This window comes from Eleutherodactylus coqui, chromosome 13 (genome assembly GCF_035609145.1).
Source record: "Eleutherodactylus coqui strain aEleCoq1 chromosome 13, aEleCoq1.hap1, whole genome shotgun sequence".
NCBI classification, from domain to species: Eukaryota; Metazoa; Chordata; class Amphibia; order Anura; family Eleutherodactylidae; genus Eleutherodactylus; species Eleutherodactylus coqui.
In genome coordinates, this window is record NC_089849.1 from 44,639,243 (window position 1) to 44,764,364 (window position 125,122).

General features: G+C 46.0%; 3 protein-coding genes across 5 annotated transcripts; 1 reads left to right on the forward strand and 2 right to left on the reverse strand.

The window, feature by feature from the left end:
- Positions 1–16,545: 16,545 nt before the first annotated feature.
- On the reverse strand, positions 16,546–47,629 carry SOCS7 (suppressor of cytokine signaling 7). 3 transcript variants are annotated; one of them, XM_066587857.1, is made up of 10 exons: positions 46,952–47,629; positions 36,649–36,713; positions 36,462–36,566; positions 35,645–35,746; positions 33,737–33,867; positions 33,484–33,652; positions 33,038–33,166; positions 32,695–32,830; positions 19,876–20,033; positions 16,546–18,105 (listed from the first exon to the last, which is right to left on the reverse strand). In XM_066587857.1, exons 1-9 carry the CDS (start codon positions 47,521–47,523, stop codon positions 19,913–19,915), a joined length of 1,530 nt encoding a protein of 509 aa, XP_066443954.1. In that variant the 5' UTR covers positions 47,524–47,629; the 3' UTR covers positions 16,546–18,105; positions 19,876–19,912. The 3 variants fall into 3 exon arrangements, with proteins under 3 accessions (XP_066443954.1, XP_066443953.1, XP_066443955.1); XM_066587856.1 differs by having other exon boundaries at positions 16,546–18,124; XM_066587858.1 differs by lacking the exon at positions 35,645–35,746 and having other exon boundaries at positions 16,546–18,124.
- A 23,777-nt stretch (positions 47,630–71,406) lies between these two features.
- On the forward strand, positions 71,407–103,137 carry GPR179 (G protein-coupled receptor 179). Its single transcript, XM_066586758.1, has 11 exons — positions 71,407–72,463; positions 82,571–82,679; positions 86,579–86,663; positions 86,848–87,041; positions 94,638–94,706; positions 94,802–94,911; positions 94,996–95,234; positions 99,154–99,292; positions 99,514–99,619; positions 99,699–99,842; positions 100,358–103,137. Exons 1-11 carry the CDS (start codon positions 71,493–71,495, stop codon positions 102,740–102,742), a joined length of 4,551 nt encoding a protein of 1,516 aa, XP_066442855.1. The 5' UTR covers positions 71,407–71,492; the 3' UTR covers positions 102,743–103,137.
- An 8,430-nt stretch (positions 103,138–111,567) lies between these two features.
- Positions 111,568–120,121, reverse strand: MRPL45 (mitochondrial ribosomal protein L45). The gene is made up of 8 exons (XM_066586579.1): positions 120,029–120,121; positions 115,980–116,178; positions 115,036–115,153; positions 114,634–114,732; positions 112,673–112,721; positions 112,444–112,593; positions 111,915–112,085; positions 111,568–111,832 (listed from the first exon to the last, which is right to left on the reverse strand). Exons 1-8 carry the CDS (start codon positions 120,068–120,070, stop codon positions 111,734–111,736), a joined length of 927 nt encoding a protein of 308 aa, XP_066442676.1. The 5' UTR covers positions 120,071–120,121; the 3' UTR covers positions 111,568–111,733.
- Positions 120,122–125,122: the final 5,001 nt, after the last annotated feature.

Genomic DNA, 125,122 nt, shown 5'->3' on the forward strand with positions numbered 1-125,122 from the left:
AGAACGTGCTGCGATCCTCCCTCTGCGAGCGGAAAATCGCAGTTGGTTTCTGCTCGTGGGCAGGGAAGAGCGATTTTCAATAGCATGTCCATGGGCAGTATTTGCTGCAGAATCCGGAGGCGGATGTCCGCTCCAGAAACCTCAATGCAAATCCGCCCGTGTGCAGGCGGCCCTAAAAGGTACCTTAAAGGGGATGTGTCATCAGAAAATGACCTATTATATAAATCCCATTTTGTGTTACACATATTTGTTAATAACGGCCCACAACAGGCGATAAGCTGCGACTATCTACTGCTCCTCCCGCACAGTGACCCCTGCCTAGACCAGTCCCCCATACAAGTCAAGGGGCCCCTCCTGTCCATTAGGGGCCCATGAGGCTGCTGGAAACGGAAGAAAAAGATTCTACAATCAGACAATGAAAAAGAAAGATTAGAGAAGGAAACCGATTTCACTCCTGCTTTTACACAGTGCAAACACATTTTGGTGATCTCGCCCCTTCACGGTGAGGCTAACCCCTCGGGGTGCGTTCAGATGGTGCAGATTGTGGTGCACAGATTTCACCAATTCAAATTGAAGGGGTGAAACCTGGCAAGGATGTGCAGCCAATCAGTAACGTGTGAACGCACCCCTTAAGCAGAGTTTTGAAACAGTACTCTAAGGCCTCATGTCCACGGGGAAAATCAGATCCGCTGCAGATTCTCCATGGAGAATCTGCAGCGGGTCCCTCCTGCCCCGCGGACATGAGCGCCGAAAATAGCAATTTAAAAGAATTTACCTATCCGGCGCGGGCGACGAAGGTCAGCTGTTCCTCACGGCCGGATCTTCATTTTCGGCCGGCGGATGAATTCCTGACGCCGGCGGCACGTCGCCGGCACGTCGTCGACGTGCCGCGCGCATGCGCCGGGCACATCCGCCGAGCCGAAGCAAGGGAGATGCGGCGGTGAGGAAGAGAAGAGCTTCGCGGTCCGCTGCGGGTGAGTAAATGCTTTAAATTCCTATTTTAGGTCTCCCGCGGATCCGGACGGCTTCCATAGGCTTCAATAGAAGCCCGCGGGAGCCGTCCCCGCGGGAGACCCGCATGAAAATGGAGCATGGTCCAGATTTTTTCATGCTCCATTTTTTTTTAAATCACTTTTATTGACGATCCGCGGGTATTTATGTACCCGCGGGTGGTCAATGCATCCCTATGGGGTGCGGATCCGCGCGCGGGAGATCCGCTGCGGATCCTAAATCCTATTTTCCCCGTGGACATGAGCCCTAAGGCCTCCTGTCCACAGGCGGGTCGGATTCTGCATGCGGGAGCCCGCAGCGGAATGTGACCCAGCTTACCTGTACCTGTCTTCTTTTTTCTGAAGCACGGGATGGCACACATGCGCAGTTGACTTTTTTTTTTTCAAACTCCTGCTTTTCCGGCAGAATCCATGGCCCACCTGCAATATGAATTACGGATGGGACGGCTTCATTGACTTCAATGGAAGCCGTCCGTGTGGAACCGCAGCAAAGTGAAGCATGCTGCGACTTGTTTTCCACACCGAAAGGTCCACAAAGCAAATCTGCATGCTTTAATTCAGCTGCGGACGCCCATGCTTCTCTATGGGCAGCTTGAATTGCAGATCGTCCCCTGTGCGGATTCCACAAATCACATCCGCCTGTGGACATTGGGCCGTAAGCCAGTTTTACACGGGCATATACGGATTTGGCATACATGAAAGTAGCATTTTTGCGGAACGAACAATGCTTTTATGCGCACACATCGGCATATTTTACTGTACTTCTTCAGCGCACAAGGCATGTGCATTTGCGCGTGGCAATAAAATATGCACCAGATGGAACTGAAAGGGAGGAGACACAGATTAGATATTAGACAGTGAGGGGGATCAATGAGTGGAACAGGTTGCCACGGGAGGCGGCGAGTTCTCCCTCAATGGAAGTGTTCAAACAAAGGCTGGACAAATATATGTCTGGGATGATTTAGTGATCCTGCACTGAGCAGGGGGTTGGATCCGATGACCCTGGAGGGCCCTTCCAACTCTACCATTCTATGAGATGAAATGGCTAATTAGTGTAATGAGTTCCAGAGGTGGACTTTTTCCTGCGCAATCACAGTGTTTCAAGCATATCTAAGCGTATTGACTCCTACAGGGACTTTTGGAAAATAAAGCATACTGTTTTTTGGGGGTTTTTTGCGCGACTGAAATGCGCAAGAAAATCTGTGCATGTGAAAGAACCCATTGCAATCAGTGAGTTCCAATCTCTGTGTGTGTCGTGTGCGAATACACCCATGTGACACCAGGCTAAGGCTAGGGCTACACAGCAGCCTTGACCATGCAACAAAGATTGCAACAGCGCACTGCTAAATCACAATGATGGTAAATGTGGTCACATGGTGGCCGGCGAGTGAAAGTGACCGCAACAGTCATCAAAACTCCAAACCTGTTGGATTTCGCGCGACCCCGTTCGCTATTTTTAGTGGCAATTTAGCAGCGAGATCTGTTGTGTGGCCAAAAGTTGCCATGTAACCAAGGCCTTAGGGTGCACATAAGTAAAATCCTCAGCTACCGGCCATACCTTCATAGCAGTCAGGACACCCCCTTTACCAGTGCAGGAGCGCCCCCATAAATAGCACCAGCTCTTGTCTCCATTTCAAAAGAAAGCTCCTTCTTCCCTACACGGAAGTGACCTGTGAACATCCTGATCGCTCTCCCCAAACCTCCAAGCTTATCTTATCTTACACTTCATGGAATCTGGGAGCTCTCACATTTTTGGAGAATGGGAATACATTCTCTGGGAGTGCATTGTCAAATCAGTAGCATTTCCCTGCTGAAATTAAAGGGGTTGTCCAGCTGTGAATTATTAATGACCTATCCTTAGGATAGGCCATCAATAGTAGATGAGTAGCAGTTTGTAACCCATGATCTCTGCTGATCAGTAATTCACCGAGTCGGTACACTTGTGCACTGTTAGTTGATTTCTGCAGTAAAGGGATAGCTCTGTTCCCACTTCAGTGGCCAGACTTGGTATTGCAGGCAAAAGTTCCCATTAAAGTGAATAAAAACTTTGTGTGTAATAGCAAATCTGGACACTGCAGTGGGACACACCAGCCTAGCAAACAGCTGATCAGTGGGGGTCCCGACTGGCAGACCTCCACTGATCTAGTATTCTAGGCACTGGCGTAACTATAGAGGATGCAGGGGATGCGGTTGCACCCGGGCCCAGGAGCCTTAGGGGGCCCATAAGGCCTCTCTTCTCCATATAGGGAGCCCAGTACTATGAATAAAGCATTATAGTTGGGGGCCCTGTTACAGGTTTACGCCTCTGGGGTTAAAGGGGTTGTCTCGAGGAAGCAGTGAATTTTTTTTGCCCAGTCCCCCTAATTAAGCATACATTACTAAGCCCCCCTGTAAATGACTTTTCTAGCTGGTTTGTACTTACAGTTCCAGCGTTTCAGCAACTTATAAAAATTTTCCCAAGATGGCCGCCGGCTCTTTTCCCATCGCTTGCTGTAGCCCGACGTGCGCGCTCCCAAGACGCTACCAGCTGTGTCTCCCTGACAACCAGACGCCCCGCAGCCGCCGACCGGACCCCTGGATTGAACGCGGCCGACCACGGCACACAGTCACCCACCGCCAGGCAGCAGGTAACCGGCGCAGTGCCCCCCCGACACAGCCACAGCCCCCCCATCACAGCCACAGCCCCCCCCCCCCCGGCACAGCGACAGCCCCCCTATCACAGCGGCAGCCCCCCCATCACAGCGACAGTCCCCCCATCACAGCGGCAGCCCCCCCCCGGCACAGCGGCAGCCCCCCCGGCACAGCGACAGCCCCCCCATCACAGCGGCAGCCCCCCCCCCCGGCACAGCGGCAGCCCCCCCGGCCCATCACTTACCTGGGCGGCAGGACGGCGGGACAGCTGGGCGGCTTCTCGGGACAGCTGAGCGGCTCTGCACCTTCCTCTAACAGAGGATGGTACAGAATGGCCGCTCCAGCGCGCTCCCGAGCAGTGACAGCTCGTCTGTGCATGCGCAGAAGAGCTGTAGCGGGGAGCACACTGAAGCGGCTCGTGCTGAAAGGAGAAGACCGGACTGCGCAAGCGCGTCTAAAAAAGCAAGCCGCCAGCGAATTTAGACGGAACCATGGAGACGAGGACGCTAGCAACGGAGCAGGTAAGTGGAATAACTTCTGTATGGCTCATATTTAATGCACGATGTATATTACAAAGTGCATTAATATGGCCATACAGAAGTGTATAACCCCACTTGCTTTCGCGAGACAACCCCTTTAAGAGACATTGGGGGGCTTTTAGCTACGCCTCTGCCCAGAGGCACATTGCTTCTAGGGAGGAATCTCTTGGTAATAAGGCATCAGATGGAATTATGTTTTCCTGTTGGCTTTGTATGAAGTTGGAGGCAGACAAGGCCCTATAGACTTGTAAGTGTGCTGTATCACTACAGGTTGTATGTAACTGTAATACAATGCACCCTGCACCAGCCCTTATAATAACTGACACTGCCTGTGTGTTCCCTGGATATACCATAGAATTGTTATTACAGAAAACCCCCTTTTGGGTATATTTTTGCAGAAAATCCATTCCATACTTTTAAATGAGGTTGTTTGTGCAACTTCTGCAAACCCCATTCAGACAAATGGAAGAGTCCCAGGACTTTCTGCTACATATTTGCCACATGTGACAAACGCTCGGGTATGTTGTTTACCACATTTTTTTCCCTTTTAAACAAATGAAACGATTGTTGTGAACATTTTCTAAATTGTTTGCTTCAAAAACAAAATAAAGCCAACATTCACAATTGCAACAAAAATGCATTTACTTACAACATTAGGTAAATATGGCAATTTGCAGGAACATGGCAGGGGTGTGTGCACGGAGCATGTACAGCAACACATGAGTCCCTACACTCATCCATGTGCCCCTGTATGGGGTCTACTCTAGAGAAGTCCTCTGTAATATTGCATCCATAGGAGCATTCATTGCCTTTTTATGGAATCTGGCAGAAAAAACAACTTCCATATAAAATAAGTGTAATATGGAGGCAACGTATGACCGCAGGGAGCACCACGAATACTGTATCACAGCTCTGCGCAACTGAAAGGTTGTACGGACCTATGTACATTGGCTTTTGATAAAGGTTGGACTTGCTACATACAAGAAAATCCTGTTTATTTGGAACAGAGTTCTCATTAAAATAACCAATCAGATCATTAAAAGTTGGACCGGCGGGGTTCCTGCTGCTGGGACCCAGGGATGTCCCAAGAGCAAGTAGGTTCCACTACCGGTTCTCAAAGGAGAGTGTTCATAAGGTGACTTCATCATGGAGAGTGGGGATTGCATTGGTCAAACCCAAAGCACTAACTACATAGATTCATGGACACATATATAAACATGATCAGTTCCACTCCTTAATGTTGACTTTTTCCATTATTTGATGGAGAAGTGATTCGAGCAGGGGCGTAACTATAGAGGGTGCAGGGGGTGCGGTTGCACCCGGGCCCAGGAGCCCCATAAGGCCTCTCTGCTCCATATAGGGAACCCAGTACTATGAGTAAAGCATTATAGTTGGGGGCCTGTTACAGGTTTTGCATCGGGGCCCGGGAGCATCAAGTCAGGCCTCTGGATTCGAGTCTCACAACTGGCATAGACTATATCTAGTTTAATGTGAGATTAACATCACTAGACGTTATTTACTAGAACGTCTATTAAACAAACCACTGAAGACACAGAGCAGAAGTGTCAATGAAGAAAAGTAGTCAATCACAACATATATGGTCATTCCTATAACACTGGCGAGAGATGTTGCTTTGTTGTCCATAGCACAAGGTAATATGTTGCTTTTCACATGTGACTTCCTATATGTCCCATACATTATGGCTTTGTGGTTTGCATTGCCGTTTCGCACCTCGGGGTTTGGATGACACATGGGCAGTATTTGCATGGAGTTCTATGGCTCTTTGAATGTTCATGTAGGTTTCTTATGGACATTGCCCTTCAACAAAGAGACCATTTAAGCAGCAATCACCTCTAGCCAAAGTGGCTGCAGGTAAGATTTGCTCAACGTTGAGGAAGAATTCCACCCTGCAAATGTATCTCAGCTCATCAATAGTTGTTGGGATGCCCTGCATGCTGACTGCTCTGCAGCTCATACCATAGCATCTCTGTAGGGTTAAGGTCAGGACTGACTTGGACATTCCAAATCTTTCCAGCATTCTTTTATTGGTTTACTTGTTCACTTAGGGGCCATTGTCTTGTGGCATCACCCAAATCTCTTCAGCTTGAGGTCATGGATGCTATTATTACATTTATCTTTAAAATGTTCTGATCCGATGACTGCAAGGTGTCCGGGTCCTGAGACATCAAAGCAGCTCCACACCATGATGCTCCCTCCACGCTCAAAGTTTAGCGTGAAGTTTTGTTGTTAATGTGCAGCGGTTTTCTTTGCCATTACCCCTGGGTTATTTCTCACCTCTTTCAGAATTGTCATTTATGTCCTTAAAGTGATCCTAACAGGATATCCACTCCTATGGACTGTAGCAACAGTCTTATGTTTTCATCATTTGTAGATCACGTGTCTAACCTTGGATTGATGTAAATCCAGGTCTTTAGCAATATTTTTGTAGCTATTCCCAGCATCATACATCTCTATAACATGTCTTCTGAAAGCGGTTTACAACAAGGCATGGTTCTCACTAACCAATCTTTCTTGAGATGGACAGATTTGTCAGTAACCAGGCTTTGTGTGTCTTCATTTAAAGGGCAAAACACCAGTGAAATGGACACATTCAATTTCATCTCTGTAACTGAAACATCGTTTGTCAATTAGCTGGTGAAAATGTCATTAACACAGGTTCACTTATTTTTTTTTCTCCTTGCATTGTGGAGGATTACTTAATGTGCTCAATAAGGGCGCTTTCACGCAAGGGAGCAGGAAAGGGGAATACCCTGGCCAAATGAGTCCGTCTTATGACGGTACCGAACAGTGCCGAATGGACCCCATTGTCTATAATGAGGTACATTCGGTCTCCGCTCAGCGGATCTGAGGTTGAGGCGTAGATGTGAAACCACCCTTAAAGACACAAATGGTCCATCGGTTTGTGCGCTCTTATTTTAGTTAGATTGTGTTTGTATACTGTATGTATAAATAATTTCCCCTTATCCTTGGAGAAGACTTCTCAGTGCCACACACACGCACACGTCACAGGCTGAGGAATTTCTGGTTTCCTTGAGCCAAAAAAATCATTTGTAAAACAGGAAAAGGGCGTCACTCTCCATATTAACTCTTCCTGAGCCTCCATCTCCCTTCTCCGGACAGAAGGCTTCCTGTGTCAAACAAAATATGTGTGAATAGCAAGGGTCAAGGTTAAACAGTTAGTAAAACATCATGGCAAAGAGGCAAAAATACTTGCCATGGGTGGGGCGGACAGAGCATGAGGGGGATTCTGTGTGGAACGATGGCTGCTTCTTCCTCAAGTAGAGGGGTGGAGGAAAAAGACGTCTTCATAGGGTTGGATGTTTCAGCTTTGCCGGGCTGTTCCGATGATAACTGGGTCAACTCGGAACAGCTTGAGAAAACAATCATTATAGAAATAAACACCACACCCCAACAAGAAACAAAACACACTTTTAAACATCTACAGTTGGCCATACGTGTAAGATAGCTTGGCCGACAGCTATCCCTCCTGACTCACCATGGGTATGTACACTCGGCCATGAGGGTATGCGTCCACAAGGAGAGAGGAGCAAGTGGTGGCGGCATATCGCCCCAGAGGAGATATATATTATTAAGTATGTTGAAATCCAACAGAATTCCCCCCACTTGTATTCCACAGGGCTCTGAAATGGTTGTTCTGACTCGCTATTCGCATCATTTAGGGCCAGTGTGATCACTGGGCCTATTCTACCTTCTCTTCTGTAATGTTATTATGGGTCTTCAGTAAGGAGAAACTAATGATATTCATGCATTTGTGAGAAAAAGCAAGTCTAAATTATCGCATCTCCCCAAATGTGTCTACACTGTCCTACCAAAAGTAAATACACATCTGGGCAAGAGTCAAAAGTATTTATTTCCATATGTTCATACTTAGGATACTCTGCATGGCATGCTTTCTACTGACGTCTGATACACGTCAGCTGGTATTTCCATCCAATTAGCCTACAAATGTCGGGCGAGTTCTTTCAAAGAAGATGGACCTTGTTCATAGTTTCTGACCCGATGTTCCAGTTCACCCCAAAGATGTCCAACAGGTTCAGATTGGGATTCTGTACAGCCGGTCCAATTGTGGAACATCCATATCCTCAAACGAACGTAAAACATTTTTAAATATGTGACAAGTCGCACCGTCTTGGAAGTATTGTTGACTATTCCCACATTGTCAGCAGCACATTATTGTCTAGAATGTCCGGGTACACCTCCGTACTCACGGTTACGTGGCATGGTCTCATGCCACCAAGGGCATAACTATAGAGGATGCAGGGGATGCGGTTGCACCCGGGCCCAGGAGCCTTAGGGGGCCCATAAGGCCTCTCTTCTCCATATAGGGAGCCCGGTACTATGAATAAAGCATTATAGTTGGGGGCCGTTACAGGTTTTGCATGGGGGTCCAGAAGCTTCAAGTTACGCCTCTGCATGCCACGTAAACCATCCCCAGATCATAACGGAACATCCATCATACTTAACTCTTGGCCCAACACACTCGATCCCCAGACATCCTTCACACCCAGGTACATCCATCTGATAGGAAGATGAAGCAGTGCAATTCATCGCTCCATAGAACATTCTTCCATTGGTCAAGTGTCAAATGACGACGCTTCTTGTACTGTTGTAGACAGGCAGATGCATGGCACCTTGTGATGGATGGCTTGTACGTACCGGCATATCCCGTCTACCTAAGAGCGTACAGTTCCCATCGCAAACTATAACTGACACCTCCAAGGGGCTGCCTCTTACGTAGCGTGGTTTAGCGCACGTGGCATGCTAATAAGACATGATCCATTCTACTGCTAGGGCTGTCCAAATACTTGTGGTAGGATATTGTATGATTAAGGATTGTGTAGTGTGATCAGCTCAATTAAATCATCATTATGACAGTCACCGCCAACATGGATACCGCTCGAATGCTGCTCCATTTGACGGAGAAGTTACACTTTGTTGCATCAAAAACAAGACGCCTTGTCTAATATATACCGCAAATAAGCTGGTAGAAGGCGTTTTTTCCCCAAAAATACCACTTTAGGTGTTTTTACGGCTTTTGGTGGCAAAAAACCTGCTGCATCCAGGGGTTAGTGGTAGGTCAATAGGGAATTATGAAACACACTACAAAGAGCGCATTCTATGTAGTGGTGTGTCTCACGTTTAGGGTTTTGTTCTTAATCTTTCTGAGTCGCAGCCTGCTTTACGTACGGCTTTTTTTTTTAAACATTTTCCCAAGGGCTTTGCTCTAGGAAAAAAAGTTGTCAAAAAAAAAAAAAATTGTGTGTGACCCAAGAGGCCACAAAACAGAGCCTAAAAAAATTAAAAGAAAACTGCCAGCACCCCATGGTAGCAGCAAGGCAGTAGGAAAGTATTAAAGCAACCCTCCAGTTTTGGGACAAAGTTCTATCCCGGGACCAGAGGGTGTGGTATATTAATTGGCCGCTGTTTTTCTCCTCCGACGTCCCTTTGACCTGCTGTTATGGATCCTGTTTTCTGCCATGCAAGATGATGGCTGCAATGTTTTAGCTCCCTAATGCACACTGTGCACTGCTCTGTGATTGGCCAACACTGATCACGTGATCAGTGCTGGCCAACCAGAGAGCTGGTATACAGCACTGGTAGTCTACCGCTGCAACAGAGATATCAAGGCATATAGAAGTGGGTTGGGGGTCTATCCACCAACCTGAAAATAATCCATGCGGGCACCGTAAACTGGAAGAAAAAAAATTGGGGTGACCCCTCCTGCTATATGTTTTATGCCGATTAAAGGGGTTTTCCCAGTATAACATTTTTCCTTCAACGGATGGGCATAGCATAAAACAAAAAACGGACCATACTCACCTGTCTTCAGACCCCGCCCCCCCAGGACACAAGTGAGCGGCTCTAGCCCCCAGTATCTACGTCTAGTGGAAGTCATCAGCGCTCACCTCCTGGGCGTCTGCTGACAGCAGTTTGGGACAATGGCGCTGCGGCCTTTGGCATCAGTGGACACCTGACTTCTGCTGGAAATACCAGAAGCTGGCATCACTCAGCTATGTCCCCAGGGGCTGAATACAAGCTAGTGTAGTCTCGTTTTATGCCACACCCAGCCAATAAAAAACTTTTTTTGGTACCGCCGGACTCCCTCCTACTCTTAAAGCAACAACACCCGGAGGCGGAAGTAGCAGCGGCGCTATACTGAGTGGCATAGAAAGAGGGAGCAATGGTGTAAACCAGCTGCGTTGACTGCGCCCAAGAGGCCGGAGTCTTTCCCCTCTCAGAGTGGGCCATGTATAACCAGTGCGTTACAGGGTGGTGGGGTTGGTTTTGATGGTCTGCCAGCTGTTCGCCAAAAACATTAGAAATGTTAAAAAATAAGAAGCGTCGGCCCCAAAAAAAAACAAAAAACCACACAGGTATAAATGCATGTAGCAGAAATAGAAGCCCCAAGGGCTCCAATGTGAGAAGGGCAGGCTATGCCTAATAATGCTTTATCAGACAACCTCTTATCCCCATCCTATCTGTACATTTTATGCCAAACCACGGAGCAGAGAACCAGATTTGCTAGCTGCAGCCATGAAGTATGTATGTATCTCAGGATGTGATGTCTTCAGGAATGAATGAGCCGAGCTCAGAGCAGGGTGGTAACCGATGGGCAATATGAGGGAAGGTGAATACAGACTCATATCCTCTACCCGTCAGACCACCATCAGGGAGGAAGTGTTACCGTGGCAACCAGATCCCACTAAATGGAATTTCCAGGCTGCAGCCATCAGGTCATCTAGGGGCGAGGTCAGAGCAGCAGGGTAGCTGCATTTCGAGAGCAGCATAGCAGTTATGGTACATGTACAAATGAAGTGCAAGATTTAGTTCCCAATTATGTGTAAAAGTACAACAAAAAAATAACAGATCGCTCCTGCCGTTCTGCATCAGTACTTAGTATTATAGATCGTAAGACTATTATTACGCACAATAGATAACACATAAGAGCACTTAGCAGACCGTATATTAGTAGGTAATAACATAGCACAGTATCACCCTGCAGATACTCAATACGGAGATGGAAAATACTGCCCTCTAGTGGTAGAATATAATACCGGATTTAAAGTGACCCTCCAAATTTTCATTTTTTTGCTCCCCCTTTCAAAAACTAATAGCTCTTTTATTTATCCATTACTATCGCTCTCTGGGGACTTCTTTTTGAGGGGATGAGTTGTATTGTTCAATGGTATTTAATGTACTGAAAAACGTTAAAAAAAATTCTAAGTTGAATGAAATGGGGGGAAAAAAATCTGCTATTTTTGGATGTGTCTTGTTCCTACGGCGTACACGCTTGAACAAAAATGAAGTGATAAACTTTACTCTATGGGTCTGTACGATTATTATAACTAAAGTTATGACCATAACTTTTTCCATCAACTTAGGCGTATGAGGGCTCATTATTTGCACAACATCCTGTAGTTTCTCTTCGGACCATTTTGGAATACATGCAACTTTTTGATTGCTTTTAACTACATTTTTTTTTTGGCGACGGGGTGACCAAAAAAAGCACAATATTGAACTTTTTTCTTACGACGTTCAGGGTGCAGGGTAAATAATGCATTACTTTGATAGATCATACTTTTACAGATGCAGCGATACCAAGTATGTTCTTTTGTTTGTTTTATTATATAGATTTTATTCTAAATACAGCAAAAGGTTTTTTGTTTTTTTTTTACTTTTATTTTTTTAAATAATAATTAGTAAAACTTTAAAACTAATTTTTCCTTTTTTTCCCCCTTTAGTCCCCAGAGGGGACAAGAACTTGTGATACTTTGATCGGTCCGGCAGTATGATGTAATGCTATGGCATTACAGGATACTGCGATTGGACAGGAAAATCTATCAAGCCACGCCACAGGCATTACTTGATAGAAGGCCCTGGTAGCCATTACAATGCAGGGAGCCGTACAGGATGCCTGCACATTGGGCAGGGCATTTAAATGCCACTGTCAGAATTAACTATGGCATTTAAAGGGTTAACCGCTGCTCCGATGAGCGGCTTACCAGAGTTGTTGTGGGTGGGTGCTGGCTGTAAGAAACAGCCAGCACCTGCATTGTATAAAGCAGGATAGACCAGCAATCTCCCTCCATACCCTGAACCTGCAGTACTTAACTGTATGTCCTGTGGTGTTAAGGGGTTAATACCACTAATGTCATCACTAGAAGATACAGCATACAGGGAACATTCTCAGCAGGGCATATAATACGAGTGCGATTTGGGTCTGTGAGAAACTGAACGTTTTCTGTGCGATTTTCATGCCCGATTCATATCGGTTTGCCGCCCCCCGCCCCTTGTAGTTCCCCTAATAGCAGGTATTAAAAACACACAGCACTCGCCTGCTAACCGTAGGACTGCGGGTTTTTTTTTTTACGCTGCCAGAAAAAAAAAAAAAACGATGCTTCTTGAAGGAGGGGAGGAGAAGGGGGAAAAAAAAGCGCAAAAATAGAACATGCATCAATTTTTTGCAAACCCAGACTATCAGTCCAAGAGAAAAGTGGTTTTAGGAATTAACCCATTTGAATGAGGAACTAGTATAGGAAAATCGCAGCTGTGAATACAGGCTCAGGGCTCCTGCGGATGGGCGTGCTCGCTAAAATGTAGAGATTAGAACCTTGTGATTTCAATGGGTTCCCGTTCGCTCACATTATGCGTCTTTGCACACAATTTCATGTACATGAAAATATACACAGCATGCTCTTTCCTTGTGCGCATGTGCACACCAAAAAGCCACATAGAAGTCTATAGGGATCCACACGAAATCGTGCACTAAACTGTGGGGAGATACAAACCACCGGGGACTCAAAGAATGGTAGAGTTGGAACGGACCTACCACGTCATCAGGTCCAACCCCCTGCTTAGTGCGGGATCACTACATCATCCCAGACAGATATTTGTCCAGCCTTTGTTTGACCACTTCCATTGAGGGATAACTCCCCTCCTCCCGTGGTAACCTGTTCCACTCATTGATCACCCTCACTGTCTAATATCGAATTTGTGTCTCCTCCCTTTCAGTTTCATCCCATTGCTTCTAGTCTTTCCTTGTACAAATGAGAATAGGGCTGATCCCTCTGCACTGTGACAGCCCTTCAGATATTTGTAGACCGCTATTAAGTCTCCTCTCAGCCTTCTTTTTTGCAAGAGACCAAGCAGGCTGCGCAGACTGTTAAATCATGGTGCAGGTATGTCCCATGTGAACAGCCCCAGCTGTGCAGAAAACAGAGTGAGCAGATACACGTGATAAGGCCTCATGGCCCCTTGAAAAATACAATCCGCGCAGAATCTGCCATGGATTTTCACGGCGGATTCTGCGCGGATTTGCTTTAAATGGTATTTTTTTTGCATGCAGATATCCGCACACATTGCTATCAATGTGATAGCAATGTTGACGATCCGCGCGGAATGGAGCATGCCACGTTTGTTCTCCCGCGCGTGAAAAACGCTATTCTTTTTAAAATGCCATCCGCGGGCGCAAAAATCAATTTAATGGACTGCAGATGGCCAATGATTCCCCATGGGCAAAATCCGCAATTCCATTTAGCTAGTGGACATGAGGTCTTACGCTCCCTTTAGGCTGGGCTCACACGGGACAGATGTGCCACGGAATTTCTTTGCGGCGAATCCACATGCGGCTCTTAATCCTGGGATTAGCCAGCCATGTGGACAAGATTTTCCAAAAATCTCATCCACACGGGGCGGCCAATCCATCGCAGCAAAGCCGGGCGGAACCGTTGTGGCCTCACTCTTTATGGGGAGAGAAAGCCACAACGGAATGTTGGCGGCCGAACTGCTCCAAAACCTGCGGCGAAATGCTGTGGGTTTTGAAGCTGCGGCTCTCCTGCAGAAAACTTGTGGCTTTTCGTTGTGGCCAAGCTGCAAAATTTCCAGGTGGTGCACAGTGAAGCAAAATGCTAGGTTCCTGCTCCAACTCTGATGTCCAATGATACAACTTGGCGTTCCTTTGCATGGATGAGCTACAGCAGCAAAACAACCAGTTCAAATAACATTGCTGTAGAAAGAAAGCCAAGGTGAAACTCCAGCGGACAAAAGAGCAAAAAACTTGGATCACTGAGCAGTGGGAAAATGATTGCCTGGTCAGATGGATCCAGATGTGTGCTGTAACATGCTGATGGGGGAGACAAGGGAGGGGAAACTACAAGAAGTTTCCTGTCCGCAGGGGCTAATATTCCTGCAGATTGATTTCAGCACCTAGTGGAATCTATGCCACAATGACCTGCTGCGGTCCTGAAGCTCAATGGAGGTCCAACGAGTTACTAAAGGCGGGGGGGGGTGGGGGTGTCTCCAATAAGGTGGCATTTAATCAGTTCCTGGACTTGGCTTTGGAGAGTGCACCTTTTTATCCTACCCCATTAGAAGAAAACACCCATTATGAAGCCCGCTATGCACACAGTAAACAAACAGGACGTTGCGGCCAAACACAAGGTCCTGAAGTCTAGTCACTGTGATCCCGGCATAAATCTATATTACTCCCCAAATGCACAAGATTCCCGGCGATTGGCTATTCGAGACGGCCAAATTCCCGCCGATTGGCTATTCGAGACGGCCAAATTCCCGGCGATTGGCTATTCGAGACGGCCAAATTCCCGGCGATTGGCTATTCGAGACGGCCAAATTCCCGGCGATTGGCTATTCGAGACGGCCAAATTCCCGGCGATTGGCTATTCGAGACGGCCAAATTCCCGGCGATTGGCTATTCGAGACGGCCAAATTCCCGGCGATTGGCTATTCGAGACGGCCAAAGTCCCGGCGATTGGCTATTCGAGACGGCCAAAGTCCCGGCGATTGGCTATTCGAGACGGCCAAAGTCCCGGCGATTGGCTATTCGAGACGGCCAAAGTCCCGGCGATTGGCTATTCGAGACGGCCAAATTCCCGGCGATTGGCTATTCGAGACGGCCAAATTCCCGGCGATTGGCTATTCGAGACGGCCAAATTCCCGGCGATTGGCTATTCGAGACGGCCAAATTCCCGGCGATTGGCTATTCGAGACGGCCAAATTCCCGGCGATTGGTTATTCGAGACGGCCAAATTCCCGGCGATTGGTTATTCGAGACGGCCAAATTCCCGGCGATTGGTTATTCGAGACGGCCAAATTCCCGGCGATTGGTTATTCGAGACGGCCAAATTCCCGGCGATTGGTTATTCGAGACGGCCAAATTCCCGGCGATTGGTTATTCGAGACGGCCAAATTCCCGGCGATTGGTTATTCGAGACGGCCAAATTCCCGGCGATTGGTTATTCGAGACGGCCAAATTCCCGGCGATTGGTTATTCGAGACGGCCAAATTCCCGGCGATTGGTTATTCGAGACGGCCAAATTCCCGGCGATTGGTTATTCGAGACGGCCAAATTCCCGGCGATTGGTTATTCGAGACGGCCAAATTCCCGGCGATTGGTTATTCGAGACGGCCAAATTCCCGGCGATTGGTTATTCGAGACGGCCAAATTCCCGGCGATTGGTTATTTGAGTCGGCCGATTCCCGGCAATTGGTTATTTGAGTCGGCCGATTCCCGGCAATTGGTTGTGTAGGTTGACTCGTGTAGAAGTGGGGAGTAAGAGGCCAATATGCACCCCGGACTGTTCTAGTTATCTTTAGGGGAGAGGACAGAGTATTCCCGGAGAGCCTTTCACACAGAACCATTACAGTTTTAAGAAAAAAAATAATTGAAGTAAAGAATTAATTACCATTCCGTGTTAACGCAGCCAACAAACGACAAATGATAGTTTGCTTTTCGTTTATTCGTTTTATGCAGGCATAAAAGCCATCGTTGGCTCATTCACCTCCCTTCAGTTTAAATACCGCTCAGTGAACTAAACGACTGAATGATGTCTCGCGTGAACGAGCCAACCATGTATCTGCCGGTATAAACCGGCACCCTGAGCGAACTTGGGCATCGCTCACTCCTTTGTTTACACCTGCCGGCCAAGGAATCAGCACATCGCTAGGGATCCTGACCCCCCCACTAATCGATGACCTACCCTGAGCATAGATCATCATCAACAATCAAAGTCTCAAGCAACCCCTTTAAGAAGGGGCTTTGTTGGACTAACGTTGATAACCCATCCTCAGGATAGATCATCAATATCGGAACAGTAGGGGTCCAGCACTAGGGCGAGTGCTTTCCCAAGAACAGATCATCAATATTTTAATCTCTAACCACCCCCCTTAAAGATTAGTCTTCAAGTCTCCATTGGATCTTACTTGCGCGAGTCAAGAACCTCCGAGGGTAGAGCCACGAGGAAGTAGTCTTCAACGCACACAATTCATAGCATAACAGAGACACAGACGACCAACGCACTCGGGGATGTAGTTATATCTAAATTGTTTATTTTAAACCCGCTCTCCACCAGTCTTGAATTATTTAACATGGCAAAGAAAAAAAAAAAAAAAAAGTCAATTCATCAGAATCAGAGACAGGAGCTGAAATCAAGACATAGGTGAATGCTTTAATGTCTCGGGGTGGGTGGGGAGGGGAGAGACAAAATAGAAAGACCGATCACTAACACAAAACAAATTTTTGCAGTTATCTCCTATTCAACGTCTACAAAGAAATAATTCTTGGGGAGGAATGGGGGGGGGGGGGGGGGTTAACCAAAATATAGGCTTAAAAAATATTAACTTAAATTGGGAAGATGGTGTCCCTCTCATGCCTATAACACAATATATACAAACAGGGCTTGAAGGACACTGTAAATCGCATTTTCTTCTGACATCCCAGATACGCACGCAGGGCCAGATCTGCAGCAGTTTTCATATATTAAAATCCAAAAAAGAGACAATAAAATAAATTACACACAGACTATTGTCAATAAATTAAGCGCAGAAACAAAAATATACACAAAAAATCCGTGACTTTAAAGGAGGGAGAGGGGTTAAGGTTGTGCTGGAGATCATTTTTCGTAAGTTTCCTCCATGAGTTTTAAATTACATTTTCCCTTTTAAGGGCAACAAAAGAAAAAAAATAATCCTTACCCCGCAGGATAAATAAAAAAAACAACAAAAAAACATTAAGTAAAAAAAAAAAAATGATAAGAGTTACGATTCCATCCACAATCAATTCTGTGTGGGCGTACGGGGTGGCTACGGCAGTCAGGTGGCACAGATTGTGGGTGCGACAAGGACCAGGCAGCCGTACCCATCCTGGTAGAGACGACTGTATTATCTCCAGTGATAACTTGTTTCCAGTGTTATGAAGACCTGTGTCAAGAGACCAAAATGTGAGAAGTCACATGACAGGACGGAAGGACATTCAGCACTCAAAAAGTAGCATTTCTCTTCTCCATCAGTAGTAAACCTCAGATGAGTCCTCTCTCCAGGGCAAAAAAAAGGTCGTAGAGTAGTCTAGTCCGTCCCCACGCTTGGGCCGAGAGGACTTCCAGTTCTGTTCATGAGATGTACGGTCCCGGCGGACCTTCACTAATAAAATAAATAGCGGTCCTTTCTGTAGAGGACCAGAGTCCCCGAATATTGTGAATGACTACCGAGCGGTGCTCACACAGGAAGCCTTGAAGACAATTCAGTAGATGACGGCCGGTTGTTCAGTAGCTATGACGGGGCGGAGACCCCGGTTGTTCGGTTTCGTTACAAGGAAATGTCATCAAAATACAATACTGTAACATAGTAGGATGCCGGCGGAACGGTGCGGCCAGCAACTTACATTCCAGTGGGAATCAGGGGGGAACGTCAGGGTGCTGGCAGTGTGACACCCAGATCCAAGTTAAATGATCGATCACCCCCTTAGTCTTTTTAGGGAGGGGCAACTGGAAGGGAGACTTAGAAGTGGTCCACTGAAGGTCCGTCCCCCCTTCATGTTCCTCCGTCCTCCTTGGGGTGGGTCCAGTGTACTCCTACCAGCACAAAGTTTCCTGACAAGAAACGAGAGACCTGCGGCAAATTAGTCACAGCCTGAAAGAGGTGTCCTGTTAACATACATACAGCCAAGACTTTACAATATACAGGCGATGCTTGGGATACCTGGATGGCGCTATGCTTATCTTATGTCTCAGTCCACTGAACTCATTTTATACATTCCACTCAATGTCTACATATACACTAAACTCAACACCTAAATAGATTTATTCAAGGTCAACGGGCGAGGTCTCCTAAATACACTCAGAATCACAAATTACCTTGCTGATCGGTATGGCGAGACCCCGACCAATCCTGAGGATGGGGGCCCCATGTCCTCCGTCATCCAGACTGCACCTTCCACAGCGACTGAATGGAGCGTTGGCGGCACAAGCACACTGCTGCTCCATTCATTTTGGATGGGACTGCCGAAGGCAAGAACTCAAGTTTTTCTCTCAACCCCACTGAAATGAATGGGAGCGCCGATTACGCATGCTTGGCAGGTGCTCCATTCAGTGTCCCTGTGGGTGAGAGCATCCCCACAGTTACGAGAACAAGGGTACACGGGACTCCCATTCTCAGGATCTGTGGGTGTCTCAGCAGTGAGATCCCCTATCTTGCTAATAGGGAGAACTTAGAATTTATAGGGATAACTTAGGTTTTGGTAAATATAAAGCAAGGTCCTCTACTTCTACCTATTCCTGCTGGATCCACTTCTAGCTTTTGCTAAAAAGTAGTAAAAACAAACCAAAAAAACCCAAAAACAACTGCATCAAAAATTGTATGTACATTTGCAGCTTTAAAGGGGATTTCTCATAAAAACCAGCACCTTTTAAAGAGAATTCAGAGCAGTCAACACAAGTCCCCCCGCTCCCCCCCCCCAAAAAAAGGAAATCGCAATTGATTTCCGCTCGTGGAGATGGAAAAGAGATTTTCCATAGCATGCCTATGGGCAGTATTTTTTGCGGAATCCAGATGCGGACGCCAGCTCCGGATTCCGCAATGCAAATGCGCCCATGTGCATTGGGCTTTAAAGTAGGGGTTTTTTGCTTTGGCAATGTATGGCTCATGGGAGGAAATTGCCGATTGCTTGGTAGCTGGGACGCATTGTCTGCCTTTGGGCCGAGTACATGCGCTGTGCATGATGCTCAGCGGGGTTGAGGAAGGCATGGTCTAGGATGCCACATCTGGCACTGTGGCACTTCAATGTGGGGCATGACGTGGGCGAGAGGCTGCTCCTTAAACAAATCCGCTGGTTCCTATTAGGGGTAAGGTGTCATACCCCCTTGTGGTGTGGGACAAGTTTAAGAACGTATCCCGGCATCAACCAGCCTTCTGCCTACCATCATGGCGGTTTGGTGCCTCCTATATTAAACACTGCTGTTTCCCTTAGGGCTTCTGATGACAAGTCTGACTATTGATTGTGATCCTGATTTTCACTGGGAAGGATCTATGTGCAGAAGAGCTGGTGTGTTTGGCTACTGGTTCTGGTACTTCTTGTACTGGGATCAACAGAACACGTTGTGGATTAGTTTCTAAGTAATACCTTCTCCGTCTTCACAACTAGAACTATAGCCCTTGGCGTAATCATGAGGACTGGATATAGGGGTTTGTACCTTTCCCTATACCTTCGGGCTTTTGATAATCTTGGTGGTTATTTGCTCTTTTTATCTCTACTAGTAATGGAGGTTATATTAAAGGTTTCTCTTCTATTCTGTGATTTGCACTACAATAACCCATGTAAGATCATCACCCCGAGCCAAGAAGCCAATTGTGTTAGGAGTTACCTGGGTCCAACACAATAGGCGACATGTGGGAGCGTTGCTACGTGGAGCTCTCGGTCCCAGACTCCATTTTGGGAACAAGACGGGACTCCTTTAAACACAGGTATATTTCCTCTTGTGGGTCATAGTAGTAGAACTTGCGCAAGTATGAGATGAGAGGCCTGAAAGAGAAATGGGAAATGAGATCGTTAGCGGTTTTAAAGTAGGCAGGCCATAGGATCAGATGAAAAGTTATTGCACAAACCAGATTAATCTGGGGGCGTCATTAGTCTCAAATACTTTATAGGGAGTTTAAACAATACAGATTACGCTAAATAGCCAAAATAATCCCCACACACGGGAGCATTTAATACAAAGAACACGGAGAACAGATAATGAGCACATATTAAATAGAAGCATCGGGTTATTGAATGAGGTTAATGAATAAGGAGAGTAAAAGAAAAGTCCACAAAAGGAGTGTGTATATTCGGGACTGGTCCGCCATCGGGGCTACTGGCTATATTACCCTCCTCTCTACTTGTTTGTTTATTATTTTGTCCTTCACGCTTTTGTTTTTGTGTTTTATACTTGGGGGATTGTTTTTGTAAGAGTGGAGGGGGGGGGGGGGGGGGATATTGATTTCAACTACCGTATTATCTTTTTAACCACCAGAAACAAAAAGTCTTTCTGCGGGTTCATTCTTTGCTCTGGTTTAGGCGTTAAATGGGGTTTTCCAGTTAAATACTATTGATGATCTATCCTCAGGATAGGTCACAGCAATTGTTATTCAGCTGGGGTCCACCACTCAGGACCCCGACCAATCAGTTGAGCGGGTGCATGCCATCAGCTCCGCAAATACAGAGGTCGGAGCGGAAGCCTCCACGCCGATCTCCGTGTAGTGTCCGGCGCTTGTAACTGCAGGCACGGCTCTTATCGAAATCAATGTGTTATTGCGTCACTGACAGCATGCGCCGCACTCAGCTGATCGGTCGGGGTCCTGAGCGGCGGACCTCAGCCAATCAACTATTGATGACCTATCCTGAGGATAGGTCATCAATAGTATTAAACTGGAAAACCCCTTTAAAATTCATAGAGAAAGAAGTGGTTTCCCAGGCTACATGCTCTTTGCTTTGCAAATTTATATACTTGACTGGCGGTCTACATGAATGAGGAATTGGTTCAAGAAGATCCAGCTTTTTCAATTTTATACTAAGAATACAACTTATTAACAAGGTTCCTGATTTGAGAGATCAAAGAAATGCGTTTAACCATTATAAAAGGGAACGTAGGAATCATTATATTAGGGAAGGCATAACCCTTGAATATTTAAACCACAACCAGAATCATTGATTGGGAATCCTGAACCCAGCTGTTGGCACTGAACTACTGGACATTGGGTTCAGCCATGTAAGATTCCGGAACCTCGGAGAGGAAATTAGGTATTTATGAACTATTATAGGGAATATCCAATCCTTGAATAAACCAGGATCTATTGAAGTAATGATTGGCAATCCTGAGCCCAGATACTGGCATTCTCTATGGGGCACTGGGTTCAGTTACATAAGATTCCTAAAACTCTGAAGGGTAACTGGGAAGCGTCTCATTAAAGAAACCATTCTTCTGTACTTCTTAGCCTGACCGAACATTTGGGGTCAATAGAATAGATCTATACAAACAACTTAGGAAGACAGACTGATATCAAACAGATTTGAGTCATCTCCAGTGGGGAACCCTTCTATCCATACAAGTGGATGAACTAATATACTATGAAAGGCGCACTGTCATAGCCTGTCTAAGTGTTAACCATCCATTGAAGTGGGAAATAGTCCCATTTCAAGGACCATTTCATATAGGGATACCTGAATCTATAAGTGTTTGTCCTTAGTCCTGTAGTTATAATGATTAAAGTTATATTTTAAGGGGTTTCTAATTACGTGAAGGACTTCTAAGTGATCGTAGAGCCCTCAGCCTTGGTGAAGTTTAGTGGTTTGTCAGATAGAAGGATGACCGAAGGGAAGGATTTAGAAAGAACTCTGGAGATCAACTTGGCAATCTGACCCCAAAACAAAACATACGTCGGGGCAAGTCCACCAAACATGTATTGTCCAACCCGGGTCCAAACATCCTCTAAAGCAATTAGAGGGAAGACCTGGGAAGACTATGTATTCTTGTGGGAACCAAATAGGATTTGTGTAAAATTATCTAAGGAAGATTCTGCCAATGTAACTTGGTGACTTTCCTTCGATACGAAAGTGCGACAATGATGCCATCCGGGAAGTGATAGGGAGATGTCCAGATCTGGTTCCCAAAGCTGCATGTAAGGCAGCTTCATACCAGAATATGGTAGAGTTGAAGAGGTGACCATAGACAGTCTCTTAAAACTGGTAAGGGTCACAGAGGGAGAGGAACCGGTTAGAGACCAGATAAGACTGCATATTTGAGAGCGTTCAAGCGACTTATGGTTCGGTAGTACATACTTTTCGGATCATGAAAGGACATAGTTTCTCCTGCAATCCTCTGAAATTTAGCCTCTCAAGGCCTCATGAGCAACCTAAACCCACATGGGCTGTGCATCAGAAGTTATATTAGAATCAAGTTGTTCCTAAATAGTTGACAGGATTATAAGATCCTACAAGTGGGTTTTGGTAAGTCTCCAGCTTCTGAAAGAGGATTGGGGGGAGAGCTGATTGAATGGCCCACTGGGATATTACTATACCAAACCAGACACGGTATGTGCCCAACATTGGCCAAGATGGTAAGGCATGTGTAGAGACCAGCATCCAGTCAATATGGGAACAGGATTTGTGAGGAGGAGAATAGAATCTGTAAGCCCCTACAAAATCCAGGCATCTGTCAGGGCTACGTCCCTAAGTTTAGAGGTCAGCATGGGTCCGAGTACCACGGAGCTCATCAGGGCCCACCAACGTATGTATGGTCTAGGGTAGGAAAAAAAAAAAAAACATGTTGCAGTCACGCATACAGAATATGGTGGGGCCTTGAAGTTTCTGGAAGAGTGAACAGCATAAATGGGTTGATGAGCCTTGTAAAATAGTCTGATCCTCAGGGCAGACCTATCTTGTCCATCAGTATTGCAAGAGAATCAGAACCCCTTGATGTTCTTTGGGAGCAGTAGATAAGTATACTCTGAAAACTGGGAAGGCTACTACCGGGTGCTGAAGAGCGAGAGGAATGGGTCTCCTGGGGACAAAATGTCTGGTCTGAATTTGAGGTACTGTATAAAAGCCTTTTCCTCAACATTACGGGATATAACCACAATGGTGTTTTTTTTTTAAAAAAAAGAAACAGATAGTCGACGTCCCAAAGAGGAAAACACGATGTGGTCAGAAAAGTAAAATACAAGAACTTGGGTATAAGAACATAACCGAGTATTAAAGTCCAATGACCTACATTAGCTCAGACTCAATAAACTCCCAGACAATGAGTACATTCTACATCTAGATAGGGCAGGACAACAACATGTGTATCAGCCTCATCCTAGCAATTAATAGTGTAACTAAGAACTCCAAAAGAATCAACAGAAAACAGGAAGATAGTTGGAGATGAACCCCCTATTTTTTAGAAAGGCCAAGACCCCTCTTACCTCAGAGAGTAGATGATCATACAATGAATTAAAAAAAAGTCAAACTAATGCAGTATTTAACTGAAAATTCGTGTTAAATATAATGGTAAACAATGAGCAATAAAAAAAAAATTGAAATAGTAATTTTTGGTCCACAAGTAGGTTCCTTTAATGCTGAAATAGACAAATCAAAAGGATAACTGGATTCGACGACCATTACAATTCACCTAGAAAGGACCGTCGGGTCTCTACGAGGGTTCTGGACTGTGGCCCTGGAGCAAAATGGTCATTGGAAGTCTAGGTGATGTTTGACCTGTTGAGTCAGAGAATTTTTTCTCCCTCTAGAATCTGCCTCCCATCCAAGGATTCCGATAGAATAGGGCCTTTGAAGTATAGCAACTGCTAGACCAATAGGGAAGTTCCATTATTGGATATTAGCGCTCTGAAGTGCCAGTGTGACAGGCCGCAAACTTCTCCGCTTAGCAAAAGTGCATGATACGATATCAGTGTACACAGTTATAATGAAGGAGGTACACCTGAAGGGTAGATAGTCCCAGAACAGGATCCCTCATTTTGAAATAATGGAGTTTTAAAATAACATCCCGGGACATATCTGGGTTGGCAGGTTTTGAGAGCGCCCTGTGGATCCTGTCAAGGCCAAAAAGTCTTGGGCAACCTGAGGAAGAAGGGCTGAAAAAATATTGATAGCTTTCTTTAAAATTAGTAATATTCTCAGGGAAGCCGCGAATCCTCCTACTTTAGCTCAAAAACCATCAACTCTGGCTGCATAAGTATACCATTTCGCCAGCTCCTGATCCATAGCACCATTTCATCATAGATGGGCCCCAGAAAGGTCTCGGAGTAGAGTCCAGGCAGAAAGGTACCTGGGTTGTGTGTATTATGCTATATTTTAGGAGTTTCAGGAGAATGCTTGATGGATGTACGACTGCATAGATTTTTACTTTCTAACCAAAAGAGACCTCACAGAATCTTAGCACAATGCAACATTAAAGGGGTTGTCCCGCGCCGAACGGGAGGGCTATTGAAAAAAAACCAAACCCGATGCATGTGTTGAAAAAAAAAAAAACCGGATAGTACTTAACCGAATCCCCGCTCTCCGGTGACTTCTTACTTACCTTGCGAAGATGGCCGCCGGGATCTTCACCCTCGGTGGACCGCAGGTCTTCTGTGCGGTCCATTGCCGATTCCAGCCTCCTGATTGGCTGGAATCGGCACATGTGACGGGGTGGAGCTACGAGGAGCAGCTCTCCAGCACGAGCGGCCCCATTCAGAAGGGAGAAGACCGGACTGCGCAAGCGCGTCTAATCGGGCGATTAGACGCTGAAAATTAGACGGCACCATGGAAACGACGACGCCAGCAACGGAACAGGTAAGTGAATAACTTCTGTATGGCTCATAATTAATGCACGATGTATATTACAAAGTGCATTAATATGGCCATACAGAAGTGTATACCCCCACTTTGTTTTTCGCGGGACAACCCCTTTAAAGGAATGTTGAGATACAGGACTTACTATTATGGGGGAATTCTCCTAGAGACCCCTCTTCTGGTTTCAAGCCAAGAGGAAGAGTTCTTTCAATCCACAGTCTTGGATGAGGAGTTTATTCGTTCAGGTAAAACAGGTACAGGATACAGGGAACCTAACAGAAAAGGTCCCGGTCCTCCTGCTACTCTCCAGCACACGTGCCGGCAGTCCTCTATAGCCAACGTCCAGGACTGTAGATTGAAGGAACTCTTCCTCTTGACTTGAAACCACTAGGGAGGCCTCTAGAAGAGTCCACCCATAATAGCAAGTCCTCTATCTCAACATTCCTTTAATGCTGCACTATACTAAGATTCTGTGCGCATAAGTCCTCATTATTCCCTGGATTGCTTTATGCTCTCTGGTCTTTTTTTTCTCCATTTGTATGGATTACGGAAGTACAGACCCATTCACTACTTAAGGACGCCATCATCGGCTTGTGGTCACCTCTCCCCAGAGTGTGGTCACAGGCTCACAAGGAGACTTGACAAAGACCTTTTTAGGTTGAAACGCTGCCAGATCTTTTTAAAGTAGGGAACAATAAAAGGTTTGAAATTTTATTGAATATCCCCCTTGAATGCTGCTGGTTCTTCTACTTTAAGGCTCACAAGGAGAGTCCTCCGCCTCACCTTTTGACCCAAGCTCTTTTTGGAGTGCCATCCACTTACCAATTCGTTCTCTGAATAGATTTGTTGCCAGCACAGATGGTGACATTTTAAAGACCTTTAAAGATGGCTTGCTTGATTTGGGGCGCGTCAAAAGCACAAACGCAAATATACAATTTGCCAATGTTCTTGATAATTAGACTAAACCTAGACAGTCCAAAACCAAGTAATGGAGTCTTAAAGGGCCAGCCAAGGAACCCAATGACTATATGTCTCATGGAGTATTAAGTCAAGGTTGTAGAATCCTGTACGATTACGTGGTAAAGTGATTTCAATGAGCCAGATCCAATAAAGGTGCACAAAATCAATTTACATATAAGTTCATGTCGTAAAGTGCAGCTCCGATTACACAGAAAAACAATTATAGAGCAGGCCTGCGCACGATTATCGCTTTTCTAAATACATGCCATAGCAGACTGCTTCTATATAGCTGCACAGGCTCGCTGCGCTTCATGCCGTCTTCTAGGCTTTCTCATCTACTATCGGAATGAACACTTTAAAATCACATTCCATTCTACCATGCTGGCTCTGCTACTAATGTCTTAGTGCATACACAGGAGTAGCCCACAGCACAGACCGCAGCCCAGAATGGTGGTCTTAGGTTAAAGTGTAACAGCACTTTTTTTTCTCCTTTACTAAATTGTACAGAATAAGTGATTCTAAGCATTTTTGCAATGTATTTAAGCCATCCTATTCTGTATAATTTTTTTAAATTAAAAACCCCCTTTTCAATTAGGAGAAATCATTGCTGAGAAATCAGTCTTCAGCCAGCTGCATAGCTGAACACGGAGCTCCCGTCTGCGCAGTATTCGCACGGTTATCTCTTGTGCAAGGACAGCAGTTGACCAGATCAATGGTTATTAATAAAAGCCGATTTATATTTAGTTGGCTTTCATGCATACTTTCCCCAGTCGTTGTATAAAACTTTTGTTCCCGCTGACCTGTCCCTCAGATTTGTATTACCCTCTTGCAGCCACTCATCTCTCCCCGCACACTGAATATGGAGAAGCTGTTCTGTGCTGACAGCTTCTCTTCACAGCACGCCTGTTGACCAAGGAACCCCATGCTCCATCAGTGTCTCTGTGCATCGAGTTGTAACATACAATACATAAAGACTGACAGCACATCGGGTCCGACAGGGAACGGGTGCACTGTGAAGAGAAGAAGCTGTCAGCACAAAACAGCTTCTTCATACACAGCGTCAGGAAACAGACGAGTGGAGGTAGTAGAGTAATATAAAAGAGCCAGGGGACAGCTCAGTAGGAAAGTATATAACCGTTCTCACGAAAGCATGCATGAAAACCAAATTTAAATTAAAGCGGCCTTTATTAAACATTAATATGGATAACTGGAGTGTCTGTGTTAGAGAAGCAGGCATGGCGCAGACGGGAGCTCCATGTTCAGCTATGCAGCTGGCTGAAGACTGATTTCTTATAACTTCTCCCAGCTGGATTGTGGTTTCTATTAAAAACATACAGAATAGGTAGATTATAATTTTCTTTTTTCAACGTACAGAATAGGTGATTCTAAGGATTTTTGCATTGTATTTAAAGCGTGGTTATGGTTTAAGTCCAGATTCAGCACCACTCTAAAAAGGTGCCCATATACATTTCACAAAATGGTCGTAATAACCAAATTTTGGTTATTTCAAACGACCATCATTTGAAAAATCAACAAGCACGATCACTCATGATGGCCCATGGAAGACAAAAATGTATTTGGCCTGGCTGGAAAATGGCAGCCAAAAATACAAGTGTATGGCATAAGTGCCCAAATCCAGCCAATCATTTGCCATTTGTGCAAGCCTCAGGGAATCATGGTTTCACTAAAACGGACCCAATGATTGTTCATTTTTGTCATCACAGTCGATGGTGGGCCGCATTGTGGTCGATCAAGGCCTCGTGTGGCCGGCTTTACCCACAGACTGTGCCTGCCATTGCGGCCCATCACCTTTTTCTAATTGCAGACGACCTTTTACATTTGAGCTGTGACCAAATTTTATCCACTTCTGGAATAGCTGGACGAATCCCTAAAGGACAGTAGTATTCAACCTACGTATGCAAAACTACAACTCCCAACATCCCCAGGATGTCATTGCATTCATGTAGCTTGGATACCGCTGCACTATACGCTGCATTATGGGAGGAGGGGAATCAATGTATATCCAAGCACATTAGTCATTCGGGAGTCAATGATGCTGGGTGACACCCAAAGTAGTCAATGCTTTAGTGACCATACTAGGTTACCTTTCCTAAAAGTTGGTATGGGTTTAATGCTTTATAAATGGTTTCCTGTTATGGATTTTTTTTCTTTTTTTATTTGCTGAAAATGAAAATTGGTACCAAAAGCCAATAATTTGCCTTAATCAGGGCATACATAGAGCAGTAAATAAAATGGTGTGTGCATTCAGAGGTCCGTAGCCTCCCATTGTATAATGCGAGTCACCCAAGACCGTAGTACAATCAGCAATGTCCTTTATGTTCTGACAAGGGGCGAGCGGCAGACAACAGCGCAGCCCCCAGACCGCCCAGCGCAGCATAAACAGCACTTAGCACGGGCTCTGCCTGCCTGCGACTAATAATTAGTGTTGACGCGGGAAATGATAATTATATGGGATGGGGAATTGTATTTACATACACAGTAGTAGGGAAGAGGCGGCACACCAGGCAGGGCGTCTGTATGTGTACACTGAGGATATGGAGAAAGACACTGCTATTCTGCATAAAGGCCGGCTTTATAAACTGCGTTTATCTGAAAACCACCACCAATATAAAATCCACTACATCCAATTTGTTTGGGTTCTTGGCATTTTGATGACGTCCGTGACTCTCTCCTCCCCTCCCCCCCCCCAATGCAGATGAGATCACACACAATCTCATCCCTAAACCATGGAAGAAATGTGTAAATTGACCTGCGGAACGTTAATTTATTCTGCAGATTTTCAGTCTGATTTTAACCAGAGTGAAGGGGGGGGGGGGGGAAGTAAAGGTTGTTGCAAATATACATTTCTCTAACAAAATCTGTAGCGAAGCAGCGACATTTCCTGCAGATTTTTTCCACTGTTGATTTTTGCAGATTTGCTGTGAAAAATCTACAGTGAATTCGTGACATGTGGCCTTACCTAAAAATTTCCTATATACAGGATAGGGAGCAACTTCCCGATTTGTGGGGGTCCAACTGCTGGGACCCCAACAACGCAGGTCTCGACAGTCTCTGCATGAACAGAGCGGAGGACACGCCACTCCATTCATTTCACAGACAGTGCTGGAGATTTCCTAGTATGAAGCCTCAGCAATCTATGACAGAGTAACCGAAATGCATGGGGTGACGATGTGCATGTGCGCCCTCTGCTCCATTCATGCGGGGACTGTCAGGACTCCTGTTCTTGAGATCAGTGACTGTCCCAGTAGGTGGACCCCCACCGATCATAAAGTTATCCCCCTATCTTGTGGATAGGACATAACGTTAGATTTTGGTACAACCCTATCAAAAAGGTTTAACCCCTTAAGGATGCAGGGGTCAATAGTGTTTACCTGGATTAAATAAACCACTACCCCCTTCTCCAGAAGAAATCTTGCCCAGAGTATGATGTTTTTACAGTTTCGGTCAAAGTTTGGCAAACTTGCCTTTAGTCACACAGTGAGGCAACGATCACTTGATCATAACCCAGACTGATGTGCAGTACATTAGGTCACAAGCAGATCACGATGTTGGCTTGAATAGTCATTTCATGTAATCTCATCCTCATGATCCCATGAAGAATATTTCTCTACAGTTCTGAAAAGTTTGAAATTACTCACATTTTTGAGCACAAGAAAAAATGAGAGAAGCTAAAAAGGTTCAAACATCATTGCAAAAAAATGAGAGAACTCAAAGGGGTTTCCAGGACTTTATACGGAGGGCTAACTCATTCGCTCCCTGCACCAGTGACATGGACTAATGATCATTGTTCACATGCAACGACGCGCGAACGTTATTGTTAGGCCCCTCTCAGACATGCGCTTTTTAAACGGATGGTATAACGTTTCCATTGATTTCAATGGGGCCTCGCAGACACTCGATCGCAACGTTTTCTAACGCCACCAATTTTCGAGCGCTGTCTGCTCTATTTTTCTGTGTTTAGCGCATCTCATCACCCATCATAAGGATGAGGTGCGCCGAAACCTGCATCTGAAAACGAAAGTAAAATGGAAAGTAGCAGCGTTTTGCCGACCGCCATGTGCAAGAGTGGCCTTAGTTCTGCATTAAAAAGGATGAACGAGAACCGAACGAATTCTTGTTTGTCTCTCATTTGCAGGCCATGTTTACACGCAACGATAGGCGCACTAATTCATAAGATCCAACAATTCCTTGGTACGATAATCGCTCAGTGTAAAAAGGACCTCAGGTCATCAATATTAGATGGTGGGGGATCCAACTGCTTGCACCCCTACAGATTAGATGTTGGAAGGGGCCACTGCGCTCAGGTAAGAGCCACGGTCTCTTCTTTGGATTTTATGCCAAAAGATTGGCACCACTTTGCAATCCTACAAAAAAAAAACTAGGGTGCCGCATGATGGTAAAGGCTACTAGTGTAAACCAACACCGGCACACCCGAATATGACAAATATAGAGATCTTTGTTAAATGTACAAAAATCAGGAACACAGACACAGAATAGGGTGTCCGACATCGGAAAACAAAAAAAAGTAAAGAGCAGTCCCCAGATACTAGCAATCATAGTGCTGGTTATGCGTGAGCATTAATATTCTTGTAGGCGCACCTTAGCAAACTCCGATGAGGATTCCTTTACTCTCACATTTCCCTGTTTTTGGTACATTAACAAGCCTCTCCATATTTTTCGGTGTGCACCTGTGTTGATGGCTTTCCCTCATCTTTGGCTTGTTAGGTCACATTCATCGGTCACAGTCTTTGTGCAGCTCAGTCCCATTCAAGTGAATTGGGCTTAGCTAAAATAGCAGGCACTGCCGTTACCAAATATACTGCGCCTGGTATAGAATGAAGACACGGCAGCCCCTCCTAATCGATGGAGGTGCTGGGGGCAGATCACCCGCTTAAGGATAGGATCGGTCATACCAAAATTCCACACGTTCTTCCCCCATCTACATTATAGAGGATACGCTGCTCCTCTGCGGGATAATTACCACTGAGAACCCTACCGATCCCAAGAACGGGGTCCTATTTTACGAGGCCTCCTTGCTGCACTTCCAGTAGTGAGGAGGAGTATGAATGGAGCGACAACTCGTGCAAGAACAATGCTGCGCCATTCATTTTCACACGGGACTGCAGAGATGGCCGAGTGACGAGCACTCTGGTATTTCCATCAACTCCACTGAAATGAATGCAGTAAAAAAATGGAGTGCGGACAGTGTGTGCTCGGTCAGCGCTCCATTCACTGTGGGTGAGAAGCATCTCCACAGTAAAGAGAAGACTACATGAGACCCCTGTTATCTGGATCAGTGGGGGTCTCAGCAGCGAGACCCCCACTGATCAGCAAGTTATCCTCTATCCTGCGATTAGGGGATATCTTGCAATTCTGGTACAACACCTTTAATATCAAAATCCCAGAAAATCCCTTTAAAAAACAAAAGGATCAGGGCAGACATGTCGGATACTTTTGTGTTACATGCAGATGTTACAGCAGGTTTAACCCTTTCCAGTCCAATGTCGGGCCTGCCCCGACATCATCATTTTCCTCCACAGCTCCGATGTCGGGGCAGGCCCGACACTGCAGTGCAGGAGTGGATCTGCACCCGATCGTCAGGCACATCGGGTGCAGATGCACTCCTTTACTGGTCGTCATCGAGGACCCCCGAGGAGAAGGCAGAAAGGGTTTTTAACCCTTTCTGCCCACTGCTTTAAACATTACATAGCGCTCAATTAGCGCTATGCAATGCATAGATTCCGGCCGGCGATCATGTGACCGCCGGTGTTACCTGACCCCCGGCGGTCACATGAACGCCGAGCCGGGAGCCTGCACCGTGCAAGGACCTGCTTACCTGACCGGCGTCTTGTGCATTCTCCTTCTGTCTCCCGACCCGGCGATCATGTGACCGCCAGGTGTCACCTGACCCCAGCGGTCACATGATCGCCGAGCCGGGAGGCAGAAGGAGAATGCACAAGACGCCGGTCAGGTAAGCAGGTCCCTCCCTGCACCCTCCTGAACTCTGTCAGATCAGGAGGGTGCAGGGAAAATGTATTTTTTCTCACCCATTCTCCCAGCTCCAATTTATTTGGAGCTGGGGAGAATGGGTGAGAAAAAATAAATGGATTGGAAAGGGTTAAAGGGGTTCTGCCATTAAAAAAAAAAAAAAAAAATTCTATATACTTACCCATTTCTCCCCAGGCAGTCTCCTTTCCAGATCTCCTCGCTAATCTTCTCCTGCAGTCCCAGAGGTCACCTCCAGCTTGCTTATGCTTCCTGTGACGTTATGTACATTCACAGGCAGTCTCCTTCCTGGCTGGCAATGTACGCGACATCACAGTTCACAGCTCAGCACGGAGAGTGCCGAACTATTGCAGAGACTGCATATGTCCGCTGTCTCTGCAATAGATCAGCATTCCTTCCTCCTAGCCAGTGAACGCTACGTCCCAAGGAAGTGACCGTCATTGACCTGCAGGAAGAAGAATATGAGGAATGCAAGCTGCATAACAAGCTGGCCGGCTGGAGGCGACGCGGCGACTGGAGAAGATCAGCAAGGAGAAAATGCCGTAAGAAGTCTGCCTGGGGAAGACTAGGAAAGTATAGAAATTTTTCTGACAAAAAACCTTTATCCCTTGTCCTTTACTAGGGTGAAATCCTCAACAGAATGGACATGGCGCAGATTTAAAGATCCACAGCGTGCCCCGAATTCTGCAAGGATTTTTTCGCTAAGTAGATGGGGGTTTTGGAAACCTGAAAGTTTTTACAAGTCATTTCTTCTACTGACTCTTTAGCCAAGTTGAATCTGTGAATTAGCAAATTAGGCAACTTGTGACAATTTACACCAAATTGTTATGGGTCCATTATCCAAGAACAGGACAGCAATCAGGTCTATTGAGACCTCAATACTCACTTAGGTAGGGGGAGCTCAGGAATGTGGTCTATCCGGACCAGTTGTCTAATACGGAAGCGGCATAAATGTTGCAGAGATTTCACATTGCTGAAGCGGGAAACGGGGTATAATAGTTGGACTGGGGTGGGAGGAAGACCTGAAAGAGAAAAGGGTCAGAGGATTACGCTTTATGCCTAAAATGACTAGAGCTTGAAGTAATCATGCAAGTAGCTTGAGCATCCAGTATACAGAAATAGTGGGGAAACTTAAATGGCAACAGGAGAGGATTTAAAAGTGTGGCGACAGATCAGGCGGTAATCCGCACCTGGTATACTGACTGCAATGGCAACATTTCAGAACTGACCTGGCACCCGAGAACGCAGGAAATACAGGAACTTCCCATTTTTTGAGTGCATGATAGCTCGCTTTATGAACTCCACTACAGACTGGCACCGATCTTCAAACTTGGGATGGCACCATAGGCTGAATGTGCCTAAGAAGCAAGAGTACAACAAGGGTTAATGTAGCAGCAGTCTAGTAAACACATTGGGGGAATGTGAACCAGGACTTCAAGTCACATGACCATATTCAGATGATTTGGGGTGGCGTTTCTGCATTCGAAAAACCGTGTACTATATCAGGTGCCAGCAGCGCCCAACATAATGTATTGTAATTAGCGTATACAGAGGCGAAAAAACAAACGTCCGCACAACTTGTTTGCCCTGATCAGAGGAGCAGCGGAACAAACTGATGCGACTGTCTATAGTTGGCCTTTGTGCTGCTTCGAACATGGCCGCCATGTGCTCTCACCTCGATAGTGCTCCATACGCGTGTGGTGGGTGATGCCCTGTGAGCGGAAGCTGAGGCTCAGGATATAGCGAGGATCGGAGCTGTCCCGCACAAGGAATGAACCGTCTGGCTTCCCCTTCAGTTTCATTTCTGCGTCCTCCCAGTTCATAGGTCCCCAGTACCAACCGCACTGCAGGGAGAAAGATACGCCAAGTGTGATGGAGAGTCCGAGGGACAGGGGTACAAACAGGAACCAAATTAAATCAAAGTTAACCTTTTCCAGTTCTCTCAGGCTTGCGGCAAAACTACTGGGATCCTGTCGGAGAATGGGGCATTGTAAAGGCTGTACCAGGGGGACTGGCACACACTCAGGCGGCCGGAGGGGCACCAGTCGAGGCAGGGGATCTGCAATAATAAAAGGGATACTTTGCATTTAGTGTCTTTCACAGCATGGAGAGTGGACTTCATTGATGCATGAGTAGAATGAAGAGAGTAAAAGTAATTAATCAGTAACTGGAAAAGAGGAAAGACAAGAGTATTTGGTAAGAGACATATATGTACTGAGCCCACTCACCACGTATATAGGGGCCAACCTGACCGTTTCAGTGGGACCGTCTGACTATCAGACAGGGGCCTATCAACTTTCCGCAAAGAAGATAGAGAGGAGGGAGGAGGATCAGCCAGACTGCCCCTAATTCATGAAGCCAGTTGCACCAGATTTACGATGCAAAGTGCACCAGCATTATGGCGCATGTCTCGTACAAGAGGCTTACAACTATATGAGGCACAAAAAAAAATAATTTAAAAACAGAACTGACTTGCACTTTTTTCCTTGAAAGGGGGTGTGGCCTAAGTGTGTTGAAGTTTGCAGTACTTTTAGAAAGCTCAAAGTCAGAAAACTGTTGCAAGATTCTGGTGCAAATGAGGCCAAGTAAAACTTGGTCTAAAAATCATGAACGGTGTTTTGGCGCACGGCATCAGACCATCCTGGTGCATTTTATTGTACCAGCCATGAGGATTAAAAACGTGGCTGTTTGACACATTTTGTGCTGCACTGCTTTAGCTTCTAATATTCCAAGTTAGGTCCAATTAAGGGCGCAGAGAACCATCAAAAAGATTTTGCAGTGTATTATGTAAAGTTTGGCGCATCTACGAGATTTTTGTCCGTTTAATTTTAACACTTTCAAGCACTGTGCACCATTTACACACACACACACACACACACACACACACAAAAGGTACCCAAAAGAAGCAGAGCTTTTCCTCTGGTGGGCATTACTAGTACAGGCTGCTAGGTGAATGCCCCCAGAACCCTTCTGACGCGGTATGCCAGTGGATGTTGTGGGGAAGGCTGCATTCGGCTACAGTTTATTTTTTCCTCTTAACAAGTTGTTTAGTCTTCTGCCCGCTTCCTGACCGACGAGTCATACGAACAACGTGCAGATGTGAAATGGCGTTTTCTTTTTATCTGCTGAAAGGACTTGTAAAAAACAAAAAAGAAAAAAAAATGCTGTACAGAGTGATATCGGATAAATACGGAGAAAGAGGAGAGGGCGTCATACCATTTTTCGTCAACAATTGCACTTGGCGCTGTGTGAGCAGGTGAGTTGGCATAATGGCAGAACCAGCCACCTGTTTGTCCACATAGCTTTGAGCGTTAAGCAACTTGACAAAAAGACGGCATGACCCCCTCGCCTCACCCCATCTCGCTGTGCGCAGCATTTTATTTTTTTTTTGAGTGCTGAACAGTGGGGAAAAAAAAACCCCGTCATAGTTGCACGTTGTTCGTATGAATCAGACATCACAAATAGGTGAAAAACTGAACAACTTGCTGGGGGGGGGGGGGGGGGAGAAACGACACAACACACTGCCCAATTCTTTCGTTCTCCCAGGGAAAAAAAAAGCCGCTGCGAGAGCCGTCCGGCCGCTACTTTTTCTGCTCTCCCCATGGAAAACACATGAACTGAACATGAACACTTTGCTGGACTGAATGTTGCTACGTTTGAAGGAGCTGGGAGAAATGGCCGGTGACTAAACAAGTGATTGCCGACGGCTACTGAAGACGTACAGGCGGCTTTAATCTCTGCAAAAGGACATTTGGTGCATTAAAGTCATCAAAAAGAAAAAAAATGAGAAAAATTAAATGCAAATGTCAAGTCTGATAACAGTGGTAAAATCTGACCCGGAGCATGTGGTGGTGGTGGTGGGGGCAGCGGGAACGACTGTAGTGAGGACCCCATAGGACCTACTAGAACAGACGCTGGTTGTATACCTCCAATATCATCTGGAAGAAGGAAGAAAGAATATACAGCAAGCCATGGACAGAACGGAGAGGAACATAATCATCATCTTAACCGGAGATTCAAAAAAAAGGGATATTCTTGGCATTTACTATTGATGACCATTATTTACGGTAGGTTATTAACCCTTTCGAATCCACTGTCTGACGTCTAAAGATATTATGATTTAAGGCTGTACAGCTCCGATGTTGGAACACGTCCGTCAGGGTTCTCTTACTGTATATTGCCAACCTCTCTGCTATCAGAGACTATCCAATGTGTCACCTCATGCAGTACTGGCTTTAACCAGCATACAGCGCTGTTGTATAACAGCAGAAAAAGAGTAAGTCTCCTAGGAAAACCAGAATACAAATTGGATTGGAAAGCGTTAATAGTTGATTTGGGATCCCTGCTGATCTGCAGATCCTCTGGTCTGTTATGAGTGTAGCAGATCTCACCCCCATTGGGGGTGAAGCCGTCCATTAGACTTCTGACTGACCACCAATACGGGCGTCCAGCTCAGCTGCACTGAGAGCAGGGTGGTGGATCAGCTGATTGACGGGGATCTTGAATGGCGGACCACTGCTGATCAACTATTAACGAGCTGTCCTGACAGATCATTAATACTAAATGCCCAGAATACCCCTTTGATTTATCACAAGTGAATTTGGATTGGACCAAGAAGCGTGTGATACAGGAGTCCCTATACAATAGCATTACCTAGAAGACTCAGGCTCCTGCGAGGAGGTGGGGGTGGAGTGGGGGGGTGCGTGGAGCATGAACCTCGATGTGATATGTCCACGTCCACGAGAGATACCGTTTCACCTGTCACAAAAGGAAGACTTATTAGACAACCTAGTGGGGACATCACTGTGAGGGCAAGAATCAAGTCTCTTCAACCACTTACCAGTAAAGAGAGGACTGAAGGAGACCGGAGAGAAGGCACTTTGAGTTCTAGTCAAACGGGGCTTCCTGTGGAAGAAGCACATCGATTAGTGTGATTACAGGGACAGGATGCAGATATTACGACCATTATATATCTTACACACCAATACATTTTATCAGGATGCCCGTTTACCAGCGTGTAAGTTATAGTTCTACAGCGATCTAGACATATTAAAGTAGCGCGTTTATGGCTTATAATCAAAACGGTAGATCAATCAATAGTAGATTGACGAGTGTCTGTCACCTAGGGATGCTACTGAGCAGAGGTTCTCAGGGCTGGTGTGCTTATGTGCCGAGCTGATTTCTGCAGGAAGGATATAGCTCCATTCCAACTGCAGTGGCCAGGTTTGATATTACAGGCATTGAAATGAATTGAAACTCTGACTGCAATACCAAGTCTGGCCACTGCAGTGAGAGCAGAGCTGTCTGCTTCCTGAAAAATCAGCAAGGTGCATGAGTGCACCCGCCAGGTGAACAGCTGATTGGAGGGGGTCATAGGCAGCAAACCATCACTGATAGGCCATCCACCAACCACTGGACAACCTCCCTAAAAGGAACATAAGGAGAAAAAGAAGTTCCAGGGACTTGCAACCATAGAGGTTTACTGCATTCACAGTGCAGTAAAAATGACATGTTGACTATGTCCATGAGCTCACGGTGATAAACGGTGTCAACTTTGTTACATTTTATTGTACTTCATTTAAAAGTTAATTCTTTTTAAATGTCTTTCATCCCCATAACGTTACTTTCCTGTTGATCGGGTAGGTTTTATGCAGGGCAAGCGATAGTCTGATTTCGTACTCACAGGAGACAGGGTGAACTCAGTAGATGGACATGGTCTCCCTTCAGCCTGTTACTATGTAGGGTGCCCAGAAAATGCATCTCTGCCATTCTCTTACGGAGTTCACCATGTGGAATACATACTGCAATATTTTAATGGTACGGACTTTTACAGATGCGATGAAGCCAACTGCGTTTGTAATTTATATGAAAAACGGAAAAAGGAAGGTTTTCCAAATGTTTAATATTTTGTATGTTCTTGAATGAAAAAAAAAATTTTAATTCTACATTTTAGTCTCTCTAATGATTGAACTTACAAACACTTGATTACTTCTACAACCCCAATTCTAAAAAAGTTGTGATGCTGTGTAAGATGTAAATAAATGTACAGAAAAAGAAAAATGCAATAATGTGGAAATGTCCTCTAACCATATTTGATTCACAATAGAACACAGAACACGTGAGGAGGGGAAAGGGAGAGGTTTCTGCATCTCATTTAACTAAAAAAAATTAATTCATTTAGAAATTGGGGAGATGAATGTTGCCCCATTCTTGCCTGATGTAGGCTTCTAGCGGCTCAGCAGTCCCGGGTCGGCTTTGCCGGATTTTTCGTTTCATAATGCGCCAAATGTTTTCTACAGGTGAGGGTCCGGACTGCCGGTGGCCGGTTTAGCACCCGGACTCTTCTTCTGTGAAGCCATGCCGCTGTGATGGATGCAGTATGCGGTTTGGCATTGTCTTGCTGCAGTATACAAGGCCTTCCTTGTCAGAGCCGTTGTCTGGATGGAGCATGTGTTGTTCTACAACCTCTATATACGGCTCAGCACTGATAGCGCCCTTCTAGATGTGTAAGCTGCCCATGCCATAGGCACTAATGTAACCCCATACCATCAGAGCTGCCGGCCTATGAACTGTGTGCTGGTAACAAGCTGATGGTCCCTCTCCTCTTCAGTCCGCAGGACACGGCAGCCGTGGCTTCCAAAAAGAATTTCACATTCTGATTCCTCTGACCACAGAACAGTTTTTCATTTTGCCTCGGTCCATTTTAAATGAGTTTTGGCCCAGAGAAGACGCCAGCGGTTCTGGATTGTGTTGATATATGTATGGCTGCTTCTTTGCATAATACAGCTTTAAAAGTTGCATTTCTGGAGGCATTCCTGAGCCCATGAAACAATATATTCTCATACATTACAGACTTATGCCCATTTTTAATGCAGTGACGCCTGAGGGCACATAGATCTCAAGCATCCGATACTGACCGCCTGCCCTGTCCATTGTGTGACTGCCCCCCTCCAGATGCTCGGAATCTTTTGATATTCTGTACTGTAAATGCTGTAATATATTCAAAGTCTTCACGGTTTTTCGTTGAGGAACATCTTTCTGAATTTGTTCCACAATTCCTAGATGCAGTTTTTCACAGATCGGTGATCCTCTGACCATCTTTACTTCTGAGAGACTCTGCCTCTCTAACATGCTCTTCTGTTTTTCATTAGTCCCGTTTACTTTCCCAGCCTTTTGTTACCTCTGTCCTAACTTTTTTTGAGTTGTGTTGCTGCCATCAATTTCTAAATGAGTTAGTTTTTTTTCTCTTTAATGAAATGCAAAAATGTCTCACTTCCACATGTTGTTATATGTGCTACTGTGAATAAAATATTGTTTTATGGCAAGGCAGACGCAGGGGGTGTTTTAACAGAGTTTAAGAGTGGGCCTCCTCCAATTAGTAAGCCCCTTAGACACCACAGCCACGATTAGAGCTAGTACGGTCACACCCATGGGGCGACTGCCCACTGTTGAAAACAGTGAACACCTACAGGGTAAGGAGTGGGCTCAGCTTCAGAGCCCGCCCCATACAACTCCAACAACCACAGGATGTATATATAGATATGCAGGTTCTGAAGACGTTAACACACATCTTTTATCCTGTAGTTAGGGGATGTATAAAGGGCGATGGTCCAACCATCGGGTCATAAACGGGCACCCTGTGTCCACCCAGATGAATTGCACTAGTTGGTTGAGCTGTCACTCCATTCATTACAATGCCAATGTGGGAGAAAGCAGATTACAGGTACTTAGCAATCTCCAGCAGTCCCACTGAAATGAACGAAGTGCAGAAATGCTCAACTTATTTAGGTATGTACAGGACTCCTGCTCTTGCGATCTGTATGAGTCCCAACGAATGGACCTCCCCTGATTCTCTAGACCTTTATGCATCCGAAGAACCACTGACAAGGAATGATGACAGTCAAAAGGGATACAGAGCTTGGGCAAGTGCCTCCGCACCTTCATTACAGTGCTTAGTGGGGGTCTCAGAACCCGGACTCCCAATGATCAAAACTATGATATGTCAAAAGTGTCTTACAAGTGCAATTACTCTTTAAATTTGGCACGACCCCGTTTCTTTTTCATTTGCATCATTTTTAATACAATCACCACCAATTACCTTCATCACTACCTGCCTACAGAAACGAACGAGCTCACTTACAGCCCGTGACTAGAACAAAGGTGTGACATAAGCAAATCAAAGATTTATAATGGCCACTGAAAATCAACGTTATTGCCAAAAATATAAGACCATCGGGTTAGGAAGTAGAACAAAAATGTCTTCATCTACAGCAGGGCTTGTAGGACTGTAGCGCTGTACATAGTCACGGTCGCTTATTTAAAAGTACCGAGTGACCCAAAATGTTGCTGACAACTACCAGCTAGTTGTCACAGCACGATAGCAACAAGAGACAGGATGTAATATACCGCGTGGCCACAGGACCCAAGACTCGGCTGCTGCAACGCACATAACTAGCAACCACATAACCAGAACACCATGTGGCTAAAGTGACATTTAGCTTGGGGCGGATGGCCACAATCACCCCACCCAGTGTGAAATTACTTCTCAACCACCTCTGTGTCATAGACCCAAAGAAAATCCAGAAAGCCTGCAGAGCGATGTGATGCCACCTCCACTGTGTGCAGACAGAGGATCCGAAGGAGGGCCTGGCACCCTCTCACAAATCATGCAAGAAAATACAGAGTTCCCATGGCAAAGAAACTCAAAAATATCAAATGCATAAGCAGTCATAACACGGCCCCCACATACTGCAAGCGAAGCCCCAGGATCAAAACGCACCGCGTCTACATATATACAGGTCTACCTGCTCAGAAGACCGCCGGTCACAACGTCATACAAGTCAGCAATTCATCATTCCTTTTATTCTTGCAGAAGACAGTTAAAAATTATATATATCACTCTGCTCCCTCAAGATCAAAGACCCAACATATATATGCTATCCTACCAAAAGCAATTGGACTCCTGAGCAAGAACCAGAAGTAGTTTTTATTTACATGTGTTAATACGTGGTGGGGCCCCTTTGGTCTTAATGACATCAGATACTCTCCGTGGCATACTTTCTACCAACTGATACACTTCACCTGGGATTTCCCTCAATTCATCCCGCAAATGTCTGGCAAGTTCTCTCAAAGAGAATTGACACTGACAGGATACTCCCCGACTTGATATTCCCATTTGTGCCAAAGTAGGGTTTGGGGAGAAGGGGGTGGGATAGGACTGTGCGGCCAGTCCCATCATGGAATATCCATATCCTCGAACCAACATAACACCATTGGATTTGTGACAAGGCGCGTTGATTGGTGCAAGTCCTGCTGACCATTCCCAAACTATTGCCCCGTTGGCAACATATTATTGTCTAGAGAGTCCAGATGCACCTCCCTGTTCATGGTTCTTGTCACTATAACAAACAAAAAAAAAAAAAAACCCTAGACCATGTACAACATCCCCAGAACATGATAGGGCAGAAGGCATTCTCCAGGCTCCTCCATCTGATTTGAAGATGGAGAAGTGCGATTTGTCACAACAAAGAACATTCTTGCTCAACGGTCCAATGGCTGCGCTACTTACACCACTGTAAGCGGGCCGATACATATTCTATAAGAACTCGCTAGACATTTGCAGGATGAATGGAAAGAAATACCAGCTGAAGTCTATCAGATGTTAGTGGAAAGTATGCCACGGAGAGTATTCAATGTCATTCGGGCCAAAGGAGCCCCACTAAGTATTACCATATGGAAATAAATACTACTCTTGATTCTCACTCATACTTTACGATTGCCTTTAGTAGGTTAGTGTACATAGATACACTTTTTACATATCGCTTGAGACATTGGATGTTGCTGTTTTTAGAAGGAAGCAAAGGGCCGAAAAATAATAATCAAACAAATAGTGAAGAGTGTCTGAGGGGAAACTGATCAAATTTGACAAGGACACAAAGCTAGGAGGGATCGCTAAGAGAAGAGAGGATTCAAAAAGATCTGGAAAAGCTTGCACAGTGGGCGGCGACTAACAGAATGGTATTTAACAAGGAGAAATGCAAAGTCCTACATCTGGGCAAGAAAAAAAATAAAACAAAGGAATTGAGCTAAGCAGCAGCACATGTCAAAAAGACTTGGGTATACTAATAGATCATAGACTGAACATGAGTCAACAATGTGATGCAGCAGCCAAAAAGGCAAACAATTCTGAGATGTATTAAGGCTGGCTGGTCACGGGCATTGCGATATACTGCAGCGGGAGCCACTGTGGGGTAACACTAATGTCACCGTGATGAACCTATCATTATGATAGGTTCATCGCAGAAAATTGTGGCATGCCGCAATTTTTATATGTGAGCAGGCTGCACTTTCAATAGTTATCCTATGGAAAGCGTTCCATTGCGTTACCCGCGGACGGATTATCGCCACAGGTAACGCAAGGAAATATCGCCCGTGGACAGGAGGCCTAAGAGAAGCATAGAGTATAGATCACGTGAGGTAATTATCCTCCTCTACTCTTCCTTAGTCAGACCTCATCTGGAATACTGTGTCCTGTTCTGGGCACCCCACTTTATAAAAGACATAGACAAACTGGAGCAAGTTCAGAGAAGAGTTACCAAGATGGTGACGGTCTGCAAAACATGTGCTATGAGGAACGGTTAAAGGATCTGGGAATGTTTAGCTTGCCAAAAAAAATAAGATGGTTGAGAGGAGACTTAAAGGGGTTTTGTCATTCCAAAAAAAAAAAAAAATCCTATACTTGCCCATTCCTCTCCAGGCAGTCTACTTACCACATCTCCTCCTCCCCGACGTTCTCCTGGCTCCTGCAGTCCCCAGGGTCACGCCACCTCAAACCGGCCAGATCCTCCTTTTCCTCTTATATAGTGTCCATTCGCGGCTTTCTCCTTCCTGCAGATCAGTGTACCCGGTCACTAGTGAAGTAGCGTTCACTGCCTAGCAGGGAATGCCAAATCCTCAGCAGACTGCTTTAGCGCGCAGGCACTGGGTCTCGCCACTAGTGTTCAGGCTGCCGAGGATTCGGCATTCCCCGATAGGCAGTGAATGCTACGTCACTAGTGACTGGGTACACCGACCTGCAGGCAGGAGAATGCTGTGAATGTAAGCTACATCACAGAAAATAGAAGACCCGTCCGGCTGGAGGAGACATGCTGTGGGGGACTGGAGGAGCCAGGAGAAGGTCGGGGAGGAGAAGATGCGATAGGAATAGGGGCCGAGGGGAGTAGAGAATTTTTTTCTAACAACAGAACCCCTTTAGTAGCGGTCTACAAATATCTGAAGGGCTGTCACAGTGCAGAGGGATCAGCCCTATTCTCATCTGCACAAGGAAAGGCTAGAAGCAATGGGATGAAACTGAAAGGGAGGAGACACAGATTAGATATTAGAAAAAACCTTCTGACAGTGAGGGTGATCAAAGAGTGGAACAGGTTACCACGGGAGGTGGTGAGTTCTCCTTCAATGGAAGTGTTCAAACAAAGGCTGGACAAATATCTGTCTGGGATGATGTAGTGATCCTGCACTGAGCAGGGGGTTGGACCCGATGACCCTGGAGGTCCCTTCCAACTCTACTCTTCCACGAGATGTCCAGAGCACCCCCATGACCACCAAAGTGCAGGATGGGCCAATAAAATGGCAGGACTATGCCCAACACATGATTAGCTGCATTGATAATATGCAGACTGACATCAGTAGGGTCATTTTTATTACTACCTCTTGTTATCAGTGAAAACAGATCAATGCATTAGGCAGGGAGGGCACCGCACTAATGCATAAAGCCAGAGAATCCATTTGCCAGGATGAGTTCATTAGTGGCCGCAGGGATCAGGTTCTGTCCAGCCGTGATGTGAAGAGCGATAAAGCTCTTCTAAATGTTGAATGGCTAAAGGAGATGTCTGAGTGTGATAGAAATGTAATGGATCCAAATCTGTTAAACAGAAGCAGCGCTCCTTACCTGCCGGCTCCCGTGGATTCAGCGCTGCGGCCCCACAGTCCTTATTCTGTAATGTTACTCCCTGACCGCTGCAGCCAATCAGAAGCCACAGTGGTCCGGTGCCACTTGTCTAGCAGCAGGGCTCCCAACATATGATCAGTGATGCCAGAACACGTGACCGCCGTGGCCTCATTGACTGCAGCAGTCACGCGGTGGCCGTTCCCAAACACACACCAAGGGGACTGTAGCGCTAAATCGCCGGGGAAGTATGGCTGCTTTTAGAGTTTTAAACAAATTTGGATCCATTTTAACAAGATCACATCCCACAGAGCGGTCCTGTGACCCCCTCAACGCTACAAGCGCTGCCAATTCTGACCGCGGCATTTAAATGCCCAGATCGATGTTCGGGGTTCCCGCACTGCCGCCCGTAATGAGATCACAAGGAGCCGTGAAAGGTGCCATGGCAGCAGGGGGCATCTGATCACGACATAGTATTACATCATACTGCAGCAGCGATCAAACCATCGCAAGTTCTTACACTGTATACGGACAAGAGAAGGAAGAGGTTAAAAAAAGTTTAAGAAAAAAAAAAAAAAGTTATAACCACACACACCGCCATAATAAAAAAACTAAAAAAAACATACTTCGTATTGCTGTGTGCATAAAAGAGTGATCAGTCCAAGTAACCCCCGCTGAACGTGATCAGGTAAAAAAAAAAAAAAAGGGCCACAATTGCGCTTTTAGGTCCCCCGCCTCGAAGCAAAAATGTAATAAAAAGCGATCAAAAAGTCATATGTATTCCAAAATGCTACCAATAGACGCTACAGGACGAGCGAGGCCTGCACACTGCGCCCACGCAGAAGTAACAAAGGAGTTAGGCCGCCTGCAGATGAGTGGCGAGGATTCTCGCCGCGGGACCCGACCCCAGCGCCTGCAGGGAGGAGCGCATACTTACCCACGCCCGGCGGCCCCTTCATGTGCCGGCTGCCGGCGCATGCGCAGACCGGAGCCGGCGGCCGGGTGAGTGACGTTTCTGTGCGAGGCTCTGCGAGCCCCGCACAGAAATAGGACATGCCGCGGTTTGTTTGCCGCGCGAGATTTCACGCGTCCGTCTGCATAGGAGTGCGTATTGTAATGCACTCCTATGCAGGCTTTCAGTGGCGGAAATCCCGCCCGTGTGCAGGCGGCCTTAGGGATGTCAGAAAATAAAAGCAGAACTTTTTACGTTTATTTCCCGGCGGCCATTTGTAGATTATCTTCTGGAAAAAAAAAACTAGAAGCAGAACGGCAAAAATCTATAGAAATCGGGTATCGCAGCCATCGTACCGACCCAGAAGATAGAGCCATGTCATCTTGGCTGCGGTGTGTGCGCCGTAGAGCCATGTCATCTTGGCTGCAGTGTGTGCGCCGTAGAGCCATGTCATCTTGGCTGCAGTGTGTGCGCCGTAGTAACAAGACTCCTCCAAAGACGGCGCAATGTCATTTTTTTTTAACCATTTTTCTCCACTGAAGTTTTTCAGAACATTAAATAGTATCGCTGAAAAATACAAGTCGTCCCGCGAAAAACAACGAGCCCTCGTACAGCGGCGGCGATGGGTAAAGTAAGAAAAAAAAATCATAAGTGTGGGGGGGGGGGGGGAGAGGGGGGCGGAGGGACCCATCCTTAGGGAGTTCAAGTGTACTAACCCCCCCCCCAACAACTTCTGACCCTAACCCAAAAAATAGTATCAGAAGAAAACTGCCCATAAGCATTCGCCGCTGGTGCGGGGGTTGGGGGTCTGACACCGCAGTCACTCCTAACATCACATAGCATGCAAGGCCGAAGACAGACAACCATCCATCCGGTTCGGCCCGTTACCCCCCAATGTGGATCCAACATGACAGCCAACTCCCGCCCAGATGGGTAGTGTGTACCTGTGATCAGTGGTGGTCCCAGCAGCCAGACCCCACAGGCTCCACGACAAGTTATTTTCATGCAACAACCCCTTTTGTTTACATATGTGCACCATGTGACCGCTGCAGCCAATCACAGGCCTCGGCAGCAGCGCGCAGTACTACGGCGGTCACCTGCTACCTGCACATAAACAAAGACCAGAAGAAGGCGTATTAAGACCCCCGGGGGCGCGCTCACACCTGGCGGATCGGGGGCAGGTCTCATCCTCTTATAGTGGAATTCAAACTGCAGGGATACAATCTGCTCACCGAACTCCGCAGCAAACCCGCGCCGTGTGAACGCGCCGCGGAACGTCTTACCACTTCTCGCTTACGCCATTTCTCCTGTAAAGTCGGCGTCTACAACATAACTGAAGGAGCCGCACAACGGAAAGCAACCCTCCAGCTGCAGAACGCACTCCTGTCCCGAGGGCGGCGGCAGGACACGGACGGCACTCCTACTTCTCCACCGATGCGCCACTTTCTGTCCCGTTTTCTACCAGCCAAGATGGCAGCGGACATTTCCCAACTAGACTACGTTTGGCGAGCTCCGGTCACGTGAGCAGTGCCGGCCAATAACAGAGCGGCTCCAGTGCGTCGGAAGTCCAGGGCCGGGCGCACACTGGCGTATTTTGGCTCCGCGTCTATGACACATACGTGCGCCCCAGCCTGACCGCGGGTCTCCTGACCCGAACGCCAAGAACCATAGGAACGTACAGCGATTGGCGTTCAAGTCAGGAGACCCCCACACACTCAGGCCGGGGCGCACAAGACCCCCCCACACACTCAGGCCGGGGCGCACAAGACCCCCCCACACACTCAGGCCGGGGCGCACGTCCAAATGTACGCAGCCAGTGGTCATGCTCAAGATACTTTGGTACGAGTCACATCGCTCAGAAGACGGACGCCGCGTCTGCGCTCTGTACGATCAGTGGGACTCGCACAAGAATAGGGCATGCTGGGATTCATCCATCTCGCCACAAGAGATAAGTCGCCATGTAAACAGACATCCCCACTAGCGGGCGCCATTTATATACATGGTATGCACGGACATCGGCCGCGTAAATACGGCGTAAGACGGGGATGGCCTTCATGGAAACAAGGGACATAGGAGAAGCCGAGGCGCCGGAGATGTTCTGCCTCCACCCTCGGGCCAGGAGGTTGAGCGGACCCCACAGAACGGCATGGGATGTTTTCCCCCACAACCCCCGGGTCTCCCGCTGCCCCCCACAAAGTCCCAGGTCTCCCACAGCCCGGATGACCCGCCGCCCCCACAGCCTCTCACCTGCCCAGCTCCAGCTCCTTGTCCCGGCACATGTCGGTCAGGCTGCCCCCGGAGCCCCCCAGCTCCCCGGCTCCTCTCCTGTCGGCCGCCCCCGCGGCGCAGCTCTTGGTGCGGAAGATCCTGGAGAGCCGGATCCGCAGGGAGCCCTTCCTGCCCGCCGCGCTCCTCCGCGCCGCCGCCTCCCCGTCCTCCTCCTCCTCCAGCCGGCGGGCCTCGGGCGCCTCCAGCACCAGCAGCGCGTCGCTGGTCTCCTCGCACGGACAGCCGGCGGCGCCCCGCAGCCCCAGCGCCCCCAGCTGCAGCTCCAGACCCTCCCCGGCCTGCGCGGCTTTGCGGTGACGGTTGCACAGCTCGACCGGCTGCGGCGCCCCCTCTGCGGGCAGCGCTTCTCCTCCAGCGCCCGGCTCCGGCGAGGCCTCCGCGTCGTCCTCCGCCTCTTCCCCCCGTAGCATATTCCGGAACACCATGAGCCGGGGTCGGGCTGCCTCCTCCCCGGCCTCCGCTCCGCAGCCCAGCAGCCGGCTCAGCACCCGGTAGGACGCGGCCTCCTCCTCTGCCGCTGCGCCTCGCATGTCCCCGGTGGCTCCGCAGGCCCCGGCACGAGCCTCGGCCTCTCCCAGCTCCGCTGCCCGAGCTCCGACAGCTCCCTCATCGGAGCCCTCCTCCCCCCGTATCCGATACAGGACGACGTCACTTCCGGTTGACTGAATGACAGCTGCGGGACTTGTCTCCATGCAGGGGAAGGACGCTCCGCCCACACATCTGTCAAATGCGCCGAGGCTCGGAGAAGCGTCGCACGCGACGGGCGCCGCCATCTTCTTGGTGGGAAAGCCTGGAGCCGCTATTGTTTTGTTTATCAGTGTGTTCTGGTAAACACGTCGGGGGAGGAGCCTGGCACAAGGTGCAGAGGAGCTGGCCGGCCTAGCAACCAATCAGATTGTAGCTTCTATTTTCTAAATTTCCCTGAAGAAATTAAAACCTGGGATTTCATTGGTTGCTGCAGGCAGTGCTGGAGTTGGGATTTGCATCCCAGATAGACCTTCTTTTTAGTTTCAGTAAGGCAAAAAGCAGGTTTGTTCCTTGTGTGGTGAGAAGCAATGCAGTTTATACAATAAACCGTGTATAGCAATGTCACCATTTTTAAAAACCTCAGCTTGCAGTAAGTGAATAGGAAACTTTGGTGTTTATGTCTCACTGACATATTTTGTCTGGGTCAGGTGATGGCCGCAGGTTACATGGCACCCTGTGCATACCCCCCCCCCCCCCCCCCCCCATGTCATAAGAAGAAAACTATACAGCATTGATAGACAGTCTGCCTGTATTCTGCTTGCGCAGAAAGCTGCAAGATAGCATTATAATCACAGCAGTGAATAAATACAGTACCAGAGCCTAGCTCATAACATAAATAAAGCACCTGAACCAAGGTTATAACATAAATACAGCAGCAGAACAAATCTCAGTATTGGAATACAGCCCCAAAACAAAGTGCAGTGAATCAGTACCGTACTAGAACCAAGCTTATAACATAAATACAGCACCAGAACCAAGCTTATAACATATCCACAGCACAAGAACCAAGCTCAGTACACAAATACAGTCCCCAAACCAAATTTGTAACATAAATACAGTACCAGAACCAAGGTCCTAACAAATATAGTACCAGATCCAAGCTCATAACATGCATAGAGCAGCAGAACCAATCTCATAACACATATAGTACAAGAACCAAGCTCATAACATAAATACAGCATCAGAAACAACCTCAGTACATGAATACAGCACCAGAACAAAGCTCAGTGAATCAATACTGTACTAGAACGAAGCTCATAACATAAATACAGCCCCAGAACCAAGCATAGTACATAAATACAGCACCTGAACCAAGCTCATAACATATATACAGCACTAGAATCAACCTCAGTATATAAATACAATACCAGAACCAAGCATAGTACATCAATACAGCACCTGAACCAAGCTCATAACATATATACAGCACTAGAATCAACCTCAGTATATAAATACAGTACCAGAACCAAGCATAGTACATAAATATAGCATGTGAACCAAGCTCATAACATATACACAGCACTAGAATCAACCTCAGTACATAAATACAGTACCAGAACCAAACTCAGTACATACATATGACAAAACAGAACCAAGCTCAAAATATAAATACAGCACCAGAAACAAACACAATACATAAATACATCACCAGAACCTAGCTCACTACATTTATACAGCACCAGAAACAAGGTCATAATGTTAATACAGAACCAAGCTTGGTAAATAAATGCAGCCCCAGAATCAAATTTCTTACCTAAATACAGTAGCGGAACTAAGTGATTGTGTTGTAGGGGCACCACTTAGACCCCTATGGATGGCAGAACCGGGATCTGAGAAGTTCGGGATAGGCGAAGATGGAACCACCATCGAAGCAGCTTGATGGAAGCCGTCCGGATCCGCGGGAGACCTAAAATCAGAATATACTCACCTGCTCCGGATCTTCCCTTCTTCGCGGCTTGATCTTCTCTCCGTCGCGGCCGTATCATTTTTCTTCAGGCCGGCGCATGCGTGCGGCACACAACCGACGTGCCATGCACATTCGCCGGGCCGAAGAAAGAAGATCCGGCCACGACGGAGAGAAGATGAAGCCGCGAAGAAGGGAAGATCCGGAGCGTGCGAGAGGTGAGTAATTGTTATTTTCAGCGATCATGTCCGCGGGGCAGGAGGGACCTGATACGAGAATCCGTAGCGGGCCTGATTTTCCCCGTGGACATGAGGCCTAAGGGGTTCTCCAGAACTTTACTATTGATGACCTATCAAGCTCCGAGTGATCAGCTGTCAGTTGGGATGGAGTTGGAAGCTGACAGCAGCCTGGATTGGTTATTGCCATCACATCAGCCTCCTGCTCACTGATAGCTGGCTCAATATCAGCTGATCGCCGGAGATCCCAAGTGGCGGACCCCTGCCAATCAACTTTTGATAACATATCTTGAGGATAGGTCATCAGTAGTATAGCTATAAATTTCATGTATGTGAAGTCCGTGCTTTCCAATGGGTTCTTTCACATTAGCGATGTTATGTAGCCTGCTACATTGCGAGAAATAAAAATCGTGGATTGCTAAATATTGCCGCGATTTGCGAGGTTTTGTTGCCCATGTTTCCCTATGGAGCCTTCCTTTCTGTTGCATCGCATTGCATGACAATGCGTTTTTCATGCGGTGCGATGCAACTTTTACAGTGGGTAGAACTACTGTAAAAGCCCTAAAATAAGACCTAGCTGCATAAAAAATAATACATCACCTAACAGCCGCTGTCCAGTCCGCCACAGCTCTCCTCATAGGTGTCCGCACTTGTTTGAAGTCTTCTGTCAGCGCTTCCTGGATTGGAGGTTCAAAATCTCCACCTCCAGGAAGCGCTGGCTGTGATTGGTTCTCAAGCATTGTGAGAATGGTTGTGATTGGTCTATCAAGCGCTGGCTCTGATTGGCTGAGCAGCGGCGCTCGAGAAGCAATCACAGCCAGTGCTTCTTGGAGGCGGGGATTTTGAACCTCCAGTCAAGGAAGCGCTGACAGAAGACTTCAAGCAAGTGCCGGGGATTTGCACGGAGAAGTGCGGTGGAGCGGAGAGCGGCTCTTAGGTGATGTATTGTGTTTGGTTCTTTTTAATGCACATAGGGCTTAAATTCAGGTTTGGGATTATATTTTATGCCCACCCACCAAAAATCACGGCCAAAGAGTACCACAAAGTTCTGCCACATGCAACTTTGTTGCAACACAAAATCGCAATATTGCTGCGAAAAAACACAGCAAAATCGCACAGTTCACGGAAGCGATATGGCTACAATTTTCTCACAGCAATATCACTGTCGCCCATGTGAAAGAAGCTTTGCTCTGAATTTCACGTAACCTCTTGCGTATTGTGTGTTTATTTGCGCACCCCTACAGACTTCTACGGGGTCCTTTGGTGCGCACAAAGTAGAGCATGATCTGGTTGTTTTTTTGTGTTTTTTTGCACAAATGAGAAATTCCCACGCAAAAAAAAGAAAATTCTCAGCGTACCGTGTGAGCAAAATTTGTGCAGGAGCCCTGATACTCAGACAGCACACAGCTTGAACACACGACCGCGTGAATGGACCCTCAGGTGGACGCACTTTTTACTGCGATTACTGCTGCGTTTCGAATGCTGCTGTAAACGCGGTATAACGTCCTTGCTGATTTCAATGGGGTCTTGCAGACCTGCGCTCAAATGCATCCCACGTTTAGCCCACTTCATCATCCATCACAATGTCCGAAAAGAAAATCATAGTAAAACGGCGCAATAGAAACCTCAGCATTTTGCCTAGCGCCTGCGGCAGAGCGGCCTTAGGGTAAGGCTATACAAAATGTCAAATCTGCAGCAGCAAAAACTTGAAATCTTGAAAATTCCTCCACATTGCTTGTACTATACAATGCTGCACGTCTTCCACACATAATTCTGCTGTGTAAAATCCGCATGCTGCATATTGACAGCAAATTTCACAAACCCGCATTTGAAGGGATGAAATTTGTGGTGAAGATCGGAAACCCAAGTTTACATGCTACTGTTGTAGTAATCACTTTACTTAGCTGATACTCTAGGGGTAGTGGAGCCTTATCATTTATTAAGTACTGTAGTAGTGCAGTACGCAGAAGGGCCTGTAGAGGGCTGCAGACAGGACTTTTGGTGCTAGGGTTAACACCAAGGGTTGGAGCAGGAACTAGATAAAGGCCAGTTCCTGCCAAAAACAAGGGGAAAGTTACAGCTCAGGTGAGCTGGAAGAGCTGAAAGCCTAAGGTCCAGTGTGGACCAGTGGAAGAGGTGGAGATGCCGCATCAGGAACTGGGAGCCTGATCCGTGTGGACCAGTTTTGGGTCAATCACACGTCTGATGGAGGAAGACGCCCTCTAGACACCCTGGGCGGGGTAGTGACGGTGACCCAGTGGGTGGTGAACCCAGGATTACACATGGACTGTGTTTGTATGCTGTTTTGCTGTGAAATAAACGCTGGCAGGAGCCAGAACTAAAGCGAATCGACGTCTCTGGAGCATTTCTACACGTGTGGTGTGCCATTTTCATGTAGAAGAGGTCAGCGATCCGCAGGCGAGTGACCCCAACTCGCCACAGTACATAAAGGCAAAGGAGAGCAAAAAAATAATTTTTTTTTGCAAAAAACAGAGCTCACCTCTCCTGCAAGCCTCAATGTTCTGGTTGGAGATGTAATGGGAGCTGAATCCTCATAGAGCTGTAGGCAAGCAGCTAAAGCCCAATAAAAAGTAAAGAAAAAAGTGGAGGATAGCTGCAACCATAAAACTTCTCCTTTATTAGCAAAAGAGCATTGCACACATGGATGTGAAATATTGAGAAAGATCTGACGGTGGATACATGTTCAGCATCCTCACATTTCACATCCATGTGTGCAATGCTCTTTTGCTAATAAAGGAGAAGTTTTATGGCTGCAGCTATCCTCCACTTTTTTCTTCACCATTCATTAAGTACATCTTATATAGTAAACTTAGCACTGACATAAGCTGATCACGAGCTCCATCAGCATCCAATTAAAATATAATAAGCATTTCTCAGGGAATCATAGTAATGTTGTGGCGTGTGCACATTAATTAGCATTTCTTTTCAGTGATGTAACATAAAATAATTAAAATGAGAAGATGAAGCCTTGTGAGGGAACACCTAGTACATCAACTAGGAATAGTGCCAGTACAGTGGGAGCACAGGACTACAGCTGTCTAGTTCAAAAGAACAGTTCATTAGAAGGTGTTTATTAGAACTGTGATGAAGTAATGATGTAATACAATATGATTCCCACGTTACTTTCACACTGTGGATTTAAGATCCACGCCGAAGGCCAATTTACGCTTAAATTTTTAATACAGCGTGTCAATGAGATTTGGCTAAGTGTCATCCACTTTACTGGGCGTATTTCTCGCATACAAATCCACAGATTATATGCTACATGTGAGCGCCCCCTAAAGAAGCGTTATTTTTATATTTAGGCATTATTTGGCAGTATTATGTTGGCACTACATTATGTGTAAATGTAATATGTGTTTGACCTTAGCCTTAGGCTAGTTTCACACAAGCGAGCAGGATATCCGAATGTGAAACCCAACCGATATCACGCTTTCCAGTGTGCTTTTTACACGGGGGGGATGAAAGGAGTTTTCCTGTCAAAAACGTCTCCCATGTCTACAGTAAAGTTACGATCCTCTAGATCGGCAAGTGTTTTCTGGTCCCATTAAAAACAATAGGCGAGGCGTTTCGAGAGAACACCCAAAGATAGGACATGTGCAGTGTACGAGGAGACAGTGGGGTAGAAAAAGGCCTTGTCACAGGGCTCTACCATCTCCTTCCCTGGAGGTAGCTCGAGACCCGACCACGTTACTGCTTGGGAAGATCACAGGGATAGTAACTGGAGGTTACCTGTAGTCCAATTGTCACTCGTGACGCCACTGTTCCGTCCTCTACAGCGGATCTCTCAGATGTAATAAAGTAGTCCACACACAGGGTATTTTCTGAACGAGAACCGGGAACGGTCGATTCTGTTTACTTAAACATTTGAAAGTATATTCACAAAAAACAGTCTTTGTACAGAAGCAAATTGTAGTGGTGCATCAAGGAGGATTCCTGGGCATTTGTATAATTCACAGTCTAAGTTATCTGTGAGATTTCTCTCCCAGCAAACTCTCTCTCTCTCTCCTGTCATACACTCACGTTCCTCTCGCTTAGCAGCGGTTTTGTATTCTTCCGAATGCATGCGGTACCGGTGCTGCACCCAGTTTCCATCATGTCCGGGCTTTCACTCTCTCTACACATGTAGAACATAGGTAGTCACTTTGAAGGGCCAGTCTCTGGCGGAAACAGCAGACCACCTCTCTGACTCTTCCATGTCTCTTGCACTCTTTTTTACTGACTCTCTTGCATTCAGAAAACACATATATCCAACAACGTCACATGACACATACAAAACAATACATTTTCCAGACAGGACAGAACATACCAGACATTAACCCTTTCAGTCCTGCAACTACTGAATACACATAAATCAAATGCACTCCACAAACAAGACAATGACATGAGACAGACATAGAATATTCTGGAGGGGACCCCAATAACTCTGGGCCACTACACATGTCGCAATTTTTTCCCGCGCTGCGGGATTGTTTGAATTTGAACGGTAATTGTTTAGAGTAAAGATGGCCAACGATGAACAATAATTTGTTTAGCGTTCATTTCATGAAAGCATGAAAGTCATCGCTGGCTCGTTCGCTGTTTAGTTTAAAAAACGATCGTTCAGTCATTCTCATTCACTTATACAGTGAATGTGAATGACTTGTTTGCAAACTATTTATTTGCATGGGCGAACTCTGATATCATTGGCTCATGCGAACAATAAATCCCTCCGCCTGAAAGCCCTCTTAGAACATCCGATGGACCCTCCACCTGCATCGTACTAATTCTACAGGTAGTAGAATACCCGCAGCAGTTCAGCTGATAATGACTGGCCCTTCTGGTTCTCCGGGGACTCGGCTTGATAATGATGCTTCAGTGCAGTTGGCGATGAGTATTACAGGAAGACTTCTCATGTTCTGCGCTCCAGACGTTGGCTCATTCTTGCATCATGTGTTTTCCATGTGTCGCTGGGTTTGTTGCTCCTCTGTGCTGTACACACATTCTCCACCAATGTGCACACTAATAACACCGCATACATCATGCCATCTCATGTAATATCTGTCATTAAAAAGACATTCAAATAATAAGTTCACTAAAAATGGACTATGTTCCGTAATAAATGATTCACCCTCCCCGGTGGGCCGCCGTAGCACCCCGGTATTGATTGCCCATTAACCTGAATGGTTGGCTTGTAATATAATACCACTGCAGCCTCAACTTTCCCTTAGCAATTCCAGTTTATCATCGGGGATTTTAGCAGCCGTCTTTCACAGACGAGGAGAAGAGGTTTAGTTGGGGTCGTTCCAATTTTGAATTATGTCAAGGCACACTATAAAAGGTACTGCCAAAATATGACGTACGCTGTGTTCACACCAACTATAGGGCTGCCTACAGTGCAGATGCCCGGGAAATTTCTCATCATAATCACGGCCCGATCTCACCCTCGCCACCCATGTGAAAACCCGTGTATGCAAGGCGTGTTCATGTGAAAGAAGCCTCGCATCACTTTGGGGATGCCGGGAATCCCCGCCGCAGCTCTGAGGATCGCAGTGTTCTACCATTGCTTTCAATGGGGCTGCGATGCAAGGTCACGCAGCTAGATAGAACATACTGTTATTTGTTTCTTGTTCATATAGCATCGCATCGCAGGGCCATGCAGAAAAAAATAAAAAATCACTCATGTGTATGACCCCATTCAAAAGAATGGGGTTCATATTTGTGCGTCTCGCAACGCATAAATCTTGTGTGATTTTGTCGGCCGTGTGAAGGCAGCCTCAGGAGTAGTTTCTCCCGCCAATGCAAAAGAGTTGGAGCAGTAGTGGTAGTCAGAGTCAGGCTGCCTGCACATGGGTGGATTCTTGCTGCAGAATTCGCGGCTGGTGTCTGCCACTGGGTTCCGCTGCAAATACCGTTCGTAGCATGCTATGGAAAAACGCTTTTTCTTGCACCCTTGCGGAAACTAATTGTGGAGGAAAAACCACAGCATGCTCCATTTTTGCGTGGGCTCTGCACAGATGGCTAGCATTAAAGTCAATGGGAGCCTTCCGGACTTTCGGCCCATCTGCAATTATGATTGCGGACAGGTCAGAAATTCCGCCTCAACGGTGTGGGAAAAGTAAAAATCTGTACTGCACATGTCTGACGGCGAGCTATGCGGACCATCCACAGTACAAATGAAGAGGACGGATGACAAGTACGCGTGGACGCCACTGCTGCCAGAGCTGGGTTCGCTGCGGGCTCCACATGCGAAATCTGACTCTGCCATGTGCAGGAGGCCTCAGAAAGTTAGAATCGGAGTTTCCGATAAATGTGCAGCACAGCGACCTGGGAGAGATACGGTGCTTTTAGATGGAACGATTATTGTTCAAAAAGCTGTTCAAACAAGCAAAAGTGAGTGATAATTGTTCGGTCTAAGAGCGAGCCAACGACTTAACGACAAACGATAATCATTCACTTTTCACTCGCTGTTCATTGTATGCAGGCATAAAAACCATTGTTGGCTCGCTCACTTACCATTCGGTTAAACAGCGCTTGTTCAGTGTTTCACCCACTAATACAGCAAATATGACAGACTGAATGATACTAAATGATTCTCGTTTGAACGAGCCAACGATGGATCTGCCTGTCTAAACAGGCTGAACAAGAGCCAACGAGCTAGCGATGACGTCACTCGCTCGTTCAAAAAAGAATCGTCTAAAAGGACCCTTTGCCGTTGCCGGAGCCATCGTCAGGCATACACGAACGTTCCCCTATAGGAGAGGTGCAGCAGAGTGGGTCAGGTACAAAACTGTGATCAAGAGTAAGTTTGCAACAATTAAGGAGCCCAACTTTGTGGGTAAAAGTACAAAAGGAGGGAAACACTGAACAAAAATAGTCTTTGCTGTCATCTATAGACCTGCTACCATCACCGGGAGGATAAAAGGTCAGCTATATAAACACATGAGTATGATATAGTGGAAATTGTGGCAAACTTTAACTAGCAAGATGGCATGGTTCTGCTTCAACTACATGGGGGCAAAAATTATTCAGCTTGCTGCGGGATCTTTTTTATGGGCCAGTTTGTGGATCTGGTAATTTCTAACAATACAGAGCTTGTTGGAAATGTTGTCGTTTCGTGAAAACCCTAACACTGACTAAAACATTTGTCTAAAGTGTAAAAAACTAACAGAGCCTGTGAGTGCAAAAAAGGCCAATTTTCACAGATGGAAGGCTGTGCAGCAACCGAGAGCCAAGCCCACAGCCGGGGAGATAGTGGGGTACAAGATGGCGGTGGTTCACAGTGGCACTACCGTCTCCTCTCCTGAAAGCCAAAGTACAGCCCAGCTTAGCCGCTGCAGGGGAATAAGATTTAACAGTCCTTACTACCGAGGAATAGTTCTAGATTGTCTTCGTGACGCCAGTGCCCCTAGATTAGTGACAAGTCTCTCGCAGTAAATAAATAAGCCTACAAACACAATGTTTTTGAAAACCGGAGGCACACGGTTTGCTTTTACTCACGTTTTCAACTCTGGATTTTCCAATACAAAATAGGTGCTTTTTAGAGATGAGCGAATATACAGGTTTCGAGTAATTACTCGATTGAGCACCGCGATTTTCGAGTACTTCCGTACTCGGATGAAAAGATTCGGGGGGCGCCGGGGGGCGGGGGAGGCGTGGCGGAGCGGGGGGTAGCAGCGGGGAACAGGGGGGAGCTCTCCCCCTCTCCCCCACACTCCCTGCTGCAACCCCCCACTCACCCACGGCGCCCCCGAATCTTTTCACCCGAGTACGGAAGTACTCGAAAATTGCGGCGCTCGGGCGAAAAAGGGGCATGTCTGAGTAGGTTCGCTCATCTCTAGTGCTTTTGCTTTTCAATGAGAAACAAGTGCTCTAACAAATTAAGTACCACGTTTCTTGACACGTTTTCTTCCCTTGCACACCTTTCCAACACACGTGAAAACAGAGGGTCCTTTTTCCCCCCCAAGGCACACACATCCTCAGTCGTAGTTATCTGATGGACACTCTCTTAGGGCAGTCACTCCTGTCTTAGAAAGAATTCTCAAACGCTCTTTCTCCTCACCTCCTACTTCCCAGCAACCTGTGCTAGCTGTAGTGGATTTTGTTCTTCCCTTGGTGATGCAGTTCAGCGGGGGAGTGTGCGACACCCATACTCCAATTTCTTCCCGAGGTTGCATCCCCTGAGTTCCAGTCTCCGGAGAGAAGCATCATCGCCGCTGACCTCAGCACACCCCACCTCCTCCACCAACTACCATCCTACGTTCTCTCTCTTCTGTCTTTTAACTCCTCCGTAACCCCTCAAAAACCAATCACATCAACTACAGCAGATTAGGAGGACAAACAAACAGACTTCATCAAGGTTGAGGACACTAACACATACACCAAACACAGACTAAGGCCTCCTCCACGATTTTATCGCGTTGCGACAATGCTGCAAATCGCATGTATATGAACCCCATGTTTTCCTATGGGTTACTTCATACATGCAATGTTTTCTAGCATGCAACAACACGACACAAAAGCCTTGCGGGTCCGGTGATATGCTCGCGACTCGTGAGGTTTTGTAGCCCTTGTTTCCCTAGGGAGCCTTCCTCTGTTGTATCGCATCGCACAAAAACCCCTAATCTAAGCCCAAACTGCAGGAAAAATATTTTTAAAAACTCATACATCACCTTGGAAGCTCTCTCCAACGCTGCAGCATCTTCTCCCCAGGTCCCGACACTGTTTTTCTTCATCTCTTCATCTGGGGATTGAAATATCCAAGCCTCCTGGAAGCGCTGACTGTGATTGGTTAATCACAGCCAGCACTCGATGAACCAATCACAGGCATGGCACCAAGCATCAGCCAATCACAGCTACCGCGTCCAGGAGGCAGGGATTTTTCAATCCCCGGCCAGAAGAGATGAAGAAGAAGACTGCCGGGGACAGAGAAGAGGCTGCGGCGGAACCCAGGACAGCACTTCTAGGTGATGCATATTTTTTTTTTCCTGCACCTATGGCATATTTTCGGAGTAGGGCTTATATTTCAAGGCCCCCCCCCCAAATCTTCGCATGTGGTGCTACAAAGTTTGTAGCACCACATGCGACTTTGTAGCTCTACAAAATCACGGTGCAATATCGCTGCAATGCTGTGTCACCAGTGCGAAGGAGGCCTTGCTCTCACATAAAGACGAACAGACCACAAGCGCTGGAGGAACCCTAACTCTGGGTCACTACAAGTACACCTCGGGACATGGACTGGAAGCAAATAATCATGCAAGTGCTAAATGGTAGAGCTTTATATCTACTTTGCATAATTACTCTGCAACATGTATCCCTATAGGTAACAAGTATAAAGTAAGCCTCACAGGACTTAGGGTGTCTGACGCAGTTCATATCCCACCACAACTGCAGGCGGATCTCCGCTGATTGGTGGGCACCTTCTAGACTGGTCATTGTTTCATCCAGCTGGTACCCGGTAATCAGCCGAGAGCTACCTGTTTTTATGGGGGAGCTCTGCCCCGTGTACAGCCACCCATACAACTACTCTTAGAGAGGTAATAAAGAGCCTATGAAAAAATATGTAAATTTAGGGGGTCTATGAAAACAGTCAACGTATGTGCTGGGAGTATCTAAATAAATCACATTGCGATATCGCAGTTACGTGAAATCACATGACTACAAGTGACCCCAGAGACGTAAATTATTCTTGATGTTGCACTGTGGTCTAACACTTTCATTTGTGTGATAATTGGCTGTAATTTATTGCTGTGAAGCCCTGGCCTGTATTCAAACTGATTATTACTTCATTCAATCTCTGCTGTTAAAGTAATTATTAGCACTCGCCGGACCCCTACGGCTGCGTTCACACGTGCCATTTGTTTTGTTTCCTTAATTTTCTTTTTTGTGCAGTGATAAGAAAATGTAAAAAAATGTGTTGAAAAACCACAAAAATAGCACATATGTGAAAACAGTCTAAAAACTTTATAGTACACGAGGGGCCACAGAAAAGTAGCCTGCACCACTGAATCCACCGGGAAAAATCCCACTGGGCCGGTCATGTCCTGGGGCCGGTGGAGAGGCGGAAATTTGATTTTAAACTTATCTGATGAAGTGCAGTGAACTAAAATAAAAAGAGATATACTCACCTGCCGGCATCGCTCCTCTGCATTCCGCACCGGAGGCTTCTGCTAGAGCGATCATGTGACATGCATTTGTGATTGCTGCTGCCCGTGTGAATGCATGCAGTGACTGAGCGAGAGTTGTTCAGTCGTTCAGTTTCCGCATGCAGAAAACTAAACTAGCCATCCAGTGTAAACAGCAGTCGTTCACTTCTGAACAACTGTCTGCTTACATTGAATGCAGGTGAGCGGGGCAAGAACGCTCCCTGACCCGCTTCGTCTCCATTCCGGCAGCACTGTGAGCGATGCCAACGAGAACTTGCTCCTATGTAACACCACAGGAGTAAGGATCACTGGGACGAGCTGCCAGGCATCATTTGCCCGACAGCTCATCCCGTGTAGGGCTTTACTGTATGTTTATTTGACACTATATGGCCTCTAGCTAAGGCCTAGTAGCAATAATTGGTGTAACGTCTAAGAAAATAGTAATACTCGCAAATACTATAGGTGAAACTTTATGAAAGTTTGTCACACTAACATGCAGTTCACATAATTCAATATCCTTTTTGAGGCAAGTGTTCAGTTCACACTGTCAGCGCATTATAACTGAACACAGCATATAGTTAAACACAGCATCCCTTTTCCAGGAGCCCATGCTATGGTGCCACTTTTATCTTAGTCCATCTCCTTTGCACAAGATTCCATTGCTGAATAACTTTTGCAGCGTCTCCCTATACAACAGTCCTTTGTGCGATCTAGTCCCTGTCAGTGTGCACACTCTTTTCATTGAGGTCGACCTCACTTACAGTTTGTTGCTTGAAACAGGAGTCACTACTAACCCGACATCCTCTGTGGTTGCTCTCTGGTAGTTTTTATCCAGTAACATAAGGGCTCCCTTGAAACAGCACTCACAGCTGATGCCCTTCCTGCAACTTGTGGCCTCCAAGGGTGTCATCCCACAGCAGATTCTCTGCAGCTGATGGTGTCTCTGGAGCTGTCATTTTAGCTGTACCTCACATACATAGTACCACTCCCTGCTTTGCTCCTTTCTCTGTGGCTCAGTTACAACGTCTTTTATAGCCCTGATGTCATCATCTCCTGAAAAGTCTCGTATGGCATGCTCAAAAGTATTTTGCCACATTGTGGTGCACACTGGAAATTTGGTGCAAATTTCGAGGCATCCCTCTCCATTGCCACGGCAAGCATTTAACCCTTTCAGGTTAGCCCCTTGCATTTATACTGTGCGTTACCATTATGTATCTGTCATATTGTGTTATATGATGATTGTACACTTTTAGGCTGTGGTCGGCTGAACTGGTGGCCACGGTAGTCAGCAGTACCACCATGCCCTGTCATCGCAGCTGAGAAATCACAGAGTAGATGATCCTCAACTACAGCAATATAAATAAAAAAGAATCTGGAGATAAATATGACTGGAATACAATCAATTCAGGGTAACAAATAGCCCTTGTACTCCCTGCTACGTCTTATATGGAGCACCCGCCCTGAAGATGGCGGCCCTGATTGCCCATATACAAAACTCATGCAAGAATAGTGGCTGTGTAAATACGACATTCTTAGTAGATACGCACTTTTTAATAAATTTGACGCAAATCACTCAAACTATCCTCTTAGTAAATGTGGACTATTGTTTGTTACAACAGTCATTGCTAAGTGGCGCTCCCTTCCAGGTTGTGTTATCAAGCTGCTATGACTACTTGCTGCACCATATGACATACACCTTTTTAGCCTGTTTCCTATTTTTATACGAGACCCCCTGTGTCTTCTGAACTCAGTTGCCCTTGTCACAGTCTTCAGTGTTTTTCAGGTAGTCTGTTGTGTAGACGTGAGAACGCAGACAACTTTACGCCCCTATCAGAGACTGAACCCCGTAACACTTGTAATTGGGGATAGGTGCTTATGTTGTGACATCCCTATAAGTGGAGTTATATGTTCTTGACTCTCTGTATATGGAGCCCCTATAGTTCCTCCAGCACCCAGCAGTCTCTTAGGGAGATGATACACCTTATTATATATGCAGGACAAAACTACTTCTGGAATATTCGGCGGCAGCGATCACTCTCATCATGGTCACCATGTAAGGAGAAATGGTCACAGTAACTGTCAGGAGACCACAGAACTTACTGCGGTCATTCTAACCTGTCCACCATAATTCTAAGACGAGAGCCACTGGACCCAAAGAGCCAGATGAAGGTGAAAACTCCCTGGAGAGTTTTACCTCAGGGAGCAAAAACATTCCTTTCTAACCCCACATGTGGTGATCAGCTATCACCCTGGACCTAATCTAACCTGCTGTGTATTGCTATCATAGAATCGTAGAGTTGGAAGGGACCTCCAGGGTAATCGGGTCCAACCCCCTGCTCAGTGCAGGATTCACTAAATCCTCCCAGACAGATATTTGTCCAGCCTCTGTTTGAAGACTTCCATTAAAGAAGAACTCACCACTTCCCATGGCAAACTTTTCCACTCATTGATCACTCTTGCTGTCAGAACGTTTTCTCTAATATCTAATCTGTGTCTCCTCTATTTCAGTTTCATCCCATTGCTTCTAGTCTTTCCTTGTACAGATGAGAATAGGGCTAATCCCTCCGCAGTTTGACAGCCCTTCAGATATTTGTAGACCGATATTAAGTCTCCTCTCAGCCTTCTTTTTTGCAAGCTAAATATTCACAGATCCTTTAACCGTTCCTCATAGGACATGATTTGCAGACCGCTCACCATCCTGGTGACTCTTCTCTGAACTTGCTGCAGTTTGTCTATGTCTTTTTAAAATCAGGGTGCCCAGAACTGGACAGAGTATTCCAGATGAGGTCTGACTAAGGAAGAGTAGAGGGGGATAATTACCTCACGTGACCTAGACTCTATGCTTCTCTTAATACATCCCAGAATTGTGTTCACCTTTCTTCCTGCTGCATCACATTGTTGACTCATGTTCAGTCTTTGATCTATTAGTTTACCGAAGTCTTTTTCACATATGCTGCTTAGCCCAATTCCTCCCATTCTGTGTGTGCTTTATTCTTGCTCAAAAGCAGGACTTTGCATTTCTCCTTGTTAAATACCATTCTGTTAGTCGCCATCCACTGTTAAAGCATTTCTAGATCTTTTTAAATACTCTCCCTCTCTTCCCTAGTGTTAGCTATCCCTCCTAGCTTTGTGTCATCAGAAAATTTGATAAGTTTCCCCTCAATTCCCTCATCTATATCATTTATAAAAATGTTGAACAATAGAGATGAGCAAGTAGTGCCCTAGCCAAGTATCTCCCTGCTCATCTCTAAAGATTCGGGGGCCAGCGCGGGTAACAGGTGAGTTGCGGCGGGGAGCGGGGGGAGTGGGGGGGAGAGAGGGAGAGAGAGATCTCCCCTCCGTTCCTCCCCCTCTCCCCCGCCGCTCCCCGACGGCCCCCGAATCTTTAGAGACGAGTGGGGAGATACTTGGCTAAGGCACTACTCGCTCGAATAATGTGCCTTAGCGAGTATACTCGCTCATCTCTATTGAACAACACTGGGCCTAGGGCAGAACCTTGTGGTACCCTACATGAGACATTTTTCCAATTGGATGTGCAGCCATTTATGACCACTCTTTGAGTACGATCACTCAGCCAGTTGTGAATCTACCTAACAGTTGCCTTGTCAATCCCATATTTGGTCATTTTTTTAATAAAGATAGTATGAGATACTTTGTCAAATGCTTTACTAAAGTCAAGAAATATACTATATCTACTACATTTTCCTGATCAAACCAGATGATTCTGTCATAGAAGGAAATTCGATTCGTCTGGAATGACTTGTTTGTTATAAACCCATGCTGGCTCTGGTTAATTACTCCATTTGCATCCAAGTACTTGCATACAAGCTGTTTAATAATTTGTTCAAAGATCTTTACTAGTATAGAAGTTAGGCTCACAGGCCTGTAGTTTCCTGGATCCACCGTCTTCTTTTTTTCAAAGATAGGGACAACATTTGACCTTTTCCAATTTTTTGGGACTTTTCTTCTCCAGGAATTTTCAAAGATTATGGCAGGTGGTTCAGCAATTACCTCTGCTGCATCCTTCAATATCCTAGAATGTGATTCATCCGGACCTTGACACTTGAATTCATTTAAGTTAGCTAGGTATTCCCTCACCATTTCTCTGCTTATAGATAGCCTGCATTCTTTTATTCCTCCAACAGCAGAGGGAAGATCAGCTGATGTTACATTTACTTTCTGAGAGAAAAAAGATACAAATTAGGAATTTAATAGTTTGGCCTTCTCAACATCATTCTTAACCAATTCACCATTTTCATCTTGTAAACATCCAATAGCATCTTTGACTTTTCTTTTGCTTTTGACATACCCCCCAAATCCTTTTTTTATTGTTTTTGCCTTTGTTGCAAGCCTCAATTCATTATTAGCTTTAGCTTTTCTGACACTTGCCCTGCAGTTTCTGCAGACTGCATTATATTTAGAGATGAGCGAGCATACTTGCTAAGGCAAACTACTTGAGTGAGTAGTGCCTTATTCGAGTACCTGTCGGCTTGTCTTTAAAGATTCGGCTGCCGGCGGGGAGCGGCGGGGGAGAGCGGGGAAAGCTCAGGAGAGCTGCTGCTATAAGGGAAGAGTCATATACAATCTGCTCCTAAGAGCTTACAACCTAATATACAATAGAAGCTCTTCTGTTAAGAGCTTATAATCTGACAGAATATAAGGTATATAGGCACCCTTAGATATCTAAGAGCCGAGCACTCATTCAGCTGACAGCCATTCCTCCCAACTCTCCCATACATATATAGACTGGGATGTATACTTCATGGGGAAAGGGGAATTAGCCTATAGCTACGCCCCTGCCTGGAATGACCCTTAACCGTCAGTTTGGAGTTTTCACTTGGTACTTGAACGTTACTTGATACAAATTAGGTACATAGGGGAAAATGTACTAAGCCCAGTGTTTCTGATGCTAGGCTTAGTATAATTTTCCCAACACACAGGGCACTTTCTGATGTAAATTATACATAAATTTGTCAGTCTGGGGCAGCCTCGCTCCTTCCTGAAAACCCCACACATTTTCTCCAAAAGTGGTAAGGCCAGCGAAGAAGGCTCAAAAATTGCAAAATGTTTGTACGCCAAATTTTGAAACTTTTCTATGCCAGAAAACTGGCTTAATGCCTTTTTAAATGTCCCCCATTGTCTTTACACTTACTGTTGAACCAGGCTGCAATAAGTCACCTATGTTACTTTATCTGCCCATAGGACGTTGTTATAAACTCTGCTAACCCACGCCCGAACCTTCTCCATCCCGTTCGGGCTGCGTCTTTACCCAAAAGATGCACAACGTCACTGATATCACTTTACCAATGTACCCCAGGTCTCTCTTTTTAGGCTTCAATACACCTACTTACAACATCAGGTGGTTTGTTGCGCCGGTACATTATTGCGCACAATTCCAGCTTCCTGAAATATCGGTGAAGTAACTTTAACATAGCTCATCAATAAGGAATTTGTCTTTTGCCAACCGCAGACTCCAGAACCCTGTTCACCCCAATAATAGCACCACTGTGTCCATTAATAAGTCGCTCCCCCTTTACATGTGCGCCGACTTCCATAGGTGACTGTGCGGGAAGAGGGAACCAGGTAAGTATGTAAAGCATCCCAGACTACTCAGGACCTGTTCTATGAGCACCATAGCTTAGTATATGGTGTTCACAGGTGATGGCAGATTCCCTTTAGGGGTCCTGTCCACGGGCGGGTTGGACCTTGCATGCCACGGAGTTCGACCCAGTGCCTGACCGGTGACCGCTGCGTACCTGCCCAGCGACTCTTCTCTGTGCTGCGGATGTGCTGGCCTGCGCTCCGTCACGCATGCGCAGTACAGAGGACGCTGCACCGTCGCTACGACGATGGCACAGCTCATGAGGCCATTCTGCAATGATGATTGCAGAATGGCCGTGGGACGGACGGCTTCCATTGACTTCATTGGAAGCCGTCAGTGCGTAGCCTGCACAAAATTGCAGCATACTGTGATTTCCTCTCCGCGAGCAGAAGATCGCAATCGCTTTCTGCTCGTGGGCAGGAATTCGCGTTTTTACATTGCAAGCTATGCGGCTGGATTTGCTGTAGAATCCGGAGGCGGAATCCTACTCCAGACTTCGCAATACCAATCCGTTCGTGGACAGGAGCCGTTAAAGAGATTCTGTTGGCCCTCCTGATGAGGCAACTTTTTGCATGCACAACACTCTGCGTAAATGCGTTCAGGTGAATAAGCCCTAAAGAGACTCCAGGAAAACTTTTTAATCAGCCCAGCCGCTCCTTTTCTGCTACTGAAAACAGAAGCAAACTAAACCATCTAAATCCCGCAGTTCGTCAGAACAGGAAACGCTTCCAAAGTTGGGATGTCATCAACCAACTTTTGCAATCGGCTCTCCGTCCATGATATGATAAGATGCGCTCTAGTATAGGGAAGGGTTAGTGTGCTTGACACTTTCTCTACACATCTGTGACACATCCGTGACTCCCCAGGCTCGCTCCAGCCATCTGTCCTTCTGCTCTCTCCATTCATACAACACTAATTAGAAGCGACACAGGCGGAGAATCCATTATATATAGAGCCTGCGGGAGGGGGAGATAGACAGATGATTATCGCTAGGTGTCACCCTGTCCACTATGTAGGCTGCATGCGGAGGACAACAGGGGCCGGCTGTCACTAGCACCTCATTTTTGTTGCCCTTAGTGCCGTGAGTCATACCGTCTACTACGTAATATAATTATTTATGGCAGTTCTTGTAAAACAATGTGCTGCTTGTGTTTTATCCCTCTACGTGATGAGACAACGGATGGAGAACTGCGTCTGACGGTGGACATCTACAGTACAGGCCTTACGAATGATCGTCAACTAAACCGTTGTAAATGATGTTGGACACACTTGGATAAAAGTTCATCAGATCACCAAACGCATCTTAGTTGCACTATTACTATAAAGACTTCTGCAAGCTGCAGTTTTATAGCTGCGTACAACCTGCAAGCTGAAGCCATAGAAGTTTGTGGGACCCTACTGTACTCATGACCGGCCTTTGGGGTACTATATGGTACACTATAAGGGGTGGGGTACTAATAGAAAGCATCACACATGGCATAATCCAACCTAGGGCTGGCTCTGACTACGCCTTTACGGTACGGGTACATGCAGGCTTGGGAACAGGTGAATTGCCATGGTGGGCCATGAGTCAGGAGTGGGCTCCCAACCCCCCAACATGAACGGTGCACGGCGCTGCACACCTACTGCAATACATACGTATAAGTAGAGTACAGCGTCCAAGACCGGTAATATTTGGATATAACTGTCCCTAGAATAAATTTTATTGCGGACCATAGGCACCTCAATCTGACATTGGCCACACGGGGTGTAATTTCCGCAGCGGAGTACACTGCAGATTTTTCCACGTTGCAAGTTTGCGGCATAATGCACCCTGTTCATTGACCTGACTTTTCCCACAGCATGTGCTGTCTATGTGTAGTGGCCCAGAGTTAATGGGGCCCCTCCATAATGTTCCATGTCTGTCTCGTGTCAATGTCTTGTCAGTGTCTTGTTTGTGGAGTGCATTACATTTATGTGTATTGAATGTTTGCAGGACTGAAAAAGTTAATGTCTGGTATGTTCTGTCCTGTCTAGAAAATGTATCATTTTAGTGTATCGTTTTTGTGGTCACATGATTGGGATATATGTGTTTGCAAGAATGCCGGCAGAGTAGAAAAAAGAGAGAAAGAAAGGAAGAAAGAGAGGAGTGAAGTGAGTGGGTGAACCACACAGACACCGGACAGATCGGTCTGTGTGGGGAAGCATGGAGGAGGCCTAACGACTTCTTTACGCTCAGCCTGGGCCCATTCCACCCAGGAGACCTCAGTGCTTCTGCTGAGAGAAGGACAGACCGCTTATCCGAGAAGAGGAGAGAGTGAATGAGTGTTTGCCAGTAGAAAGAGACAGAGTTTGCCGGGGAAGGAATTTCACCGATAACTTGGACTGTGGATTATCCAGATGCCCAGAGAATCCTCCCTGCTGCACCACTCTGGCTTATTGTTTCTGTACCAAGACTGTTTGTTTGGATCTGAGTTAGGGCGAGCACCCACTGGCGTTTTTTTACCTGCGTTTTGCGTTTTGCGTTTTGCGTTTTTCCTGCACAGGCATAGAGATAACATGTGTTCCTGTCCACTGGCGTTTTTTTTGCGTTGCGTTTGCGTTTTTAACATAGGAACTGTCAGTTGCATATGTGTCCCTATTTTTCTCCTAATGCACCCATGAATGTCAATGGAAATTAACACAAAACGCCGCGAAAAACGCGCGGAAAAACCGCGAGAAACGCGGCAAAAACGCTGCGTTTTTTCCCCGCGGAGAACGCAAACGCCAGTGGGTGCTCGCCCTTAAACAGTTTACAGTAAACGAGCAGACCCGACCGTTCCCGCTTCTTGTTCAGAAAGTTGCCCTGTTGTGGACTACTTTATTACATCTGAGAGATCCACCGCAGGGGACAGAACAACAGTGTCAGCAGTGACAACTGGTCTTAAGGTAACCCTTGGTTACTACCCCTGTGATCTCCCCCAGCAGTAACGTGGTCGAGTCCCGAGCTACCCCCCGAGGACGAGATGGTAGAGCCCCATAACATGGCCTTTCTCTACTCCGCTGTCTCCTTGGCTGTGGGCCCACTACTCAGACGCTACATTTGCTAATGCTGCGAATTATGCTGCATGCAATTCTGCTGCAAAAAATACGCAGCGTTTATGGCCATACTATTAGGGCAGCTTTAGATAACCGTATTAACACGTGTTAACACGCATACCTAATATTTGCTCATGCAATATGCAGAAAACAGAACCCATTGTTGTCATTGGGTCTGCACCCTGAAACATGCTCTATTTTCCTGCGTATTTGTGCACCAAGGACCGCATTGAAGTCGCAATACACTGCGCGATTCTGTAAAAAATTGCACATCTGGGCCTCATTAAAAGCCTTTTTAATTACGGAAGGGGTGTGCCGTGTGTGCGTGTGAACTAGCCCTGTATGCGCAAGGAGTACAGAGCTATGCGCCGATGTGTGCGCAAATCTACATCCTCGTTCACTACGCAAATACGGTGCACGGTCCATTTGCGCCACATATTTGCAAAATGCGTGTTGCATATTGGCGCACACATGCGAGTTTTACTGTACTTGCTGCGCTTGTAAATCATGCGTATTTGCGTGCACAAAAAAACACGCAACCATGCTTCCATTCATTGAAATGGGCAGTTAAGTTAATTAGTTCAATATGTGCTATTTTCATGTGCAAATGTGCAGAAAATAGACCATTCTGTGTATTTCTTTGCACGAAAGAAATGTGCGCGCAAAATATGCTCATGTGTACAATTCCAAAAAATCTTATCCACTCTGCAGCTACTGTAAATGCTATTATCCATGTGGACAGTCTGCCTGGAAAATCCGTGACAAATCCGGCTTGTGGGGAAAAAAATAGGATCTGCCCTATTTTGTGGGTATTTGTGCACCAAAGAGCCCCATAGAGACCTATGGGAGGTTCACAAGCACGCACGGGTATGCACTAAATGCTGTGCATACCTGCGATCACCGGCATAGGCTAACTACCCCTCTAAATCAGGATGGGATTATTCCTCTGCCGTGAACGAGTGGTGCTTGCGCAAGTACGCACAGTATTTGTACAGGCTTGCAGACAGACTTTATACAAAAAAGTGCGCAGCATCAAGCATATTGCCAAATACACTCATCTAAAAGGAACCCTCCGTGCTCAAAGAAGTAGCGCTGAGGCACACAAATGTGAATACAGTTGTATGAAGGAGCCCTTGTGACGGGAAAAACATGCAGCAAATACACATAAAAACCGCAGTAACCAAATCCGCACCTAAATAGTGCAGATTTGGAATCACACGGCGTGTTACGAAACGCGGTGGATTCATTGTGCAAAATTTGCACATCACAGGAAGGAGATTTTTTTTTAAATGCCCCTGTAAATGCTGAATTTCTACTCCAAAATCTGCTGCAGAACTTCTTCAACATTTACGTTATGCGTGAAGCCGCCCTGATTCCGTACGGAAACTCATGGAGTCTTTTTCTATAGCATTGTCCAACGTCACATTATTCTCTGACTTCTGCATATTTTGCCCTTTGCAGAAATACCCTTGAGCGATGTCATCTTTGAAGCCCGGTGCCAGCTGTCGCTGCCACCCTGCATCAGTTTTTATTGCCCTCAACATCACCCTTGCGGCGGTAGAGATTGCGGATATTACGGCTTGACGGAATGCTGCGTGCAGCAAAGGAAATCGCAGCGATGACGGACACTTGAAACGCAACACCCGTGTAACAGCTGTTTACCATCAAAGAATTACATAGAGCTGCCTGCAGATTAATCTTCCTCCCCGCCAATCTGTTCTGCATGTATCATATCGCTGCTCCATGTTCTCCGCACGTCTCTCCTCTTCATCCGTCTCTATTGTGTTTCTTACTCAATCTCCCGTTTATCAAAGGGAAGCCCCATGTTCCTCTACTAGCTCCTTTTTTTTTTTCACGGCAGACTGTCTGATGCCGCTGATGGAGGGGGCAGAACTCGGACCCAGTTGCCATGGAGTTTTAGCTGGGGTGTGACGACACATCTAGCGTCTCTTCGCATAGGGAAAAGACAGAACAAGCCCCCCCTTTTCCCATAAGACTATCACCACAAAACCGTCTGCATCCTACACAATCCCTATCATCAGCATCATACTGCCGTGCCATCTTTTATGCCGTGACCTTTAAGTTCGTGCTAACTCTTCACCTCTACTAAACTCCAACTGCAGCTGGCATTTCTTGCAAAATAGGGCAATGCACTATAACTGCCTATGCCAACGTGTTTACCTATACCCCCCCCCCCCCCAGACTGCAGAAATGATGACTACCATCCTAATGCATGCAAAAAACAAAAAAATTCCTTCTTGTCCCTACGGCCGTGCCTCTGAACATCCGTTCCTACTGCATTCAATGCATTGCCGTGTGCTAATTAACCATGCCGATCATCGTTCGACACATATTCAGCATCTCGCCTAGTGCCCATCATAATCTGCCCGCTCTCCTCTAACATCTGCATCTCTCAGACTCTCCTCCCTCGCATTTGAGCCTTTTGATCATTCCCCCAGCATTCCTCGCTCTCACACCTCGATCTATTAGCAAGCACAGGGATTAGGCAGCCCTGTCATGGGAAGCGGGCACAGGGCAGTGCCTGGCACAGATTGGGGAACGAAGTGACGTACGTATAACCGGAGCAAGATAGAGAGGGAGGGGGCTATAGGAGAGAAATAGAGGAATCGCAGGAAGAAGAGAGAGAATCGCAGAGAATAGATACTATAACGGAGAGACGGATAAGTGAGAGAAGGACTCCGAGAGAAAGTGGCGAGGGATGTAACGGGATGGAGATGAAGAAATACAGAGGGAGGGGTGAGACAAGAGGGAGTGGGGAGGAAGCATGGGAATCTTAGTGCAATAGAGAAGACTAGATACGTCCACAGTGCACGTGAGACCGTAGCAGATATCTGTTGCTTAGGGTTTCCTCTGTAGATGGCATCAGACAACTGGCGATTCATGCCCTGACAGGCATACTTGGTCCTTCTGTGTGATGGGGTGTCCGTGTTCGGAAGAGAACCGGCCAAGACTCCTCCAAAGATTGGCAGGGATGGGATCCCTGGCATGAATTCTTCCTCACGGAGAGATGGCGGTGCTATGGTGGGCGCTGTTATGGTGCCATCATGCCCAGCATTTTCTCCATGCCAACGAGGATTTTCAGAGCCCTTCTTGGAATTATGCCATTGACGAGTGGACACCGACTCCAACCCCCCCTCCAACACCAACATCTTCATCTCCTTTGCCAACTCCCTCGGTTCCTGTGTCTGTTCCCTTTTTTCCAGACTCTTCTTCACCTCCTCCGGTTTCATATTCCCTTTCATTTTCACCCTCTCCTACCTTGCCAACTCAAACAACTCCATTTGAGCCCTCCACACCTGATCCAGACCAGCCTGATGAAGAGGGCAAAAAGGCAGCTGTACAGTTCCTACACTCAGGTGACCTTCTTTCCCTATCGGAAGCCAACTGCTCAAGGAGATATGAGCTAACGGATGTGCAAGGGTCTCCACCCGAGACACTTCTCCATCATGTCAGAAGGCCACTGGACTACTTGGTGCATGCTACCAACTTCCTTAACATGATATTTCAGGCCAGTGACATGCGAGAATCCAGCATTCGGGAGGATATGGAATGGTATCATGCTTTGGTTCGAAGTCTGGCTGGAGGGGATCCACATACACACAGGGCCATGCTCGCCTTCACTGCACACCCCATGTCCTCCAAACCCCAGCTGCTTCTTCAGGCCACCAGGGTGGGTCATGAAATTCTGCTTCAGGACCTCTCGTTATCCCTTCATCGTGTCAGACACAGGATAGACATTGGCAACTGGAGCATCTTTCAAGCCAACCCATCTCTTACCAAAGCAATTCTACTCAATGACCTCCAGAGCCTGGAAACTCCCAAGTGGAGTCGAGGTGACAGTTACATTGTGGACCCAAGCCATGTCCAGTGGTCTAAACCCTTTCTGGACTGTGACGGCAGTCGATTTGTACAAGGATGGATGGTCTCACTGTCCACTGCATTTTATGGGCTGAAGCCTGATCTGAGTCCAGAGTTTAAGTAAGTGAACCTCCATATTAATGTGTGGGAAGAGAACAGATGGGATCTTTGAGGAGCTTGGAACATGGAGGAGGGAGAGAAAAGGGATGGGAGGGGGATGATGAGAGTCTGACTGCAAATGTATCTGTAATGTCTCTGTTGATGATACAATATGATTATTACTCTCGGGGGAATGATACTAACTGGGTCATGCTATAATATGCTGGTTATTATGCACAGTTCACATAATTATGACATTTTTTTTTACTTTGCTCGCTATTCGCCCATTCTGTCTCTCACCTGTCCTTCTATTTGCCCTCCCCCCACAGATTAGACTCTCACACACGCTGATTTCTGTATCACTCACATCCGCCCTCAAACTGAGCAGCTGTTAAGCTGCAAATCTCCCATCCGCCAGCTCTCAGCGAGCAGATGGCCCGAGAATGCCAGGTCCTAACTGCCTGTGCATACCCTGCCTGGCCACCGCGGTGCCCTCTTATTCCTCAGCAAATCCATACAACTGCCATATTACAGTTGCCTTATCCATCTGCTTCTAAGCTCAGGCATCCCAATAAATTGCTTGGCGTTATTTATTTTCCATATATTGCTGCCATTGAATTCCATGTTACTCAACTTCCTAAACTAATGGTCTAAATGCCCATCCATCATGGCTAATGTGGCACTGCCAATGTTCGTCCCGGTTGTGGCATCTCCACGTTACGACTGTGATGCCTCAGCTACTTCTACTACCAGCTATTAGCGGTACTCTGGTTTCAGCAAGTGAAGGGTATTTATTGTCAATGGAAAGTTAGACAATTTTCGTGCATCATTTTTTTTTTTCAAACATTATTTTTTAATGAATTTTTCCAAAATTGTTCAAAAATAGAACACAATAAGGAAAATGAAATGTCAACATATCTGGTAAGAGTCGCCTGACCCAGCCGGCACACACCAAACCCCCTGCATTAAGTCAGGGGTTACATAGTAAGGCAACTTGCAAATGGACAGTTTGACCAAAAATTGGACAGAAATAGCGCCCATTCATCAGTGGGTACATGCACACTGGCTATTTTTACTTGGATTGAGGGCGGCTTCAGTGTATGCGCAAATACGCTCACCTCGGTGCAATATATTTGCACAGTGAACGAGGTTTGATGAAGTACATTTGCACACATATTGGAGCATAGTACTGTAGTTTTTGCGCATGCAGGGCCAGTTCACACGCATGCGTCACACCCCTTCATAAGGCTACTTAGGCTAATGAGGTCCGGATGTGTTCTTATTTTGTGGAATTGTGCGGCATATTAAGTGCATATTTGTGCGCCTCCCATAGACTTCTATGGGACCCTTGGCGCAGAAATAAGCAGGAAAATGGAGCAAGACCAATTTTTTTTCGTGCGAACAAAATACACGCACTTGAGAATGAATCCATCAATATCAATGGGTTCTATTCTCTGTGCATTATGTGCGCAAAACCATGTGCAAATATAGTAGTCGGAAGAAGCCTGATAATCCAATTTTGAAAAAAAAACAAAAACGCAGTATGTCTTATTCTTGCCCAATTTTTAGATGAGTACAGCACGTCAGTGTGGGGTGTTCAGCACTGGACAACACACGGACGGGATGTCTGTATGAAACCATTGATTTCAAAGCTTTTGTTTTCACTATCGGGATACCCGCCCGTTAATTGTACTGGTGAGAAAAGATACGGCAGGACCTGTCTTCCCACGATTTTTTTCAACAATGAAAGTTGAATGACAGCAAGCAGAGATCTTGAAAACCACAAGCTATTAATACAGAAAGAAGGTTGGAGAACTGTATAACTTTCCATTGTGCAATAACTAAGTTTTATTTTCTGCAGCAGTGTTCCCCTTTAAAGGTAACGGGGCAGGTCTCAAGGTGCCCGGGCTCCCCGTTCCTGCGCTGTCACCCATGAAAATTGGTGCCAGCAGCCTCATCCCTGCAGGCTGTGCACTCCCATAGAGAACAGTGTGTGCATGAGCGGCTGCAGAGATGAGTCCGCTGGTGCCGACTTCCACAGGTGATAGTACAGGTATGGGGAGTCAGGGGGGGTACAAAAAGTACATCCTCGCAGCCTGGCCTGTTCATAAGTAGTGACAGGTTCCCTTAACCCTTTCCAATCCACTGTCTGACCTCTGAAGACATTATGATTTAGGGCTGTACAGCTCCGATGTTGAAAGACGTCCATCAGGGTTCTCTTACTGTATATTGCCAGCCTCTCTGCTGTCGGAGCCTATCCAACGTGTCACCTCATGCAGTACTGGCTTTAGCCAGCATATAGCGCTGTTGTATAATGGCAGAAAAAGAGTAAACCCCCTAGGAAAACCAGAATACAAATTGGATTGGAAAGGGTTAACTATATACTTCCCTATCCAAATTGCATTGATGACAAGAAAAACAAAGAACAACAGAAAAGTTTAAAGGGATTATCCCAAAATCTAAAGCTATCCCCTATCCATAGGATAGGGGATAACTTTATGGTTGGTGGGGGTCTCACCACTGAGAACCCCACCAAACCCGAAAGCGGGGACTCCTTCTTACTGTGGGTTGACTGCACCCCCCACAGTGAGGAGGAGACTGAATGGTGCAAAAACTGAGCATCTTCAATGGGACTGTCACAGACAGCTGAGGTACAGGCGCTCTGCCATTTCTGTTAGCCCCATTGAAATGAATGAAGCGGTGGCCATACATGCTCGGCCATAGCTCAGTTCAGTGTGACGTCACTGCAGGTGTGAGAAGCAACCGATCATGAAGCCATTCCCGTGTCCTGTGGATAGGGGATAACTTTAGATTTGGGGATGACCCCTTTAAGTGCACTTGTCCCCATATTATATGATGTACTGAAGATGCTCATACACATAAGGCACATTCATATGGCTATTCGTATGGCCGACGGCTATCTCCCCCGACTCCCCGGGAATCATGCATGCTCAATGCGGCCTAGTGTGCATGCTTCCAGGGGAATCGGGAGAGACGGTGGAGCGAGGTATAAGCCGCGGACAGTCCCCTCCAGGGGCTTATCTCCTGCTGGAATAGTGGATTAGATATGTGGAAATCCAACATGCAGATCCTCCTTCCCTCGATAGTCTCCGGCAGGCCTCATACATAGCAGATCATGTGGGGATGCTGACAAAATGTATAAGACCAACTTTAGTCTTTACTCATCCCATTCATTTTCACCTGTAAATCTGTTTTTCATACATCTTCTGGACTTTCCCTCATTTTACAATTACGTCATGCCTCGATGATCGCATCTCAACCCCTGTCTGATCCATCATCATCCGCCCTTTCATACATTACCACTTATTTATTGCCTTGTTTTCTTGCACTTACCAAGGGCCTGTTCACATCCGCATCAGAGGCTCCATTTGGATTTCTGATTTCCGTTAGAATACAGAACGAAATAGCGCCGCATGCAGCACTATTCCTGCTTGTGAAATGCCGGGTGGCCAGACAACATCTAACCCTATTATAATCAATGGAGTCAGTGAAGCATCGTTGGGTCTCGGCCAGTGGGGGCCAATATGCTGTTCCCATAATGGAACAGAAAAAAGTAACCCAAAGCGCAGATATGAATGAACCTGAATACAAGCCATCCTTTAATAACTCATTATTTTTGTATAGCATCAACTGATTCTACAGCACTTTCAGGTAATTTATTTATTACTCCCCCACCAAACTGGGTACTCATTTTACCAACCTCAGAAGGATAGGGTCAAACCTGAAGCAATCAAGGATTGAACTCACAACCTTGAGGTCATGAGTGAGAGCTTAGGACTGCATTTTTGCTGCGTAACACTGCACCACACAAGGCTTGATATCTTCAAATGCTATCATTAGGTAATGTAATAGCTGCCCCTTGGGCCACTAGAACAGCTCTGTTGACCCTCTTGAGCCAGGGATGCCACAAGATCTGTGAAGGTGTCCTGTGGTATCTGTTCTGCACCAAGACATTAGCAGCAGATCCTTCAAGTCCTGTAAGTTGTGAGGTTCGGCTCCATAGATCAGACTTGTCTTTTCAGCACATCTTACAGATGCTCCATCAGACTGAGATCTGGGGAATTTGCAGGACAAGTCATCACCTTCATCTTTGTCCCGTTCCTCAGACCATTCCTGAACAGTTTTTGCAGCATGGCCGGAGCATTATCCTACTGGAAGAGGGCACTGCCACTCGGTAATACCGCTGCCATGAAGGGGGGTACTTGGTCTGTACAATGATTAGGTAGGTGGCATGTGTCAAAGTAATATGAATGCCAGGACCCATATACCCACCCGCACATTGCCCGAAGCATCATACTGCCTCCGCCGGCTTATCTTCTTCCCTTGGTGCATCCTGGTGCCATCTCTTGCCCAAGTAAGTGACGCACACACCCAGCCATCCACATGATGTAAGGGAAGACATGATCCATCAGACCAGGCACCTTCTTCCATTGCTCCTTGGTCCAGTTCTGATGCTCATGGAGGGCCCGGACAATTACCCCACTAAGGTCGTATTAACACGGGTGAGTGTGATGTAGGTCAGTGAAATATGACTTAGATTGTACAGGTTTTTTGCCAATTTTCATGTACGTGTAAAAATGTGCGATTCGCACGGATGTGCATGAAATAAATGCATGCGGTTCCAATAGTTAAACTGGTAAAAAAAAAAATGCATTGCACTTACATGCAAATTGCACCGCATGCGAGGGCGGTTTTTTGCTGCCATAGGAAATAATGAGCTATTCTTGAACAAGAATTGCCCAAAAATAGCATATGCTGCGACTTTTCGATCTTGGACTATTGGATCGAGAGAAAAAAAAAAATCGCTCTTGTATATTAACCCACTGAAAATAATGGGCTCTTTTCAGATGCGAGTTCTGTCCATCGCGCAATTGCATAGAACTCGCATGTGAAAATCACCCATGTAAATACAGCTTGAGGCCTCCGTCACACAACCGCATGCATTTTTACATTCGCCCGTACTCACCGTATAATTGCATGAATGAAGATTTTTCATAATCGAATCCCGGTCTTTATTTGTGTATTTCATGCCAATCACATGGGGCGCCATTGCGCGAATATTAAATAATACGCAGAAGCGATGGAAACCAACGATCGGCAGAAATACTCAAAATGACCAATAATGCTTAAATAGGGTAATCTGTCCTTTTTTCCCCCAGTGTTGTGCGCAGGGTAACTCCCTCTCCCTCCCCTTTTTCCTGCTGCCATAGGAGTCTATGGGCGCCTGCTGCACATCATGTCAAAAGATAGGGCAAGGCCTATTGGGCCTGGAAACTTGGTCTAATATCGCGCTTGCCAATGTGTGTTTTTGACGTCGATGCGAGGCGGTTTTGATTGAAAAAGATGTCTGTGAGATTCTCACCCTTGTGAATAAGCCCCGACCCTCAGGCCGCCTTCACATGGGTGAGAAAATGGCATCTGTTGAATGGGGTCATACACACAAGCGATGTTTTCCCGCATTGCAGCGCGGCATGCTCTATCTAGTGCTTGCTCTTGCATCTCCCATTGTTTTCAGTAGGACGGGTGGCATCGCACCATGGGCTAGGCCCGATATCAAACCACGGTCCGATATTGCGCTCGACCATGTGAAGTTAGCATTAGAAGAACCCAGAGGCGTAACCTGAAGCTTCTGGGCCCCAATGCAAAACCTGTAACAGGGCCCCCATCTATAATGCTTTATTCATAGTACTGGGCTCCCTATATGGAGAAGAGAGGCCTTATGGGCCCCCTAAGGCTCCTGGGCCCGAGTGCAACCGCATCCCCTGCACCATCTATAGTTATGCCCCTGGAAGAACCTATATAAGGGTACGTGCACATGGCCAAACAGAAAGTTGCGCCCCAGATTCTCCCATCCATGTGCTGTCCGACGTGCTGGAGACGGTGCACTGATATGTGCTACTCTGGGCTGAAAATCTGGTCGGACCTTCACTGAAATATACATTGATTGCCTATACGAAGGATATTCCATCAGTGATTACATACTACATTATAACCTAGAGCTGCATTTATAATTCTGCAGCCTTTAAAACTCATCACCCACAATTCCTTGCTGGCTCAGTATTACACAGGTCTTCTCCTGTTGATTTGCATTCTGGGAAGTGTAGTCTTTAAAGAAGATAGTTTATTGGGTGGCATCTGGTATGCAAGTCATATCAAAATACTAAAGTTGGCCGTAAACATGACTTGAAGTTGCTGACAGATGGTGTCAAGAATCAGTCATGTGAGTGCAGTTTTCGGGCCAGCACAAATATACATGACATAACTATGGCAATCTGCCAGAAGGAAAATGGCTGATTGTATCATGCACTACCTGTTCTGTCCAAAACAGTCCAGCCCTATTGATAATTGGTCATTTGCACCAGGGGTGTACCTATAGGGGGTGCAGAGGTTGCAATTGCTACCGGGCCCAGGAGCCTTAGGGGGCCCTAAGGCCCCCCTGTTACATACCAAGACACCAGTATTATAAATGGCACATTGTAGATAGGGGGCCCTGTTACAGATTTCGCATCGGGGCCCAAGGGCTCCTAGTTACGCCTCTGATTTGCACATAATACCCTGTCCATTAATGGATGATAGTCAAAGGAGTAGTTAAAAGTGGTCATTTTGGCCAACACTTTTTTTATGTATGGGACCTGCATAACTGCCCCACTGCATAGTCAGCGAAATTCTTAGCAGGGCTGTGGAAGCGGAGTTGTGGAGTTAGAGTCAGTAGCAATGTCCTGACTTCAGCTTATAAATATATATATATATTATAGATATGTTATAATTAATTCAATGCAGAATTTGCTTCATATTTGCTTTCATAGGAATGTAAGAACATTTTGAAAATGCCTTATAAGTATTAATGTTCTATTCAGTGAATATATATATATATATATATATGACATTTCAAAACTTTCTTAAATGACTATGAGAGGAAATATGTAACAAATTCTGCATAATGTATTGCATATTTACAATTTTGTAACATTTTGTGTTATGAAATTGTATATATTTTATGTTCTATCTAAATACCTTGATTATTTTAGCATTTTAAGGCCTCCTGTCCAAGGGCGTTGCAGTATGCTGCGGCGGATCTCTGCTGCGGGAGCTGCCGCCCGGGAGCCGGAGCCACAGACGAATCTCTGCCGGTCAGCCCATCTGACAGATAGGCTGACCACGGAAAATCGCGGCAATTCGCAGCATGCTGTAAATTGCCAGCCGCGAGCGGAGAATCGCAATGATTCTCCGCTCATGGATAGGGGGCCTGTGCTTTCCATAGCAACGCTATGGAAAGCTGCAGACGGTGGGATTCGCCGGCGATTCACCACCGGCGAAATCACGTCCGTGGACAGGGGGTCTAATGGTGATGAAAAGCCTGATGTTACCATTTTAATACCGTAAATGTATCACTTAAAAACATGAGTCATATATGAAGGAGTCAGAGTCTGGGAAAAATTGAGGAGTTGTAGTCCAGAGGTTTGGCTTACCGACTCCACGGCCCCGGCTATAAGGGTTCTTATAGAAGGGACGATTGTTGAAGGTGTTCTGTCATTAGAAAAAAAAATCTAAGCTTACCTTTACCTTCCCTGGCAGTCTTCTTAATAGAGCTTCACCTCACCGATCTTCTCCTCGCTCTTGCAGTCCCCCGGGTCACCTCACCTCCAACTGGCCGGATCCTCTTCTTCCTGTGGTTATGTACATTCTCTGCAGTCTCCTTCCTGCAGGTCAGTGTACCCAGTCACTAGTGATGTAGTGTTCACTTCCTAACAGGGAATGCCGAATCCTATGCCGGGCTATTGCCGATGCTGTGCATGCTCGCTGTGTCACAGCAAGTGTTCATATACTATTGCCACGAGACAGTACGCATGCACAGCCTCGGCAATAGCCCGGCTTAGGATTCGGCATTCCCTGCTAGGCAGTGAACGTTACATCACTAGAGACTGGGTACACTGATCTGCAGGAAGGAGAATGCCGAGAATGTACACTTCAAAACAGGAAGAAGAGGATCCAGCTGGCTGGAGGTGAGGTGACCCTGGGGACTGCAGGAGTCAGGAGAAGATCAGGGAGGAGAAGATGCAGTAAGAAGACTAACAGGCGAGGAATAGGTAAGAATTTATTTTTTTTTCCTAACAGCAAAGCCCCTTTTAGCATTTAAGCAGCTGACAGTCGTTCCAACGATTACTTCTCCTGTGCTTGCTTTCACACCGGAGCAATAATCCCAGAGCTTTCATCCGTCCACCGCTATTCATGGTAAACAGGCAGTCATTCATAGATGAACCACTACCTGTTTACACCCACCAAGACATGTTTTTTGCACACCGGACACAACCACACCCCAATTTAAATGGCTATTTAGTTGAATGACTTCCAGATGTGTTATTTGTATAATGTAATATAATGAAAGGCATTGGAGTTATAAGCACACGGCTGCTATTTTAGGACCTGTTGTGATTACTTCACCGTCATTGCATTGCTACATGCATGTCACACACACAGCTCTGTTACACGCGTATCAAACAAACACACACAGCTCTGCTAAGCATGCGACAGCTCTGCTACACGCAGGTCACACATATGACGCTGTGCTACGTGCACATGACACACAAGCGCACGTGCGTCAGCTGTGCTACATTCACATCACACACACGCGACTCTGTTACACACACATCACACACGGCTCAGCTACACACGCGCACACACACAAATAACTCTGCTACATACATTCTTCATCCCATATAACAGGGATCAGAACTGGCACAACAGAGTCCTGCACACACTGATCACCTCCAGGTCATTTGACCCAGACTCCTCCCACACAGGTGACTGATCACATGATGGTGACATCATCACATGTCTTGTAAGCACATGGCTGCTGCTCGGGTCTGCAGGTTTTTAATAAAGTGAAGCAGCTGTGATGACGTCACCGTAATGTGATCAGGGGCGGAGCATGTAACTCACTCACGGACGGTTGGTCATTAGTACTTTGATACAGTGATTAATCACTTTATTAGAGACCCCCACCTAATAGCACGTTGGAGCTCCTTTGGCTCACAGAACCTCAGCAATTTGTTGCAGCATAGATTTTACTAGGTGTTAAAATCATTCTACAGAAATATCGGCCCCTGCGGACAGGAAGATTCTTGTAGTTGCCGCAGATTAGATGGAGATACTGACATTTTCTGAACAGCTTACAGGATAGGTTCATCGACTCATGCTGCTTGTACCAAATGCTCACATCCTCTAAGCATGGCCCAACAATAATCTGGATCCATCCAAGCAGGCGACATTTTTATGCACTCCTTAGTGACCTAATTTTTGTGCTCTTTTGCCCACTGGAGTCTCAACTTTCTGTTTCTCTCAGGGCGACCAACTATCTGCTGAAAAAACAATCAAACACTCGCACACAGCAGAAATATAGAGCAAGCCACGACCTTTCATCCACCTCGCATCGCATCAGTGAAAACATCTCAGATGGGAAGGAAACCATTGTAAACCATTGGTTTCATAGTCAGCTTTTTTACTGATTATCGCGCAATTTTCTCGCCCGTATGGAGCCAATCTAGGACAGTAATGGCGCTGAAATTGGTCATCAGTTGTTATAGCCCATCTGTGTTAATGAATGACGAGTTATATGTTCAGAGATGTTGGTTGGAGTGTCAGCATTGTATTTAGCTACAGTTTGACTGTGTACCCCCAGTTCATCAGAATGATTCTTGACATCCTCCACTGACTCCTTTCGTCGACGGGTTGTGTCTACATCCACAGGATCCACTTTTGTTGGATGTTACTCAATCACACCATCCTTGGTATGCTCTCCATACCACTGCACAAGGAAACCCCACAAGGTTGGCAGAGAAATCCCTGGCCCAGCTAGTCTAGCACCAATGACCATACCGATGGAAGTCATTCAGATTGCTTGATTTTCCTATTCTAATGTGGATTCACACTGAAATTGATCCACAGAAAGCTTGTAACTTGATTTTATGCTGCACTGAAAGGGTCGGGGGCGCTAATAAAGTGGCCATTCACTCTATGTATAATAATCTGTAAATTGGTGCTCAGAGGTAACATACCCACCTGATACCACTAGTGTAGATAACGTTTATCCTTTTCTTCTTTCCATAGGGGAACATTGCATGTGGATGTGCGATTACTGAGTCTGGGCATAGACCAGTGCTCCCAAGGCTCTGCCTGGTTTGCCAACACTCACAACTGTGATGAGAACAGTACACAGGTAATGAATTGACAACTTAAATCACTTGGACACAGGACTATCAGAATGAATGATACATTTTGTTATACGAGATGGGAAAATGTTGTTGGAATGAAAGGGTTGTACACGATTAGAAAAACAGTGCCACACCGTCTACAGGTAGTGTGTGGTAGTGCAGCTTCTTTCAAAACAGCAGCCATGGTTTTTTAAACCTGTACAACCCCTTAAAGAAGTTTGTTCCTTATTTTTGATATATTGTATCAAAATTTACTCTTTGTAAAAAAAAAGATCCCACCCCTAAAAGAAGTTGTCGTTTTGCTGCAAAACTCGGCATGCAGTTACATCTCAGGCAGAGAATGATTAGAGTTGGGTTTGATTAGATGAATGGTTTTGTCACCAGAGACCCTAATAGTGGTTCCATCCTTGGCCTATAAAAAGGCAAGCATGAGCAACTCCAACTGTTTTCGTTGTTCGCGATCCAAAGACACGTGGCACCATCATTATAGGCCCATGTGCCTGTTGGAACCATTTTCAAGCGCTGGGCTGAAGTACATTTGGTCTCACAGCACCCATTACGTGTACTGAGTATGATACCCACCATCACCTTCGTTTGCAGTGGTATAAGGCCTCATGTCCACGGGGAAAATCGGGCCCGCTACGGATTCTACATGTAGAATCTGCAGCGGGCCCCTCCTGCCCCGCGGACATGAGCGCTGAAAAGAAAAATAAATGACAATAAACTCACCTCCCATCCGCTCCGTTTCTTCTCTTCGCTGCGGCGTCATCTTCTCTCGTCGCGGCCGGATCTTCATTCTTCGGCTCGGCGGATGTGCACGATGACGTCGGTGACGTGCCCCGCGCATGCGCCGGGCCGAAGCAAAATGATCCGGCCGCGGCTGAGAGAGGATGGCGCGGCGCCGAAGAGAAGAACCGGAGCGGGTAAGTAAAATGTGATTTTTGTGTCCCGCGGATCCGGACGGCTTCCATAGGCTTCAATAGAAGCCCGCGGGAGCCGTCCCCGCGGGAGACCCGCATGAAAATGGAGCATGGTCCAGATTTTTTCATGCTCCATTTTTTTTAAAATCACTTTTATTGACGATCCGCGGGTATTTATCTACCCGCGGGTGGTCAATGCATCCCTATGGGGTGCGGATCCGCGCGCGGGAGAAGAGTTAAAATCCGCTGCGGATTTTAATTCTTCTTTTCCCCGTGGACATGAGCCCTAATGAACGACTAAACTGAACAGTGAGAAATCCAGGTTTAGTTTGGGCACTGACAACGGCCATGTTTGTAGACCTAGTGGTGAGCGCCCAAATATTGTCTTTGCTGTGGAGCTGCACACTGCACCCGGCTGGTGTGATGGTCTGGGGGGCCTTCACATATGACAGTCGGTCACCGCAAGTAGTGGTACGAGGGACAACGACAGCTCAGCGATAAGTTCAGGACATCCTGCAGCCACATGTGTTCCTCTCATGGCGGCTTCCAACAGACATGTCCTGCAGGATAATGTTCGATCATGCACACACAAGGGGGTCACAGGAATGTCTCCACAACATTGCAATACTTCCGTGGCCTACCCGGTTGCCAGAGTCATCACCAATAGAACATGTATGGGACCATCTGGGACACCAACTTCAACAACCTATTAGTTTTCATGATCTAGAGGCTCAGTTACTGCAAATGTGGAGCAATATGCTGCAGGATACCATATAGAACCTGTATGCCTCCATGCCCGTCCATGTATCCAAGCTAGAGACGACCCAACAGGGTACTAGAGTCTCCATGCCTGCTTGTATCACATCTTGTATCCAAGCTAGAGGTGGCCCAACAGGGTACCAGAGTCTCTATGCCCGACTGTATCGCATCTTGTATCCAAGCTAGAGAGGGGTACAACAGTGTACTAGAGCCTCTATGCACCCCCCCCCCCCGTATCACATCTTGTATCCAAGCTAGAGGCGGTACAACAGAGTACTAGAGCCTCCATGCCCACCTGTATCACATCTTGTATCTAAACTAGAGGAGATACAACAGGGTACCTGGGCCTCCATGCCCGGCCGTATCACATCTTGTATCCAAGCTAGAGGCGGCACAACAGGGTACTAGAGCCTCCATGGCGACCTGTATCATATCTTGCATTCAAGCTTGAGGTAGTACAACAGGGTACTAGAGCCTCCATGGCCGCCTGTATCACATCTTGTATCTAAGCTAGAGGCGGTACAACAGGGTACTAGAGCCTCCATGCTCCCCTGTATCACATCTTGTATCCAAGTTAGAGGCGGTACAACAGGGTACTAGAGCCTCCATGGCCGCCTGTATCACATCTTGTATCCAAGCTAGAGGCGGTACAACAGGGTACTAGAGTCTCCCTTTAAGGGGTCAGTTTTTTGCAATAAATTATCCTTTTGCTCTGATATTGTAATCTCTGATTTATATCAGTGTTACAATCACAGAGAGAAAGCTTCATTTTATTCCGACAACTCCTTCTAGGGCAGGGATTGTTTTTTTCGACAATGAGTGTATCTGGAGAAACACAAGCTCATTAAGCCTTTTGTTGAGATATGTTAGAATGTCAGTTAAAAATTTTGGTGGTTTAGTAATTTAATGTATTTTATTTTTGCTATTGGATTATTACACTATCCCACCAAAAGTAATTGGACTCTGGAGCAAGAATCAAAAGTAGTATTTATTTCTTTGGCCCTAATGACATTGGATACTCTCTGTGACATACTTTTTACTAACATCTGCTACACTTCAGCTGGTATTACCCTCAATTCATCCTGCAAATGGCTGGAGAGTTTTCTCAAAGAAGATGGACACTGACCCAATATTCCAGTTCATCCCAAAGATGTTCAGTTGGGTTCAGGTTGGATTTGTGAGAAGGCATGTTGTCCTGTTTGAAGTATTGCTAAGCATTTCCAGAGTATTGCCACATTGTCGGCAGTACATTATTGTCTAGGATGTCAAGGTTTATGGTTCTTGTCATTTCAACCAACGGCCTGAGACCATGCCACGTAAAACATCCCTAGACCATAACGGAATGTCTGCCATACTTAACTCTTGGCACAACACACTCAGGTTAAAGGTGTTGCCCAGGATCCTCCACACCCAGGTACATCCATCTGATTTGAAGATGGAGTAGCGTGATTCGTTACTCCATACAACCTTCTACCATTGCTCAACTGTCTAATAATGATGTTCCTTGCACCATTGTAGACAGGCCGATGAATCTTCTTTTAAAGAACTCACCAGACTAGAGGTGCACAACTCAAGGACTTCAACAGGTCATGTTTTCATACTAGACTTCTCTAGTAATGTCTGAGGCACTGGCAATAATTATATTACCTTTGCAATACTGAGGAAATCCATAAAACATGACCTGTTGGGCTTCCTTGAGGACTGGAATTATGCACCTCTGCATCAGACATTTGCAGGATGAATGGAGGGAAAAAACAGCTGAAGAAAGTATCCAATGTTATTAGGGCCAAATAAGACCCCACGAAGTATTAACATATGGAAATAAATACTACTTCTGATTCTTGCTCAATTGTCCAATTACTTTTTGTAGGATCGTGTATAGGGGGAGATTAGAAAACCATGGATGTTTTCTTCCAAAAACAGCACTACAAATCTCCATGTGTTGTGTCAAATTGCTGCTGAGCTTCAACTGAAGTGATAGTTGCAATACCAGACATAACCTGTGGACAGGTGTGGCGCTGTTTTTGGAAGAAAGAGGCAATGTCTTTCTAATCCTGGACAACCTCTGATATATATTTGAAAATCTCTCAGATATTGACATTGCACTCAAGATAGGAGTTCTTCTAGGCAGTTAATGAGTCGTAGTATGGGATAAATAATTAAAATGTCCAGTATTAGTAGTCTTATGTAGTTGGCATGTTCTGAGCTGCGTATCCCCCTCTTAGTGCGTGTCGGATGAAAGAGACGGCTCCATCTTGGGCAGGTACCGATGCGTGTGCCAGCCTGGCTATTACAGGAGACAGCCTGAGGGTAACGTAACATTGTGTGCAAATATCTATGTGTATATGTACATAGATGTGTATTCTTAAATATAGACGTACGGCTATCTACTATCACTTTTGTATTTTGTGTGTGTGTGTGTTGCAATAAATGTATATATGTGTTTACATAATGTATACATGTCATTCCATCTATATATTTATATGCCGTGCAGGTCAAGACAACTTTTACCTTGGGGCCACTTCCTGTCTACCTTGTAGTAAAGGCTGCGCCACTTGTGTAGACAGCTCACCTTGCATGGTGCAAGAAGACTGGGTGCTGCGTGTTACTGTGTTGTCATTACAAGCCGCTGGGATGTTGGGAGTCTTCTTAAGTATGCTGGTGTCCTACAACTTCCGAGAGAGCAAAGTGAGTGCGAGCCGAGGTGTTTTCACCACCATAAAGGTTATTAAGCTATGCAAGAATGTCTTTCAAGATATCGGTTTCAAGAGGTCCAGCAATTCTTCTGATATGTATTTTTCAGTAAATACCTGTATTCTTCACAAGATAGCAATTCTGGAGCATATTTTCCTAAAATTTATGCCATTCTTCTGTTATTCAATGCAAATTGCAAATTCTATGCACTTGAATATCACAAAAACACATAGCAGATGCATGAAAACTGCATGGAAAACGGTCAGTTTTTCAATTACCAGAATTATACTCACCCTTGTGAATACGGCCTGACAATGTCACCACTGGTTAGACTGTGTCAGTGTGTGTCAAGGCGAACCTCATTGGCTAGGAAAATTATGTTGTGATTGGAAGGAATGCTCCTGCTGTTTAATGATCTCTCTATTAGCTTGTTGTTGGGGCAATTGCTTTGCTTCTTCAGTGTGGTGCTGGTTATAGTGTAAGCTATGGGCATTTAAATCCAGTATTCCTTGTTCACTTGTACTATCTTGTTCTTATCAGTCTCATCTTTGCTGTCTAGCCTTCTGGTTTTGTCTGCTCCTTCCCGGTTCGTATCTGATTGGTCTTGTTATAGTTCAGCTTTGGTTTATTTGGTATTCTTTTTGTCCTCCCATTATTCGTCAGGGACAGTGTTTCAGATAGGGTTGCCATTAGGAATATCTGAAGATTACTCAGGGACAGTTGTGTCTGGTGTTAGGGTCAGAAATTTGTTCTTTTGACTGTTTGGTTGTTACACAATTTAGCACGACTGCAAGTCCTGGGGTATCCGACTCCTGGGAGATATCGATAGTATCCAATAAAGGTAACTGCTATAGGTAAAGTCAAGTACTGCTGTCTAGTGGTAGCTGGCAGAACAAACGACACACACTTGTAACAAGAACCAGAGACCCAAAGTAGAGGTGGACAGAGATTGGATGGGGATAGATTTGCAGGACACGTCTTGGCCTCCAAGACAGAGGGGCAGGCGTGTGCATGCATGCTAGCCCTTCAGGCAGCAGTGACACACTGACTGGCAGCCAGAGCACATCGCCAGCGACAGATGGGTAAGGCAAGATGGCAGCTATGGGCGCAAATCATAACAATTGCAAGTGTTAGAGCCTAGTTATAAATTTTTAAAATTCATTTCCAGGGCAGAATAATGGAGGAAAGTTATAAAGAAGAGTTCTAAGATGATCCAGCATTATTATTTTCTATATTTACATAACCCATAATTACACTGTCTATTTTAGGCATTTTTTGCTATTTTCATCTCCCGTTTTCAAAAGCCATAACATTTTTTTATTTTTCCGTCAAAATAGCCAGAAGTGCAGCAGGGTCTTCCTGCATCTGGGGCAAAGATAACGTTTGGCGCACACAACCAATTCATGACTATAACATAACTTTTTAAAAAATGTATTCGGTTCTTACATTGTAGTGCTTGGATGTGGACATCTAAGGATAACCTTCCACACTGCGTCTTCTGGGCAGCCATGACGCAGCTGACATATGCGTTGGACAGCATGTTGGCACAGTTTGCAGAACTGATTGTCATTGGCCCAATGGTAAAGCCGCTGTGTACCCGCAAAATTGTGCAACATTTAACAATCAATTTGAATCCGTGCCACGCAGTATCTTAGTGCAGTTTTTGGCTATACTGTGCCCTTACCGCAATGTGGCCCTACACTAAGTCCAGGGGCTTGACTAATGACTCATGGACCCCAATGCAAAAATTCAGTTTGAGGCCCCTCTGCACAACTTCTCTTCATGGCTGCTAGCAGCATTTCATCTGCAACTTTCTGCTACATCACTGAGTCTCTTAGGCCGTTCACACAAGGTAAATGGAAATGGAAATCCACATCAGAAATCCGTTTGGTTGCTGTAGATTTCTATGGTGGATTTTCCTTTGTTAGAGCCGCAGATTCACAAAGTCAATGGGAAAAATCTGCGTGGGATTTTTCTTACTGTAGAATTGACACGTCATTCCTTCTTCTTCCGCATGTGGATTTCAACTTCATGTGCAAAAAAATCCACACCGTATATACTACAGCATGGAGCCTCATTAAAACCTATGAGAGACTTCAAATATGGATTTCACTGTGGATTTCATGGGGAATTGGCATAGATTCCACCTCAAATCAACAGTGAAAAACACCATGTGAACATGGTACTAACTGACTCATCAGTGCAGTTCTAGCAGCCAGGGGTGTTACTAGGGATCGAGGGTCTTATGTTCTCCCAGCTTCTCCTATGCAGTAATAAGCCCCCTTTGTGCCCCCCACAGTGACAGTGACCCCTCCACATTATTAGATATCTCTTACCTGCTAATGAGGATATTCATTTCATGTACTGTAGAAACATTTGAGCAGCCCGAAGTTTGACTCCTTCCACACATGACTGATCTGACATACTCATGACATCATCAAAGGTCTACTATACATCAGCCCTACTATACATGTGACTGGTCACCTTATTATCACATCAAGGGTCCTCTAGCTCTAAAGATATCTCTTCCTCTGCTTTTCTGCAGCAAGCAGCTGATTGCCTCTTTTAATTGTAGGCTGGTCTGGCTCCACCCCTCATTGCACTTGGGGCACATGCCCCCCTAACCACATGATGGCTCATACTTTGCATGATGAGCCATAATTCTTATTGATACGATTTTAATGTACACATAATGTATTGTAGAACTTTTAGTAATTTTTTTTTGAGGGCAGGGGGGAAAAAACACATCAATTCTGCTTCTTTACTGCATTTACTATGGGGTATAAATTACATAAGCTTTTTCTGCAAGTCAGTACAATTACGACAATAACCTTGTTATATTTTTTAAGGTTTCTTCACTTTTTTTTACAATAAAAACCTTTTTAAAAAAAAATATATATATATTTTGCATTGCTACATTCAAAGAACCAGAACGTTTTTATTTTTCCATGAACGGAGTTGTGCAAGGGCTTGTTGTTTTGTGTGATGAGCTGTAGCTACCATTTTGGGGTACATATGTATTATATAACTTTTATTAATTTATTTGGGCGGGGGCAGGCATAGTGAAAAAAACATAAAATTTTGCATGAACAAGGGTTGTCCGCTGGGTCACACCCTTCCCCTTCATTTTGTTGACCAGCCTTCGACTCATAAGAACAAACCCATTGAAATCAATGGGTCCGCTTTGTCACGTTTTGCAATCATGAGTTTCATGCACACAAAAACACATTTGCCTGTTTAGGCTCTTATATTGTGTTTCTTTGGTAATCGAAATTAAAACATAGGATAAAGTGCATAAATTTTTATTTTTGTCAATTTATGTGTTTTTTTTACTATTTTTATTTCTTTTATATTTTTTATGTCTTTTTAGGGGACTTGTCTTTATGTTCACTCAGATAATACACTGTAATGCTTCTGTACTGCAGTGCATTATCCCTATTCTTTTACATTAGAATCCATGGCAGACCAGAAGGCCAGACTGCAGTACTTCTGTACTACAGTGTATTATACTATTCTTTTACATTAGAAGTGATGGCAGATCCGGAGGCCATGTTAGGCCTCTGGGTGCCAAGAAAACTCATAAACCCTCCATGACTTTATTGTGGAGGGCTGATGACGTCGCAGAAAGAGCGTCTTCCCTCTGTTAGCTCCATACATGCCGCAATCAATATTGATTGCAAGGGGTTAATGCTGAGGATAATTTTTTTGCAGATCTCTGCCAACGCAGCAGTTGGCAAGCTGTCAGTTATAGCTGGCTTCTGCTGCAGATGGCACGGACTCAGCATCTGAGCCCATACTATTTGAGCCCACGCCATCCATATGATGGGCATTAAAAATGGTGGAAGGTCTCAAGAACAAACTTTACTAGGTAAGATTTAAAGAATTTAAAGAAGGGAGGGTGGGTATAATGGAAACCTTTATATATGTTTCAGGAGAAGAGAAAAGAGAGGGGGACATGATGGAAACCTTTATATATAGTTACAGGAGGAGAGAAGAGAGAGGAGGGACATGATGGAAACCTTTATATATGTTACAGGAGGAGAGAAGGGAGAGGAGGACATGATGGCAACCTTTATATATGTTACAGGAGGAGAGAAGAGAGAGGGGGACATGATGGAAACCTTTATATATGTTTCAGGAGAAGAGAAAAGAGAGGGGGACATGATGGAAACCTTTATATATAGTTACAGGAGGAGAGAAGGGAGAGGAGGACATGATAGAAACCTTTACATATGTTACATGAAGAGAAAAGGGAGAGAAGGGGACATGATGGCAACCTTTATATATGTTACAGGAGGAGAAAAGGGAGAGAAGGGGACATGATGGAAACCTTTATATATGTTACAGGAGGAGAAAAGGGAGAGGGGGGACATGATGGAAACCTTAATATATATTACAGGAGGAGAGAAGGGAGAGGAGGACATGATAGAAACCTTTACATATGTTACATGAAGAGAAAAGGGAGAGAAGGGGACATGATGGCAACCTTTATATATGTTACAGGAGGAGAAAAGGGAGAGAAGGGGACATGATGGCAACCTTAATATATATTACAGGAGGAGAGAAGGGAGAGGAAGGACATGATAGAAACCTTTATATATGTTACAGGAGTACATAAGGGAGAGGGGACATGATGGAAACCTTTATATATGTTACAGGAGTACGTAAGGGACAGGAGGGACATGATGGAAATCATTATATATGTTACAGGAGGAGAGAAGGGAGAGGGGGGACATGATGGAAACCTTTATATATGTTACAGGAGGAGGACATGATGGAAACATTTATATATGTTACAGGAGTATGTAAGGGAGAGGAGGGACATGATGGAAATCATTATATATGTTACAGGAGAAGAGAAGGGAGAGGAGGACATGATGGAAACCTTTATATATGTTACAGGAGGGAAGAAGGGAGAGGGGACATGATGAAAACCTTTATATATGTTACAGGAGGAGAGAAGGGAGAAGAAAGACATGATGGAAACTTTTATATATGTTACAGGAGGGGAGAGGGGCGACATGATGGAAACCTCCATATATGTTACATGGAGGAAAGACTGAAGAGGAAGGGCATGATCAAAACTTTTAAAGATGTTAAATATATAAATAAGGTTCAGGATTAAATGTGTCTTTATTGGGAAGCTAAACACTAGAACAAAGGGGCGCAATCAGAGATTAGTTGGGGGGAGGGGGAATCAGAAGTAATGTCAAGAATTTTTTTCTTACTGAAAGAATAGTAGATGCTTGGAACAAACCTTCAACGGATCTGGTTGAAAAATCAACCATAAATAAATCAAGCTGCCTGATGTAAGAATAGATCTATTGTAAGAGAGAAATAAAAAGGAAATAATATAAGAGCAGACTAGATGGATCATGTGCTCTTTTTCTATCAATTTTCTATGTTTCTATGTAAATATAGGTCATTTTGCAAGTACTCCTTCCCACCTAGGATGTGGATGTGTGTGTATATGTATATATATATATATATATATATATATATATATATATATATACACATCCACATGCTAGGTGGAAGTGGTTAAAAAAGACACCAACAAAAGTGTATACCAACAGCACTCAAAAGGAACTAACCCAATGGGGTTCAAAACGCCGTGCCACTCAGGGAACCTGAACCATGGTTCCACTAACAGTCTATAAGTAGAGCAAAAAGAATGTGGCGGCATACATGTTCTATGACTCTAAACCTGAGTTGACTGACAGTATGTTTTACTTCGAAAAAGTGTTAAGTATTGAAAGTTCTAAGTCCTTGGTCCGTGTGGTGCTCTTATGTTTTACGATACGGGTTCTTACCTCAGTAGTTGTCTCACAAATGTACTCCAGTCCACACAGACAAGTAATAAGGTAGACAACATAGGATGACGAACAGGTGTACCTTCCTCTGATCTTGTATTTCTTACCAGTCGATGGATGGCTAAATGTATTCCCTTTCACTAAATTACCACAGCATGAACAGTTATGGCATGGAAAATTTCTATTTTTCAGTGGGGCAAATCTTGTCTGAGTCTCCACTCTACTGACATCAAATAATGGTCTAACCAAGCTATTCCTGAGGTTAGGGACTCGCCCATAGGACATAATTGGTTTAATTGAAAATTCGGGAATATTCTCACAGCCCTTAAGTAAAATTGACCAATGTTTCTTAATTGACACCACCATAGTCCTAGGATGATTACCGTCATAGGATAAGATGCTTTTCTTATCCATGGCCTTAACACAAAGATCCATCATCAATTTGCCAGATCTTTTAGACACCATTAAGTCCAAAAATTGAACTTTTTCCGTAGAGTAATTTACCGTAAATTGTATTTCGGGGCTCACCATATTTAGCATATTTTGAAAGGCCAGTAGTTCAGATATTGTACCCTCCCAAATCAAAAAAACATCATCGATGTACTGCCACCAGCTTTTGGTCTTCAACCAATGCTGAGAGGTGTAAATATGGTCCTCCTCAAACATGCACATAAAAACATTTACGTAAGTCGGTGCAACATTAGAGCCCATAGCAGTGCCAAGTCCCTGCCAGTAGTACACCCCACCAAAAACTAAATAGTTATTGGTGAGGATGAACTCAAGCAGCAACTGGGCAAATCAAACACAGTTAGAAGAAAAATCTGAACCAATCAGACACCTCCTTATTGCCTCCAAACCCCGATCATGCCTAATTGAGGTATACAGTGACACGACATCGAACGAGGCTAGTATTGTCACGTCAGTCACATCAAGATCCCTTATTGTAACCAAAAAGTCACTTGTATTGCGGATATAAGATTCCGCACCTCCTGCAAATCTCCTCAATATGTTGTCAAGGAATCTAAAAAACGGATTCACAACCAGAGACTATGGGCCCCCCGCCAGACTCTAAAGGTCTTTGTGTATTTTCGGTAGAATGTAAAGCGTTCAATTACACTAGCCGGCACTCTAGATGGCATCTGGATCCGGGATCTTGCTGACTGAATACCTTTCATGGGGTAATTAAAGGTTGTATATTGGGTAATTAGGTGTTGTACACTGCGATTGACTATGTACAGCTGCTTACGTTTTTAATTGGGGGAGTATACCTGTATGTGATTGGTGTTGTCCTGTTTATCGTTTGTTATATATGGTCATGTGATATATGTTATTTTAAGCTTGAAAAAGACCTAAGAAGGTCGAAACGTCACCTGTTCTTCTAAACACGGAGGAATAAAATGTTGTTACTTGATCCTGCACCGTATGTATGCGGCCACAGTTTTTTGCTCTACTTATGGACATCAACAAAAGTGATCAGTTTTTTAAAGATCTCAAGATCTCTTTAAGATATATATTTACATATCTGAATTGTATAAAGTATGAAAAATGGCTAAAATCCAAGATGTTTCTATTCTTGTAGCATATCCTTCCCATCGTCATCGCCGGCGGCTGAATGTTGATTATAATTAACAGTGAAGGTGTTTTCATTTTGGTATATGGACCGTCATATGTAGAATGTTGTCAAGGAACAGCTGGATTGCCAAAAGGTTGCTCATCCATGTCCTAAGACATCTTCTTCCTGAGTGGTAACACCTGCACCTTGTCTCTTCCCATACAGAGGATTCGAGCCTCAGGTCTTATCCTCCTGGAGACAATCCTTTTCGGGTCACTGCTGCTCTACTTTCCAGTGAGTAAAAAAAAAAGAAAATTCTTTGATCTGTCACAATACAGAAGCCCATGGAGAGCTCATAAGTTTTCCTAAAACCCCCTTTTGGATTGCAGGTATTTATCGTGTATTTTAAGCCAGGCGTGTTCCGTTGCATGGCGCTCCGCTGGGTCCGTCTACTTGGTTTCTGTATTGTATATGGTACCATTATACTTAAACTGTACAGGTAAGATTGTAGATGATATTGTTCCACTTGGGCACGTATGGTTTCATGGGCTAATATATTTTGATGTCTACTACATTATAACAGGGTCATGAAAGTTTTCCTATCGAGGACTGCCCAGCGTGTGCCCTACATGACGAGCGTGCGCTTATTACGTATGTTGTGTATCATCGTGGTGGTTTGTATCTGGTTCCTTGTGGGATGGACTGTAGGGACACTGGAGAACTTACAAAGAGGTGTTCCTCTGGTCATCCGCACTCAGACACAAGAAGGGCTGATCTTTTACACATGTGATTATGATCGCTGGGACTACATGATGTCTCTGGGTAAGTCTGCTAAGCTCTATCAGATGTTATGAGTACTGCGTTATGTGACAACAGGTAATAAACCGGGAGATAAAAGATAAATGACACTATGTGGCCAAAAGTATGTGAATGCCTGAACATCACATTTCAGTGGGTAGTAGTGCCAGGCCCGCTGCCTTGGGGTCATATATGACCATGATCTTTCCGTCACTCCCTATACTCAATCACTTACATGCTCATGTGCAGCTCAAAAACATCTCCAGAAACTGTCTTTTTTTAACTGTGAAAAATGAAAATATTCTTGTTGTTACCATAATGGACTCTCAGCGTGACTGCTGTAACTCACTACTGGTCGGGGTCCCAACACTAAACTCTCTCCTCTCCAATCCATCCTGAATGCAGCAGCCAAGCTCATCTTGCTGTCCAACCACTACACTGATGCTTTCACCCTGTGCCAGTCACTGCACTGATGCTTTCACCTGGTGCCAGTCACTACACTGTGCCACCACCCTGTACCAGTGAACTACACTGATGCTTTCACCCTGTGCAAGTCACTACACTGATGCCTCCACCCTGTGCCAGCCACTACACTGATGCCTCCACCCTGTGCCAGTCACTACACTGATTCCTCCACCCTGTGCCAGTCACTGCACTGATGCTTTCACCTGGTGCCAGTCACTACACTGTGCCACCACCCTGTACCAGTGAACTACACTGATGCTTTCACCCTGTGCAAGTCACTACACTGATGCCTCCACCCTGTGCCAGCCACTACACTGATGCCTCCACCCTGTGCCAGTCACTACACTGATACCCCCACCCTGTGCCAGTCACTACACTGATGCCTGTACCTTGTGTCAATCACTACACTGATGCCTCCACCCTGTGCCAGTCACTACACTGATTCCTTCACCCTGTGCCAGTCACTACACTGATTCCTCCACCCTGTGCCACTCACTACACTGATGCCTCCACCCTGTGCCACTCACTACACTGTACCTCCACCCTGTACCAGTCACTACACTGATGCCTCCACTCTGTGCCAGTCACTATACTGATGCCTCCATCCCATGCCAGTCACTACACTGATGCCTCCATTCTGTGCCAGTCACTACACTGATGCACCACCCTGTGCCAGTCACTACACTGATGCCTCCCCCCTGTGCCAGTCACTACACTGATGCTACCACTCTGTGCCTGTCACTACACTGATACCTCCACCAAAAGAATGGCTTCACCAGCAGAAGATCAAAATTTTGGAATAGCCCAGCCAGAGGCCAGATCTGAATCCCGTTGAATTCTGTGGGTTGACCTAAAGAGGGCGCTACACACCAGATGTCCTCATAGTCTCACAGTTTTGAGCACTTTTGCAAGGAAGAGTGGGCAAAGATTGCCAAGTCACAAAGTGCTATGCTGATAAACACCTACCCAAAAAAGACTGAATGGGGTCAAAGAGTACATCAACAAAGTATTAGTTTTAGTGTATGCATATTTACACAACCACATTATTTTAGGTTTTTTTTTCCACCCTAAAAGATTTTGTTTTGCTTTTCAATAGAGTTGTGCAGATAACGGGTCACACTTATAAGGTGCAGATTAATGTGAAATCATTCATCTTTGTACTATTTTTTATCATGACGAAAACCTGGCATCTTAACAGGGGTGTGTAAACTCATTATATCCACTGTTTGCTACTGTACTCCTATATAAGATGACTGGACCATTGTACAAAGCCCTCTTACCTGTGTCATCCCTATTCACACATAGATTGCAAGCTCTTGTGAGCACGACCCTCACTCCTGTTTGAATTGTTGGCCATACTCTGTAATGTCAGATTCTATATGTACCCACAAATTGGTAAAGTGCTCTGGGGTATGTTGGTGCCATACAGTATATAAAGATTATTTTTATACCCTTCACTGGAAGTTAAGGACCTAGCCCAAACATTTAAAGGGTCTGGGGATAGGCTGGATGTGGGAGTGCTGGGATCAAGGGTGTCTTGTGGCCTTACCTTTGGCCTTACCTAGTAGTTCCTGGATTGCTATTGGTGACGTCACCTGTAGTAGGGGTTGCGGGTGTTGGGTTGCACTGATTGCTTACTTATTGCTCCTTTCTCCTGCGTCACACAGGTTCCCGTGTGAGACTTTTATTACTCCCCAACTCCCGCTAGATAGTCCAAGTTCCAGTCCTCTTCTCCTTCCGCCAGCATCCCTTAAAGGCACAGTACCAACAATAAACAGTGATGTCAAACCACAGAATAATAAAACAATTATACACCTTTCTCCTACCAAGACTGTAATGGGGGTAAGCAGGGCCCGCTCGACCATGACAATTAGCACCATACCATTATCACGCATCCTACAAAATTTAAATTAGACACTACGGGGTTTATTGATTTGCAGCTGAATCATGGCGTCCTATTTTCACAACCTATTTACAACGTTTTTGTGCCAAAAAGAATGAGAAATTACGAACAGCTCTGACAAATTTTTTTCCTACACATGTGGGCCGACACAATTATGAAGCTGAATATCCGAAAACAGGCGCACAAAGTAAGCGAAGATTAGAAGTAAAACATGATCTACATAGCATGGGTAATGGCTTGGCACCTCTTTTCGCGGTCTCTGCATTTGTCGAATCCTATTGCGTCATCCTTCAGGTAAATTTTGAGCGCAGTCAGAAAGGCTCTCATTTTGGAGCAACTAAGCATTCTTTTTGGCGTATCTCTTGTCATTTTAGTGCATTTTGAATTACTCTTTAAACTTTTTTATTATTTTAGTAGGATAACATTCTTTATACGGCTGCGAATCCAGCCGCTCGGCCGCTCCATGTGGAAGTCACCTCAACATGCACTCTGAGCTAAATTTTGAGCAAAGTCAAACAAGATCTCATTTTGGCGCATCCAGCAGAAATTGTGGAGCATCTCGGCTTCTAATGTCTTCTCTAATGACTGTTTCCTGGCACGTGCATCTCTTTCATAAACTTCTCAAAATTTGGCGAATTTAAAATATTTTTGGCATATCTACTAGTTTTTCCAGCTTTTCTAAATATTCACCACATTAACAAGCACCGTTCACCTCTTTCATAAATATGGCGTAGATTACACTAATATAAAACCGGCGCAAGTTATGCCTTTATTGATTAATAAGCCCTTTTTTCCCTTATGTTTTGCACTATACTGGATAGTAAAACGTGATTCATCATTCCAGAGATCACATTTCGACTTCTCCAGTGATAATATGCTTTATGCCACTCCAGCTGATGCTTCATGTTGCACACGGTGATCTTCGTTGCATGTGCAGTTCCTTGACTATGGTAACCCATTCCATTAAGCGGCTATTGCGCCATTCTTGTGCTGATGTCACTTGCGAAGGCAGCGAGTCATTCAGAGGATATTTTTATGGCATTCATTGGTTCCACTCATGTCGTGGTGCAAATTATACATAAATGTGTTGGGCCGATCTGGCCAGGCCCGCTCCCCACAAGCCATAGACTTTTTTAGGAAAGCAGTGTAGCACGGCATAATTGTCAAAAAGTTGCACACTTTTTGCACAAGCTGGGCTTCTGACAAATTTTGCAACATTTTTACTCTTCCTCTGGCTTCACAATAATAGCACTTCGGTTATCATGGGCAGATCAGAAATGTAACAAACTGACATGTGGTAAAGGTGGCATCCTATGGCAGTGACACTTTTAAAGTCACCGAGATCCTCAGTATGACCCACATGTCTACCAATGTTTTCTGTTGAGATTGCATGACTGTGTGCTTGAATTTATGCACCTGTTTGCAATGGGTGTAGATGAACTACTGTATATGAACCCAATAATTAGGTATTTGGGGAGGGGGGAATACTTTTGGCCACATACGTTTCCAAATGAAGCAACCTGAGTGCTCAGACCTTGATAATTGGCTTTATATGACACTGTTCTCTCTCCACAGCTGAGTTGCTCTTCCTCTGTTGGGGCAGTTACCTATGTTATGGAGCTCGTACAGTGCCCTCTGCTTTCCATGAGCCAAGATACATGGGACTAGCGATACACAATGAGATGCTTATATCAACTGCATTCCATATTCTCAGGTGAGGCAAGATGCACCAAGGTGCAAGTAAATGTCGTCGTTTTCCAACTTCATTCCATGCTTTGCACATTAGTCTTTGGAAGATGATCCTTGTTCTAACCTAAAGCTAGTAATCCATTCAGTCATTAGCACCATCCAACTCCTAATATGTCTTGTAGCATGATTTGCAATGCAAACTTCACAGCCCTGTGACAGTCTGTTACACTGTCTTCTTCACTCTAGGTTTGTTATGGTCCCATCACTTCATCCGGATTGGACACTGCTTCTCTTCTTCATTCACACACATGGAACAGTCACAATGACACTCACCTTGATGTTTGTGCCCAAGGTAATTCATAATATCTGTGTTCATCCATTTATAAAGAAGATGTTCTCTCACCAGATCCCAATGTAAGCGGCTGTGTTAGTTCTTGCATGCAGGAGGTCCTCCGAGAGAAGAGATTGCTGAGGTGTATGAAGACGAACTGGACTTAAGACGATCTAGATCCAACCTAAATAGCAGCATCACGTCAGCCTGGAGTGAGCACAGCCTGGACCCTGACGACATCCGAGTGAGTACTGGATAAGTATGTAAGGATTCCATGAGTTAGAATACAAGTTTGGATCTGTAGCGTTTACACTCAAAAAATTATGATATCTTGTATCATAAAGTCCAGGATGGAAAACAAATGTATTCCTCAATATCTGCTCCAACAGAGTATATGTAATATATACACAGAATGGTCACTTTATTATAGACCCCCATCTAGTAGAGTGTTGGATCTCCTTTGGCCTTCAAAATCACAGCTACTTGTCGTGGCATAGATTCCAAGGTGTTTAACTAGGTGTTGAAATCATTCTGTAAGAATTCTGGCCCCTGCGGACAGGAAGCTTCTTGAAGCTACCGCAAATTATATGGAGGTACTGACAACTAACAGAAAGGGGTTATGCTGTCCTCCGGGGTCATGGGTCTGATTTCCATACAAGGAAGCTCCAGTTGTGAAAGGACAGGTGTCTCTAATAAAGTTGCCATTCGGGGTATTGTCACACAGTTCAGTTAATCACCTCTCATATTCCTGTGTTGCAGGATGAGCTAAAGAAACTTTATGCTCAGTTGGAAGTCCATAAAACAAAGAAAATGACTCTCAACAATCCCCACCTACAAAAGAAACGCAGCTCTCGAAGGGGACTTGGTCGATCCATTATTCGACGCATCACTGAAATCCCAGATTCGAAGCAAAGTGGACGTGAGGAACGTGAGGGATCACCAAGCTCAACCGGTGGACAAAGGAGGAGGCAACAGGACAGTAGTAGCGTTAAACTCCGGGAGGAATCTTTGAGGCAGAGAGTTCTTTCCTTAAGAAAGTCACATAGCACTTATGACCACATGCAAGAATCCAAGGATGCAGGAGCTACTTCCCCACGATTGGAAAGCTCAGCTCGGGATGCCTCCTTGCGAGACTCCCTCATGAGGCGGAATCTTGCTAGGAATGTATCGCTACGTTCACGTGGTGATTCTCTTCGTCAGGCCCCCTTGGTTTGTAAATCTCTCAGTGCCCATAATTTACTAGCTGATAAAAAGCCATTGAGTGTACAGCTTGGGACTCTACAGAAATCCCATAGCATGATGGGAAGTGCAAAAGGAAAGGGACCACTTACAGATGTCCCAACGGTGGGAACAATGGAAGGAAGTCGAAACCCATTATTGGGTGGCAGCTTTGACAGAGCAGAAGTTTGTCCATGGGAACTTCAAGAGCTCCCATCACAGTCTGAAAATCGGTCACAGAAGCATGTCACCTATGCATCAGGAAAATGCAGCAGCCTAGAAAGCGCTCATTCTTCAGGAAATGTTTCACGTGCTAAGGGTGAGGCAGGAGGGAAGCACCACAGTTTAGGTAGTGGCGAAGAACTCAAGAGTCCAGAGGAGGGGCATCAATGTTGGAATCAAAACGAAAAAGAGTGCCCTTCTCCTCTAACCATTAGGCCCGGAACAGTTCAACATGAACACGGAACACCATCCAAAGGAACAGGGTTAGAGACAACAGGAGGGAAAAAGTCAGAACCAGTAGAAACCACAAGACCACCATACAAAAATACCCTAAAAAGTTTGGTTCTTGCTGTCAGAGCATTTAAAGGATCAGCTGTGTTAAGAGAAAACAGGGAAAGGATGAAGCAGCAAACAACGGAGGAAACCGTAGACACAAATAAGGAATTGCTTGAACAGATTTGCCCTTGGGAAGTAGAATCCAATTATACAGTGGACATGAAACAAAAATCTCCAGCAATCAGCAATGCAGAAAATATAGGGCCAATGTGTTCCTCTCCACAGGTAGTTAAAAGTAAAGACACCAAGATGGAAGAAGAGGAGAAATACTCTACTCCAAAAACCTCCAAACCTGCCCCTACGACTACCAGGTTAGAAAGATTGAGTCAGCTGAGAGACGCAGTTTGCCCTTGGGAAAGCATGGAAGGTCCTAGGGATCCTCCACAAAAATCCAATAGTGTGGAAAGTAGAAGAATTGAAATATGCCCGTGGGAAAGCACAGATAGTGAGGGTGCAGGTGGTCCACTTAGTCAGTCAGGTAGCAACCTCTCTTTCCACAGCCCTTCAACAGAAGGTAAAAAGAGCCATAATGAAAACGTATGGGAAGGAGTGGAGAAAAGCGTAAGAATGGATATCTGTCCTTGGGAAGCAAAGGATACTGGAAAAGCAAGAAATGACATATGCCCTTGGGAAGCAAATGATGAAGAATTGGAAATGGGTGGTTTGAGTGGTAGCAAACTTGCCTTGAAGCTTGAAGTACTTGGAAAGCAAAGAGATGCAGTGTGCCCTTGGGAAAGTGAAGAATCTGGAGGTTCTCCTGGTGTGCTTAGTCAGTCACAGAGCAAGACTTTTGATGGGTGTCCCGTTCAGTCTAAAACTTCAGATAGTTTGGATTTGGAAGCCAGAAAAGGTGAGATATGTCCTTGGGAAAGCCTAGATTCTGAAGGAACACCTGCAACCATGAGTCAGTCCCAAAGTCACAGCTGGGAACCTCCTTTAAAGGTAATGGATGAGACATCTACTTGGGAGTCACCCCAAACTAGCAGGCCTTCCACAAGTCAGTTAGTGAAGTCGCAAAGTAAACAGGATTCCTTGAGCAGCTGGTCAAGTGAAGATCCTCGACCACTAACCAAAACCATGAGCAAGAGCGAGAGCCGTATTGGTGACTTCTATGCCTCCGAAACCAATACAAAGCATGATAGGCGCTGTCACTACTCTCTGGTGGAAAAAAGCAAGAGGTGTTTTGATGAGCAGGAGGGCAGCGTAAGCAACACACTAGATACAAGTAGACAAAAGGCTGCCGGGGCTGAAAAGTCAAATAAACTGGCCGATATCTGTCCCTGGGAGGTGCATGAAGAAACCACTGAAGTCAATGAGACGGAGGATCCCGCCAGCAAAGCAGATGTGTGTCCATGGGATTTTCCGTAAAATCAAAGAGAAGGTGACCGACCCCAGCTCTTATATAAGAGTAAATAGCCTAGAAGGTTTGGAATGTGAACGTTACAATAGAAACAAATGGTGTGAGAGGTAGAATATAAAGATGAGAGCGATGATTAAGTGCGCCTTTTTTCCTCAGAAATGTATGTGGTCATAGAAGCGACGGAGAATATTACTATAACAGGAAGACCTATAGAAGCGACGGAGAATATTACTATAACAGGAAGACTTGTAGGAGCGACGGAGAATATTACTATGAACTTTTCATGTTAAGATACATTTTAAAATACCGGCAACATTGAAACTTTTCTGCCTGACTAAATTATGGCGTAAATTGGATCCCTTTTGTCTGTGCCCAAATCTACAAATAAAAAGTCTTTCTTTTCTTCCCTGGCCTCCTAGGTTCTACACACAGTACTTTATTTAGAAGGACAATATCTGGTAAAATATATTTCACGAATAGAGATGATCGAGCATTGTCCTTAGCGAGTATCTCCCCGCTCGGAAGAAAAGGTTCGGCTGCCGGCGCGGATGATAGGTGAGTTGCGGCCATGAGCAGGGGGGAGAGAGGGGGAGAGAGGGAGAGAGAAATCTCCCCTCCGTTCCTCCCCGCTCTCCCCCGCCGCCGGCAGCTGAATCTTTGCTCCCGAGTGGGCAGGTACTCACTAAGGGCAATGCTCGATCGAGCAATTGCCCTTAGCGAGCATGCTCGCTCATCTCTATTCACGAATCATCGGTGTAGTCATCGGTCTATAGGATTATTGGCAATCATTCTTTGAATAACTAAACGTGAATGTTCTCAGTAAGAGAAACCAAGTAATCTTGTAGATATGGTACCTTTTAATGGCTAACAAAAGTACATGATGTTATTGCAAGCTTTCGGACCTCTTAGGATCCTTCTTCAGGCATAATGAAATAGATCCGAAGAGGCATGCATATATATACACACACACACATACTTATGACAAGGCACAGACATGGATGTGATTAATTTGCACTTGAAAGGATACTACAACAGGATGGGTAGAGAAATAAAAACATACTTAAATAGTCCACTGATATCTAAAGTGATAACTTTAAGGCTGCCCGTCCACAGGTGTTGCGTTTTAACGCAGCAGATTTCCGCCGTGAAAGAACACTGCGATTTTCCGCGATGAACCTATCATTAGCTTGTGTACATCGTTATCCTATGGAAAGTGTTACATGAGCAACCGGCGTGCGGATTATCTCCACGGATAACGCATTGAAATATCGCCCATGAACAGTTAGTCAAACTGATGACTAAAATGCTGTGCCTCACTGACTTGCCCACGATAGGCTGCATTCATACTAGTATATATAATCAGGTAGGTCGCTTTCACACGGGCGACACAATCGCGCAATTTTCTCATGACGCGACAGTGCTACAAATCGCATGTATGTGAAGCCCGTGCTTTCCAATGGGTTCTTCCACATGAGCGATGTTTTGCAGGCTGCTACATGGAAAAAAATTGCGGCATGCACCATACAGCCGCGATTTGCGATGTTTTGTAGCCCATGTTTCCCATGGAGCCTTCTTTTATGTTGAAAACTGTGTTTTTATGCGGTGCGATGCAACTTTTACAGTAGGAAGTCTTACTGCTTCCTCTAAAATAAGCCCTGGTTACATTAAAAAAAACCAATACATTATCTAACAGGCGCTGTTCGCTCCGCTGCACTTCCCCTTCTGAAGCAGTGGCACACTGCAGTCTTTAGCCAGCGCTTTCTGGTGGGGATGGGGGTCAAAAATCCCACCTCCAGGAAGCAATGGCTGTGATTGGTTCATTGAGCGCTGCAGTGATTGGCTGAGCCGCAGAGCTTTTTTATAAAAAGGTTTTTCTTTTAATTTTTTTAAACACAAAACAAAAGTGATATAAATTAGGTATCAGTGTAATTGTACTGACTCATGGAATAAAGATAACATGTCATTTTAATAGTCAATGAATGCATAAAAACAAAACTCTCCAAAAATGGCACAACTGTTTTTTTTTTTTCCATTTCACTCCTCTTAGAACTTTTTAAAGGTTTATCAATATACTATATAGTAAACAAAAAACAAACCCTTGTATGGCCGCCTGCACACGGGCGGAAATCCCGCGGCGGGATTTCCCGCGGGATTTCCACCGCTCAAAGCCTGCATAGGAGTGCATTGCAATACACACTTCTATGCAGACTGACGCGATTTGGCCGCGCGAAATGTCGCGCGGCAAACAAACCGCGGCATGTCTTATTTTTGTGCGGGGCTCGCAGAGCCTCGCACAGATACGTCACTCACCCGGCCGCCGGCTCCGGTCTGCGCATGCGCCAGCTGAAAGAGCCGGGGCCGCCGGGCGCGGGTGAGTACGCGCTCGTCTCTGCAGGCGCTCGGGTCGAGTCCCGTGGCGAGAATTCTCGCCGCCGGATCCTACCCGCTCGTCTGCAGGCGGCCTATGGCTCTCTGGACAGAGAGGTAAAAAGGTTACAGATTTTGGAAGGCGGGGATGAAAACCACCTTTAAAATAAATGAAAAATGGCTATGGAGGGAAGGGGTTAAAAGTGGATTTATTAAAGATACAGGAAAATGTATATAAGAAGGTTAATTATTTACCTACGGACAAAGAAAAAGATACAGAAAGAGGGTAGGAAAGTAAGCCCTAACTTAGCTGGATGGTGGGAATCTGCTCAGTTTCTGCATGCATGAAAACTCAACGATGATCAGCTCATATAAAGAGGCAGTCGATCATCTAAGAACGATTGCCTGTTTACAGTGAATGGAGGTGGACGGGCCAGAACAATCTCCAGCCCACTCTGCCTCCGTTCACTCAGTCATGCTCATTCGCAATTACCGCTGGCACGACTCGTGGGCGTCTCTGGGCACAACTGTCGAGTGCTTCTGAGCCCGATAGTTGTCCCATGTTAAAGGGCCCTAACTCTTTATTACTCTACCTCCACACACTAGTAGGAGCCAATCACGTCACAGTCTCTTCTGCTCTTCAGGCACATATACATTGATGTTGACACAACTGAAGATGGCACTCTTAGGTGAAGAATGCAGATGGTCATGTAGAAGTCCTAGGTATTAGTGCAGCATGTCCCCTCATTCAGAAGGTTGTATATTAATAGGGGGTTACTTTACAAAAACTTTACACTAAAGGTACCTGACAAGCAGTTTTAGCGACAATATTGTTGACCGGCGTCTCTTGATGCTGCAGTTTCCACCAGCATTCATCTAAATGTCCTGATATTAAATTCATTGGAGTTCCACACAACTTTCATAAAATATCTGTCTTGACATGACCCTACTTGGCTTCGATTCTTCGGGTATTGAGGCTAGTCAAGGGATTGACACCATTTTGTTGACAGTTGACAGCCCCATGGGTGTACTGAGAACCGGACCAATTTGGAACATTAGCATAAGCCTCATAATCATACAACCAAATCTGTGGTCCAGGCGCAGCGTGACACTGAATAATGGCCCGAAGAGTTGGCTCATTGTGGCATAGAACATTCTCAATTCTTGGGTGCGGTTTGGTCATTTCCAAACAATGCCAAAATTCTAAGAACCAGCTACCTGCTATATGTTATGTGGAGACATGCTGAGTATAGGCGTTTATTAATTCCCTTCTCCCACTTGAAAAACTAAATAGAGGGAACCTAGCTGCCATGCTGGGTGCAGTAGCCCGGGCCCCCTCACTCCCTGTGAATCTGAGGGGAGTATAGGAGTTTTTTGTTTTACTGCACATAATGTGATTGTTCCCAGCAAGAGAAACCACGTAATCTTGTAGATATGATACCTTCTAATGGCTAACAAAAATACATGATGTTATAGCGAGCTTCCGAACCAACGCAGGGTTCTTCTTCAGGCTTAAATGGATTGGATCTGAAGAGGCATGCATATTTATACACACTTATAACATACATACTTATGACAAGGCACAGACATGGATGTGATTGGTTCGCACTTAAAAGGAATTCTGCAACAGCAAACAAAATGTTGTTGTCTAGGCACTGATAGCGGAGTGAAAGTTTTATGGTCCCTAGATTTACTGTTGGGGGGGGGGGGGTCGTCAGGCCAGAAATGCTACAAGAGGTGCACAAAGAGTTTTTTCTAAACACTGATAAGGGAGTTAAAGTTTATGGTCCCTAAATTACTGTTTGGGGGGGGGGGGGGGTCATCAGGCCAGGAATGCTACAAGAGGTACACAATCATTTTTAGCTAAACACTGATAAGGGAGTGAAAGTTTATGGTCCCTGAATTACTGTGGATGGGGGTTTTCACCAGGCAGGCAGTCTTGTCTGTGCAATAAATGTCTCACACTTCCCATTCACGCATAAATCCTGGGGAACAATTTAACCCCGTATTGGTTATCAATTTATATTCCCAAATTCTTCTGTGGTTTTGTGACTTGAAACCACCCTTCAATATCAAAACTCTCATATCTCCTATGTCATGTCCATGGTTAGAGAAGTGTTCGGCCACAGGTAATTCTCTGTTTCTGTGATTAATCGTGTGGCGATAAGATCTCATCCTGGCTTTCAGTCTTTGCCCTGTTTCTCCGACATAAAGATCCCCAACAGGACATTTACTGCACATGATCAGGTACACAACATTGGACAAGGAACATGTGAACTGATTAGTAATGGTTTCCCTCCTTGTGGCCCTCACTTAGTATTAGTCTCCCTCTTTGCAAGCTTCACTTATGGTACTAACAGTATTACTATTTGTGGCTCCCGCTTAGTAATACTAGACCCGAGCTCGATCCCACCTGCTGAACTGCTAGGCACCAGTAGGAATCTTCATACAAATCCATGCGGTCAGCAGCACTCTGAGCATCATCCGACTCCTACCCCTGTACTCTGATGTGCTCAGAGGGCTCCAGCCCATGGGAGTTTGTAGAAGGATTCTTAGTGGTAGCTGAGGAGTGGGGAGATAGAGCCAAGGTTCAGCAGCTTGTGCAGGGCTATTTGGCCGGGTGCTCCATAGCAGTTGCGTGGGCTACCTCTTTGGGCGGCAGGCCAGTGCCTGACAGCCATCTAATAGGTATGACCAGCCTTAAAAAAAAAAAAAGGAAAACTTAAAACACTTATGAAAAACTAGGCGCCGAGGAAAAATAGTGCACGACACTAAAGTTCTCTCTTTAGAGCTCTTTAACCCTTTGCAATCCAATTTTGGATTCAAGGTTTCCTAGGGGGGCTTTCTCTTTTTGCCATTTTACAATGGCGCCATCTGCTGGCTAGAGCCAATACTGCAGTAAGTGACATGCCGGAGAGGCTCCCAACAACAGAGCAGCCATCAATATACAGCAAGAATACCCTGCTGGACGTCTTCCAACATTGGAGCTGTACAGGCTTCAATCAGAATGTTGGAAGGCGTCAGACAGTGGAGTGTAAAGGGTTAAAAAGAGTTTGTGCCAAATTTAACACTTGTATTCTAGCCCCCGGAAAGGGGATAAGTGTCTGATCAGTACTCATGTGACTGCTGGCAAACCCACTGATCTTGAGAAAGGCGGTTCCATGTAGTGCCAAATGGAGTAGTCGTCCATGCACTTCTGTGGGACTACCGAAGATTGATGGGCGCCTTAAGAACGGTCTGAAAAGGTTTAATAAGCTAGCACAACCAAAAACAATAGTGTTGGCCTCAGGAACCAGTGCGTATATTAATTTGCAAAATTAAAGTTGCACCCCAATTACTTACTATGGTCAACTCCTCAACTTTTCTTTCGCCCTTATTTTTAGAAGCACCCACCTACTATGAATGTCCGCTCCAGTTTTCAGCTGACTTGATGTTGGAGCGCTCATCTACCGCTGGCTGATACCATGCAGTGTGTGCGCGCCTGCGTGGGGTGGGGGCAAGACAGGGTTGAACAGTTTCTCAGAATTTGAGAAGTCAATCCCAAGTGCCATTGCCACTTCATAATTTGTAGACAGAACTATGACAAAGTTGATACAGATGCATCCCCATTCCATTCCTGTTGTGCCCGACATGATTAGTTTATTTCCCGTCACCCTAGAGACCATTATGAAGACTGTGCGCGTTTCATAAAAACACTTTAAAGTTACTGCACAAAAAAGAAACAAGACAGTAATGTCGTTCCTAAATTATTAATCAGGGCTGCAGGCCATGTACAATTTAATAGATAATTTCCTTGACATTTGTAATGTCAGGCATGGTTAACTGAATGAGCAAATCAATTAATTAACCATTAATTAGGACAGACATCTATGACATCAGAAGAACCTTCAGAGGAATTGTTATATTAATGACATCTTGACACGAACACAAGTCTCATTTTTGCAATCTACAACTCCGGAACGATAGATGCAAACTGTATCTTTAGCAGCACCCTATGTCGGCTCTACAGGTGTGCATAGCGGAGGGGGTAATGTAGTCACCTGCACCATGTATAAGGGCCCTGTTACACATCACGCTGTAAACACACGATCCGGACGATGAACAATAATTCGTGCAGCTTTGGTATCGGGCAGATAGATATATTTAAATATATTTTTAAAAAAAACAAAAAACACACAAAAGCAAAACAACCCCCCCCCCCCCCCCCATCCCCAAAAACATTGATCTGCTTACATAAACTGCCTGCTTACTGTCAATAGAGGCAGGCAGGTCGGAACATTTCCACTCCGTCTCCATCCACTGAGCGAGGATTACTCCTATGTAAAAGCTCAGGGGCAATCATCACTTCTGGGCCCGACGGTCATCCCATTTAAAAAGGGCCCGAGACATACACACTGCAGCAGCACTGGACAATTACATTATGCAATCACCCAAAAATGCTCTATTAGAAGTGGGACCGAAACCCTACAAAGGCTTCTTGCTGCCAATTTTCAAAATTCATGTAGCGACTATCCAATCCCTTAGGCTGGGTTCACACGGGGCGGATTTGCCGCAGAAATTCCATCCGGCATTTCGCTGCGGCAAATCCGCATGCGGCCGCTAATCCCGGGATTAGCCAGCCATGTGAACAAGATTTCTCAGAAATCTTGTCCACACGGGATGGCAAATCCGCTGCAGCAAAGCTGGCAGAAGCCGCAGCTGCGGCGTGGATTTGCCGGCAGCAGCATGTTAATTTTTTTTTCTTCCACTGCGGCCGCGCTCTCCTCTATGGAAGCGCCGGCCGCAGCGGAAGAGCGAGCAGCCGGGCCGCTTCAAAGCCGCCGCGGGTTTTGAAGCAGCGGTTCTCCCGACGGAAATCTTGTGGTTTTTCGCTGCAGCCAAACAGCGAGATTTCCGTCAAGAATCCGCCCTGGGAGAACCCAGCCTTACAGTTGCAAGACAGTAAGTAGACCCTCTGGAATGACTTCGCTTTTTGCACAGATTACTAATAAATTCTAGTCTGATTGTTTTTCAAGTCACCGTTATAGACACACACCATCTAAATAAACTAATGACATACAAACAGTAGTAGCATTCATGACTTATTAAAATGGATTGTCAAACTTATTTGTCGCACAGTCTGCATGGGTGAAAATGTTTTATTTTGCTGCGATAAACCGTCGGCCGAAAATCGCGGCCATCTGAAGCATTAGATTCCAATGCATTCATTCAGATGGGCGATTTTCCAGGATGCAAAGTTGTCGGGCTGGAAAATATAGCACATACGTGCGGCCAGAAAAAAAAATAGGTCTTGCCCTGTCTTTTGGCCACGATCAGCTGGGAGCTCCCATAGAAGCTTATGGGAGCTGCCGGCACGGCGAAGGAGGAGGAAAGGACTTTATCAGCCTCCAGCGCTCCTAAACTACCTCCCTGTTCCTCTACCTTTCTATGCCGGTAGCAGCCGTAGGCTTCTATAGGAGCTTCTATTGCTGAGATTACCCGACAAAGGAAGGGGAAGACAATTTAGCATCGCTAAACTCTCTCCCCTAGCTGACGGACTTCTAGGCTGCGGCGTATATACGTTGCACCCCGGTATGTGAATGGGCGTAAAAAGGCAAGATTTTACTGTGACTTGGTAGGGGCTTTCTCCTGTCCACGCGATTTTTGGCAGCGATACAGGCGGACGAAAATTGCAACGCCCATGTGAATAAAGCCTTAAGCACACTGAGTGAATATCCACGGTGCAGGGAGAAAAAAGTAAGTAAACATCTGTGTTTTTTACTAGCTGTGAAGTTCTTTCATCAGACGGGGATTTAAAATCCCTGCCTGCTGAAAGAGCTGTATCTGATTGGCTGAGCGCTCAGCCATTCAATGAATGACAGCTGAGCGCAGCCTGTGATTGGTCACAGGGAGAACAAGTGGCTACACACGGCTGAGCAGAGAGGTCAGTCTATATAATTTTTTTTACACATGCTAGGGATGATTTTTCAGGGAAGGGCTTATATTTAAAGCCCTTCCCCTAAAAAACATTGCAGGGATTGCCGGCAGCCCATTGCATTCAATGGGGCCGCCGGCACCATTGAAAGCAATGGCAGAACGGATTAATGGCATTTCAATGGGGAAAATTGATTTGCCATAGAGTGTTTTGGGTTAAGAGCTCCGTCACGGAACAAATTTAACTCTTAACCCAAGGTCATTCATCATTCCAAGAGCACAACGGCCAATCCTGAAAGCAGTGAAAAAAAACACCCATGTGCAAGCTCAAAAGCCCTACAGAAGAATCTGCAAACTCCTCTGTTCATGTGTCCACTATTAGAAAAACATTGAACAAGAATGGTGTTCATGGAAAGACAGTACGTTTTACCATGAACAGAAGACATACGGCAGTGAGAAAACAGAACAGAGAATAGACACAACACATTCGGCAGTGAGAAAACAGAACAGAGAATAGACACAACACATTCGGCAGTCACTCTGATACAAGTCATGAGATAACACAAAACTTTATTTTGCTACAAAGGTTCCAGACACCCAGACATATACTGCTGTACAGAGCACAGATGTTACAAGCAACAGTATGAGAGGTAAGTGGACTGCGGCAATATCGTCCTTGGTGGTCACTTCAATACACAAGATAGGAAGGTGCTGGTGCCTTATTTATACCACTGCTTTGCAGCCACTTCCTGTTTTTCTATAGCCACATCTTCTAGCTCCTGCCCGGGCTCCAATTTTGGACTTGGTAACATTACAGTCTACAAAAACAGAAAACAGGCAAAATGGTAAATGTGACATACTAACGGTTAACAGGTTAAAAAATACTCTTACTGTACCGACCTTCACAATGGGGTCTTTGGCTGGGGCCCAGGAAGGCACTATCTTTCCATGCAGCCTCCATTCTGCATATGGATTCACCAAGTGAGCCTCAAACACCAAGTACTCGAGGACATCCCGCGGCTCTTCACTGCCACATTCCACTCGGCCAAACCGATCATAGATCATTAGGATCTATAAGTAATGCATATATGATGATTACAAGACACACAGGGAATGTATCACAAGGCATTCATTAAAGGGCTTGTCCAGGATTAAACAAACATGGCCATCAGTGTTGATGACTTGGAGTATTCTGGTTCCAGAAATGGTGGGGTTCCCAGTGGTTGGACCCACACCGATTATCAATGTTTTATCCATCCAGCAGATGGGTGAGAACCTGAAACTGGAATACCCTTTAACCTGCAATAAATCAATCCATCCCCTGCTGGGAACAAGGTTGCAGACAGCCATCATTTTGCGTATGGCCAGCCGTAGTCGGATGTCAGACTATACTAAGCTTATCTACAGACGGCCATTTTGCACCCCTCACCTGTTTGCTGTGCACACGGACGGTCACTTGCCCGTAGAGGTTCCCTTTCGAAATCATTTCTGGACACCGAACGTGTACCACTCTGGGTGGCTCTATGGACTCCTCAAAAGACCAGCGTATGGTACGATACCTGTTACCCCGCACCATCATCTAGAAGATGAGGGGGAAACAGGAGTAAGAGTCTGGGTAAGAGTCACATGTAGGACATGTAAGAGGACTGGTTACTTACGGGATAGCAGCGCTCCGTTACCAGCGAGTGCAACTTGTGACGATCAAACCTGGAATAAAAAAAAGGGTTTCCCCGTGAGTTCAGATCAGATGATTGCTCACCTTTTGCTGTGGGACTTCTATTGTAACTCCCCACTACTCTCTAAGAGTTATTCTGGTACTTGAGGAGAAAGTGGCCAAAGAGGGCAGAAAACAACAAGCTAAGGCAGATGTTCTCCAAATGCATCGCAGCCGCTTCGGTTCCTGCAGTTCCGGGCCAGGAAGTTGCTGCAGCGGTCAACGACCATTCATTGATCACGACAGCTCAGCCAATAAACGTCAGCTGTAATTCTGCCATGAATGACCGCTGCAGTAACATGGAGCTGGGAGACATCCGACTGGTGACTATGCCTCAAGGCTCGGTGCACACTAGCTAACAGCAAGCTGTGCCTAAAGGATTGGAGCGCAACTTGTATCAGACAGGCGCCAGTCCATATACATGGGCACAGACATTTTGGACACGGACACACACACACACGGACACACACACACACACACGATTTTACCGTGCAAGCTCTGTCCGATTCCAAGATGGACGGAACTCACAAGGGAAAGGAACGAGTTCATTTGAATGTGTTAAATTCATTACAAGTGATTTTTCTCTTGGACCAATAGTCCGAAAACAAAACTCGCTGCATGTCCCCATTTTTGTGAGATTCTTCTTCAAGAATCGCCTATTTTCTAGGGGAGCATGAAGGGAATAAGGCATTAAGGGAAAGGGACTTGTTATTTGTATAGCGCCAACTTATTCCGCAGCGCTTTCAAGTAATTTTTATTGCCCACCCACCCCACCCCCACCAAGCTGAGTGCTCATTTAACCGATTTTGTAAGGATGGAAGGCTACCCGAACCTTGCGGGGATTGAACTTGCAACCTTCAGGTGGTGAGCAAGAGCTTAGGACTGCATATTGCTGCGCCCCCCTAGGCATACAGATGGGGTGGGGGGGAGAAATCAAATGCATTTGCATGCCATTTACGTACGATTTTCATGCAAGTGCAGGTTACTATGGGAATCACATGAAAAAAAGAACCAGAAGTGTAGATCAGATAAAAATGTGTGTGAAAACCACATGACAATAGCATGAAAAGCGCATAGAAAACGGTCACTTTCCACTGACAGAAAGTAAATACTCTGAATCCCACTGGTGTGAATACAGCCTTCTGTGCATTGACGGATCCTATTTTTTGTCCGTGAAACAGACAGGAAAGGTATATGCGACGCGTTTCTTTTACGCAGACCTCATAGGCTATAATGGGGCCATGTGCTGTCGGTGGAAATACATGGACAGCAATGGCCTCAAAATATGACAGTGAACAGAGGCCGGATTTATTATTCTGCGTCCTCCCCACACCTCAGCTCGTTCCTCCTTAGGTATTGAAAAACCTCTTTAAAAAAAGGGAACCCGTTAGCAGGTTTATGCCGCCCATGCCAGTTATGCTCAATGTGCCCATGTTATTCTGCAATGCTGAGACATTTTCATATAAACATACTTAGAAGTTTGACTTGGAAGGGCTCCGAGTCATGGGGAAAAGCCGTGCCCGCCTCTCCATACCCATATCATGCAGAACGACAGCTCCGGCTGCACTTCCTATTAGGAGAGAGTTGTCACGCTTGTGATGCGGAGAGCCGTCCCAAGTCAAATTTCAAAGTAGGTTCATTCTGAAACGCTGCAGTGCTTCAGAATGACACATACAAGGGCACAATGTTCATGGTTTGGGCAGCATGAACCGGGTGTCAAGTTCCCTTTAAATTCTAAGCAGAAAAATGGGATACCGGAAAATGTCTTACTCCTCTCGTCCGCCAGCAACGATGGCATCAGCGTCCGCCAAGGAGTAGATCGGTCATCCTACCACTTTACTATAGAAATCTATGACAGGCTCAGGAGGTCCAGAACAACCCATAAACTAATGCCGAGCTCCTTACTGTGTCAGACAGCGGTGCGCTTCGATGAAGATTCCCTGAGCTTTCTCGGGAAACGTCTTGGTGCTGAACTCCTCATCGAAATTTTTGACTTTTCGAATCCTATATAAAAAAAAAAGCAAAATCGGTATGTTAATTATTCAGCTAGTGACAAACTACTAAAGCTGTGTGTAGATGAGAACCAGTCATGGTGATGGGGGAAAACCATACAAGGAATAGTGATACCGCATAATATGTCATGGGTCTTATATCCTACATGCAACTAGTTCTTATATGCAGTCATGGGACCAGATTGCATGGGGAAGATGAGAAGACGACTGGCAGGTGTTGCCATAGGTGCTTGTATGATGTTGGTAATTGGCACAGAAGAAGGACATTGCTCGATGATTTAATGTCAGGACATACGCCAACTGAGAAGCTGCTTTCTGTTTCAGCAGGTCCTTTCTCTGCATCAAACCCTCCTTGGAAAGAGTAGATAGACGGGCATCCCCTTCTGGGGGCACATATGGATCAGCTATGTCAGCTAGGAAGGAAGAAGAGGACAATCAATGGGAGCAAAAATCATAAGGGGTAACCAAGATCAACTTTTATCACCTCCCCACAGTTTCGCTTCTGAGATTCCTACCAATCTTGAGAATGAGGGTCCCATGTCCCCCTCTTCTAGTCACTGCAGGCTCACTTGCACCCCCTCCCTGTGAAGTAGAGATTGAATGGAGCAGCAGTTGCATGCATGAGGGGAACCCCACTGATCCTGAGAATGGGGGTCCTGCATGCCCTTCTCCTCCTCGCTGCAACTGCCTCCACACAGGGAGGAGGGGCTTAAATGAAGCGGTGGGGGGACATGCGTGTGCGGTGCTGCTCCATTCATTTCAATGGCGCTGACAGACATTGCTGAGCGATTGTACTCTGCCATGTCTGACAATCCCAGTGGCCACTGCTCCATTCAACCTCCTCACTCCGGACAGATGACCCATTCTGGATTGTGAGCGTCTCAGCAGCGAGTCCCCCAACCAACAATCAGACTTGTGGATGGGCGCTAAAAGTCCATGTCTTGGAATACCCTTCTTATGCATGAAACATATTGCTGCATATACCAAAGCTGCAGGCATTGGAAAAAGGGGCACCAAGAAAATGCCTGCAGCTTTTAGGAACCCCCGACGAGCCACAAATGAGCTGAAGGCTAAGTACTACATGGATGACTACTCATCTGAATTGGTCACCATGTAATACCACATTTGTCCTGCAGAGGCCAATGCAGGAAAGCTGTCTACATCGCTATGGGATCCACCCTGCACAATCAGCTTTATGCTGGTGGCATATATCCTGTAAGCCAACCCGAGGGTCCGTACCTGTGCAGGCGACATTAATTGTACGGGCCAAGTTTTCTTGTGGTGCCACCATTCCAGCAGCCTTAGCTTTATGCATCAACTCTTCTATAGTCGATTTTTCTCTCTTATATGGTAACCTATAGGCTCTCTTCTTGGTCCTTACAGGTACAATTGTGATAGGTGAAAGCAACCGGATAGGGCTGAGAATGGCGGCAAGTCGCTAAAAGACAGAAAGAACGATACAAACTGATCAATTTGTCTAAAATGAGATTAAAATGAAAGCGCTGACGACGACAAACACTTATACTGAAGCCAAATCTACTGATCTGTAAACCGGCTACTACGGGTCATATACTGCGTTCATGGGAGAGTAAATGTAGTATTACATACTGGCCATATACGGGTCGGCTCCACCGGAACTAAAACTGCTCTGGCTTAACAGTTGGGGTCCCAAACAGCGGACTTCACTCAATGAGGTCCGTATGCCCAATAGGCCCTACAGGCCGAGTCCTGCTCATGGCTGAGAAGTGACTGCAGTTATATCCAGACAATCCCACATAGCCCACAACAGTACTTTGTAGGTTACAGAGAATCACATAGATTGAAGTGTGTCCAAAACCAAAAGACGTGGCAAGATACTATAAAGAAGGTTAGAGGGGTTTTCCAGGACTGCAGGATAAGCCATCAATAGTAGATCAGTGAGAGTTTCCCGGGCCAGTGTGTTTGCGTACCAAACTGATTTCTGCTGGAAGTAGATAGCCCCGTTTGTACTGCAGTGGCCAGGCTTGGTATTACAGGCAAAGTTCCTATTCACTTTAGGCACCTTGGCTTACAATACCAAACCTGGCCACTGTGGTGAGAATGGAGCTGTCTGCTTTTTGAAGAAACTAGCTCAGTGCACCAGCACACGGGTCCAGAAAACAGCTGATCAGCAGGGATTGTGGGCGTAGGACCCCTGCCGATAGGTCCATCAATAGACTGCAACTGAACAACCCCTTTAAAGGGGTTGTGCCAAAAACACAACCCTTGTTGATACGTCCTATTAGCGTATATAAATTTTAGCGTGGGGTTCCCCGCTTGGGATCCCCCCTTTATGAGCCAGAATGGAGAGCCACTCCGTGACAGCAGATCCCATTCTAACGGATCTTATGTCATCCTGGCATTACAGGGTGGGCTGATTCTTGGCACCCCCACTAGTCAGTTGTTTGAAGTGCCTGTGTCTTAAGGGTGAGTGTTTTGGCCTGCGACGTCACGTTCATTGGTCTTGTGGTCTTTCTGCAGCTCAGTCCCATTCAAGTGAGAGGGACCGAATTGTTATACCAGGCACCAAGCTACATAATGAATAGTGCTGTGTCTGATATGCGATGAGCAGGTTGCAGCCTTTATACTGCTGATCAGCTGGGGGTGCCGGGAGTCAGACCCCCACCATTCTAATATTGACGATCTATCATTACCAAGTCGGGCCTCTACAGTGGGAACACAACTATCTGCTTCCTGTAAAAGTCAGCTGCCGTCAGAAGTGCACCAACTTGGAGAACTGCTGACCGCCGGAAGTGCCAGGCGGCGAACTCCCTCTGATCTACTATTGATGGCTGATCCCTATTATAGGCCTTCAATGGTTTACAACAGGTCAACGCATTTAGTCACACAGCAACATCCGCTATACATGCACAGAGTTGTGTGGAGCAGACTCTGGAGCCGGGTGCCCTGCGGACAAGGTGGATGTTATGGCCCATTTACACGTAACGATTATCACTCAAAGTTCGTTCAAACGATTGAATTTGACCGATAATCATGCAGTGCAAAAAAAAAAACAACAACCTGCGCACCATTCGTTCACAAAAAAATTATCGCTGGATCGCGGGCTTGTTGTTCCGTGCAAATGCTCCCTACTCAGCGCTTTACGTAGAAGCCCGTGATCCAGCCTGTGTAGACACTCTGCACGAGCGCCGACGACCTTAGCTATTTAAATGTCCCAAACGGCTCATCCGCAAGGAGATCCCAGGTGGCTCTTTGGGTGTCAAGACAGCCTGGGGTTGCCAGTTATTCCTGCCTATTAAGGCATACCTGTGATAAGTCTTGGAGGGGTGTTGAACCAAGATAGACTTCTCACCTATCCAAAGGATAGGTGATAAAAGTCTAATTGGTGGTGGTCTTATCACTGAGCCCCCCCCCCCACACACACTGATTAGAACAGGGACCCTGTGCCCACCTCTTCAATCACTGCAATGCTGCTTCACTCAGTGACATCAGACTAAATGCAGTGATGGCCCCGCATGCGCCGCTGCTGCTCCATTCATTTTGATGGGGCTGATGGAAATAGCCGAGCGCTTGTACTCAGCTAACTCCAACAGTCCCATTAAAAATCAACGAGGGCACACCGTGCATGCTCAGCCGCCACTCCATGCAACATCCTCCTCAGGAGGTGCCACGCGCCCGAAATGAAGAGGAGGGGGAATATAGAACAGCAGTGAGACCCCACCGATCAGTTTTATCACCTGCCCTATGAAGAGATGATAGAAGTCTATCTTGGTACAAGCCCTCTAAAAGAATTCCTGTATAAGTACAATATATTGCAATACTGAAGTATTTCAGTATATTGTATCAATGATTTCATGTTTAAGTCCCCCATGGGTGGGATACTTCTTCCCTGCTGGTTTTGGACAACTGCTTTTCTCAGCAGAGCTCCGTTACTCTGTGAACTAGTGAAGACGGACTACGGCTGCTCTCACACCTGCGCTGGGGATTCCGCTTTCATGTTCTGTTCGAGGAGCAGAAAAAGGGAATCCCCGCGGCCGAACATCTCCGTCTCTGGACGGACCCCACTGACTATAATGGAATCTGTCTGTTTTCCGCCCGGCTTTTGGATGGAAGAAAAAGCGTTTTTTTTCTTGCAGTCTTTTCAGTGGCGTCTGTGATGGAACCTCCGGACGGAGCGTCTGACGCAGAAGAGAAACACCCTACGAGACCCGTCTAGAATTGTTTGTTTTGTTTCAGTTTTCACTCAGCATCTCGGTTTCCATGGCAGCAGCCTGGGTGTTCTGCAATACCTGGAGATTTCGGATATTGGCCTCCATATCCTGGTTGGTCCTCTGAGGATTAGATTAGAAGCTTTGCTAGTTGTTACCGGTTTGCGCACTGATGCGATCCTTTACATCACTTTACGCTCGCGGTCCAGGGCCGTAACCGTGTGAACCACGCAGTGTTTTACCGCTGTGCAGCTGCCGGTAATCCGTCCGACCGCCATGTATGGCAACTAAATTGTACTGAGGGCGACCGCGTATCTCATGTGCCGTACACCTGTTTTGGTTTATTTGTACAGATTTCCCGCGCTGTCACCTCACAACGACACGTATACACAATCTAATTACGTACGGGCGGCATTGATTACATAGAGAACAACGGGATCTCCGGCACGTAATACGTTATAAACAGAACACGCTGCGTTCTTTTTTGCGCTTACGTGTTGCGCAATTCCTACAAGTGTGAGCGGAACTGCGCATGGCAACGTATTTGATTGCCCGCAAATTACAGCATATCGCACGCACGTACAGCGCACACGTAATACGCGGTGATCACGCGCTCCCGTGAGACCGCCTTACGCTGATTTTCTAAAAGTAATAGCGCAACAACAAAAAAACCCCATAGACTTGTCGTCGGTCACCTTATCCTGCGGTCAGTGCAACGCTTGTAGTGCCGCAGAGGCTGTGAGAACAAGACCGCCATAAAAGATGCAATTCTGCTTGCTGTCGCTGAATGGAAACAATCTTCAGTTGCATCCATCACTGCACACAAGAGAATAACAGTCAGGCAGATTTGTGCTGCAGAGAGTTGGGGGACTACAACTCCCAGAATGCACAGCTGCAGAGTCACAGGTTGCCACCCGCTGTCATACAGTCTATGTAGATTTATTATCATCAGGTTCTGGCTGTGGGAGAACTACAAGGTCCAGCAGTTCTGGGCATGCAGTGCCAGGAGAGGACGACCAGCCCCGGGGCACCTCCGCAGCACCGCTCCATGTGTAACAGACCCTCTACACCCGCCATCACCTCTTATAGTGCCGTACTTACAGGTTCACCCAGCGCCCTCACAACCCTCATGGAGGCCGCCATATTGAGCTCGCACAGCACGCTGGGAAGCTTAACGGTCACGTGATCACATCAGTCCCATTCCACAACACTTCTGCTCGATTCAAGCCAAACAACCAATCACTGTGAATCAGCAAACCCAAACAACCAATCAGGTTGCTGGAGCCAACCCAAACAACCATTGAGGTTGTGAATCAAGCAGAAGTGTTGTAGAATATAGATATATGCATTCGCAAATGTGGGCGGAGCTTCTCAGGAGTGTCAGTGATTGGCTGCGGCCTGTAGGGCGAAGTAATAGAATGAAGTGCTAAGGATTGAGGTCACGTGACAGCAGGGATTAGCGCAGAGCCGGGAGCGGCTGTATACTTGTATAGGCTGCATGTGCTACACTGTCTATGCGCAATACATTAGGCAGTGTTTTTATACGCATCCCTGCTATGAAACACCGGGAAATAAAAAAAAGCGTGTTACCCTGCACGTGATCGGCAGCGCGTATGGTTGCAAAACGGGTAGAACGCCACGGGTTTTATGCATACGCCCCTGGGCATGAGCCCTTGTTATTATTGCTGGGTTACAAATATTTATGTTTTTTGAGACTTTTAAACATTTTGGATAATAAAATCACTTTTTATGAAAAAAATGTTTTGTTTTGTACTGCGAATGCTTTATTTTTGGGAATAAATGTTGTTAAAGGGGTTTTCCAGGACTGACCCTCAGGATGGGTCATCAGTAGTTGATCAGTGGGGGTCCTCAGCTTGGGATCATTAGTGACAGCAGTGTCCAGGTGAGTGCTGCCGCAGCTTCTCTGCACACCCAATACAGCGCTGTACTTTGTATAGTGGTCGTGCCTGGTATAGCAGTTCAGTAACTTAAGGCCTCATGTCCACTAGAAAAATACAATCCGCGCCGGATTCCGTGTGGATTTGCTTTAAATGGTATTTTTTTTGCATGCAGATATCCGCACACATTGCTATCAATGTAATAGCAATGTTGCCGATCCGCGGCAAAATGGAGCATGCCGCGTTTTTTCTCCCGTGCGTGAAAAACGCAATTCTTTTAAAATGCCATCCGTGGGTGCAAAAATCAATTCAATGGACCGCGGATGGCCAATGATTCCCTACAGGCAAAATCTGCTGCGGAATCCGCAATTCCATTTAGCTAGTGCTCAGCTGGGCCGCTCCCGCCGCACCGTCCTCTTCCCTGTGTGAGAACTGCTGCCAGAAGTCAGGTGACCGCTACAGCCAATCAGAGGCTGATTCATCCAAACTCCTGGCTCACATCCTGAGTGCCATAATGTCAGTTGGGATGGGGATCCCGGATCTGATTGGCCGCAGTGGTCACCTGACGTCTGGTGGCCGTCCTCGGACAGGGAGGAGCACAGTGCAGCAGGAGTAGCCCAGCTGCGTACTGGGGGCCGAAGACAGGTGAGCATGCTATCTTTTTTTTATTCTATCACCTGCCCAGCGCCAAATTTTTTCTTAGGCCGCCTGCACACGGCAGAGCCTGAGTTCCGCGCTTACCTGTCAGTTTGCTTCTTTATCTGTGCTGCGGATGGCCCCAGCAGCTCACCGTCGGACATGTGCAGTACAGATTTCTTTCTTCAAATCTTTATTTTTCCCGCGCCGTCACTAGGCGATGAAGCGGAATCCGTGACCTGTCCGCCATGTTAATTGTGGACGGGCCGCAGGTCGGACGGCTTCCATTGACTTCAATGGAAGCCGTTCGTACAAACACTGCGTGAAATACTAGCATGCAGCGAATTTTCCTACCCATGCGGAAACCGCAGTTGGTTTCTACAAGTGTGCATTTTTCTATAGCAGGCTATGGACGGTATTTGCTGCAGAACCACGGTGCGGACGCCGATTGCGGATTCCGCAATGCAAATGCCCCCGTGTGCGGGCGGCCTTAGGCTACCTACACATGGACGAGCGCGATTTTGTGACGTGAAACTCAGCCTGATATCGCGCTCATGAACATGCGACGTACCCGCAGATGTAAAGCGTTTTTTAGGCAAAAATCCATCACATATGTCCGAGTTTCACGCGCCATAGAGGATCAGAAGGGTTTCCTATTAATTTCAATGGAAAACCTTGCATGCACATCGCACATTGCGAGGCATTAGATGTCCCATTGAAATCTATGGGTGATGCGTTCTGAGGAACGTGAAAAGTGAGAGCACGCCAAAACATCGCTCGTGTATATGACTCCATTCAAAAGAATGCGGTTCATACTTGCATGAGATTTTCTCAGCCGTGTGAAACCGGCCTTAGAATCCCCCAACCCGTTAAATCTGGCAGCTGGATATTGGTATATGCGCAGTCAGCGCTCCATTCATTTCAAAGGGAGTGACGGAAATACCAGAGCGGGTGCCACTAGGGCAGTGATGGCGAACCTTTTATAGATCAAGTGCCCAAACTGCAACCCACTTATTTATTGCAAAGTGCCAACACATCAGGGGGCGGGGCTTATCACGACATGATTTTACCCCCATCGTTCTAAAAAGCACAGGGCCTCTTCAAAATAGGCAGCGTGCAGATTTTGACTGCTTTTTGGATGTGGAAATACTGCAGAATGTCCTCAGCGGAAATTACTGTGGAAAATTCTGCAGCATTTCCGCATCCAAAAAGCAGTCAAAATCTGCACCCTGTCTATTTTGAAAGAGCCCTGCCCATTTATGCCACATGTAAACATACCCCAGCGATAATAGTGCCCCCCACCCCAGCGGCCACAGCGGTAATAGTGACCCTCACAGCGGGACCCAGTATGACAGCGACATTCCACAGCGGCTCCCAGTGTAATAGCGACACCCCACAGCAGCCCCCAGAGTAATAGCGACACCCCACAGCGGCCCCCAGTGTAATAGTGACATCCCACAGCGGCCTCCAGTAGTAATGGTGACACCCCACAGCTGCCCCCAGCGTAATAGCGACACCCCACAGCGGCCCCCAGCGTAATAGCGACACCCCACAGCGGCCCCCAGCGTAATAACGACACCCCACAGCGGCCCCCAGCGTAATAGCGACACCCCACAGCGGCCCCCAGCGTAATAACGACACCCCACAGCGGCCCCCAGCGTAATAGCGACACCCCACAGCGGCCCCCAGCGTAATAGCGACACCCCACAGCGGCCCCAGCGTAATAGCGACACCCCACAGCGGCCCCAGCGTAATAGCGACACTCCACAGCGCCCTCCCCGTGTAATAGTGACACCCCACAGTGGCCCCTAGCGTAATAGTGACGGCCCACTGTATCATAGTGACACCCCCACCTCCCTTCCCCGAAATTCATATACTTACCCGCTCCTCCTCTGCTTGGCGTTGCTGCTGGCACTGATATTGTGATGTTAGTGTGCTGCCGGACGCCTCCTCTGAACACTACTGTGATCCCAACTGCGCTATATGCACCTGTAAGGGCGCCTACCCACTTGCGTTGCCGATTTTCACGCGTGAAAAATGTGGCGTTTTCGTGCGTTTTTCGTGGTGTTTTTTGCAGCCCTCCATTAACAATCATGGGTGCATTAAGAGAAAAATAAGGAGACATATGCAACTGACAGTTCCTATGTGAAAAAACCCCACGAAACGGAAAAAAAAAACCCAGATGGACAAGAACACATTCTATACTAATTGCTCTTGAGAAAAAACGCAAAACATCGCAGGAAAAAAAATCGCAAGTGGGTAGGCACCCTCACATGGAAAGTGACCGTATATATCAATCAATGATGTTTTCCAACAGCTATGCCTTCATCACCTATTTAAGGTCATTTATCATAATCGGGTCACCAATGAAGAAAACTATCGCTGCTCCGGTACGCAGTCACTCCATTCCCGAGTCACCGAGGATTGACACCATGTTACTGGACCCACCTCTCTGAGACAAGAATGCAAGAATCGCTATCTCATGGAATCCAAAAAATGGGAAACATTGGCGGGAAGACAAAGGATCACTTGGCAACTTACGTTGATAGAGGAATTGCGTAGTGTGGACCTTTCATAGGATGATGCCCAAACTGCCTCGCCAATGATGGCATTCTTTTGTCACCCATGTGCCGAAAGGCATGGGAGGACCTTAATCTAAGTAAGGCCGCTCTCACACAGCATGCCTTATCTTTGGGTGTTCCCTCGGAACATATCGCACATTGTTTTCAATGGGGCCAGAAAACACATCGCACAGAGCGCAATGCGAGTTTTCCCATTGAAAACAATGGGAAACACTTGCCAATCCTCCGACGCAGCTGAAAGCCGCACTGCAGGATCGCAACTGTACTGAAGTGATGGGAGGTGTTCTTGATACAAAAACGCCTTGCACCCATGGGTACCTCACACTTGAGTCAGCGCAATATTGGACTACAGTCAATGGGGTCCACACAGGGCTGTTCGGTCCCGTCCAGAGACAGAAACATTCGGTCGTGGGGATTCTCCTTTCCTGCTTCCCGAACGTAGCAGTAAAGCGGAATCCCCAACGAGATGTAAAACCACTCTCAGTCTTTTCTACTAAGGCTAATTTCACATGGGCAAGGGCAATATCGGACTATGAATCACGGCCCGATATCGCCCTCACCATCCATGTAAAAACCCACGAGGATGTGAAGCGTTTTCATGTGAAAACAGCCTCACATCAATCATGGGCGCTGCATTGGGTATATGGATTTCTTAGTGTGCTTTCCAATCTGCGTTGGGGATTCCGCTTTCTTGCCAAGCTCTTGGGGCAGGAAAGGGGTATCTCTGCGGCCGAACGGCCTCGTCTTTTGACAGAACCAAACCGCGCCGGATGAACCCCATTGACTAGAACAGGGTCTGCCAAGCTGCCCGGCTTTCGGACGGCACTTTTTCTTGCGGTATTCTCAGCCGGAGGTTCTTTACCGGGGACACTGCAGGAAGGGAGGCTCCGCTGACTTCACATCACTTAAACTATAAGCACCAGAACTTAGTTTGTAGGGCTTATTGTTGGTGACTGCTTCCCTTTAACCCTTTCCAATCCAATTTCTATCCTGGTTTTCCTAGGGGGCTTACTCTTTTTTTGCCATTATACAACAGCGCTCTATGCTGGCTAAAGCCAGTACTGCATGAGGTGACACGT

Bases quoted from the DNA above. Each gene is read 5' to 3' on its own strand.
- SOCS7 (XM_066587857.1), bottom strand. From the start codon at position 47,523: ATGCGAGGCGCAGCGGCAGAGGAGGAGGCCGCGTCCTACCGGGTGCTG. The intron at 32,831-33,037 runs GTCAGTTCTGAA...TTTCTCTTTCAG, and splicing joins CCTGCGTTCTCGGGTGCCAG to GTCTTCCTCCCACCCCAGTC. The intron at 20,034-32,694 runs GTGAGTATTGAG...TTTCTCTTTCAG, and splicing joins CCTGAGCTCCCCCTACCTAA to GCCTCTCATCTCATACTTGC.
- MRPL45 (XM_066586579.1), bottom strand. From the start codon at position 120,070: ATGGCGGCCTCCATGAGGGTTGTGAGGGCGCTGGGTGAACCT. The intron at 112,594-112,672 runs GTAAGTAACCAG...CTCATCTTCTAG, and splicing joins TAACGGAGCGCTGCTATCCC to ATGATGGTGCGGGGTAACAG. The intron at 112,086-112,443 runs GTGAGGGGTGCA...CATTACTTATAG, and splicing joins TCCGTGTGCACAGCAAACAG to ATCCTAATGATCTATGATCG.
- GPR179 (XM_066586758.1), top strand. From the start codon at position 71,493: ATGGCGGTGCTATGGTGGGCGCTGTTATGGTGCCATCATGCCCAGCAT. The intron at 82,680-86,578 runs GTAATGAATTGA...TCCCCCTCTTAG, and splicing joins GTGATGAGAACAGTACACAG to TGCGTGTCGGATGAAAGAGA. The intron at 94,707-94,801 runs GTGAGTAAAAAA...TTTGGATTGCAG, and splicing joins CACTGCTGCTCTACTTTCCA to GTATTTATCGTGTATTTTAA.